Source organism: Amblyomma americanum, chromosome 3 (genome assembly GCF_052857255.1).
Source record: "Amblyomma americanum isolate KBUSLIRL-KWMA chromosome 3, ASM5285725v1, whole genome shotgun sequence".
Lineage (NCBI taxonomy): Eukaryota > Metazoa > Arthropoda > Arachnida > Ixodida > Ixodidae > Amblyomma > Amblyomma americanum.
This window is the reverse complement of record NC_135499.1, coordinates 223,922,790-224,064,705: the sequence shown is the minus strand read 5'-3', so window position 1 is coordinate 224,064,705 and position 141,916 is coordinate 223,922,790. Positions and strand designations below refer to the sequence as shown.

At 48.6% G+C, this 141,916-nt stretch overlaps 5 protein-coding genes across 5 annotated transcripts; 1 reads left to right on the top strand and 4 right to left on the bottom strand.

Annotated features, from left to right (window-relative positions):
• Positions 1 to 34,547: 34,547 nt before the first annotated feature.
• Positions 34,548 to 36,623, bottom strand: LOC144123653 (ATP-binding cassette sub-family A member 17-like). Its single transcript, XM_077656449.1, has 2 exons — positions 36,419 to 36,623; positions 34,548 to 34,948 (listed from the first exon to the last, which is right to left on the bottom strand). Exons 1-2 carry the CDS (start codon positions 36,590 to 36,592, stop codon positions 34,727 to 34,729), a joined length of 396 nt encoding a protein of 131 aa, XP_077512575.1. The 5' UTR covers positions 36,593 to 36,623; the 3' UTR covers positions 34,548 to 34,726.
• Positions 36,624 to 39,826: 3,203 nt separating this feature from the next.
• On the bottom strand, positions 39,827 to 47,376 carry LOC144124393 (phospholipid-transporting ATPase ABCA3-like). Its single transcript, XM_077657020.1, has 5 exons — positions 47,084 to 47,376; positions 45,879 to 46,062; positions 44,951 to 45,138; positions 42,803 to 42,976; positions 39,827 to 39,872 (listed from the first exon to the last, which is right to left on the bottom strand). The coding sequence occupies exons 1-5, from the start codon at positions 47,344 to 47,346 to the stop codon at positions 39,827 to 39,829; spliced, it is 855 nt and encodes a 284-aa protein (XP_077513146.1). The 5' UTR covers positions 47,347 to 47,376.
• Positions 47,377 to 48,014: 638 nt separating this feature from the next.
• On the bottom strand, positions 48,015 to 68,972 carry LOC144124392 (phospholipid-transporting ATPase ABCA3-like). Its single transcript, XM_077657019.1, has 12 exons — positions 68,820 to 68,972; positions 67,570 to 67,725; positions 65,469 to 65,679; positions 64,093 to 64,348; positions 61,927 to 61,982; positions 54,534 to 54,972; positions 53,794 to 53,832; positions 53,337 to 53,531; positions 52,515 to 52,768; positions 51,211 to 51,336; positions 49,209 to 49,481; positions 48,015 to 48,031 (listed from the first exon to the last, which is right to left on the bottom strand). Exons 1-12 carry the CDS (start codon positions 68,970 to 68,972, stop codon positions 48,015 to 48,017), a joined length of 2,175 nt encoding a protein of 724 aa, XP_077513145.1.
• A 7,057-nt stretch (positions 68,973 to 76,029) lies between these two features.
• Positions 76,030 to 91,177, bottom strand: LOC144124391 (uncharacterized). Its single transcript, XM_077657018.1, has 8 exons — positions 90,808 to 91,177; positions 89,352 to 89,627; positions 87,028 to 87,122; positions 85,995 to 86,144; positions 82,306 to 82,591; positions 80,659 to 80,859; positions 77,002 to 77,137; positions 76,030 to 76,039 (listed from the first exon to the last, which is right to left on the bottom strand). The coding sequence occupies exons 1-8, from the start codon at positions 91,175 to 91,177 to the stop codon at positions 76,030 to 76,032; spliced, it is 1,524 nt and encodes a 507-aa protein (XP_077513144.1).
• Positions 91,178 to 103,611: 12,434 nt separating this feature from the next.
• Positions 103,612 to 113,089, top strand: LOC144123652 (uncharacterized). Its single transcript, XM_077656448.1, has 6 exons — positions 103,612 to 103,728; positions 105,148 to 105,254; positions 105,760 to 105,828; positions 110,247 to 110,324; positions 110,536 to 110,592; positions 112,974 to 113,089. The coding sequence occupies exons 1-6, from the start codon at positions 103,626 to 103,628 to the stop codon at positions 113,058 to 113,060; spliced, it is 501 nt and encodes a 166-aa protein (XP_077512574.1). The 5' UTR covers positions 103,612 to 103,625; the 3' UTR covers positions 113,061 to 113,089.
• The last annotated feature ends 28,827 nt before the right edge of the window (positions 113,090 to 141,916 follow it).

The following is a 141,916-nucleotide window of genomic DNA, read 5'->3' as shown; positions in this document are numbered from 1 at the left end:
CTGCTGCTCATGATGCAACATTCCTCAACGTACTGCTTTATGATAAGCTCATCACTGTAGCATTTGGCAAGGTACCATCGTTTAAATGGGAACATTTATAATGAGGGACCATACCTCGTATGAAGGACAAACGCAATCCCCCAAAATAAGCGACACCACGCACGCACTATAGAGAATATTAAAATTATGAGATAAACCCTATTGCAATTGAAAGGAAGCACTTAAATTGATTACTGGCTTATGTTGTGGACCTGTTGAGAGACAGTCATACGTCGCTCTTTTTGTTCTCCATGCACGCGGTGTTGGCTATCCCAGCATTTCTCTGGGGCAACCTAACACCACTATCGACGCTCTTACTGCGTGCACTTCTTTTTCTTCTTTTTTTTACCATCTTACTTTTGCACACTCATAAAAAAATGTATGAGTGTTACTAAATAAAAAATGAACCAACTGGGCTGCATAAATTCATCTCAGTGTTTCGAGCAGTCGATCGAAAAGTTAGGCTCACTGCTTTTGAAGATAAACACAGCCTCTCTTTTCCATTTTATTGAAAATACACTTCTTGGGGATCAGGCTCCAATTCCAAAAACGGCATCAAGTACTTCGACTTTGCGAGATCTTCCAGTTTTGAGGAAGTCACAGGGAAACACCCTTTTCGGCAACAGCCGTGAGATAAGTGCTCTGCAAATAATTTTGTGCCTCATCTCTTCTTAACCTGGCTTAAAAGCAAGACACTGCCTGCGTGCTGCTAAACTCCGTCCATCCTCTTTGGCGAACACCGCTTTTTAAAAGCAAACGACAGATGGCTAGGCAATTGATCGATCGGAAATCGCGTCAGATAGGATAAGTGGCTGCTCCAAACGAATTCTCATATGCGTATTTCCTCGAGCAGCCGGTCCACGCAGAGAATCTCCTTCCGCTTCTTGAGGAGAAGAGGGTGATGAAGGAAAAACCAGCCGTTGTCTCCTTAGCCGCCAGTGCAACTGCGCATGAAGCAGGTCATCGTACTTGTTGAATTTCAGCTCGCCATTATGGATAAAGCAGAGCCATACCGCTTAAATGCTCGGAAGTTCAATAAGAATAACATTTCTTAATTGACAGGAAACTGCTGCGTGAGCGGTAGTGGTTAACCGTGCCGTTCAATCATGACATATTTCAAAATTCTCCTTGATGGATATCAAGGAAAAGCCATCAGTCTCAAGAACATAACCGGACGCACAGCAAATACGAGATTCCCACTATCGCCCGCACCGCACGACGGCCACGACGGTGAAAACATCGATTGCAGCGCCCTCGCGCTCCGTATACAAGCAAGTCGCGCCCTATGTTCTCTATCGGGAGATTTTCGAAACTGAAGATGTCGAAACTTTAGGACCCTAGCTTATGCAAAGACAGAAATTGAAATTATATTTGGCTGGATTTGCCTAGAATAAGAGCAAAAAGCATTTCATAGCAAAAAATAGCGGAAACGAAAGGAATTGGTTGAAAAGGGGCCGAGTTTGCTTTAATTTGAAGACAATCCCGCCTACCGAGGAAGCGGAAGTAGGGAAGAGTGTCCTGAGGAAAGTACGAAGGGAAGGTAAAAATATTTATAAAAGATAAAACAGGCGAGTACGAGTCTACGTTCTGCCTTTCATGACAGGTGAAAAGCTTCTGCGCAGTACACGAAACGACGATTTCGCCTTTCTATTCCGTAGGTGGGTTCTGCAGCACTACCTGCGAAGGCAGGTGGGTTGCAACTTCATTTTTGTAGATTTTAGGGAGCGGCTGGAGATCAGACGGCCGCAAGTACAGTTGCCTTCTGTATAGTTGTAAGTTATAATTCTCGATTAATTACCAACCACTAAGTACAAAAGTAATGATTGGCTTCTTAAAAAAATGCATAAATTTAACAGCACTAGAAACGTGCTTCACAATGGACATGACCTTTGAATTACATTTGCAGATGGTTATTTTCTGCGCCAAAATTTAATTTTATTTTCTGAACAAAATTGTACTGCCACAATGAGGCTTTGGCGCGTTGGTATGGACCGATTTTGTGGCCCAGCTTCAACCCCTAATTGAAGGCTCCAGGAGTGAAGCTTCCTAATTGAGCATTACAACCACGCCTCTATGATATTCATGATGAAGTTGAACATTCAGGTTTTCATAAGATATGACTAGGATACCCATGGTGCACCTCGATGCAAATTTCCTCGGTAGAGATCTAGGAAAGATGGAGATGCGGCGACATCTCTGCATCAAGCTAGGTATCAGGCATCCTTTTGTTTCACTTATTGAACACTAGATGGCAGGACTAAGCCACTGTGTTCATTTTCCTGTCTGTCGCGTTTTGTGCGGGGGTTTCGCTGCCAACATTGTGTAGATCATCATATGCTGGAATTAAGACAACCTCTCGTACTAAATCCATAGCATAAGACTATTGCTTTCACGCGCGTAACTTAGGTTGGTTACTTTGTAGGGAATTACGTCCCGAAGAGGACCGGAGGGAAGCCGTTGTGGATGGCTCCGGATTAATTTAGAGCACTTAAGTTAACGTATACAGATTGCACAGCACCAGGCATGGAGGAACTAAAGCTTAGGAGAGGCCTTCGCTACCCAGCTATGACAATAAGTGTGCCTGAAGTCGCATACTTTTGCAAGGACGATTGAGTACCTTTGGTCAATGGCGCAGCCGTTTGTAAAGTTGGGCGCAGCGGCGTCGTCTGCTTCATTTTTGACTGCGCATTCGCACGTGCGCGGAGGGGCGGCCAACAAGGCACCGGCCTCTCCTAAATTCTTCCCTTCCTGCGTGGCACGAGGACATTTTCTCATTTCGAACATACGGCGCCTACGTAACGCGATACGATCTCGCGACCTTAAGCTTAGCTGTCGTAGACCGTAGCGACTGAGCTGTCGCTGCGGGTGCACTTTCAGTTAGAACCGATACCTAAGTGAGTGGATAAAATTTGCGCTACGTATTTGTGCGCGTAAGACTATAGGGCGCTGTTTTCCTGATACGAACAGGTGTGTTATTAAAAAGGAAATTAGTTGCATTGGTCGCATTTTTTCGGGTTATGATTAGAGCAAAAACAATCTGTAACTATTAGACCTCGTTTTCGTGCTGGGCATGCAAAGATCCGTTTTTGTATTTAATGCACCATTTGCATTAGTCCTTTTACTAGCTCTGTTTTATCCAATACCACGAAATTGTTTTTTTCTCATTATTTTGGGTGTTATTTCATTGCTTACAACCTCATCCCATGTCCAGAAGTTCCATGTTGCACTAGCCCTGTACACTGCATCAACATTCGTTCAACGTCGCCATGGTCATATGCAGCGCACAGCCGCCTAGGAGAAGGAAGTGGGTAGCGTTTGTAACGCTTGATACAGCGATACCAACCAGACTTGCGCTTAATACTTTCGTTCTAACCTCTCACCTCAGTCGCTATCAAAATCTAACATCGGAAAAGCGTTTCTCGAATTTTTCCTCATATTTAGCCACACCGTGGCCAGCAAAATTTCAGGTACTATTGAAATCGTCAGCAATTAATAGAAAACAGCGCTCCAGTTCCAGGATAACCACACGACATCCGCCAGTTTCCGTGCGATGCCTTGATTCCTGCTCACTGAGAAGCTACTTATTCTTGAGGGAGTATTTTGAGAGGAAAGCGGTTAACCAGTTTTAAACAAACTGCTCATCAGCAAGAGCTGGATGAAAACGGGCTTAACCCGAAAGCATAGGGCCCTATATAGGCAACAGATCGTGACCTCTCAATGGGAGTATAAGCAAATGAGTGATCTGTGGCCGGAACCTCTAGCCTCCGTAAAGGCCGGGTGAGGCCACATTCTCACAGTCGGTTTTTCGCTTCCTCCGTCGCCGCCGGAGCCGACGGAGGGGGCTGTTTTGGACCGGTTTTCCCCCAAAATCGGGCGGCCGGTGCCGCTGGGCCCTGCTCTACGCTTCCGTCGAGCGGCGGCGACGGCGCCCCGCCCCACAAAAAATGTGCCAGTCACAGCGCGAGCTCGCCTCACGTGACACACGGCTTGCTTGCTGCGAGCGAGCGACGCTTCGGCGGCGGCGATGCGCCGGTGCGTGGGTGCGAGGGCTCCCAGGACCCGGCCAAGCAAGCCATCGCCACAGGCCCGGCTGCCAGCGTCATGAGCCTCCGGGACATGAACGTTTGAGTGCAGTGGAGCCGTGCGGGTGCCCAAGGACCTCCATGTCCTAAACTCCCCTGTGTCTAATAAAGTTTCCACCACCGGGCGCAAGAAAAGAAGCCCCCCCCCCCCCCCCCCCCCCCCCACCACCACTTTTTTTTTCTTTTCTCCGTCGTTAGATGCACGTGTCTTGCGCCCCGAAAAGCGCCCGCTGCCAAGGAACAGAGAGCGGATGTCGGTTTTATTTCATTCGGCAATATACGAGGCGTTCCACGTAAACGAGTCTCCGATGAGTTTAGTGTTTGATTGGGGCGCGGGATATACGATAAGCGAATTTGCAGCTGTTGCGCTCAAGTAGTACCACTGTTGCGTATTTGAATTTCTCGCGCTATCTTTTAGTGCTTGAAGAAAAAATGACTCGGAGGGTACCTTGCTGCGAACGAGAAGTTAATATTTAAAAAGCTAGGTAGTCAGTCTAAACTAATTAATCGACTGTGCTGTGCGAAAAAGAAAGTTAGGCAGGGTTTAATCGTGGTTATACCAAAGGTCGAGCGAAAGCATTTTGGCAATGGCCCGGACCAGATTTGGAGGTCGTCATCGTGTCGGGCACGCTCACTTATGGTTGCACGCTCAGTATGATTGGACGCTCAGTTATGGTTGGTCCAAATCGGCCGAGGTCAAATTTCGGGACTGGCCCGGGTCAAATTTAGAAACTGCCATCGTATCGAGCACACTGAAATTAGCCTGAAAATAGATTTTTGTCCAAATCAATGAAGGTCAAATTTCGGATGTGGGATGGGCAATATTTCGGAAACGACCTGGGCCTCATTTGGAGACACCATCGCATTGGCTATTGTCAAAATATGCTTGTCATTTGACTTAAAGCTGTTTCTATGAGAGCAGATAGTTGGGCTAGTTGGTCGATATGCATACTGAAGAAGTTGGCGCGGAAAAACGAGGACAAGCGAGACAAGCGTCTGTCTCGCTTGTCCTCGTTTTCCCGCGCCAACTTCTTCAGGCTGTTGCTATGAAATCGCTTAGTGCGAAGGTCACTTCAATGTCATACGCACACCGGACTGAAACTCAAGTTTTGCTTTGAATAGATACTGCAGAGTAGGCCGCACGACCCTCAGAAGTACTGAACCCATTTTATGCGCCTAGGAAACTCCTTCAATTGTTAAAAACGTGGTTACATTTAGCTGGACACCTGTACTATTTACATGGAGAGGGAGAGAGAAACGTAGGGCAAAAATTCATCCCTTTACTCAACAAAACATTGGCTAGTTCGAGCACATACGGTAAACACACATTTGTAAAATAAAAGCATTTGCGATAAGCATGATTGTACACACAGATGCATATCAGAATAAAATGCATTAAAACAGAGAGGAATGTCAGCAAAACGATCCGGCATGGAATGATACTAGCAAGACGGATTTATCTCTTTGAGACACTCATTGAGTTCTGCTATCGAGAAAAATCTGAAAATTTGCATGTGTATTAGCCGATACTGGTAAAATATTCTCCAGTCTAATTCTCGAACGTTAGTATAAAGACGAATCTAGCAAGCGCCGGCAAATCATTCCTGTATTGATAACAGAGTTCATTACCCCCCTACATATGTTCGATTTCGTTCATATAATGTGACTGCAGTGTGCGCAGTGCAGTTCATAATAATGACTGCAGTGCATTTCATAGTAATGTGACTGCACTGCGCGCAGCGCTATAATAGTAGCTTGCTATATTCGTATAAATACGTTTTGGTGCTGTACGCGTGGTGTTTCGCTGTAAAAACTGAGGAGTTGCGCAAAGTTATTCAACTAACTTCAAACTTTTGACAGCGCTTGCGAGATCGCATTGTTTTTTCTGAGATAATAGTAAAGCAAAGCAACGCAAACAGACGACTTTCACCGCACCTTCGGCATCTCCTTCGGAACCCCCCCCCCCCCCCCCCCCCCCTCCACATCTCTTGAGACTTGCAGCTCCGAATCTAGAGATGTACTTTGTTTAGATTGGGAGGCCATGTGTGCCCAGCTCACCTTCTTCTCTCTCGACCTGCCGGCAGCTGGTCCTCCCTGTCCCCCTCGTCCTCCTTGAAGTGGTGGGAAGGACGTGAATCGGCTCCGGCTGCTCCGGTAGCCATTGTCCGGAGTCTGGTTCCGGTGGCTGGAGTTGGATCTTGATCTTCTCCGGCAGTGGTGTCCACCCGACGAGGATCCTTGGCCGTCCTCACGGAACAGCTCATCTTGGTCTTGACTATTTCCCTTGCTGGGCTTAGGACGTACGAAGCGGTACTTGCATTTCTTGTTCCCCGTGAGGTGGAGGCCGCTGCAGATGATGCAGTTCGGCGTGCAGTCCGGGCCTTCTTTCGGAGGATGCTTCTCCCCGCATCGGTGACACAGATTGGTCGTTGCTTTCGGGCAGATGTCGGTGCGATGACCGGTGTTACAACAGTTCAAACACGACTCAGATTTGCTGTAGAACAGGTAGCAGATGTACATGCCTCCTCGGAAGCACAGAGACCGGGTACCTTGGTTCCCGTGAAGGTTATGAGGATTAAGGTGGTCTTTCCCAGCTGCCGGGCGTCCACTATCGGAAGGGTCGGACTGAAGGGGATCAGGCCATCCATGATCTACTGGTAGTTTTCACCTCTGTGGGCTTGGTAGATGATTCCTCGGACGGAGTCGTCCGGAGGTGGGAGGTAGGCACTCATCTCGAAGGCCTGGTCTTCAAGGTGCAGGTTCTTCAGGGCGACGTACTTCTGGGCTCTAGTATCCACCGGAGTACTAATTGTGAACGTATTGTTCACTGGGTTAACACGAAGGCGGTCTGTCTTCAATGCCTCTTTGTAGATGAGGCCGAGTGCTCGGCATATGGCGGTGAAGATGGTCGGCGTCCCGACCGCGCGGAGGCTAAGTCCGCCACGTGGCCTCACCACAACCTTGTAGTCATCGACTGGAAGCCGTGGCAGCGGCGACTGCTGTTTTCTGGGCGGTCGGCGTTGCAGCTGCGACTTCTTGACGGCTGACTTGGCAGCAGCGCCGCCAGATTGCTTTACCGTGCACGTGGCGGTACTAGCGTTTGGCGTACTTGCGAGCTCCTTCCTGGCTCGATGTTGGTCCTGAAACCGCAAAACGGTCTTCCAATGCTGGGCGTTGAATTTGTCCGGGGATATCTCCTCCCCTTGCACAGCGTACTCCATCTTGGGTAGAGTCGGAGCCGACCACGTGGTCTAAGCCTAGCGCTGCGAGGCGTTAGGCCCAACCGCGGGCTCGCCGGGCTCGGCAGGAAAACGCCCTAAAAAGGGCGGAAAATACCGAAAGTCTTCCAAAAACCGATGACAGGTGGTGACGGACACCTTCACTGAGCTCTGGAAACGTGGTCCCGGACCACTGGCTTCGTAAAAACGTCAGAAATTGTCCATAGAGCGGGAGCCCATGTGGAGCACGTCCGCAGCGCGTGGCGTCCAGATGACGTCCTCCAACCACCTTAATATCGCGAGAATGTTTATTTTAAAACCATTGTACTAGCTCTTGCCCGCATGCGTAGGTGTCTTATAAGAATCTGCGTGCTCTAATGCGTGAAGTAGCATACGTTGAGATGCCCGCTATGTCGCGGAAACCCAGCAGCGTAGTTTTCTTTAACACCTTTCGCTTCAGGTAGGAAGCACTGGCATTTCCATCCGCGATTGTGTCGGGACCTTTAAAAAAAGTGATATGTCTTGCTTGATGAAGTGTTTATTTTCACGATAATCACATTTTCGTGTCCAAATAACAGCGTACCTCTTCTGCGATTGCATTTAGGTGGTCTTTTTTCCCTGATTGGCTGGGAAGGTCGTGACATCATTATCACCCACAAATTTGAAAATCCGAGGGCTATAATGCTCAGTGCCTTCTATTGGATTGTAATAGGGGATTACACTAACCCGACCCACTAATCCATCTTAGTCCAACACTAATCCACCTCATTACATCTCAAATACCCACTAATCCACATTAATACATCCATTAATCCCAACTTATCCACTTCAATTCATTCTCAGGCGTGGGCCGACTTTCAAATGAGATCGCATTTTCTTTAAGGATGTTAAGAAGGCCGTCAAATTTTTGTTCTCTTTTTTCATGGTCTCCTCACTGAAACGAGGCACCTTTCGTTTGACCTTTAGGGCGCGATATCCTGCTAGAAGTACAGCCACATGTTTTCATGAGTTCGTGCAGGGGACCCTGAAACTATCCTTTAAAATTATTCTGATCGAGAGGTCAAACACCGGCTAGTAAGCTGTAGAAACATGTAGAACGTTATTCATGCCCTATTGAAGTGCTACTAACTGCTACGAGAATATGACCAGCTCCTATATAAAGCCTTCATAGATTACAAAAAAAGAATTTTTTTGCATTCGAAACTTCGTGCAGGCATTGCGTAATCAGGGTATGCCGTAGGAATTAGTTCAAGTGCTAGAAAATGCCTATAGGGACGATGGCAGTCCTCCACAAGAAAATCGAAACTGTGCGGGCTTTCACCCGCATTCTTTCGACGCGTTCGGCCTCCTTTGCCGCCGTCTAACATTAGAGCGCGGAGGCGGGACCTCCTCATGCCATCGGCTGGCCGCGAGGAGCAGCCACTGCATCTCCTAGGAACCATTAGTCGTTGTGCCGCCGCGGTGGGCTTCTCCGTACGAGTGCATGCTGTGGTGATTGGCGCACTGAGGACACCGTGCTTCCTTTCTTCGCGCCGAGTGGCAGCTCGCTACGCGCGTTCCTTTTGCGCTCCGTGTTTTGCCCTTGATTCTCAGTTCTTTTTTTCGATGCACCGCTATGCTTTCTGGAGCGAGGAATCGGGTTCGCGAAGCCGGAAACCTAATTACTCGGACCGCCCTTGAAAAGCGGCTGGCCTACGAGCCGCGTGTTACTTTGTCTGCCTCTAGTCTGCAACAGTGCACGTTAGGCTCCTGCTCCTCGTTGTGCTGTGCCTCTGCGCGTAGAAAGCGCGCGCCGACGGCAATCGTCGGGAACAGATGACAGAGAGCGGGCGTCGCTGCAAGAGATCAAATGCAGCGAGCATGTGTAATGAGGCCCCAGCAGTCGCCGCCCGCCAGGAGAAGGTCGGTTAGCCGGGGAGCGATACACGCCACTCCAAGCGTACGAGAACTCCCAGGAAAAGTATTAGCACTCGTTGGCCGTCATCTCCACGGGTGAACCTTTGCAGCCTTTCTCATCGGCGTGTTTCCATCGCGTCAGTCTTCCAAAGCCTTTTATTGTGCGCACGTTCTTGGCCGGTCGCTCAGCGGGCTCACTCGTAATCCACCACTTCACCTGTCCTCAATGGCCCCAAACCTGTTCCCATCGGGCTTCTAATCTCTCACCCACAGGGTGGTGGTGGCGTAAATACACAGGCGGGATTAGCCCTACAGAGGCCTGTCGGCAATTTATCCGCCTGAGTCATTGATTCAAGGGTCTGCGTCCGTATACCACTGACCAATAAGGCCAGTGTCCTCTAAAAACTTGAGTAGCGATAGCGGCACTATACTCTTCGCTCAGTTTGTAGCTCTCAAGGTGCATGATGAGTGAGGCGTCGTCCATGAGAATGTTCAGCCTCCTCAGGTTTTCCAGGAGTGTCTCACGCTCGGCACAAAAATGCGGGCATACTAAAACGAAATGGTTCACATCACCCACAACATCACAGTGTACCCACATGCGAGTATGTGAGGTGGCGCGGTGAATCTTTGCAATCATACCGGCGTATAATCAGAGTTCGTGCGCGCTCGATGCAAGAGAGCGGCTCTGTCGCGCGACGAGCCTCGCGTAACGCAAGGGAGGTGCAAAAGTAGCCCAAGTTCGGAAAAGTGTTGCACCGCTAGCTGCCTAGCGAAGTTCTCGTCCTTTGGGACAGCCATTAAAGATAGATAAGACCGGGCTCCTTGAGCAAGAAGGTCTACCGCTATGTTACCAGCGAGCCCAACGTGAGATGGCAGCCACTGGAAGCAAACTTTAAACCCTTTCCAGTGTGGCTTCCTCAGCCAGGTGAGAATACAGAGGCTAAATTTATCATCGGATGTGCCTCGCCGCATGCGCGTCACAGGTGGCAGTTCAATTGATGATTGCTTGCGAGGGGTGAATAACAATCTGGGTTTCGCAAGCCCTACCGGTGGCAGCACCTGCCATCGCAGGGCAGTGGTGTACTACTCAACAGCTGCACCACTGCGTCAGGAATGTTGTGAGAACTCCTATCAATCTATGAATGTAAAAAGCCTTGAAAATGGAGACACGAGCCGAAGTGAAAACCGAAGTGCTAGCGCACGTAATTCGTTTTTGGCCTACGCACACTAAATCGTTCAATTTTTTCTTCTTTTTTTGTGGCTAGAAGATTGGGAGAGAGAGGGGGGGGGGGTTGAATGCTTTTTCGATACAGAGGAATACGCTTTGGCGCGGGGCGCAGTGCCACCTCGTTGCTTTCCCCATGTTGCTATTTTTTCTACACACGCTACGCTTCTAGTTCTCGCAGTCACTCTCTACTCGCATGATTGAACCGCAAGCCGGCTTCCCCGTCGCTCCCTCCTCTCACTCCAACCTTGGCTCTTCACCCCTCAGCGTAGGGCCCTGGCACTGCTCTCCTCAGCTGCTCAACACTTGAGTACCAAAGGGCTCTGGTAAAGCGGGAGCGAGACGGGGCCTCGTCGTGCGGTGTCCCGGACTGAGGATATTTACCATGCAGCAGGGTCTTCTGACTCCAAAACTCTCTTTTTGAGCATTAAAAATTTGTTCACCACCACCTGCAGCTCTACCCTCCTCCTCCTCCTCCTCCTCCTCCTCCTCCTCCTCCTCCTCCTCCTCCTCCTCCTCCCTCTCTATGTATATCGGGCTATACGGCGCTCCTCCTTTCCCCCTCGCTCCCTCTTCTCCATCTTAGGGCGGAGCTTCGCCCTCACAAGATGGCGCGGGTGTTTTGACAGAATTACAGTGCTACTGATTTCGCATTAAAAAAAAGCGTTTTCTAAGAGAAATAGGGCGGCAATCTCTCTCTGGAAATTCAAAGCTTTGCCTCGCGCACCCGTGCGAATTGGCTGCCCTTCTCTAAATTTGTCTTGTGTGTTTAATAGCCCTGCGGCTTTGAGGTTGATAGCGCAAGAAGAAATCGAAAGAATGAAAGCAGGCTGGCTGCCGTGCGTACCTTTGCACTCCGAAGGACTTTTGGGAGCGTTATTGCTTTCACTGTAAACAATGCAGCGCTTTGGAACATGGCGTCAAGTAATCAGCGGCTTCCTTCCCCCTCTGCACTGTGTTTGAATAGTGCCATGCGGCACACCGATGAAGGCAGGCCCCGATGAGACAACCGTGCCCCGTTCATGCGTTGACTGCTGCTTAGTAGAACGTGAGCCCCGGCTGCCTTCCTAGGGCATCCTCGATATGCTGCGCGGCTTCGCAGGAACATCGCAATGCTCTCTGCTTTTCGCATGTGCAGCCAAGAAATGCCGTTTGCATTGCGCTCACAAGGAAAGCCTGCGAAATTTCCTGCCTCTTAGCCTGCTCTCCTTCGGATCCCTTTGTAGCACTATCAGTGCTCGACCATCTTCATTCGATCGTCAGTCCGCCTTGAGATTTGAGAAGTATCATCGACAATTACCTGCTCGTGCATGCGACTTGCCACTCTGCCGTGCTGTATCATTCAACAGAACGTAGCTCATGTGCGCCACTTTCTATTCAACATCGTCTACCCAAGGACACCAGTGCCGTCGGCGAAAAACTGTGCATGGGGATATCGAGCTATCAATGTCCCTAGGAGAAGGACAAAAGGCGGGGATCTTATTCACGGCGCCCCTTTCCTGAACTGCAGTCGCTTGGTAAGAAAAGTTACTATGGCGTATCAATCTTTTTTGCCCCGGTTCCCTCCCAAGTGTGTCGGCCTATCTTTTGCACCGGCGACGGGAGCAGGAACGTCAGACAGTCCCCCCCCCCCCCCCCCCCCCCCGCCCGGTGCTTGCACACACTCTCAGTGCACCGAGGCTCCCCTCCCTGTTGCGGGCTGATGTTCCTGCTGCTGCGGCGGTGTGACTACTGACCGGGTCCCAAGGCCAACGAATTCCACGGATGTGACGGCGACAACCCCCGCCCCCCCTACATCCCTTCCCCTGCTCCCGAAGAGTGATGCCCAAAGGGCCAACATACGTCGGGATCGGTATCCTCCCCCTACCCCCCCCCCCCCCTCCTTCATAGCAACAACCACCACCACCAGACAGGCTCCAACTCTGAACTTCACGAAACAGTTTTGGATAAATTCCGTATCAGACAAAAATAACTTACGTGAAGTGCCTAAACAAGGAAGCAAGGTATATTTATGCGTGTGGCAGGGGGGGGGGGGGGGGGGGGGCACTGAATGTGTGAATGAGAAGTACTGGCTGTAAGAATAAAAAAAAAGCAAAACGATAATAACGCTAAAGGTGATTCGCGGAATGGAATTTGCCGGCAGTGCGTGAGAAACATGCTCCGTTTTGCCCCATTACTTTCTTTTGCGCATCATGCTGTTTCCTTGCAAAATAAGAGGCGTTGTTCCAGCTGGCTGAAATAAAAATTCGCATCAAGCGACAGAAGAAATGCTGAGAACTAAAGCGCGCGATAAAGAGAACAGAAACAGCAGCAGGTGGCATTGTGCGTCTAGTGCTATTTCAGGCCTCGGGACTTCGCTTTCATTGTGTTGACGGGGGCGGGAGGTCGTGAAAGCGTTCTTTGTTTGAGCGGCAATCACATGCGCTGGCCTCAGGGATTCTCATTAGGCTCGCACATTTGCTCACAGGTCTTGCAGTGCGTGCGGCTGGCACACGGCGGCTGACGGGCGCTGCTAACGAGAAAAGATCTAGCCGTACGGGAGAGCGGACGACAATAGTCATATGGGCGCCATTCCCGTCCAGGACTGGGGCGAGACTTAAGGAAACCAATCATCACAGGCGTAAATGAGCCTGCGCAGCGCTGACAGGAAGGGAGAGCGAGAAGAATTAAGACCAAAAGAAAAAGATCGCCCTTGGCCTGCTTGGAATATCTGCTCGGATTCACGCCTGATTTTTGCGTAACCCCCGAGTTGCACTTGTGGATGAGGTGTAAGAAATGTCGCTGTCCAAACTGATCACCGTTAAATCGAATGAGCTTTTCGCTGAAAAGCCCTGAGCTCGATGCCCACTTTGGTCGTTTTGTTGCCGTCGACTGGGGAAGTCCGACATGAGCTCCACGACGAGCCATTACAGTAGCCTTAGGCAGTTTTTTCTTACAAACGCCACTGATGTACAACTCCAGAAGTGAGAGAACAGTAAAACAACTGCTTACCCTACTCCGCCACTGGGCTTTTACCACAAATGGAGAGGCTGAAATCGCTGCGTACTTGAAAATAACCCTAGTGCGTTTAGAGTCAGAGCCAACTAGGAGAAATTCACTGAGCATTGCAGACGCCAACTTCGCCGTTCGCCCAATTTCTTGCGGCACTTCTACTGATGATTTATTGTACTTCTATCATTTCGTCTCGTTTTCGCGGAATGTCGGTAGAGACCGGATTCAAGTTTGGCTGCCGATCTTAAGTAATATGTGGGTTAAATTCAATGCGAACAATGCCTGAAAATCTTGCATTCAGTGACGTCAAAGAGCTTTTAACAAGAGTGGAGAAAATAACAAAATAAATGAATTGCAAAGAACAAAATATACTCTTAGTGACTTGGGGTGCGCACACGTCAAAAGAGAGTGCACGAAAGGTTGAAGATTACTGATGTCCAATGTCCTCCAGGTGGGCAGTAATCGTTGATAGCTGTGTTTACTAAACAGTGGATGAACGTCTATTTTACATTGGCTGAATAACGTGTGAGCATCGGTCCTACATTGCTTGCTGGGCCGGTAAACAGCCCAAAATTGGTCTCACGTTATTATACTGAAATTAGCTACATGTCGACCCTATGTTGTCTGCTGGGCTGGCCGACATTGGAATATATTAACCGTGCGGTGGCAATATTTGGTGAATATTGCTTCAACATGGACACCTTATCGGCTGTCATACTGCCTAACAGTTTGCTCCTGTGCCACTTTAGCAAGGTGACAATAAAATGCCTACATAGGTGTCAGTTTTGCAGACGTCTAGCCGGCGTTGATACAACGCTGGCGTGCAGTTAAACTGGCGCTTGGGACCTTGTTAAGCTGCATGCCTATTTTCCGCAAAATCTACACAAAACTACGTCTTCTAACCTTTCACAATGTGCTGTTTTTCTACCTCGAGCTTTGTGGACGTTATGAGAACAAGCAGCCATCATTGGCAACCTTCGGCGCCCAGGTGGCGCTGAAATTGTTCCACTGCGCGCATAAAAACTGCTGCCGTCAAGCTCTTTGGTCGGGGTAAAGGCGAGACAACATTTGTTACCAACGTTTGGTTGGTAACATTCCTGCCTATAGGGGCACTGGACGTAGCGCACACTATGCCACTTGTGGCATCGACAGAGCGCGGAAGCTCATGCCACTAAGCCATGTTGGTGGCGTGGAAAGGCACTGCGGGTCCGCCTAAAATATGCTCGTGCCTCTTTCTAGACTTTGAAATACAGCACTGTGGTGGACACGGCAAACTTCATCGCACCTGCTGTACCTGCAGAGCTGCCTTCAATAAGGGCATTATATATTCCCAAGTGTTTGTTGCGATACATACCTAGTAACCCCGGCCCCCTTTTACCCTCGCTTAAATCGGGGACGCAGTGAGACTGAGGCCCCAAAGTAATGACAGCTCGAGCCACGTTGAAATAAAATACTGGCTCTTTCACCATTCGTTTTCGGACTGGGGCATAAAAAAGAACAGCAGAAGAGGAGCTACGGTGGGTTTGAGATTTCTTCTTTCCTGCCTTCGCTATCGCATGCCTACACTCAAGAGAAGGAAATCCTGTTGTTGGAAGTGCACACAAACACTTTCTGCTTGGGAATTACTACTTACGTTAAGTACGAGACCATGAACTTTAAGTAACAGCATCCGAAGTGGTGGATACTCCGGAAACTACAGCACAATTTCGGGCCTGACAGCGAAACGTCAAAATTGTTATTAGTTTCGTTCCCTGTCTGTTTGTCAGCTTCTCTGTTAGAACTGTCGTTGTACTGACGTAGATACAAATACAGCGTTGACTCACTACTACAATCAGCAGTACGTGGTATCTTTTGGAGAGCATATAAGCTCGATGAAGCTACACTTATAGCTGCAGCTTTCCCGAGAAAACAGCCAGGGCGCACACAATACTAATGCGAGTAGCGGCACGCGCTGAAGGCTATACTCTCAGCGTCACCGAAACGCGAGACCCGTCCTTCGGTCCGAGCGTCCTCGGCTCGACTGAAACGCTGCGTCTTTTCACTCGCGTGCCCCCTGCTCTTCGTCCGGCGCAGGCGTAACCTTAGCCGCCTTTTGATCAGTGCCGGACATCCGCTTTTGCTTGTTGGCCGAGGCAGCTTCTACACGGCATCAGCGACCCGACGCCGGGGGCTCTTTCATTTCCCTCCTCCTTATTCCTCCGAGACGCTGTTTTCCATGGGCGCCGTGTTTACATTGCAGCCCGCAGTGGCGATTGCTGTACGGGCCCCGAGGACTCCTCTAGGCTCTGGCAGGTGGCAGAACGGCGATGACGTCAGCGGAGAAGAATATAATTCACTGCTAGGGGTGAAGTGCCGTCATTCCCTTAACTCATCGCAGTGCCAAGTTGCCATGATGATAATGGCGCCTTCTATAGGAAGCCTGTAGGGGCCCAACGAGACTGGTTCATCGAAGTGATTCCGACTCACTGGGGGCACACAGCGCTAGTAATGGCGCTCACGCGAGGCCAGACAGGGAAGAACGAGGACATTGATGGTATAAACCACATATGATATCAACCGCCAGAAACCGAAAAAAAAGAGAAGTTCGGTACTTGCAGCGGCCAGTGCTGGGCGTTGAGAAAAATGGAAAGCGCGTTCACTTTCAGGAGGTGGCACTAAATGCACGGAGCTGCCAAGGCCAGGAAAGAAACGAGCGTTAACAGAATGCAGAACGCGGTCCAAAACCGAAAGCTAGCGACGCCAGCCTGGGCAGCACCAAGGAGACCATGCAAATGATGCCCAATCAGAATAGGGTCGGGGCAAAAGATTCCTTTTTGTAATTATCAAACAATGAATGTTTTCACTTTATGCCTTTAAGAAATTAAACAAACTGGTTTATGGTTTATGCGGGTTTAACGTCCCAAAGCGACTCAGGCTATGAGGGTCGCTGTAGTGAAGGGCTCCAGAAATTTCGACCACCTGGGGTTCCTTAACGTGCACTAACATCGCACAGTAAACGGGCCTCTAGAATTTCGCCTGCATCGAAATGCCATCGTCGCGGCCGGGATCGTACCCACGTCTTTTGGGTCAGCAGCTGAGCGCAATAACCTCTGAGCCACCGCGGCGGCTAGGACTATACGTTTTCATGCGAAACAAAATTAAGGTGCTTCCTATCTCGCTCAGCCCTGGGATGCGGTCTTGGAAGCTGAGCGAGAGCGAGCAGAGATATCAGCGCGAACTTTCTCTTATGTTGACCGAGAGATTAATATAGAAGAAACGCGATAAGAAACAAAAACATAAATGGCCTGCACTTTTTGACGTTTCGTCTCCCCCTCAGTCTATCATATTCGGAGTTCAGAAAATGTACCGCGTAAAAGTTTAACGCCTCAGCACAGCAAACACCCAGCTTGCGCGTCCGTCTTTATTTTTGTCTACGTTCGTGCTTTCTTTTCATCGCATTCTCCAGAGAACGCTGGCGCAGCGTCTAAAGCGACGGCTATGCCGGTGGGGAATAAGGAATCGCTGTGAAAGTAATCATCTTAGTGCGGTGAGAAAAAGTTAATCGCTTTATGCTTGTACTGTTGTAGGTAACTTTCTCCCCGGGAGAGCCTGTGCTGTTTCCAATTTCTTTTCACTTGCCTGCGAGCGGACTGCAGTTGAAATTATCTGCTGCCTCCTTGTTTATGCTTACTACGACGCGCACCAGAGCGGCACTGCTGCTGACGGCATGCCGCAAAATTCTTCAAGCAGGCGAATCTTGAAGGAAGGAGGCGATGAAGTGGAGAAGAAATTTCCGTTCCGAGAACTTGCGCTGCCGTCGTTAACTTTCAAGAACGGCAGTAGTGTCACTCTCGCGCATCTGGTGCCTGGGCGTCGCTTTTGCCTTGCTTGGCACAGTTGCCAGGTCGGGCAGGATGCGTCTCCCTTCCTGATGAAATGTTGTGGGTGATGGATCCAGCACCGCGGCGCACGCGGAAACTTTTCTACGCCTTTGCAGCTTTTTTTTTTTCTGCGCCTTCTGGTGCATTTCTATAGGTGTGCGCACTAGAACCCGGCGTCGTGTTATATCCGAGCCTCTCCATATTTCTGTGGCCGGAGATGCTCTGCACAAATTATCTACGGCGATATTCTTGTTTAATGTTATCTTCTTTTCTCGATGCACTCACTGGGAATAATGATATATGCGTTAACTTAGGAAGCATTAAGCAGAGGACACCTTTTCTGAGATGGTTGTCTGCCTTAATATGTTGACCGGGAGGGGCGGAACGCAGCAGGTCAACCCCTCCGCGTAGCCAAGAGCTTATGCGCCTAGGCAATACTGTCAGCCCGTTGGACGAGCCCAGCCTGAAGGACCGGCGTAGCCTCCCACTGCTCGTCGGTAGTTGGAAAGCGTGCCCAAACTGAAGGTGGGAGAGTAGAAGTCGGGGTAGATGCGAGAGAGAACTGCGGATGTGGGATGGCGTGCGTTTGGAGCTGGCGCCAGGTGTTTTCGCGCGTGCGGGATAGGTAGGGACAAGTGTTAGGTATAGGCGGTGGTCAAGTCGGTGATATTGGATGTCCTCGCGATACGGGATCAACCGGTCCCTCGCTGGCCCAGTCCCGCGATGGGGCATAGGGGCTGTGCCCGCCCGTATAGTATAATGCCTTGGGTGTGTAAGTGGACCGCCTGGTTCCCCGGGAGGGAGGAGTGTGCGGGGGGTCCAGACAGCTGGATGGCGTGGGTGGGAAGTTCAGATTATAGGAGGTGGGAGGTGATGGGAGAGATCCGGCATTTCGATAAATTATTGATAGCGGCTCTGGAGCAGCTGGCAATGATTTTCGGAGTTGTGTTGGAGGAGGTAGTGGCCATCGCGATGGCTCCCTTCCCGGCGATTCCCGGCAGAGAAGGCAGAGCGGCCGGTATGGTCCGTAGCCGCGAGCGCAAAGGCGTCTTGGTGGCGATACTCGGCGGCATCCACATAGGCCACCTCGATCTCGCCGTCTCCATCTCGCGATTTAGGGAGGCTAGTCTGGGCCTGGGGTGCGTTGGTATTTTTGGGAACGCCACCGGGAAGGGACGCTGTGGGACGCTCGACAAGAAGGACGACGTGGCCACAGTAGCACCAGGTAGGGACGTCATATTATTTGAGCCAGTTTTATTTTTTTCTTCTGCCTGAAACACTGACCTTTAGGCGGCCTTTCTTAGCGGAGAGCTGCAGCAAAGACAGCGCCGAGAACTTCGAGTGCAGTCATCCGCCTCCTGAGCGCAGTCGAGCGACGCGGAAGGGCGGGCCCAGCAAGAGCGAGCCTCTTCGTCGTTTAATGTCGACGCTCAGCAGAGCAAGAGTGCCGCGGGCAATGACACTCGCGTTGTCCGGTTCTTCCTGTTCTCGCGGCGCATTTTCTCGGTCCAGTGTGTACCAGCTCTGCTGCTGTATTAGCACTCGTTTCTCTGAAATGCTCCGCTCCTAAACTTCTATATAGAGTTCTAGGCACTACCTTTGTGGTTCTCGAAAGCCACAATACTAGCCGAAATTGATTAGGTTTCTCTCAGCATAGAATGACACGTTTTCCATCGTCGAGCTAGTGAAGCTGTACATTTTCTAACCCAGATGTAATGCTTACCCCATCGCTATCTCAACACCAGACATTTTTCTCGAGTGGCCTTGCGCACTTTTTATGATCATTCTGGGCTATTGCCTGCGTCGTCCTGTCCGTCTTTCGTCTTGCCTTCGTGCAATTTTGCATCATGAACTTGAACCGACTACCGGCCCAACTTTCTCCATTGCGCAGTCGATCTTGCACGAAATTCCGGGCCACCATTATAGAGTTCTAGTTAAACTTCCTTCATCGCGTGGGTTTCGCCATCAATGAACGCTCCTTTTTTGGCGGTGAATTCTAGACCGTAAACTTTCCGCTCCGGTGCGCCAAGCCCAATGCACTCGTTTTCGCATCACGGCGACAACGAGGAGAAAACACTTTGTCTTGGTACCACGTCAAAGTGTACAATTTTCTGTATTGTGCATTTGCTTCGAAAACTTGAAGCTAAGTATCCTCAGGTTATTTTCGGCGCATTTAGCGCAGTTTTTGTTGACTCTTTTTCTTTCTTTTTTTGGTGGAGAGGGAGGCTACAAAACTGTTTCCAAGTAGGCCGGTCGTGCTTAGCGCGCTCTCGACGCAGTCACTGGCGTCATCGTGTCAACGGCAGCGCCGTAGCACACGGCCTGACGAGAGAAGGAGGAAGCTTTTAGGCACAACCAAACTTAGTTTCGACGCCGTCTGCCCGCGCTTATAGGCGTGGGCTTGAGCGCCCTGTCGAAGCCAAACGTGGCGTGCGTAAGCTAAACTGGATTACGGCGAAGCAGTTAAGTAAAATCGGCAAGGGCAATGACCGTAGCACGTAAATTAAGATGTTAATAAACTTTAAGCGGGATGCTATGCGCCTCGTCACTACACTTTAATGCCAGCCACTCATCTGTTCTTGCATAGTTGGACGAACACTTGTTTTTTAAGCGATTGTTTTCTTTTGTTTCGATTAAAGCAGAGAAAAAACCCCACCTCGAAATGCTATACCGCGTCTGCCGCTCTCCATTTCTCTGAGAGGTCAGAAACTGCGCAGAGCTCATGCGTCCAGCAGCGTCTTTGTGTTCAGCGACAAATGGAGCTTTAGAATAGCTAATCCACACCATAAATGCAAGCATACTGCGGCACCTTACGTTGTATATATCAAATTACCACATTTAGTATGATTTATTTATTTTTATTTATTTATCTTTTACCCACAGCGCCATTTGGCATTACAGTGGGGGGGTTGATACAGTAACACAGCACATAAATGCAGGTAAATACAAAAAAAGAGAAACAGTAGCCGAAGCATTCGCAAAGTAAGCAAAGAATAACAACATTGACGCAATGCGCATCTATGTACAGAATTTGGGGTACAAGAAAGTCAACTGTGTTGTTCACCCAATAAACGTGTATTTTAGGAGAAAGCACCAACGTAGTAGACATGCAGTAAACATGCAATTTCATACTTGTATTTCACGCAGGTATACTGCGCATTGACAGGAAGACAGGTACACACAGTGGAACGCACGAAACGAGGAAGCAGCACACAGATAACGACGCACCGTCTAGCTATGAAATGACATGACACTGTTCAAAGCGGAATAAAAGGATTCATTTGATGAGATGGAAGTAACAACGGCCGGCAAACGGTTCCATTGACGAATGGTAATTGGAAAAAAAGAGTCGCTGTATGCTGCCGTCCTGCACTTGTATTCACGTACTTTTTGATCATGGTCAAGGCGTGCGGATACGTAATGTGGTTTGAAGATGTATGTTTCGCGTGGAATGCCAATGTGGGAGTAGTATATGTTATGGAAGAGTTTGAGCCTCAGCTTAGTTCTCCGCTGTTCTAGCGATTCCCAAACGAGGACTTTTTTTGCTATTGTTGCACTGAAGTTGCGTTTACATGACTTACCAAGTACGTATCGAGCCGCCAAGGAGTGAACTTTCTCAAGTTTTTCTTTGTCACCTATGGTAAGAGGATCCCACACCGTGCTAGCATACTCAAACACTGACCGCACATAAGTTTTTGAAAGGAGTTCTTTGGTAGCTTGCGGGAAGGAACGAGTGTTTCGGCGGAGAAATCCTAAGGATTTGCAGGCCTTTCCAACTATATAACCAACGTGCCGATGCCAGCAGAGCGATGACGTGAAATAGACACCTAAATACTTAAATTCATCAACTATTTTCAGATTTGCATTATTTATAGTATATGTGGGTACTAGCTTTGTGCGTTTCCTCGAAAACGCCATGCACACTGTTTTGTCCAAGTTGAGATTCATTTTCCATTTTCCGCACCACTTATAGAGTCAAGGTCGTTTTGAAGGACATCACGGTCAGCATTACATGTTATAATTTTATACAGGACACAATCGTCTGCAAACATCCTCATGTGTGATGCTATATTTTAAGTGATATCATTTATGTACAGTAAGAAAAGAAGAGGTCCCAAGACGGAACCCTGAGGGACGCCTGATGTTACATCAACATCAGATTCAGCTCCATGCACCATTACAAATTGACGTCTCGCGTGTAGATATTCACTTACCCAGGCAATTATGCGACAATCAATATTATAAGAGTACAATTTCTGTATAAGCAAATAATGTGGAACGGTGTCAAAAGCTTTACGAAAGTCTAAAAAGATACAGTCGACAGTGGTGCTGGCATCTAAGGCTTTGGCAATGTTATGGGCGAATTCGGTCAGCTGCGTGACGCACGACAATCCTTTTCTAAAACCGTGCTGGTAGGGGTTTAACAAGCCATGGGTTTCAAGATGTTTTATAATACTTGAATACAGAATATGTTCGATAAGTTTGCAGGGAACTGAGGTAAGTGAGATAGGACGGTAGTTTGACACTTTATTTCGAGGGCCGGATTTGTATATCGGAACTACAGAAGCGACTTTCCAATCGTCCGGAAGGGAACTATCTGCCAGTGATTTTTCAAATATTATTTTCAAGAATGGGGCTACTGAACTTGAGCACCCCCGAAGAAGCGCATTTGGTAAACCATCCGGGCCGGGAGCCTTAGCAGTGCTCAACCTGTCCAGTAGCATCATGATGCCCTTCAAGCTAAAAAAAGGATTTTCTGAGGATGAGGCTGTAATCGTGACGGGCGAGGCTGTACCGCTGGTGGTTTTCGCTTTCTTAGAAAACACTGAGGCAAAATATGCATTGAAACACTCAGCTTTATCTGCAGCATCACTGACTTCTGTTCCAGCTTCCAGAAGAGGTGGAATAGATAAGTTATCCTTTTTGTTCCTTTTTATATATTTCCAAAGTTCTTTAGGATTTTGGCTGATTTTAATATGAAATGAATCAAAGTACGTTTTCTTCGCCTGTTTCAGTGCAGATTTTACCTCATTTGTTAGTAATTTAAGCTTATGGAATCCATTAGTAGATTGATTCTGTCTTACTGCTCTATAAGCTCTCTGCTTTCGTTTTAACAACCTTTTTAATGACACATTGAACCATGGTTTGCTTCTCTTTCTTTTTGGAGGTAATATCCAGGAAGGACAAAGCGGTTACGGAGCTCTAAAACTTTTCTTTTCGATGATGGCTTTTACAACAACGTACGCGAAAGCGGATGAGATTAGGAAGTTTGCAGGCATATCGTGGGCGCAGCTGGCAAAGTACAGGGTTCATTGGAGAGACAAGGGAGGGGCCTTTGCCCTGCAGTGGGTGTAGTCAGGCTGATGATGATGATGACGCGAAAGCACTTCAATCACATGGCGCCATCTATCTGATGGTTCTTGCGACGGTAACCATTCTTATCACCAAACTGTCGTCTCTCATTAGGCCTGGGAGGTGCCCAGTCATGGAACGAAATAAAAAACAAGACAAATTTATCACCCATCTCTTTTTTATGGGCGAGATGAGACGAAGCGAAAGTTCAAAGTTCTACTCATAGCCAGTGTACCTATCAGAAAACGGAGTAACAAAGTTATATTTATTCCGAAGAGACGGGTCCTTGCTCCTGCATAAAAGTGCGCCGTAATATTGGCAACGCTATCTCCTCCTGTACGTAACAGAGACAAACGTTAAGCCGGCGGCTGAGCTTAGCGAAAAAACGAATAGCCTCGGCAGTACGATCAAGTAACCTGCGGCTCGGTGTGCGATAGCGTATGGCGCATGCGCACTGCGAACCAGGCTATATTTCTGTTCGCGCTGCCCCTTTGTGTATGCCTTCGTTATCATGGTACACTTTTCTTTATTTAGCGCTGCCCAGGATTCAGTCAAAGCTCGTGCGACGTGTATACCCACGCGTAAAGGCGCAATTTGCCGTTCACCGACTGGAGTGTCGTTCTATGCCGTAACCGAAAATTCTCTCAATTAGATGACACTTTCCTGTTTCCTCACCCCTTTCTTCCTGCAGCGGCTTGAAAATTGCGCGAATTTAGAAAAACGTGGGACAATTTCGGTTCTTGAATTTCCCTGAAAGTCCGTCTAAACTCCGTTTTCACCAAAGATCACCGCTTAATTCCCTGGAAAAGAGAAAATTGCCCGAACCGAACATCACTGATCGGCTGACTCTAGTGAACCAGGTAAGCAGCTTGATTCCTTAAATTCGAAATTCGTACATGAAAAGAAAGTTGTTTCAATCAAGAGGGTCACATCGGCACCACCAGCTTTCTACGAAACTCAATCTCCCAACCGGGCTCAGCAGTACGGCAGTATGTAGTTGCAAAGGAAAGGACGAATGTCTTAGCTCTATGCAAGATCCACAAATGTATTGGGCGAGTAAGGTCTAAAGTTGACGACGGAAATGGAGCTTTTGTAAAGCAAACGACTTCCTTGAAACCAAGATTCTATCAAGAAAAAAATATAAACAAAAAACACTTCGTCTGCATTACAAGCGAGAAAAGGGGGAGCGTGTTGGAAAAAAGTGCCAAAAAATTGGTAGCATCGCGCATGGAAGCCACAAAAGTAGTTTAAGTGCCGCACAATCTCCAAAAGACATTTACTTTTAGTCTTCGTTTCATTGTCCCAAAACGAACAGGACGGAGTTTCTCCGCATCAATTAATGGCTCCCACAAAGACGACCTCAGAACGCAATTAGTCACGCTCATTCATCATCCTCTGGGGACCTTAATTACTTTGCTCAGCGAGCTTCGGAATTTTATGAACTGTCGAAATTTTGTTCAAAAGGAGGCAGTCAGTGTAAAATAAAAAGAAGTGACGTAAGCAGGAAAGTTGGAATCAGCCCTTGTCAAGTGACCTAAAGTGTCAGAACTTCCTCTTATTACGGCAAAATCTTTCCCTAGGAGATGTCAGCAGTCTCGTATGCATGGGTAATGAGGGAATTGAATGGCAGCAGTGGAGGAGATGCACAGCCGTCTCCTCCAACCTCCTGCGTTGTGGGCCTGGCTAGTGGCTCGTACTAGCTGAGTGACCAGTTCGCTTCGGGGACCCTGGCGTATGATATCCTCGACGTTGAAGCGGCGGCACAGTAAAGATTTTGTTCCTCTCGCTTCGGTGTGCATTTCTTTTTTCCAGGTGCTTTCGTGGTGCAGACTGCGAGGTGGTGTAGTCTGTTCGCACCTACAGGTGAATTTCTCACGACTTCACACGGCTTCGGCCTCGTAGTATGTCGTCAAACGAAACTCCTCGCGTTTTTCCGCAAGAGTTTTGCCGCATTGTCCTAGCAGATTGCGATGTCACGACTCAGCCGGCTAAGAGACGGGGCGCTTTTTGCACGCCCTTCAGCGCCGTCTAAAAAAAAAGAGGAGGGACTTTATCCTTCTTGCTGGAGCGTCTTCCAGCGCCCACTGGGGTATTAATTAACCAGGGATTTTTCATACCTGCTGGACAGTACAATGCTCTGCAGCTACGTGCGACGACTTTGCTTAGGGCGACTTCAAAGGGGCGGAGAGGACAACTCCCTCCTATTTACCTCCTTGGTAAAAATCCTATTATACGGCTCCACCTGGATATGTTGATCTCTATCCAGCAGCAAAAGATATTTATTGCATAGAAAATTGGGTTAAAAATACTCCCGCTCTCGGTTGAAACTAATGACGTCCACACCAAACATGGCTCCGTGAATAGCGTTTGGAAGTGAACGGCGGTGTAGCCTAGCCTCGGGGATTCCGTTTAAAAACTGTCGCTACGCACCGAAGTTTGCTTGCAAAAATAACCAAGGGTGGCGTCACCTACAGTTACCTTTTTGAACCCTTTCTAAATTATAAAACCTTCGCTTTCGGTGAGAATGGCGTCTGCGTAGTTAAAACGCGATAATCTATCGATCCAACCTGTCTTCAGTTTCTCGTTAATGAAAGACGCGCCGCGGTGGCTCAGCGCGGCTTTGGCGTTGAGTTGCTCATCCCAAGGTCGTGAGTTGGACGCTTGCCGCACCGGCCATATTTCTACGGAAACAAAGTACAAAAACTCCCGTGTGCTGAGCGATGTAACCCGGAGCACTCCACAACTGCGACCCTCATAGTCTGAGTCGCTTCGGGGCGTTGAAATCCCGCCATCCAGAATCCGATCGTTCAACGGAATCGCCCTGCACTTTTCGGTCCCCGGATGGGCGAAAAGCTCAGTGGCACAGGTCCGTACTCACGAGTCAGCCAAGGTGCCTTTCTTCGGTACCACATCGCGGTTGGAGGGAAGGCCAAGAGAGGAGCATTTTAAACAATGCCTGCGTGAGCTTGCCGAAAGGGTTTCCGAAATTATAATCCACCGAGCTCTAACATGCGAATGCTCCCAGACCTCTCGCTCTCCCCTCCCTCGCCTATGAAAGGGTCACACCAAAGTCGACGTCAGGTGTAGATCCCCTCTGCAGCCGGATACCTACTGGCGGTAGAATGGCTACAAGCTTTCCCCTGGCCTGGTGCTCAGTTCCTCTGGGTGAGAAGCTTGGAAAATGGGTTTTTGATTTCAGGAAAAAATACCTCGGGCCATGACCCTCGTGCGCCATGAAGTCAATCATCATCAAAAGCCAGCTTTTTATCGGACAGGGCAGCTCGAGCAGTGCGGCTTGAATCTAGCGATTTGTTCGTACGTCACGCAAGACACGTGCCTTTCTTTTTTCAGTAATCACTCTATTCTCAAGGGGAATCATGTAGCTTGTTGTAAAAGGACAGGTTCCAGGGAGCAAGGCAATACATTTTTTTTTTCACGGGCGTTTTCGACATTCTTTGCTTGCTCGCCTATCCTAGCGTTAACGTTAGCATTTCTTTTCTGCTGTGGTAGCTGTCGCAGTCTATTGCACCGCAAAAACTCGTGCTTTCCCGCGGATAACACCTGATCGCCTGCAGGCTAACAACAATGTCATCCAGGCTGGACGGCTCGCTCTCGACCACGTTGGCTGCAGCGTAAGTAGCGTGTTTTACTTTTCGCTTGCATCGAAACGCAGCCGCCGAAGCAGGGATTCGATCCTGCGTCCCCTGGCTCTGCAGCCGAACGTTACAACCAGTGCTGTACTGTGCCTATGCCAGACTCTGCGCGTCTGTGTATGGGTTCTAAGTTGTTGGAAGTGGTCGCAAGGGAAGTGCGCGGCGTTTGAAGGTCACCGGGACCTTGCCGTGAAAAAAAAAAAAAACGGACAATGGAGGGGTTTGAGAAGGACAGAGACGAAAAAAAAGAGTAAATGACGATGCTTACGATATTTCACGCTGAATTTCGTGAGTTAGGTGACCAGCTTAACGCTGTCAGTCTTTATTAACAATATTTTCGCGGCTTACAGAAAGCGTTAGACAGGAGATGGGCCGAAGAATTGGTTTGGTTTTAAGGGCGTTAACGTCCCAAAACGATTCAGGCTATGAGGGGCACCGTAGTGGAGAGCTCCGGGTAATTTCTACCACCTTTCGACATCGCAAAGTACACGGGCATCTAACACTTCGCCTCTACCTAATTGCGACCGCCGCGGCCGATCGAACCCGCGTCGTTCGGACCGAGCACCGTAAACACTGAGCCACCGCGGCAGCAGGACAGAAGAATAGGTGAACGTAAAAAGAATACACAAGAATAAAAATGCATATCAGCTCGCGTTTTAACAAACAATTGAAGAACGCAAAATCGCATTTAAAACTGCGTTAGAGTATACCTGTGCCAATTCACTTGTGAAGCACGCACAACATGTTGGTGCACGAGAATGAAACTATGAGCTGCCGAACAGCGCTAGCTCACTTTACCCTGTGACGCAGGGGCGTTCCGTGCAATGTTTGTTTGCGCGCAGCACTAAAACGGATTCGACCAAGCTCGGCTCCGTTGCGGCACGCTTGAGAAGAGAACCGTGGGTGAGTAAGGTGAATTACTACTGCGCCGCTTGACATGCGGAATCGGCGGAAAGAAGACGCAAGACAAGACGTAGAAGCATCGCATTCACCACCACCGGAGTCTTACGACTGATTTATTTCCACCACGTTCAGCAGACATAAAGACACTCACTCGCGCACATGCCGTTTTTGGTTGCTACAAAAAAAGGAAAGGAAATGAATAATAAAATTGTCATTCAGTGCCAGTAAAAAGAACTTTCTCCTGGCAATAGCTACTCGTGAATCCCGGTATGCCAGACGCCAGATACTCCTTAATAAGATCGATATGACCCACCCAACTCGCCCTTATCTCGTCACTCTCCCCTGCCGATAATGCTAGTCCAGTGAAACCAAGGCTATAGCAGCGGTAGTGTGCTCCCCGCGCGCGATATTAAACGTTGCGACGCTCCCTCAGCATTTCGGTCAAGCATCGTCCAGTTTGTCCAACGAACACCTTACCACATGATGATGGGACTGAGCACGCAACCCCTATACTTCTCACTGGCTGAACATCGCGTAGTGTTTCATATTACAGACGCCACGTTCGCGTTGCAGAGATGCGGGCAACACAGGCCTGGAGCCTGGAATGGCGCAGGCAGCGGTATAAACATTATACTTGCACCGTATAGCTTTGGGCAGCTCTCTTCAACCGACGAGAGATTTTGTGGAAGAATGGGGTCACCTGTAATATTATTTTCGCCCTGTTCAAACTGACGCGCGCTTCGCTGATAGCTTCCCTATTTGTCCGAGCCCTCTTGGACGCAACCTGCATGGCTATGCTGGCGAGATGAAACCAACCTTTTCAGTCCACTGTCACGCACCGGGAACGAAGAAATGCCTTCCTGCTATGCGGGACGTCGTTCGCATGAAGCCTGACCACGTAGCAATTGAAGCAGATTTGCAAAAACGCTCTATGCCAACACGCTTTAAGAAGACAGCACGTGCAAAGATATTGAGCGGGTGTTTACCTTCGCGGTAATGCGAATTTCAGCGACAGCCTGGGCGGTGCGCGATGCTGGTGAGAGTCGGAGTGTTTAGTAGTAAAAAGTAGGGTGTGCAGTAGATGTCTGGTTCGGGACCGTATCTGGGACGTAGCTAGGAATTTCGGCTTTTGAATGAGGATAGTTTAGATTAGTTATAAAAGTTGGCCGTGACACGAGGCACATGCAGGCAGACGTCGCCTAAATACCTACTGACGTTAATACTTCATGCGAATGACCACACACGCTGCAAAGGCACATACGCGCTATCATTCGTGGCCAAAAATGCATCGGCCCATTGCGAAAAGTCTGGAAAGACGAGCTCTGCCGCTCCGTCCATAGCACTGTTACGGGTAGCGTCACAAAGGCGCTAGTCTTTTCGAAATGCAGATTCCACAAAAGAATTTGTAAACTTCACAGGGGAACATAGTCCTCGACTGCATTTAAAGTTCATTCCAGTGAAATTCCTGCAAATTAATAAGCTGAAGAAACCATTACCGCCACTTTGTGCGCGGGTTGTGCCACTTTCGTCCGAACTGAAGGCCTTCCTGTGCCTACGTCGAATCTATACCGAAGACTCTGTTGTGGCGGGTTTCTGAGCAGAGGTTGGCTAATTGCACTCCAAAGTGCTCGACATTTGAAAGAAACAATTCTATACATCTCGACCCGTCCCCGTGAAAGAGTGCCTGTTCGAACGATGTCTTCTCCCCGCCATTTAAGGTCCAGCGAGGAAACCCAATTAACCATATAGGTGAGGGACGCACTCCTACAACTGCGCCGACTTCGACTGCTTAACACGCCGCTTGTACCCGTAATTGAAGGACACGGGGCGGACAAAAGTTTCTTCCATGAAGACTCGTCTAGAGCTCGTCCAGATTAATGCAGATTTTAGCTATCCAGTGAAAAGGCGGTCATAAATTTTCGACTCTCCTAAGGCCCGCCCATCGTCCGGTAATTAAAAGATTCCGCCCTCACGCTCAAGTTGCGACGGTTCCTTAATTTATCGCTCAGCTAATCCGCGGCACGCCTATTCTTAAAGGGCAACTGCACCACTTTTTCAGAATTCCTCGATATTCAATATGGATTCAAATCTATAGGCTGCAAGTAAAGCACGCATTTTTCCCACTAGCGGTTAGGATGATGACGTAATTGCCAATTGAAGCTCATGCTTTACCTCACAGCGTCAAAAAAAAAATGCGGAGAAGCTCGCTGATGACGCTGATGACGGGCGCGAAGGTTTCAAATTTCCTCTCTATTCGCCGAAACCCTGCCGCGAGTCGTCAGATGTCGCCAAACAACGCTCCGAGGGCTGAGCATTCTGTGGCGATTTTTTCCCATTGAAACTAAGTGCATTTTCGTCGCAAGTGTACTGACACCTTAGATGACGTCGTCATGTGCCTGCCACTCAGCGGTGTGCGCTGCAGAGAAGCCTGGAAGCCATCGTGGTTTCGATCGGCGATTACGTCACCATAATTTAAATGCTAGTCCAAAAAGACTTCGCGTGCTTTGCCTCCAATTTTGGCACATTAGACTCCTTTAAGCTCGTCGAATTCTAAATCCTGTGCAGTTGGCCTTTAAGGTTTACTTAGGTCGCTGACTATAGCGCACGGCGGAACTTGATTGCTGCGTCGATGACAGTTGGCGTCGTGTGAAGAATACTAGTGTGTATATGTCTACTTGCGGCATGCATTTCTAACTAGACAATAGGAATTCACAGTTACATTACCCTGAAGAATAGTCTGTGCATTGTAATGCAGCCCTTCAGTAGTGACATGAGCGCACCATGCCGATTTTTGCACCCGTTTCTCCCCCTCAACTTTTCAGCTTTCTTTTTAATCTTCTCCGCACTTCATTTGCCAATGACATGAGGCTATGTTGCACTGCCATTCATTTCCAAACGATGATCACGAAATTACTTATTGTGTTGACGTCACGAGGCTTGCACTGATATCGGAAGCATAAAAAATGCGTTCATAAGTAATAAAAAGGTCTTTTGCAGCCGAATGCCCATGACCTTAACCAGAAAGAGCTATTGAATCGATTTTCGCTGTACAGTCAAGCACAACTTGGGTCTGCAGTGAAGCTCTGCCCGCAGTCATGACAGCCACCCACTGTTCAGCAGCGACAATGAAATAGTCCGCTGTGAAAGCTTTCCGTGTTGCCTATAAACAAGCAGCTAATCACTAAGCACAATTATGGGAACAAAAATTTTGATGCCTCTGACTCATTTGATAAAGTGAAAATGCTGCTATCATTTACCGCTGTTGCTGGGTGCACTAATACCGCACTTGATGGTATATGGTGGGCCATGGGTCGTTGTTGTCAAAAGCAGTCTCTATAAAGTCGCATATCCCATTATTAGAACAAAAAGGTGTTGTAGTCGCGTTCGGAGTCCCTCAATTTTGCGTTTCTCCTGCTGCAGCTGTCAGCCAGGAGAGCGCTAGCGCCTTCGTTTCCCGCACCGGGTGTACTGAGTGTACGGCTCCCCCCGTCCACCGCCTCGGCAGTCTTATCTCCCCTCAAAGCGCAATGCTCGGATGTCGCCGTCGAGCCTTCGGGCCTTAGTGCCCTTTTCTTATTTCCAAAATTTTCTCCCTCTTTCCGAGCTCTCTGCAGAAGTCAAGCGACCTTTCGCCATTTCATTCGCGCCCCGATACTCGCAACCGTCTCTAAAATGGCGGCAGCAAATGATTGCTCGGCGAGTTTCGTGCTCCGTCGCGTCTTTCGCGCCGACGTCGTTAGCCACGCCGCTCTTCAGCGAAGCGTGCGTTCAGTGCACGCTCGCCTTTTGTCTTTTTAGCTCTCCCAGCGCCAGTTCCTATAGCAACGAGGCTCTGAACAAAAACGCGCACAATGTGGTCGCGGAAGCGCAGTCTAGTTTGCCTTGCTCGCTGGGGCCCACCCATGCAGTCAAGACTCTGATGCTAAAAGTAAGCATCTGGGGGCGGGGGAGGGTTCACAGAAGCTTTCGCTCGCCTACGCACCCTATCTGCAAGCACTTTTTGGACCTTACGATGTAGCTCGACAACGCACACAAGCGCAACAGCAGCGTAAACAGTACACCGCAGTGGCATCACCTAGCGTTGGAAATATAATTATTTCGAAAGAGCGACACGTCTCGTCAGGATCAAGGAATTCGCCAAACTAAATGACAGGGGGTGTAATTTCAGGCCTAACTTGTGATGAGGCGAAGGCAGAGCCCTATCCGCCGTTTATAGGCAGTGAACGCGTACTCAAGAGCGCACTAACCACGACGAACACGATCTGAAGCGGGAGGTCCTAGTTCTGAAGGGCGTCACAACTTTGTCAATATGATTCGCTTGGCGCACGCAGAACAATCTTTGCTAAACTGAACAATAACTTTCGTCATCCAAATGTATGCAATAGCTGGATCTGAAACAGCCTGTGGCGCATGCGCAGTGCGAGGCACAGTATTTATTGGCACGCGGAATGGCGTTGCGCAGCTAATATTTTTCATTCGGTCTTGCACATTACGGATGGACCTTTCACGTAAAACGAAAGGAGCTCGGCATCCTCCTCGAGTTCTCGCACAGATTCAACTTCGATGGCCGCTCTGGCTTTCGCGTTTCCGTTTCACCTCTTACTGGCAGTTCGCTGGCGTAAGACCCTCCTGAAGCACGCCTCAACCGTAGTCTATTTTGTTAAACAGTTACTGTCAAGGGCATAAAAAACTACAAGACGCGCGGACCACGTCTTAAACGCATAGCTCGAGAACACGTCTTCGGAGCAGAAAGTCGGACTCTGCCTTCTCTAGAATGTGCTATATGTGGAACAGACGCAAAGACATTCGTTTGCAGAGAACCCGTAGCTGTACCGCTGGACAGCCAATCGCGCGTCAGGGGACTTTAGCCCCCATCGGGGAGGTCTCGGTGAAACGCTCTGAACGGCCTAATGAGTGCTGCAAGGCCAGTTCGCGACAAGGACCCGGAGAACGGCCACGGTCTCTTGATACTTGACTTCGTTGCCTCCATTAGCTGCATTGATAAAATGCTTTTTTCCTCATCACTTGTTCACCGGTCTCTCTTTGCCCATGTCTTGAGTCGCACTGACAATGCTTTCGGGTCGGCAGATTGAGACGGACGTTGGGGCACATCGATCGGTCTCCCTGTGTCCCTGGCACCCGCTCGGTCGCTCCAGGCAAAGGTTTGCTCCGTTTTCTTGCTGGGTGGGCCGAGATGTGGCTGTCAGGCGCTAAATGTGTGTAGGTGAGGCGGCAGAAAGTTTAAGAAGTTAGCGGAGATACGGTGGCCGCAGCTGGCAAAGGAGGGGGTTCATTTAAGAGACATGGCAGAGGCCTTTGTCATGCAGTGGGTGTAGTCAGGCTGATGATGACGACGACGACGTCGATGATGATTATGATGATGATGATGCGCTTGTGCCACCTCTATCGGCATTTTTATGGCATGGCAAGTGCAAACTCGAAAAAAAGGACCTGCGGGAACAAAGTACCGGCATGAACAAGGGGAATGTTGAGGAAAAGCAGGTCAATGAGAAGCACGACGTTACGAGAGGGCATGCATATTCCATCTGCTAGGATGAACATGAGCTGACTGGATAGCGAGACAACGCAGAAAAATTTTTGATGAGACAGCAGCTCTGGTATTACTTGGCTCGTTACCTCGCCGTCGTTAGATAGTAGTGGCAGGGCACGCGAATGACGTAATCAACCCTCCTGAAAGCGTCACCGCCGCAGTCGAGAGAAGGAAACACTGCTCCTCGCACTGCGGAAAGTGACTCGACCCCTCCGAGAAGGGAAAGTCGACTTCCGCGATGAATGCAAACAGATTTTGGGGTGCCCCACTTCCTCCCTGGGAAGGCTATACAGTACCCGCTCAGCCGGATAACAAAGCAGGCCACGCACAAAATGGGAGCGGCAGGCCTCCCCCACCGCATGCCTGACTTGTGGTACATTTAAACAGTGGCGCCCAAGTACTCAGCGGCAACGAAGCACCGTAACGATGCCACGAACCGTTTGCAGACGAGTTTCCCAACGAGGACATACTACTGCGATCACAAGGCCATGGTACTGTCCATCAACTTGGACCCCGCCGGAACCCTTGGAAGAAGACGACAAAGATGCAACGCACTTCCGGTACCCGTCGGACGACGACTACGACGTCCCCCCCCCCCCCCCCCCCCCCCCCGAATATTGGATTGAGCTCGCCTACGAACCAGATCAAGAAATGTAGTGTCAACACCATGGTGGTGCCACTCGGAAAAGCACTGCCATCGCTTGGCAACTTGGTTTGATCATGTGAAAAGTGGTGTAATCGAGAAAAAAAACACTCGGCGCATTATGGGTCAAACAATAATGAGAACTCGGCTAGAGATCGCAATATGTCCGGTATGTAGTCAGCAGCATTAAGCTCGCAAATATGACTCGGAAGCGCTAAGCTCGCAACATTTCGCCGCAACACTAACCTCATCGACACATTCGGCGACAAGCAATGCTTTAGCATTTACACATAACTATTGCTTATGTGCACCTTTTTTTTTGCTTTTTTCGCCCCGTGAAACCGCATTGCGTAGACTTTTGTCCATGACTGAGTGCTGCAGCGTCTCGTGAGAGCCATCGATTTTTACTCTGCTCTGATCGTGACCTTCTTTTATCTCCTCTTCCCGTCCCCCAGAGCAGAGTAGCAGGACAGATATTTTTCAGGCCAACCTCTCTGCCTTTCCTATCAATAAACCCCCTCTCTCTCTCTACTCTGCTCTGTTTGGCCCCCAGTAAACGAATATATGCTGTGCAAGCTTTGGCTGGCTCCTTAACCGCAGAAGGATGATGTTGAAATGCAGTCGTCCTGTATACGTCGCTCTAGTCATGGCATGTTCCCACATGCACACTTACCTTTAAAGCAACTGCATCCTTTCGCGCTAATGGTCCAACGCACATGACATTAAGAAGGTTAATGCATTTAATCTAACGTGTTAGGTTACGACAGGGCAGTCTATAGTGGAACAAGACGTGTTGGTAGTGAAGCTCGTGGTTCCCTTTTTAGGACGCACTGGCATGCTCTGTCTCCTACCCCACAGTTCGATATACATCTCGGCGCGCTCAATCGTGGCCTAGGATCGAAACGAGATCATTCTATTTCAATTCCATTTTGTACTCTTTTCCTCCCTACGTCATTTGGTGAAGGAATACCACGCAGAGCGTCGCGTTACATCAAAGCATACTTTCACGCAGAAGGCTGGCAGAACCACCGGCACGGCCTTCATTTCACATTATGCTCGCTTACTTTATTTCGTGACATTTTCGAGGCAAGTGTTTTCGCGTCCTATGGATGGTAAACAGAAAAAGCGGGGGCTGCCTGCGGAAAAATGGACGCGCGCCAACCCGAATTCCGCTCATCTCTGAATGCATGCAAGCGTGTAAGCGCCTGGATTGTAGGCGTCCACCCATGAATCGTCATGTGCTGGGCGACGAGATAGTCCAGGAGAGAAAAGCGCCGGAGGAAGGGGGCGCCACCGAAGCAGGAGGTGGGGGACTACTGCTGCTTGGGCGGAGGCGGGGACACGGGCTGGCTTCCGGAGAGCGCGGGTCGCACGGCTCCCTTGTGCAGTCCCCGCGCGATGTCCACGAAGATCTCCTCCAGGCTGCAGTCGGAGACAAAGGCGTGCTCGAAGGTGTAGTGCCGCTGCAGCTCGTTCACGCGGGCGAACACCTCGCTCCAGCGGAGTTTCTGCCACAGGTGGAACTTGAACACGCCCTGCGGTGTCCACCAACGCCCGCTGCTAATAAGCGCCGCTCCAACGAACCGCGGCTAAGTCGGGGAAGCGGCGCGGCTCCATTATCATTGATACGGGCACCCATGTCTTTCCGACCTTCAGCTTGAAATTGGCGTATTGTTTTCTGATCTCGTGCAAGGCAGATGCTTCGTGTGAGACACACGAAACCATTGCTCATCCCGGCAGAAACAGAAAACCTAAATGTGGCTCCTTTCTGAAAAATTGCAGTCGGGTACCTCTGACCCATGTTTGCTGGCTATTCTAATGCTCCACATTCGAACGCTGGCTTCTGAAGAAAGCATGAAAAAATTTTGCAGAGCTAAGCTTAGCGGCTTATTGCGTTAATGAGAGACAGCTGTTATAGTTTAGCTTTAGCAATTTAGTTCTGCATTTGGACGCGGAATCTACATCGTCAGCGGCAAAAGAAAGCCTAGCTGCGGTCATGCGTATCAGCCACCCGCCTGGGCTCCCGACATCTCTCTTACCCCCCGTTCTTGCCCTCTGCTCTCCACTACGGCGTCCCTCATAAGCACGTCGCTTCCGGACATTCAAACTCCATGTACCACACCATATACTACCTAAAAGTCGTTCTCTAAACAGCCATAGAAGCAGGGAAATCTGTTGCTTTTCTGCGCACCGAGCCGACACTCAGTGCATGATGCGCGTCCGCGGTGACGTTTTGCAATGCCCTACGACGACCAGGTCACACTGCCTGCGCTATCTCGGTCCATATTCATTTGCTTCGTATCTTTAAAAAATGATGACTATGTAGTCATAACCCGGAATTCTGGACACGATGGAAAGTTGGAAGTTAAGCGCTCCGTCCTATCTGCATGTTTTTCCCGATTGTGTTCGCGCTGCTGATACAACATGCGCATTTTCAACTGGAAATTGTTTATGAACGCAATTTTTTTATACACCGTAAGATCCGACCATAACAATCGGTATATTCGCAGATATCCCCTCGGCAGGTTCGCGTTTTTTTTTGCTATTAAACTGTTCACTATCGTCAAAAACATTCCCCATTGGTTTTCTATGGCTTTCTTTACTAGTCGAAGGGAATCATGGCCATGCTTTAAAAGATATATTTTGCTACGCATCGGAAGAATAAATCATTAGCTTCAATATTTTCATCACAGTAACGTGCAATATTCCACAGTCGCCTCACAATGAAAATTGGTATCCAGGAATCCCGGACATGTGCCGATGAATATCTTCGCAATTTAATTGGAAAATGCTTGTTATTTAGGTAACTAGTTGGCACAAATTTCAAATAGCTGCACGTCTGCCGCAGCTGAGATTGTGTCACTGAAAATGTCCTATGTCGTCCTCCCTATCCTTAGGAATTTTAGAGTGTTTTTTGTGAGAAACCTGAACAAGAGCTATTGTTAAGGACCTGAAGCCACCGGGAGGTTCAGCGCCAAGCTTATGAAGTACCGAACAGTGCTCACCTCGGTGTAGTCCTTAAGGGTTGCCCCAGCAAAGGCCTTGGCGATGGCCTTCTGCACCTCCTTCTCGCGCGACCTCTCCTTGGGGGTCAGCCGAAGCACGAGGGTGTAGCCACGGCCGAAGCGGTCCTTCAGGCGCTGCAAGCTGCCCAGGCACTGGAGCTGGCCCTCGGACATGATGCCGATGCGGTGGCACACGGACTCGCAATCTTCCATACTGCGATGCACATTACGCGGCGTGTTTAATAAGTGGCAGCGCCGCTTATCGCTTTATGCGGTCAAAAACCGTCGTACGAGCTTTGTTTCCTTTTCTTTCTTTTTTTACTGCGAAAGCAGTACGTGTGTCACAATCCGAAAATGTCGGCGTCTGTCTGCAGCCTCGGAGAGTGAAGTCTCTACCCTCCAGAAGGACCATCCACCAGCCACCTTCTCACCCGAACCCCGCAACCTTTCACTCTCCAGAGGCGCCGTCCACCAGCCACATTAACCACACTACTCTACCCTGCGCAAGTCCTCTACCCAGTAGCGGAAGGAAAAAGTGACGGCGAAAACGAATTCAAAGGCGCAATGTGAAAGCATTCCGCACCAGGTCCTGATCCTAACTACATTCTAAAGTACTGCGCAGTGCATATTAGTCCCTTTTTGTTTACTTTATTCGACAAGTCACTACAGACCGCGAAGCTACCTAAAGTTTGGAAAATAGCCAATGTCACACCAGTTAACAAAAAAGGTGATCGCAGCCAGGTCTCCAATTACCGCCCCATATCTTTGACATCTGTTTGCAGCAAAAAAAAAAAAAAACAACCCTGGAGCACATAATCTATCCTGGACTTGTAAAACACCTTCAAGATAACAATTTTTTTATTAAAGCATCAGCAGTACGGTGTTCGATCAGGGCTGTCATGTGCAACGCAGCTAACTGAGTTCATTCATGACATTGCATCCGGGATAAACAACTGTTTTCAGATAGACGCTATTTTTCTAGATTTTAAGAAGGCTTTTATGTTGTGCCGCAGCACCTTCTTCTGCAAAAAATATCATGCCTTGACCTTCATGACTACCTTCATGACTTCATGAGAACTGTGATGCCGTGTATAGAAGGTACTCTCGTGAGTGTAGCTTTATCACTGAACTACTGTGGTCCCTATGCATTCCCGCGCTCCTCGATTGGGTTAAAAGTCGAAAAAAGAAAAATCCACTGGCAGGTAAAGTTAGCTACATTGGTACTGTGGTGTTCCTACGTATGTTGATTTGGTGTTGTCCAAAGGTCCTAAGTTTTGCACGGAACCTGAGGATTTCCCGGTAGAGCTGTTGTCGCTTGTCAAAAATATCGCTAGACGTGCCGCAGAGGAGGAAAAAAGGCTGGTGTATTTCAGAAGGTGTAAATTCCCTTCTGACGAAGCGGCCGCAACAGAAGCTAAAACTTGATGTCAAAAAGACTGTTGAGTACCTTAAACAGAATGATCTTGCCTTAATGATCTCTGATAAAGAGGGTAGTTTTGCTGTTCTGCCCAATTCGGTTTATCGTCAAAAAGCGAGTGAAGCAGTTTCAAAAAACTTCTCCCCCTCGAAGTTTAGCGCCGCTAAGCTGAAGAAACTAGCGATAGGTTTATGTGAAAGATGTAATCTGGAGAGGCTACGTTCGACTGTCAAGGGCGCGTCCAGCGGAGCACTTAGCATTTTCTTTTCTGCAAAAAACCCACTAACAAGATGTTCCTATTAGAGCCATTGTATCTAAACGTGATACGTGGCAGGGGGCAGTCTCGAAGTTTCTTCAGAAACACCTACGCATGTTCAGCTTTGAGGACCCGTTCTTGGTTAAGAATTCTGAAGAGCTCATCATATTTCTTAGTGACCAGGAAAGCACAGGTGAATCGTTGTTTCCTTTTTCAATTGACGTTGTTGGCCTTTTTTATTCCACACCACAAGACAAACTGCTTTGTGCTCTTAAGGATACCATAGATGACTACGGCTCTGTGGCTTTTCAAAACGCATGTGGCATGAGTGTGGATGACTTTGTAGAAATGCTCCGTTTTTATCTTGCATCGACCATAGTTAATTCTGAGGGAAAGGATTTCATTCAGAAGCATGGTGTTTGCATCGGTGCATGTATTGCCCCTTTGTTAAGCGACATCTTTTTATCATATTGTGACAAGCGAATCGCTGCAAACCTTGACACAGCCCACCCGGCTAAGATTTTTAGATATGTAGACGATTATGCCATTTTCTTGAAAGGCGTATCTCGAGAAGGGGCCATTACAGTAGTGAACCAAATTCTTCAAATCTTCAGTGAGTGTGTCTTTGGGTTGAGCTTCACCTATGAGTTGCCGTCGCAGGGATGCTTGCAGTTTTTGGACATCTGTATTGTTGAGAGTACTAGTGGAACCCAGGTGTGCTGGAGGTACCAGCCTCGCTCAAAAAAAGGAATTTGAAACCACCAGTCAGCTCATTCAAAGCTTATAAAAAGGGGAATAGCCAAACACTGCCTGCGCTCCGCTCTTGATAAGTCTTGCCCATATTAAATGCAGAACAGCGTGCAATTTCAGTTACAACGCCTGAATAGTGCGAGTTTCTCTTGTGAGCTGGTCACTTCGGTGATAGAAGCCCTTGCCAAGGAAGCTCGATGCCCACCGAAGCACTGCCTAAGGGAAGAACCGCACCGCCGGAGACCCGTGGCTATGCCGTACTTCCACCAGATTTCACAACGCCTCAAAAGAGTGGCCATGAAACGTGAGTTCCCGGTGGTCTTCACGGCGCCCAAGAAGCTTTCAGGCATGTGCAATATGGTGCAGGGAAATGGAGAAAAGAACGGGTGCCGCACTAAGCACGTAGACAGGTTCGTTCCCTGCAAAACAGGGGTGGTGTACCGAATACCCCTCACAGGTGGGAATTGTGACATAGGGCAAACTGGACGTTGCCTGAATGTTAGGCTTCAGGAGCACCGCGCAGCCGTTGAATCATTGGCAGGGGGCGGTGAACTGGCGAAACATTGTCGCCATTGCCGTAACTGCACGCCGACGTTCCGAGACACATTTTCCCTGAAAAAAAATTACCGACCCAGCTAAGCAGGGAAATTTTTGAAGCCTACAGCATTAGAAAAGAAAATGACCGTTGCATAAGCATCACTTCCGTATCCTTATCCAAGAAGGAATTCAACCATCTTGATGCTAGCTTGTGCCACGCGCGCCCGCATGCCAGTGTCACGTGATGGTGTCTGCTGTCTATCAGGTGTGATTAAGAATATTGTATATATGTGGTTTTCCGTGTAGTAAAACTCAGTTGAAGTTCCGCGTTGTGTCTTGTGCATTCTTCTCTTCGTCCTTCGTCGTTTTGCGCGGTTGCAGTATGCACTCCCCAGTCACCTCCCCACCGCTCCCGCTTATGTAGAGAGCTGCCCACCCAACCACCCACTCAGAGGCAGGGCGAGTACATCGAGTTGATCAGGGTAAGAATGGAACTGTAGAAAAAAAAAGGATATGATTGTTCTGATAATTTGTCGAGCCTGCGAGCTGAGAAGACTGACGCCGTCAGGGGGTCGAGAAATTCCGGCGCGCAAGCGGGGATACGTGGCATTACAACAAGGCTCTCAACGAGGAGGAAATATGTATACATGTGTGCAACGCGAACAGAGGTTTGGTAAAAGCACCGCCGGCACATTTGTTGCAGGAAGTATGTATTAATTTTTAAAATATCGAAGTGAGCAACCGCGGTAGAGTTTCGGAGGCAGTTAAGGTGGAATAAGACAACGAACCATGGAGCAGTTTAGGCCGTGGCCCACGTTCGGAGAATGTCCAATTTCTGCTTTCCAAATACTGCCCTCAAATTAATGAACATTTTCGCGTGATCAAGCACAATATCACAAATTGCTTTTACATCGTCAACTTTCACCGGTTGTTTGCATTGGACCATTTCCGGTGCAATTAATTACCATGCAACCATGGTATCAGATTGTATTTTAACGTTTCACGACAACTGGAGCTACTTGAAATTTAGGGAAAATTTTTTAGTAATTTTGTGGGAATAGTATGCACGCTCTGCAGTGCAACGGCACTCTTCTCACTGCCAATACCTCTTGGCGGAGAGCCAAGGGCATCACGAACTGAAGGGCCGGCCTTCAGATCAAGCCACCGTAGTCGCCCCTACGAAATGACTTAATATCGGGGCCTTGGCCTGTCATGGTTTACCACCCTCAGCACCCACCCGATTTCACTGGGACACGCGGAAAGGCATAAGCGCTACTAGAAGCAAGGTTGAAGTTTGAGGCTCCACGACATAAAAAAATCGAGTTTTTGCTTGCACCTTACGTAAATCAGTGACCTCGAAGGCGGAACAAGGGGCTTGCGAAGTGTTCCGATTGCATGCCCATATCTTTCATAATCTCCCCCCTTTTGTAGGTGCACTTTCGACGAGAGCAAAGCTTAATGGGTATACATGTGGCCCGCAGTCGGTTTGGCTGGAGCTTTGGTTATGAACACATTTCTGACCAGGTACACCTACACTCTAGCGAGTTCCTACCCACGGCACCGATTACGCTTGAAGCAAGGAAGCATGGACGGAGCGGTCAAGAAGCTGAGTACAACCATTGTCCGTAAAGTTTCGAGACTGATTTATGTTCTCTAGAAATGATTCCCCAAAACAAAAGTTGGCGCGTACGTGTAGCGGCATCTTTTCGAGCTAACCTGAGCTATTTGTCAATTGCTGTGGCAGCCGCTAGATGGCACTACATGTAGAAAAATACGCCGTCACTAGTCGTCTGCGCATTCTACTGTGAGTGAATGTGGAGAGATGGACGCCCATCTCGAACAGCGTGTAGACACAAAATTCTGTGTGAAGCTTGAGAAGACAGCCGCACAGACGTCTGAGCTCCTTCGTGACGCTTACGGCAACCAGACATTATCGCGGGCGTGAGTTTTCGAGTGGCACAAGAGGTTCGTTTCGGGGAGAACGTCGGTGGAAGACGACACAATGCAAGGACGCCCTTCAACCTCACGGAATGAAAACAACGTGGCTCGGATCAGGGAAATTGGACAGCAAGACCACACCATTACAGTCCGCAAGCTATCAGAAGCTCTCGACATTAGCAAGGCAACATGCCACCAAATTCAAATTTTGCATGAGAAATTGAGGAAACGAAAGCTGAATGCCAGACTTTTGCCTCACTCCCTCACAGAGGACCAGAAGGACACGCGGGCATCAGTGAGCGCTGATTTGCTCTCCGAGGCAGACAAGGATGCTGCGTTCGTCGACGCAATCATTGCTGAAGACGAAACATGGTGTTTCCAATACGATCCTCAAACAAATAGGTAGAGCGCCGAATGGCGGTCCAAAAGCTCTCCGGCGCCGAGAAAGGTCCGGCGACAGAAGACCCAAACAAAGACGATGCTGATAGCTTTTTTTTCCGATGCCAGACGTGTCGTACGCCACGAGTTCATCCCACAAGGGCAGACGGTGAATCAGGAGTTTTATATATGCATGCTCCAACACATGCGTGATGCACTGCGACGCCGTCGCCCTGACTAATGGACATCTGGACAATGGAGCCTTCTCCATGATAACGCAAGGCCGCGCACTGCTCTCAGCGTGACAAAATTTCTCGACAAGCACAGCATTACTGCACTTCCCCATCCGCCATACTCGCCTGACCTCTCCCCTTTCGATTTTTTCCTGTTTCCTCGTGTAAAGAGAGCCCTAGAAGGTCGCTGGATGGGGAGTGTGGAGGCCATTCAAGACGCCACGACAAAGGAGCTGACAGCCCTGCCAAAAGGAGCGTTTTCCAACTGTTTCCAAGACCTCAAGAAGCGTTGGAAGCTGGATATAGACTGAAAAGGAGACTAATTAGAAGGGGTGCTCCACAAATGATTTGAATGTTAAACGCATTTTTTTAACGGACTCAGTCTCGAAACTTTACGGACAAAGGTAGTATGTTGGATTAGAACGGGAAACTTGGAACTAGTCTGAAATCAATGGCACGGCTGGGCAGTGTGTGCCACACGCAAGGAAGGGAGGAAATTCACTTAAACTGAGTTTAATTGAAATAAAAGCGCTGACGATTCCAACTCCGAAAGCCGCAACGCACACTGAATAGCGATGAATGCACTGCCCTGGAAGGTGGTTGCGACGTCCCATCACCATAGGTTTCACTCAGTGCTTTGCGCAGAGCTCGCAATTCTCGATCTCGCAAAGAAAACCAGTACTGCAGGAAGGCAGACCTGCCGCTGTTGAGGGAGAAGCGATTCGATTTCGCAATGCATTGCTTACGAGTGCGAAATAGTGCGCAAACCTTGCCTCATACTGAAAACCGCACTTCTATCTCGGAAAGCTCTGAAACTGCATCCGACTTGCGCACTGCCGCCGGATGCAGTCTGTATTTTCTGTTTAGTTGGGTACCTGTGCGAGGTGAGCACGACCGCTATCCCGGAGTAGGCCATGATGTCGGCCAGAGCGGCGAAGATGCGCGCCTTGGCGACCACGTCCACGCCAGCCGTAGGCTCGTCCAGGAACACCAGCCTCGGCAGGCCGATCAGGGCGGCAGCGATGGACAGCTTCCGCTTGCCGCCGCCGCTGCACAGCAGCAAGGAGGGCTTCGTTCAAAGCTTCAGAGCCTGCCGACAGTGCCTTCTTCACTGGTGTCAAATATTACCCACTAAGCACTGCTAACAGCAGAGGCCGCAAAATCCGCGCCAGTCAAAACTCGGAAATTGGAATAATTAAGAACTTGCGCGTGTTTTATTCGCTCACGTGTAGCAGATAAAGGTGCCGTAATGTACATATTGTAGAGAATTAGGTCAAACATAACAGGAGAAAATTGCCGCGGCGGTGGCTAAGTGGCTATGGGGCTCGGCTGCTGACCCAAAAGAGGCGGGTTCGATCCCGGCCGCGGCGGTCGAATTTAGATGGAGGCGAAATGCTAGAGGCCAGTATACTGTGCGATGCCAGTGCACGTTAAAGAACCCCAGGAGGTCGAAATTTCCGGAGCCCTCCACTACGGCGTCCCTCATAGCCTGAGTCGCTTTGGGACGTTAAACCCCATAAACAAAACCAAACAAGAGAAAATCCAAACCATGGTTAATCAAAGAACGTTGCCATTGCGTTTACAAGAGTTCTGTAAATATAACCTGCCGCTTAATTCGGAACGACCCAGAATCGGCGGCAAGCCCAGTATAAATGTTATGATTCGTTATGAAGGCTGAGACAGAAGAAGACTAAAAGCGTTTACGCTAGACTCAACGGAAGCTGTGCCCCATATATACTACGTGTGGTGCAGACTGGTGACGTTGCGTTTTCTCAGGCTGGGCCTGTATTTTTTACCGCACAGTGCATGCATTACAACGAGTGCATGGGCCACGCAGCTCCAGCTGAGATTCGCGATTTATATCGCATTGCGTAGTAGTAGTAGCAAAATACGTTTTATCGGAACAGAGACGTTTGGGGCAAACAGGCCCCTGGGCCCCCGCACGGCCCCACTACGCTCGTACGTTCATGTTCGGGCAGTCCACAACGTCGGCAGCCCGGTCGGCGACAGTCTTCTGCCGGACCGGGCCGCGTATTACCAAGCCATATCCAGTGGTCAGGGTCGATCACACGGCACCCTCATCAATAAACATCACATATATTTTCAGACATACGCTCTTAAACTCAGCACTATTATGATGGCGCCACTTGCTCAGCGCGCGAGAAAACTCACAAGTTAGTGGTGCTGCACACATGCTAGTGCAGTGACGTATGTGCGGCGTATCTTTTAGCAGTGGCCGCGCAGGCGCGTAACTACAAGCGCCTCTCTTATGAAGAGACAGCCCAAAGGTAGCGAGCACCACGAGCAACGAGTTCAAACCACAATTACAGGGAAGTTTAACGGTGAGATATGATAGCATTTCCTAGCAGAGATAGGAAAAGTGAGTGCGCACTTGAGGAAAGCTCACGAGATTCGTTGGGCGTATCAGCGACCGTGGCAGAAACCGCAGAATGCATCTGTACCTAGAATGCCATACGGTGCATCGCCGAGAAACTGCATACTTAGTTTTGTGAAAATAGAGCTCTTTGACGGGATCCAACCTCAGCGAAGAAAATTGTGTGAAGCTTGACCTTGAGGGCGACCCATGCGACCGGAGTTGGTTACTGGCCTTGCTGGTATATGGCGCCATGGGGCCTGTTTCGCCATCGCAGGCATTAATGGCAGCAGCTCACGCGGCGTTGTCGCCTCCAGCATGTGCCACCAGGACTGCACGTGCACCTCTTGGGCATTCGCGCCGCGCGCTGGCTTCGCACACCTCGACACTCCAAAGATGCTATTGTCGACGCATGCGCCTCTCTGGTGGCAGCGCAGCGGCAAGAACTCTTTCTCAAATGGTTCCGGTACCAGGCTAAACCCATTCTTTCGCACGTCTGCTCGGTTTAAATACATTCAAAGCCTAGCGATTTTTTAAAGTCCCTCCTTTCGCTAGAATACAATATGCGACAGAGGGACCCTCGCGGCAGCGTTCGGCGAGTTTCATTGCAGACATGCTCGCACGGCACTTCATTGTTTCGCACACTTGCCTGTAGGTGCCGCAGAGCCTGTTAGCGTCCTCCTCGAGACCCACCAAGTGGATGAAGCCCTCTACGAGTGACTTCACGTCCTTGGAAGGCACGCCGCGCAGCCGAGCGAACAGCCGCAGGAACTCGCACGCCGTGAGGCTGTCTACGAGGCCTCCGTACTGCATGCAGTAGCCTAGTCGAGCTTGCCACTGCATGCACCAGATGGCGTCGCCGTCGATGAGGCTGGTGAAATCGACTATTGCCCCAGCTCATCATCATCATCATCATCATCATCATCATCATCATCATCATCATCATCATCATCATAATCCTTACTACACCCACCGCAGGGCAAAGGCCTCTCCCATGTCTCTCCAATTAACCCTATCCTTTGCCCCAGTTAAGGTTGTATATCTTCACGCGATAATAAATGTTCATGTATATGTATGCTTGTTTACCGTGTCTCTCATCATCCTAAATGCGAATTTGGAAGAGCGACAAAAAAACAGACATTCCCGTCTTTTATGCAACTGCCAGAAACCACCAAAAACAATCAAGCTTCCCGCCCTTCGAATTAACGCGCTCACATCGCACTACCTGCCACGCTAGCAGTGCTCGGAGGAAAAAAAAATCCTCAAGGAAAATGCTGCAGCGCCGTCGGCCAAATTTGCTTTCAGGAGATGTTTCCAACAGTGGCAATTAGCGTAGAGGCCCGGATGCACCCCGTGCAAGGGATCGCTAGTGATCCGCGTGCTATGAAGTTCTGTTTTTGGATGCGAGCTTTAATAAGTGAATCAGGTACACAGCAAACTGATACAGACTGCGTGAAGCGTCTGGCGACGAAAGACGTATAGACATATGGATGGTCCAGCCGTTTTCCTTGTTTCTGTCTGGTCGCGTCACCGCTGCCGAATACTTCACCTAGAGAAACAAAAGGGGGGGGGGGCACCTTTCGTGGTTCCCTGGAGAGCACTAGGTCGTCCATATAGGCGTCGCCGCGCGTGGGAGGCAGGAGTGCTGTGAGCATTTGGAACGTGCTGGTCTTGCCGGATCCGTTGACGCCCAGCAAGCCTAGGCACTCCTGCGGCTGCACGGTGAATGATAGGCCGCGTACCGCGTGGAGCGAGCCGTACCTGTGCGCGAAGCGAACCCTTTGAAATGACGAACGAAACGACCACCGCGCGAACAAACGTCCAAAACCAAGCAACCTAGGCCCAGACATGAGTCCAAATAGGAGGTTCTTCCTTGCTACCCCTCAAGCGCACTTGACGCATCGTTTCCGCAAGGTAAGTACTTTAACATACTACATGACCTTGCCACCTTTACAATTCTGCTTCTCCCGACTGCTCACATAAAGTTGATATTAATTAACGTTCGATACATGAGCATAAGCGGTGGCTACTGTAGGGTACTCCAACAGCAAAAATATTCAGGGTTTTCTTGTTCTAAGGCGACCATTCTCGTTAAACTGTAGCAAGCCCTAAGACGGGTAATTACTCTACAGTGACAGCTGTGTGCGGGAGACTTCCTATAGTAAACGACGTTGCCTTCGGAGCGCCGTAAGAGAATACCAGCTATCCCCAAGATGTAGAAGGTATGCTGACTCGGGACTCTCGTCATCCCTGATCGTGTAAGCAACGTAGACTATACCCGAAGGGGCGAGGTGCTGGTATCGACGTCCGTCCTTGGCCTCGCTGGATGCAGTTTTCTTGAAGCACCAAATTACCGCAGGACTGCCAATGTCCCCTTTGAGCACAGTTATTACTGCATGCCGCCTGTCCGTCAATGCGGCAGGCTGGGACACACTTTTTTTGTTTCTTTTTTTAATCCCAATATAATCTATGACCTTCAATAGGCCCGACCGAGTAGTCTCAACCCAGCCACGGAGACCTAAGCTCGCAGTTTCCAGACTTCTTGGTCACTTTAGTTTCGCGAAGAGGCCAAGAAAAGGAGTAGCCTTGTTCAGAAATTTTTGAGGCATTTGCAGCACTTGTAAACCGCAAAGCCTCTGTGTATGGTAACAGCTTTCTGAGGTTTCTAATTCGCCTTTCTAAGCGGCTCGTGATACTGAACAGCCTCGGAAAAAAAGGACCCAGGGGCTCTGTTAGAACGAAGCCCTATTACGGAGTAGCTTGTAGAAACGACGTCCCTCACCACTTGTGCAGGTTCTCGGCAAGCAGGGCACGCTCACGAAATAGCTTCGAGCCGCGCAGGCGCTGCACCTCCTCGCGTTCCCGACGCACGTCTTCGTCCAGCTTGGACGAAGGGGCGGCGGGGGAGCTGGCCGAAGCCGACGGTCGGATGAAGTGGTGGCCCGAGTCCCAGTAGCCGAGCAGGCAGAACAGCAGCACGGCCTCCATGAGCATGATGAGCAGCTCGTAGCCGACGCCGTTCACGTCGAGGATGATGGGGTGCATCGGCCGCCAGCTGCTTTCGTTCGCTTCTGCGCCGCAGGGAGCGCAAGCGTCGCAGTTGCTGTAGCCGACTTAATTCGTCTTTGGCGAGAAGCTGCAGCGGCTGCCGAAGCTCTAGCTCTACATTAAATTGTCGCTCTGAGCTCAATAAAAAATTGAAAATTGTTTTTTGGTGAAAGGAAATGGCGCTGTATCTGTCTCACATATCGGCGGACACCTGAACCGCGCAGTAAGGGAAGGGATAAAGGAGGGAGTGAAAGAAGAAAGGAAGAAGGGGTGCCGTAGTGGAGGGCCATGTTGACAGGGAAGCGGCGACAAACCCGAAACGAACATTTCTTTTTATTATTACATTGTTACTGAAGGCATTTGCAAAGCATTCAGCGAAATTCACTGTTAAAGATCAGTTAAGTAACCATACGGTTCGCACAGGGCGCACTGAAGAAAAGTATATTTATCCATAAAACTAGGATATTAAGATTCAGTCTAGAGGTGGAACGGGGTGGCCTCCAAGATGCCCCATAGCGGGCTTTCCTGCTCTAACATCTTCTAGCAGGCCGCCATTAAAAATGATTTTCGAGGCTTCTGAGGAAGACTACGTAGACTTCGCCACTACTGACAGTTAAGAACACCGCTGGCGCTAAGGTAACTATGGTGGCGTACTGCAGCAGACGCTACTTGGAATCCATGACTACAAGGTTAAAGAGAGGTGCGGTGAATTTAACGGTGAACGTTTTGTTAATGCATGCAACACCGTATATAAATGTTTCTTCTTGTATTAAAAACTCAGTCGACGAATTTTGCGTCCTTTAAATGATAAAAATGTAAATATGGGAATGTTCATTAAATTTCTTTTTTGCCCGGGTTCGAACCTAGCCGCGGCGGTCGCGTTTCGATGGGGGCCAAACGCTAAGGCGGCGCCCGTGTGCTGTGCGATGTCAGTGCATAATAATAATAATTCGTTTTTGGGGAAATGAAATTGCGCAGTATCTGTCTCTCATATATCGTTGGACACCTGAACCGCGCCTTAAAGGAAGGAATAAAGGAGGGAGTGAAAGAAGAAAGGAAGAAAGTGGTGCTATAGTGGAGGGCTCCGGAATAATTTCGACCACCTGGGGATCTTTAACGTGCACTGACATAGCACAGCACACGGGCGCTTTAGCGTTTTGCCTCCATAAAAACGCAGCCGCCGCGGTCGGGTTCGAACCCAGGAACTCCGGATCAATAGCCGAGCGCCTAACCACTGCGCCACCGCTGCGGGGGATGTCAGTGCACGTTAATTATCTCCAGGTGGTCGAAATTATTCCGGAGCCCTCCACCACAGCACCTGTTTCTTTTTTCACTCCCACATTACTCCCGTCTCTTACGGGGTGGTTCGGGTGTCCACCGGGATGTGAGACAATTACTGCCCCATTTCCTATCCAAAAAAAAAAAACAATTGGTCTATGCGCATTACAGCGCTCGGTCGCCGCGAAAGACGCCAGCCAGCGTCGCAAAACGTCACTACTATTTCGCAATGCAGCGGGTCGTGAATCCGGTTAATCTTTTACCCCTGATGCTCCTTGGAAGGCGTTCGATCGGCAAAGCCACTAATCTGAGACTGTCGAAAGATAAGAGCGAGTAATAAAGGAAGAGCAAGCAGGTTAGTAATTACGCTAAGAACCAGGCTATTTCACCATAAACCGCGAAAGCTACCTCCCATATCATGCGTAACCCTCGAAGGATCGCCCTGGCGTTTCTTCTTTGCGACTCGCACCTGGACGCTCTACGCCAAAGGCTGCACGTTGAAGCTCCGGTGAAGCCGAGATTTAGGCCTAACATAAGGGCTATAATGACGCATGCGGCGGCGGCGGCGGCGGCCGACTCACGGGCGCAGCACTTTGCTGACACGGCGCCAAAGCGAGCGTAACCCTCCAGGGCCTTGCCGCAGTAGGTCGCCAGGAAGCTGCTTCCGCTCCCCAACGACTGGCGGGCGCGCAGGCACTCCTTGTTGTCCAGGTCCATGCGCAGCACCTTGATGAGGCTCACGGCCAGGCTGAAGGGCGGCACCAGCATGACCAGCACGTCGACAGCAGACGTGGGTAGCAGCACGCCGCGAGGCGTCACCTTGCGGGCAAAGTACGCGAACACCAGCACCGTGCCTGCGCAGCCGTCGACGAAACCACGGCAACGCCTTTTTGCGTCCCGCACTAAGACTATGACTGTGGGACTATGACGACTACGGCAGTGCTACAGTGCCGCTACCCCCAAGTATCAGGATTGGACCTCTCATCTTTAGGCGACCAACATCCATCGCCGGCTTCTACACAGGATGACGGTTTGCGACTTCGAACAAGCAGGTGCGAGCGTCAACCGGAGGGCTTGTGCTGTAGTTGTTTAGCTGCCGTGTTTCAGCGCTCTTTTCGGTACCACGCTGAAGTAGCGCTGGAACATGGCGCGCAGGACTACGCTGCACAAGCTCTCGTCGGTTCAATCTTTCGGTAGTGTTGTGAATTTTACTGTGTTAGCTGTATAGCCCACTTTCGGCGAAAACTTGTTTTATGTGTGTCTAAAGTGTTCACCTCCCGAAAACCCTCCAGTCCCAAAAGGAGGGTGCCTCACCCCTCCAAACACCCATCTGTCTTCACCCTACAGAAGGCCTCCAGCTACCCACCACTCATCTCCACCGCCCAGAAGCATCCACCTAACAGAAGCCAACGGCAGAAGCTAATTAAAAAAAACCAATGGGAATGCGATCGACGAATGTAAAGAGCGAAACTTACAACCGGAAGCTGCTAACGCAGGTTGGACGCATCATACTCTAAAATCACCTTTGCTTTCATAGCGATAGCAACATTACGGTGGCATTTCGAGCCTTCAGCGTGGCGGCGCAGTGGCGGTGGCGGCGCCGCCACCCTGTGGCTGCGCCGCCACGCTGTCACGTGGTTGGTCACGCGATGCGGAGCAGCTGCCGGCGGCGCGGCGCCGTGGCTGATCACGTGGTTCGTCACGTGGTTGGTCACGGGACCAAGTTCCACTCGGCCAGCTGCAGCTATCGCGTCACTCCAGGTTTGACCAGGGCTAAACCACCGCGAATTTTTTTCAATATTTTTCTGATGTTTTCAGCATTTGATCACTCCTGGTTGCGTGTCGAAACCAATGCATCTCAATTTCTTTAATGCGAAAGCATTTCTTTTCCCATTACGAGAAAAACCGGCGGCGCGCGCGTGTGTGTACTCACAGATGGTTCAGAAAATCCAAGCGATGGCAAAAAAGGGGTGACGTCATCAAGCACCCTTATGACGCGCACAGCAAACCGAGCACCCCCACTTCGAACAATCCTTATGTTTTTCGTCGACATTTACCCACCACTAGCCCACCAGCATTAGACGCCATTCATGCGGTGACATTCGTACCAAATTTGTGACGCACCCGTTTGTCGTACAGCGTTCCGGGTGGTATCATGAAACTTCTCGCTGCACACAGCTTACATGTGCTAGTCTAGTTGGAGGTTAGCTTGCGGCAGGGATTAAAACCGATGACATATGTGCCTTCAATTTTATGCCTTCCCACACATTCATATCAAAACTGTGGTGCAACCGTTCGTCGTACAGTGTTCCGGATGGTGTCATACGCGCGCGCGCGTGTGTGGGGGGTGTCATGCTTCGAAAAAAAAAAGAACACTGATCGCCTTAGCTAAACTCTGTTTGCAAACTTCAACCAAATGGCTGTGTCTTGCGTCCATATTTTCGTGTCCCCGCCCGTAAGCACTCTTAAATCTCTTTCCGAATTTTGTGTTCTTTTTCTAAGATCAGAATTAGGAAGAGAGGACTACTATATAGAAGGAGAGGCTCATTTACGGCGCTGCTTTCTAAAAAACTCAAGGCGTACCTCCGACGGCGTAGGCGAGCATGAGGGAGGTGAACCCTCCCGACTGCGTCCTGGCAAACAGCGAGAAGGCGTAGCTGAAGAGTAGGCCCGGCCCCGAGAAGGCCACCAGCACGAGCAGCAACGAAACTGTGACAAGCACAGAGGCACACAGTTATGCCACAAACAATGATTGCAAGGAAAGAAATCTCTTCAGAGAGACTTCCTATGCACAAGAGAGGAGAGTAAATTCTTTTCTTCTACTCTGTCCTCCTCAATTTCAGTTGAACAATGCAAGCGGACACAGGTCACTGCTCTCAGCGACATCTCGGAGAACGCGCAGGACGGTTCACACAGCTCCTCCGAGTGAACACCTAAGCGTTTGAAATGACAAGAAATAAGACCCAAACAATTTGTGCCACGTGCCAGGACCAAATAGTGAAGACGACAGTTGTACCACAACTCACTTTGTTGCCTGCTGTATCTTAGTTCACCCTTCACTCTATCGAGATTTTTCACACAAGCAAGCAACCTGCGGTCAGACAGTGAAGCAAAGCTGCTAGAAGCAGGCAAAAGAGGTTCCTGGGCCTTTTTTCAGCATGAGGGCTGCTGTGAATGCTGACCAGTCGCTATGAGCGTCCATCATCGCCGAAGTCCATGGTAGAGAAGAGAGGTTGGTCAGATGCTTCTTGATAATCGCAAAGTGAACAAGGGAGGGAAAACCGCAGGGTCCTTGCTAACGCTTCGACAAGTGGTCTTGTCGAAACGAGACAAGTCCATGCACTTGTCGAAAGGTTGGCAAGCACCCCGAGGTTTTCCCTCCCTTCTTCACTTTGTGCTTCATAGCCGAAGGAGGAGCACGAGTCCTTTCCACGGACCGTGAGCCGCCTCAAATCCACGCAACACGGATACGCTGGTTGTGGCGCGAACTATGCTGCCTATACGCACAGACGTCACAGGTAACCCTACCGCACTTTTTAACATGTGCCACCGTGATTGCTGAATTGCATAGGGAAAGTAGAGCGTGTGTATGGCATGTCACGCGGTGGCTGACTGGATCATGCCGCCCGCTCACACAGGCCGGTCAGCAGCAGCGGGGGTAACGCTGATGCTAATACATAATCTGCCTCATCAATTGATTTGATAGTCTAATTTTTCTTACGCACCTGTGATTATGCGCTCCTCGTCCGGCGTGCCAAGAAAGCTGCCAGCAGTATTTCTTTTCCATAGGATGGGAGATATTCTAAGCAAGGTCGGAGAGAGCCAGCAGACCCATTTAAGCGTTTTTGTTGGCTCACTGCAGCACCGGTCCATGCCGTGGGACTTACACTTCGTCTCGAACAGCAGCGGCTGGTACGAGGAAAGCAGCGCGCAGATGGTGGCCCAGGCGAAGATGTAGACGAAGAAGTCGAACAGCCAGTTGGCCAACCAGTACAGCGCGCCCGAGAGGCCCGTCATCAGCTGCAGGTCTTTGGCGCCACTGGCGCGCTCCGACGTCGGCAGGAGGACCATGGTGGCCATGAGCGGCGCCACCCCGAGCGGAACCAGGAAGGTGCGGAGCAGGGTGGTCAGGAAGCTCTGCCTGCAAATGCAAGCGCCACTCAACCCTAGATCGCGGGTTGAATTCGCCACGTTTGGGGCAGCCTTTAGCTCGTGGCGACTTCAAACTTCCAGCTATCCCTTTAACAAGTCATACTGGTTTACGTCCTCGTACGATGACAGCGACACAGGGCGTTTGTCCGCAGCAAACGGCGCCCCGCCTCGCAGCCAAACCGAGAGCTGCCGTGATCGCTCGCTGCTCGATCACAAACGGTGCACAATACGTGGGCGTTGTCATACGACATTTTGGTGCTCTCATAGTGGGGGAAAAAAGGGGGAAAGGGTAAATATCGCTAGCACGTTTTCCGCCTAGAGGAGGCGAAGGATCCGGGTCTTTGCCTTTTTTATCAAGAGGCAATTAAGTGAGGTGCCTCGCTCTTTGCACCTCACATATTGCGTGACATTTCAGGCGTCTCAGTAAACTTTGTTCACCTTTTGTGGGCTGCCACTACCTTCCTGCATTTTCTTGAGTTCACGATCGCCGTCCAGCAAGAGTAAACCCTGTTCCGTCTAACTATGCGGTCCAAGTGGTCGGGTGTGGCGCTGCTTACTTGAGGTACTCGGTGAACTCTTCGTCCGCATCCTTGGCCTGGTCGGCGCGTGCTTCGTTAACGTCGTGGATCACGGTTCGCGCGAAGATGCCGGCGCGCTGGTCGCCCGTCAGCAGTCGCAGTGCGGCCGTCGAAGCCACGCTCAGCGCCAGCTCGCGGCTGATCGTGGCATAAGGGTTGTGCCACCCTTGCACGCTGTGTTCAGAAGCGGAAATGACGCCGAACTGAGTAGTCTGCCTTTGGCCACTCGTGTATAGGGAAACGAGCGGCTATCTTCATTGCGGTGTCAGGTCTAAAGATTCTGTCCCAGTTCAAAGCAATGTGCAATTGGTCATGAAGGTGCCGCGAAAGGCAACAGGGGTAAATAAGGCCACATAAAAACAAAATATGGACCGACTATGTAAAAACGAAGTAGTACTCAAAGACCAATTGTTCTGGATTTTATAGAGAAACTTACGCTGTCCTGCTCATATTTCGCTTGCCTTGCTGGATTGTTCTGAAATGAAAGGAAAATGAAACAAGAATACGACTTGAAATATGGAGAAACAACTATAGTACATAGTAGCCATAACAGCGTTAACGGGATGTCACTTTCCCAGATACCAATTCCTTTCTTGCTAAGGACAACTCAGCATGGCGTTAAGATGCAAACGCCTCGCTATGTTTTATGGTCTTTCAGATTTATTACAAACCATTTCAGCACGAGATCTCGAGCTTGGCGTGCATTTTCACGGGGGCTCTGGCGTCGCTAATTTTAACATTTTCAACAGAAGTGATTCTTCGCAACGCTTTGCATGCGTGAAACGCTTTGACTCCTTTTTCGGTATCCACTACTGCAGACATACTTCTCCGCAATTGAGCGTCACCACGAGCATGCCCATTACTGTATAACGCTGCTTTCATTCACGTGTTTCCACAGCGGCGGGCTGGGTACTCAGGTATTACTTAGCCGGCAGGAAAAAAGTCTCTAGCTGTGCCTCCTATCGCCCAAGCCTCGTGCTTAATGACGCTTACCCCTTCAACTTTCGGCTGGTCTTTCGTACACTGCCTACTCCATCGCCGTCGACCCCATTTGCCTTTTCGAAGCATCTCAGGCGTTAACTACACATAGAAACACTATCTGCTCTTCCTTTGAGGCTCAGCCCCAGCCTGCTTCTTAATCTCAGCTGGAACACCGCGTCCTACATCTGCGCTCACCTGCGGGTGACCGAGATGCCCAGAGCGTAGGCCTGCGTGTAGCCATGGAAGTCGCGCCTCGCCATGGCCGGCAGCTGCCATCCGGGGTCGGCCAGCACGTCGAGCCGTTCCGTCTGAGCCTCCAGGGCGGGCAAGAAAGCCTCCTGCGCCGCGGTCCGGCTCGGGTCGTCGGTGTGCACGAAGGCGCCCGCGCCCGGGTACGCGTCGGCCAGCGAGAGGCGCACGCTGAGGCGCCGTAGCCAGCGCTTGGGCTCCGGCACTAGGCTGCCCTCGAGCGCCACCAGCGCCCAGAACACGAGCAGGGGCAGGATCCAGGCGGTGAGCGGAGACACCAGCGAGCGATAGAAGCAGAGCAGCCGCTTGATGAACAGCGCCACCACGATGCCGCCGCACGAGCCGCCCGCGCCTTCCGTGGTGGCCACCCGTTGGGCGTGGTCTTCTGCGGGTTGTTCGCACGGTTCCTTCGCCACCACTAGCTTGCATGCCTTAAGGAGGAGTAGGTTTCACTCGAGGAAGTAAAATTGATTAGTTTCTCATTAACGTATTCACGCCGCTACAGAGAAAAGCTGGAACGTGGAAGTGGAAAGAAAATATTGCTACGGTTGTGCTTGTGCTTGGAACGCTCGTGCTTGGTGCGCTCGCGCTTGGAACGCGAAGAGGACGAAGTGCGTTTCTGCGGCTGGGCTTCGCGTGCCCGGTTGTTCGGCTGCGTGGCTGTAAGCTGTTTCCCTGTAAATATATTTTTCCCTTTTGGTGTGCACATCTTCACGTTACATTATTGGTGTGAGGTGCTGGGTACAGCCACAGCAAGCACGGAACTCCGCAGCGGTCGTCAGCTCGCCGGCTCTTCAACCATGACCAGCGAAGGGGCCGCTCCGTCGGCGTCCGCCAACCCGGCGTTCATCATTGCCCATCCGAGAGATCCTGGGACCTTCAACGGAACGGACGGCGTCGACGTGGAGGACTGGCTCGCAATGTACGAGCGCGTGAGCACACACAACAGGTGGGACCCGACCCTAAAGTTGGCCAACGTCATCTTCTACCTGACGGGCACTGCCAGGGTATGGTTCGAGACCCACGAGGATGAACTCACCAGCTGGGATCTCTGCAAGCGCAAGCTTTGTGACCTGTTTGGTAAGCCATTCGGGCGTCAGCTCGCTGCGAAGAAGGAGCTCGCATGCCGTGCACAAACGTCCACAGAGTCCTATGTATCATACATTCAGGACATATTAGCTCTCTGCATGAAAGTCGACGCCACTATGTCAGAGTGCGACAAAGTAGGTCACGTGCTCAAAGGCATCGCAGATGACGCCTTTAACCTTCTTGTATACAAGGACTGCGGAACGGTTGACGCAATCATCAAGGAATGCCGCCGGTTCGAACAAGCGAAGAGCCGCCGAATTTCTCCGCAGTTCACGCGGTTGCCGAATACGACTGCGACGTCGTCCTGTGTAGACTCGACTCCACCGAGCCGTCTGCCGACATCTGAGAGCCTGACACGACTTGTGCGCCAAGAAGTAGAGGCAATGTCCCCCGTTGCGTTTCATCCACCCGCAACAGACAGTACTCCAGCAGTATCTCTTATACAGGCTGTCGTTCGCAAAGAATTTGCCAATCTTGGGATTCAACCTGTTTGCTCAGTTAGTGCCCCATATGCTCGCCGCATGTCCCCGGAGCTCGGTTCTGAACGTGCATACTACCCTCGACGCAGCCGCAATCCAGATGAATGGAGAACACCTGATGACAGGCCCATCTGCTTTAACTGCTCCCGAGTTGGCCACATATCTCGACACTGCCGAAGCCGTCCGTCCTCGACCTACAGCCGCTACCCGCCGGGTTCTGCATATTCCCGCCGCTCTCCCTCGCCCTCGGAAACGACCTCTTCTGGCCACCACGCTCAGACCCCGCTTACCAACCGTTCGTCGTCACCTCAGCGCCGTCGATCTCCATCGCCCCGACCTCGCCGCCCTTCGTCGCCGGCCCCATATGCCCGCTCCCGGCCGGAAAACTGATGGCTGCAGCGTCTGGGGGTGATGCTGCTCTGACGACCCGACCAGAAAACCCTCCTTTAACTCTTCATGCTCATCGGAACATCCTTAACGTCGACGTGGACGGGGTCCCTGTTACCGCTCTGATCGACACTGGAGCGCACGTCTCAGTCATGAATGCTCGTCTTCGCCGTCGCCTAAGGAAAGTGCTCACTCCTGCCCCCTCAACTGTGGTCCGTGTTGCAGATGGCGGTATGTCTATTGTCGTCGGAATGTGTACTGCTCGTGTTTCAATAGCCGGCCGCCATACTTCTGTGCTCTTCACTGTCCTCGAACACTGCCCTCATGACATCATTCTCGGCCTTGACTTTCTCACCGACCATTCCGCCCTTATAGATTGCGCCACAAGCATCGTTCAACTCGCTCTACCTGTTCCTTCAGAGCCACCGGATCCAATTGTTCACCGACTGTGCTCCGCCGACTTTGTCCGCCTGGACCCCGATGCCGCCACTTATGTCCGTTTCTCCTCGGTCCCGCCAGTTCCCGATGGTGACTACATCATTACTCCGGTTCCAGATGTGCCCTTTACACGCAGTGTTGCCCTTGCGCATACAGTTGTCACCATGTCGGCAAATCAAGCGTCCCTTCCGGTTCTCAACTTTGCCTCTTACGTTCAGCCGCTCCCACAAGGTATGTCGCTCGCCACGCTGTGCCCTGCTGCCCAATGCGTTGTATCGGCGGTGAGAAGCGTCCCACCCTCGTCGAACTGCCGCGACTCTGACGTCCCACCGCCTGATGAATATGCAAAAATGATTGCTGCTGACCTCTTACCAGGGCAAGCTCACGACCTTCGGTATCTTCTGTCGTCTTTTCGCGACATCTTTGACTTCGATGACCGCCCTTTGGCTCGAACATCTGTGGTCACGCATCGCATCAACACCGGTGACGCAGCTCCTATTCACAGACGACCCTACAGAGTGTCCAGTACAGAACGCACCATCATACAGCAAGAGGTGGACAAGATGCTCAGTAAAGACATCATAGAGCCCTCGTCGAGCCCTTGGGCCTCACCAGTTGTGCTGGTTAAAAAGAAGGACGGCAGCTGGCGCTTTTGTGTTGATTACCGGCACCTAAACAACATAACAAAAAAAGACGTCTATCCACTCCCAAGAATAGACGATGCTTTGGACTGCCTTCACGGAGCCAAATTTTTCTCTTCAATTGACCTTCGGTCCGGGTATTGGCAAATCTCTGTTGATGACAATGACCGCGAAAAGACGGCATTCGTCACACCGGACGGCTTATATCAGTTTAAAGTTATGCCATTCGGTCTCTGTAATGCGCCAGCTACCTTCGAAAGAATGATGGACTCCTTGCTTCGCGGCTTTAAATGGTCCACATGTCTATGTTACCTCGACGATGTTGTGGTTTTTTCGCCCACGTTTACCACGCACCTCGAAAGACTGGCGAGCATTCTTTCTGTCTTCCGTAGAGCCGGGCTAGAGCTCAATTCGTCGAAATGTCAATTCGGTCGCCGCCAACTCACCATTCTCGGACATCTAGTCGACGCTTCTGGTGTCCGCCCGGATCCTGTTAAAGTTAAAGCCGTCAAGGACTTCCCTATTCCCCAGTCGTCTACGGATGTGCGCAGCTTCGTCGGCCTCTGCTCGTACTTCCGCCGTTTCATCAAAAATTTTGCCGGCACCGCTCGCCCCCTGACCGACCTTCTCAAGAAAGACACCCCTTTTACCTGGGGCCCTGCCCAAGAGGAGGCCTTTTCTTCGCTAGTCGACTTACTCACCTCCCCACCTATTCTGGCCCATTTTGATCCGTCGGCTCCGACTGAAGTTCGCACAGGCGCCTGCGGTTATGGGATTGGCGCCGTGCTAGCCCAACGTCACCAAGGGCAAGAACGCGTTATTGCATATGCCAGCCGCCTCCTTTCTACAGCTGAGCGAAATTACTCAATTACAGAGCGCGAGTGTCTAGCTCTTGTTTGGGCTGTAGCTAAGTTCCGACCGTACCTGTTTGGCCGTCCATTCTCCGTAGTGACCGATCACCACGCCCTTTGTTGGCTGTCTTCACTGATAGACCCCACAGGCCGGCTCGGACGTTGGACGTTGCGCCTCCAAGAGTATTCTTACACTGTTCATTACAAGTCAGGGCGTCTCCATCAAGACGCCGACTGCCTGTCTCGGCACCCTGTAGAGCCGCCTGATCCTGGAGACAACGACCTCGGCCCGTGCCTCTTCGCTATCTCCGATCTGGTTAACATCGCGGACGAGCAGCGACAAGACTCTTCCTTGCGTATTCTCATTGATCGCCTCAACTGTGCCAGCCGAGATCCTTCATTGCAACTGTTCGTCATTCAGGATGGCGTCCTATACCGCCGCAACCTTCGTCCTGACGGACCTCCGCTCCTGCTAGTCGTTCCCCACCGTCTCCGTTCATCTGTCCTAGCGCAACTACACGACCTACCTACCGCAGGCCACCTCGGCGTCTCCCGCACATACGATCGGGTCCGACGCCGCTTCTTTTGGCCTGGTCTGTACCGCTCTGTTCGGCGTTACGTTGCCTCCTGCGACCTCTGTCAACGCAGGAAGAGACCATCAACGTTGCCTGCTGGCCTTCTACAGCCTATTGACGTACCTCTCGAACCATTCTACCGTGTTGGACTCGACCTTCTCGGACCTTTTCCGACGTCCTGCTCCGGCAACCGTTGGATTGCTGTCGCGACCGACTAAGCGACCCGGTACGCTATCACGCGTGCGTTACCAACAAGTTGCGCAACCGATGTCGCCGACTTCCTATTGCAGAACGTAATCATTCACCACGGCGCTCCACACCAATTGCTGACGGACCGCGGCCGCTACTTTTTGTCCCGAGTAGTTGACGATATCCTCCGGTCCTGTGGCACGCAGCATAAGCTCACTACAGCTTACCATCCCCAGACGAACGGGCTTACCGAGCGCCTCAACAGGACTCTGACCGATATGCTATCCATGTATGTCTCGCCCGACCACCGCGATTGGGACGTTGCCTTGCCTTATGTAACATTTGCTTATAATTCGTCGCGGCATGATACCACCGGCTATTCTCCTTTCTACCTTCTGTTTGGTCGGCATCCTACGCTGCCATTGGATACATTACTACCGAGTTCTACTGCCTCGACCTCAGAGTATGCACGTGACGCCATCTCCCGAGCAACTATGGCCCGTGAAATCGCCCGAGACCGGCTCACCGCATCTCAGACCTACCAGAAGTCAGTTTACGACCGCCGGCATCGCCCAGTACACTATCCGCCGGGCTCACTCGTCCTCCTTTGGTCTCCTTCTCGCCGTGTAGGTCTCTCTGAGAAACTTCTACGTCAGTACAGTGGCCCTTATCGAGTTCTCCGTCAGGTGACCGACGTGACCTACGAGATTACACCTCTTCATGCTCCGACGTCGTCCACTAGCCCTTTGACTGACGTCGTTCATGTAGTCCGTCTCAAACCGTACCACACGCCTGCTACATCATCCACTTAGCACCGGGACGGTGCTTTTGCCGCCGGGAGTTATGCTACGGTTGTGCTTGTGCTTGGTGCGCTCGCGCTTGGAACGCGAAAAGGACGAAGTGCGTTTCTGCGGCTGGGCTTCGCGTGCCCGGTTGTTCGGCTGCGTGGCTGTAAGCTGTTTCCCTGTAAATATATTTTTCCCTTTTGGTGTGCACATCTTCACGTTACAATATAAAAGTTTGCCGGCCCCGGACTAAGATTTTCACAGCCAGAATTCGGTGTTAGAAAGCTGCAGAGCTTTCCTTCGTAACCGTAAGGCTGCGCCTGGGAGGATGCTAATGACTAGTTGCGCCCCAGATTGGATTTTAACATGGCTGGCATTAGCATTAACACAGTTGCGTACAAAATTTTCTGGCGTGCATCCATGCTGCGTCACCTGCTAAACCTCGCCAAACAAACTCCGCCGAGGCTAGCGCGCTCAGTAGAATTTTGCCTCCAGCTAGGTCTTGGGATTCCCGAAGGAAGTTTGGTGCAGTAGTAGGCGGCAAAGGTACTTCGCTCCGCTGTCCTAGTAGCAGCACCATTCAGTACTTGTCCCACGTCTGCTTTCTGATTTAATGTTCACGCCTTGACTCAGCTTCTTGTGGGCCGGATTTTACTTACTTGCACGGCTGTTTCACTCGTGCAGTGCATCCGAACAGTTTTACAAAGGACTTGAAGCGGCGTCTTATCGATCATGAGCATCGCTTTGCGAAAGGCAGGAGACGTAAGGTGCGATGTCGCGCCTCTAAACATTCTCCAAAACCCGCAGCAAAGACGAAGAAAGTAAAAGTGCAGTACTGAACTTCCGTATACAGGGGGATTTTTTTTAGCCTTTACAGGCTTGGTCGCTGCGCTCTGTTCAGCTGGATTGCACAGCAAGGCGGACATTTTGTACCTTACATGGATCAGTAATTAAATGATTAATTAAAATAACGAACAAACATTTTCTATATTAGGCTTTATGGGGCAAGGTTGTTTTGCGAATTGATGGACGTCAACATCGAAGGTGAACAGTTCTTTTAATCTTTTTTCAGTTGGCAGTGTGTTTCGAAATATCGAAAGTCAAGATAGCCATTTGAAAGCTCATTGAGTTTCCTTTCTCGCATCGCGCATTTACAAAATGGCGCCTCTCGCACTTCTTGTGCATGAAATATGAGCGCAATTGGTGTATTTGATGGTGTAGAAGAAGTTAACTTGAGTTCGAGGATTTCGGCCACCCCGGCGTATCTCTCACAGTTTTAGAAATAAAAATCTGTAAAGGTTAAAATAATCGACTTAGAATTCTTCGGCTCGCCATGTTCAGCAGCTGCCTGCCTTCTCTGCAAGCGCTCTCACTGCTGCCTGTTAACCCTACTCTCGGAAACATCTCTGGGGGCGGCGCCGGCTGTAGAAAGTGCGTCAGCGCACAGGCACCTACTCTGTGAAAGTGTAAGCCAGCAGGAGAGGCCGTGAAGGAACAGGCGAATATTATATTGTGGCCCTCTTGCGAACAACGACACGCGTTGCGTGCGATTGCGCAACTTAATTCACATGTTTATGGCGCGACAAGTGTGTTCTTCGCCGAGCGGGTGGCCTCTTTCACAAAAGCATTAGGTTCGAAGAAACGAAACACAGCAGGCCGCAAGCCGCTCGTTTTCACGGTGCAGAATAAAATCAAGATGCCTTAAATTAACCAACGCAACGTTCAGCGTATCAGCTGTTACATGGAGGTTAAAATGTTCATCATTTTCATTATTCACAGGCTTCGGTGGCGACAGAAATGCGACACGCATAGTCGCTAATGTCTGACTCATATCACATGTCTGTCTCCCTTAACAGCGAGGAAGTTAAATGGCGGGTACATGTTGACGTCATATGGGAAACTTACGGTCGGCCGGCGGGACGAAGCTTCTGCTCAGAAGGTTGGTTTCCTCGCGGTTAATCCTGAAATATTCACAAATATCGTCTCACTTTTTTTACACATGCAGCAAAACATTTTCATTGGAGTAGAGAACTGCGTGCAGCTCTAAAGATCTAAACACCCGGTTTTCTCGTCATAGTTCGCCTCGGAAAAGTGAGAGCCAACCCCGTCATAAGTGCGCCCACCCGAGGCCACCATAGGCAGCCCGACCGCAAACAACACTCTGGGCTGTGGCCAGACTACACTCGGTGGCAAAAGCCGTCAACGAGGACTGCCTGTGCAATACTGGCAGTGCCTATAGCATGCGAACATGCAAAATTTCGTACGACGTCGGCGTCAAAACTGTTTTCCGAAGAGTAACGATAACGAACAGTTGGCATCATGCGTCACCATTGCTTTAGTTTTTCTTTGTCATTTAACATGTTACTTTATAACTCTTTATTCTCCTCTATAATTAACTACGGATGTCTCGTACGGGCAACACCAACAGCCGAAAATATTAATAAACTTGCTGTTTTACTGAAACGGGTCATACGCATTGCATGTAAATTCAACACCAACAGCCGAAAATATTAATAAACTTGCTGTTTTACTGAAACGGGTCATACGCATTGCATGTAAATTCCATATTTTTCCCACACAGCAAGTCTTTCCCAGACACACAGCATTATACCAATAAAAGCTATGTATAACTGTACGTTGTGCTATAAATATAAATTTGCAATAATGAAAAACGATGACACTGGGATCAGACTCGCTGGGTTAGAACAAAACAAAACAGTGTACGATGTCCGCAGACCGGAGCCTTGGTGTGCCAGAAAATGCCGTACCAATTATGGCCAACAAATGATGCAGTTTATGTTAACCACGCTCTTGAACGAACTGTACTGCCGTCAAGTTCTTATTCTGCATGAAATGTCTCTCAAAGAACTTCGCCAAATATTCACATTCTAGCTTCTTGCTTCTATTGCCACTTTGCCAACTCGTGTCCTTTTTCATGGTTTGATTCCCTCCTGCCCCGTAGTTCTCTTGGTGTCCCTTTTGTATTATGTGCATAACACGATGCAGGTGCAATATGTTTTTCATAGTCCACCATAGTCACGTATTTTATTGCTTTTTTCTTCTCCCTTTTCCCTCCACCTGCGTAATTTTGTTACCGTCAATGCTGCTCCATAGAGAGGAAGTCGGGATCCTTCAAGTTGTTTACGCAGCTTTTCCCTGGTTTTCCTCGCAACTCCCGGTTGCAAAAAATAAACTTTGAACTTTTAACTTTGGAACTACTTTGCACTGCTGGTGCCACGGTGTGATTTTAATTCGCCAAAGCTTTCCGAATGCGATGGTAGCAGAGGCGCAGCCGTGCCTGCGTCGGGTAATTTGTCAGGACCTACGTGCACCGCTAAGAGCCTATTGCGGAAGAGATCACAGACGCTTGTCAGTGGAAGTGGCATTATAGTCCACCGATAGCCTACAAAATATGGGTGCCCGGCTATCTAGTGCCTCGATGAAGCTAGGTCCCGAAATACAACGCTTGCGACCATATCTGTGGCAGGGTGCCCTGCTGTGTGGACGAAATGCAAGGCATCGCCACTACCCCGCTTGAAAGGAGCGCGTAGGTCTATCGAGAAGCAATGAACACGCCATCTGAAATGCGCTTAGCACTCTCGGCGTCGTTTCTACACGCGAATAAACCTATATGGGAGTAAAAATGGAGTAAGTTCCCCTCTAGCGGACACCCTCTAAGGGTCAAAGCATTCTGCCCAATTTTCGCAGTACACTTCGATCACTAAATATACGGAATGCTTGGTCTCGGCAACGGAAATAAATTCCCTCTGCAGAGCATAATAACTTGATGCAGTTAGCAGTGGGTGGAGACTTTTAAACGGGGCAGCGGAGGTGTTCAGGTTAGCAGATTTAGGAGGCTGAAACCTCGGTAAAAATATTCACTGTGAGGACTTCGCACGTTTTGAAGAAGACATTTTTTTCCGTTGCCGACCCTAAGTATTCCGCATTTATAGTTGTGGAAATCTACCCCTGGGCTTGGGCAGAATACCCTGCCCCGTAAAGAGATTGCGCTAGAGGACAGCTTATTCCCTTTACTTTCGACATCTCCGCCGCTGCAGCTTCGCCGCTCACTTGACAAACACGTCCTGGATGGTGGAGACTGAGACGCCGATGCTGTCGATGCCCAGCGCATCGCTCTGGGCCTCCAGCTGGGCGAACATGTTCTCGAAGCCGGCGCAGTCGAGCACGTGCAGGACGACGGTGACGTCGGTCTGCCGGTGGCGCCGCAACTCAGCCTCGGGAACTGTGCCCTTGATGATGTTCATGATGTCGTACAGCTGGAAGGCTACCGAGGGCTTCCGGCTTATGTGCACCTGGTAGCCGGCGCCTGCGCGCCGAGAGCGAGCCGTTGGTGCGGGGCTCATTGCTGCGCGTGCCAGCCAGTAGCAGAGTTTTCCAAGGCCAGCTAAAGAAAGCATCGACAACAGGGTACACAAACCGATCTTTGGAACATGAGTGTTTGAGCTGTTCGTTTCTTTACATTTTTTTGGAAGCGAGAACACGCCACGACTGGGAAGTTCTGGCGTTGTAGTCGAATTTTACCAGGTTTTCTGGCAGCGATCAGAGAGGCTAATAGGAGGTTCAAGCCATTTTATGATTATTTAGATACTCAAAGTAGGCCTTAGAATAGTTGCGTGAGACTGGAACATTTAATCGGCAAATGTTACGACAAAATTATAATGCAAAACAAGACATGAGTAAAACATGGACACACGAGCCCAGTGCGTCTTAAATGAGGAAGACAAGAGACAAGAACGATCGTGAGGTGACACCCACGAAGGACGCGGGAGCAGCTTATTTTCACCTAATGTTATATATAGCCACGTTAGGTGTCACTCTCACCTCACTCGACCCGTCACCGACGTGGCTGTGGTTTAGTTCAGTGAACAGAGTTTCCAAGCCATTTCTTAGTTCCACCCTGCTAATGTGCGGCTCACAATCCAATGTCTTTCTTTCGTTGTCTGGCAAACAAGAACCTACGACCACCCAAATCCCGCCGCCTATTAGAACACTGCACCAACTACTGTCGCCGACATCTGGCATCGACGTACCAGGCAGGAAGATTATCCAGAGGATGACCTGACAGTAAGATTTGCCTTTAAGAAGCTGATTCAGGGCGCTCATTTTAGGTGTAGTCGAAATGCAGTACATGCATCAGAGCTTTTATTTTTTTTTCTTCACCGTCCAAAGCGAAAAGGACAAGGGGAAATTGCACTGCGGCCTACTTTTCACTTCACATCCTCCAATCACTATTCTAAACGGGCGAGGTGTTAATCGCCATGCCCCGTCGCTCAAGCAAGATCACTTGATGCAGTCCACGCACAGCCAAGCACGTCTTCGACTGCACGTCGCAGTCACACCGGTCTGTTTCGAAATGGAATGTCTGCTGTGCTCTGCAAAACCGCGAGGCTTCTCCTCCTGCGCTAGGGGAGAGGAACGCCGCTCACCGAACGCCTTCTTGAGGAACGCCGGCGAGCCGCAGCACTGGACGGTGCCCTGGGCCATAACGGCGACGCGGTCGCCCAGGGCGTCCGCTTCGGCCATGTCGTGTGTCGCGATCAGCAGCGTGCACTCACGCCGCAGCGACAAAAACAGCTCCCAGATGTCGCGGCGCGTCTCAGGGTCGAGGCCCGCCGTTGGCTCGTCCAGCACCACCACCTACAGTCCACCGACGTCGGCGGAGCGGGCTTTACGAAGGGCGACAACTGCCCGTTGGCGGTAGCCTCCCCCCCCCCCCCCCCCCCCCCCCGAAAGCCAGACCACGCTTGGCCAAAGTTTGTCATCTCTGTGCGCACACTTGGCCACATTTCACGCTCGTTTTTCTCCTCTTTGAAGTAGTTGTGCTCACTGTTGCTCCTGTGGTGGGCATTAAGTTACGCCTCGTATAGTTCTGTTACAGTGTAAATTGATCTGAAAATTCGCCTAGTTTTCTCTCTTGGTGCACGGCGAGAAGCACGAGCAAAGCTTGACGAGATACCTAGCGGAAAACTGGGGTTATCACCAAAAAGTGAACCCACTGCTGCGCCGCTGTACTGAAGTAGGACGACTTTGAGTACATACTAATTTGAGTAGCGAAATACCGCAGTTACCTGATCCTAGCGCGCACCCGATTTTCAGGTGCACTGAAATAGAAAGAGCGCAATTCGTGTAGAACCGTGAAGAGACATTCATATATTCTTCCTCGCAGACTGCTTGTCACTCTTGACAATTCTTCGCTTTTATCAGCCTTTAACAAGACTGGCGTAATAGCGTGAATGCAAGGCCAGCAGTTCAACGAAAATGAATATTCGCGTAGCTAGCACAGCGCATCTTCTACGCTTGCTTGAGGCCCGGTTACCTAGTTTGGTAAAGGTGCATTCACGCGACGGACCATTGGCCCACGCACCACCGCAGACCAGTTCTCACGCGATGTCTTACTTCCACAACGTCAGGTTCACGCTTGGCCGGAGACGTTGTTTAACGTAGTACGGCGAAAGACCGGCCGACGTAAGCCTAATTCACCTATCGCTACCGCCTACAAAGGTGAAGGTCGGAGGAGTGGCGATAAGCGGATAGAGATGCACGTAGCCTTTCCCCCTTACGTGGTGGAGCAGGCGCGTAGCTGAGAGAACCGAGGTGGGACGTCACGTGACGTGTGGTCCGTGGGCCAATGATCCATTGTGTGAATCCACCTTAAAGAGGCAAATTAATCTGAAAACGGCCCTGTCATTTTGTAATGTGGCGCAACGCGCGCTACGCAGGTTGCGGGAAGTAAAATTACAAACGAGAAGATTTCTCTCGCCCTGTCTACTTCTCGTCTCAGAAAGCGACCGCCAGATTGGGCGAGCCTGGTAAATACCGCGAAATTTGAAATTTCGCTGGTGGAACGGATTTCCATACGAATTTACAAACCCGTGGCTCGACTTCGCGATTTCGGATGGCCATTTGTATAGAAAACAGATCGACTGTTACGTGGCAATGTTCGTCTCATATGTCTAATGTCAACCACGCCAACTGCCAGCGGTAAAGGCGCTTGACCGTCATATAATGACGTTGGGGCTATTTGTTGCGTTGTTTCGGTTTTGCATCCGATTGTAATGCGCCTGACGTTTCCAGGCTCGATTTTGGTGAAAAAATGAAATGCATGTTAGAATCTGGCGGACACATGAAGTCCTGCCATCGCTGACAAACGATGAGCCGAGAACTGTGTAGAGAGCTGAAAGAACTTGAGACCTGTCGGATTTAAATGGTTTCATGGATTCACTTATACGAGTAGGTGGCCGAAAGAATAGAAACGACGAGCAACTTCATACGTGCCGTCATTGAACATAATAGGGGCTTCGCTAGGAACCTAATGGTTAGATTTTTCGAATTTACCCCCTCGCCCCATAACTGGGACTTCGTTCGTGTTGCTTGCAAAAACGTTAGTTTGGTTATACATTTGGCTAACAGTCGAAGTCCAGTCCGTGACAGCAGTCATAGGCAGCAAATTCGGACAGGCTTCGCTTTCGCTTGCTCGCAACAACTGCTCGCAAAGCGGATGAGTCTCACGGTACTTGTGTGACCCACCTTCGGCTTGGATATTGTGGCTATAGCGACGCTGAGGCGCTTCTTCATGCCACCGGAGAGGACGGAGGTTGTACAGTGGGCCTTGTCGTCCAGGTGCACTTCCTTGAGCGTCTGAGAGACGCGCGCTTGCAGCGCACTTCTCTCGATGCCTTTCAGCTGAAGAACACAACAGGACAGGGGAGAACATCGCTGTGTAGTCTCTCAGGGAAGTGCACGCATGCATGTACAGGAAGTTGTGGTGAGTGAAATATGCAAAATAAAGAGTAGCTATTTCGGGAAGGTCTAAGTTTTCGTTTTGAGTCTATGCTGCTGGTCCACATTAATTGAGTTGCTTGAAGCAACACGTCACTCTATCCACACGTATTGCGACAGGGCCCCCAGTGGTAAAGATGCTTCTTGATTCTGATGAATCAAAGGGCCAGCAGTATTCCACAAGGCGCTGCCACGCTCATGAGCAAAACACCACACGGTCCTCTCAGCAACGAATACACGATGTTAATAAACGTGGACAGAAAACCGAGTGTTCACAAGCGCGCGTTTTCGCCATGAGGCGTGGTTGATGTTTCACAGGGCACCGTGCTTTCGCAAGATGTTAGGTGGTCGCCGCCAAGTGGCCCCGTCTGTTTTTTGCTGCAGCGCCTGTCCAGTTTTTTTTTTTTGCGCTTGCAGAGCTGCTGCGAGTGAGGAGGAGGGAATGAAAGAAAACGGATGGGAAAGGGGGTGAAGAAATTGAGTGCCGCTGGATTTGATCGCTGCTGCCGAGGCGTTTATAATTGTGCCTAAGTTATCGAGGCACGGTGCGCCTGGATCCTCAGGTTACCCTGCGAGCACAACTAAGAGTCTAGCGTCGTCTGGAGCCAATATTTACGGCTACCAACATCTCTCAATAAAGCGAGCCTAAAGCTATGCCGCGGCCAGACGGTACTGCCTGACTGCGCAATAATTTCCAGTCGGGTTTTCATCACCGCACCACGTGACCAACCACGTGACTGGTCACGTGACCTTATGCATTAGCTATGCCTTAGCTTTCGCTATGCATATCCTGGCATAGCCGAGCTAAGGACTGCCAATTTTTTTCGAAAATGTTAATTGTCCCTCTCTAGGCAGGTTTTTTTTGTACATTCGCTTGGTTTGTCCTATAACATTCTCCGCAGCAAAAAAAAAAAACATGAAGCGAATCGTCAGCTCTCTCGTGCAGGTACGTCCTCAAACCGATATTTCTTCAACATGTGTCCGAGCTCACAACGCACCGCGCCGAAGTAGGCCAAGTGCTCCGAGACGGTGAGGTCAGCGAAGAAGACGTCCTGCTGTTGGCAGAAGCTCAAGTTAGCACGCGCCTCGGCTGTGTTGTCTACCACGTCGTATCCGCAGACGTTCACGGTGCCACTCGTGGGACAGCACATGCCTGCGAGAAAGAGCGCAACGTTAGGCTGCATGATGGAGCAATGGTGGGGGGGGGGGGGGGGGGGCAAGGTTAACCTTAAGAAAAAAGGACCTTGTGATGGGAACATCAATGGCACATGGTTATGCTCGCGTTGATGCGGTAGTGCTGAAGGGATATGAATGTGCCAATGTCCGATGTACCGTTTAGTCATCTGCACCCTTCGCGGTCAGTCACTGGAAGTGCGAGCGTGACTATGCAACTGACACGCAGGTGCAGCTGCTTAAGGAGGAGCCTTCCTCGAATGCGGAGATGCGGAGTTCCGCGAATGCGGACATGCAGTAGTATCGCCAGCTGAGCTATTACCAGTGAAAGTTCTAGAACGGCATTATATGCCGTTCTAATTCTAAGCACTGAGGGTCAGGGGTGACTTCTCTATAGTTTTCCTTCATTCCTTCGCCTCAATTAGTGGGCCACCACAGAAAGAAACACAGTCGAACCTCTTTATGAAAAAAAGAGACGACTTATAACGAAACAATAGCTCTAATGAAGGAATGACGATTCCCTTTGGAAGTTCGGTCAACACTGGCTATAGTGATCGCCCGGCCCCTTCAACTTCGCTATAACGAGGTTCAGCTGTACATCATCGATAGGCCTCAACACACGCATTTACGGCTACCACGTAGAAACATTGCCTAGGTTTTTACCTTGGATGCGAACACTGTTCCTAACTGAGGTCATGCTTGCCGCTTATTCGCCGGAGACCTCGAGTGCAATACCCATGACAAAACTGCGTTTTTTTATTCTCTTTCGAGATTGGGCCACACTTACTGCACATTGTCGAGTTATTTTGCGTTTATTTCTTCACTATAAAGTAGTATCAAACACTGTTAGAGCAATGAATATCGTAGGCCAGCCTTTAGTCACCTCCATGGTCGAAATGCTTAAGAGAATGAAAGGACCGCCCACCTGTAAGCGTGTTCAGAACAGTCGTCTTTCCGGCTCCGTTGTGCCCGAGGATCACGGTGATGAGGCCCTCGTAGACCTCTAGGTCGACATTCTGGATGGCGATTACCCCGTCGTATTCCTGCAGAGCGGATATCGACTGTAAGGCACCTCAGCCGAAAACTCACCTGACATGACCCGTGGTCCCGGACCGCGTTTCCGACAGCTTGTTTGCCGCCTGACGTAATAAGGAGAGCGAGCTGGTTTGTTATAAAACGTTGCAACCATAACGTTACAACTATAACTTGACATTCAAGCAGTCACCTTTGGCTCTATCGCCTGGTGCATGGTGATTTCACTGCTCGCATCATGGCAAAGAGCGTGCATTCTACGTCTAAGTGCAGATATAAACCTGGAAACGTCGAATGCAGGTTAGTGACGCTGAATGGTGCACTCTAGCCTGAAAGGAACCACTCCGAGTGAACAAAGTTATCTCCAACTAGTCGAAAACTTCTTGGCGCCTTGTTTAATTTTCGGCTGACTCATTTGAATTCCGAAGAGACCTTTTCCGATCCGGCGAATAAAACACGGGGTGTACGCAGCCATTTAAGGCAGTCTCCATTTTAAATCTTTCTTGAAAGATGAAACATAGAAAAAGATCATAGACGCCCAACTCAGTGTAGCCATGCGGCTATAAAGGACAGCTTAAAGGTTTAGCGAATAGTAAGAGTTAAAGAAAGTCTCATTAAAGCACTGTCCGGGTGCTGCTTTCTAATCCGAGACCTTCACTTCTTTAGGGCGGCATCTCAACTATCTCTTAAGGTTTACTTGCAGTTGGCACGATGAGACCGAATCGATTATACCACATTAAGCAAAAATAGTCGGGAACTATCGTGCGACAAAGAATCCCTTAAGGCGCAGTGGTCTTCGAGCAGGAATTATTACCATTTACAAACACGTGAACGCACCATTACGGCAGACCACTCAGCGGGGTGGAAACTCTATCGTAATAGAGCCAATTTTTCTTGAAATGCAGCAGTATACAAAAAAATGAAAATGCTAGCTAATTTTATTTATGCATATATATGGTGACACTCAGGGGTACGTAATTTAGAATTTTCTTCTTCGAATGTACTCTACCTAGGGTAATTTTTCCCACAGGATACGTTCTAGTGAAGGTTTGTGTTAGCGCGCATTAACAATTTTTAATCGACCTGTTTGCAAATCAAGGAGGGACTCCATCAAAGAATAATAATAGAATCATTAATAGCAGATGCGTATCCTTAATAGCAGGAAAAGCGGCTATATGTGCAACTGCTGCATTATTCGCAAAGACGCTGTTAATTAGCCTTTCACTGGCACCTCAGCTGCACTTAGCGACAAAGTCTATAATTATAGGTGCTTTCATCAGCAAGAACCTTATTTCACCTTCGACACGCAAGGTACTTAGGAAGATTAAAAACATACGTACTTCTATTGCGAAATCGCCAGAGTTCAAACCCCCGCTGCGAAAAGCGCGAATTTTCTTTCCAATAACGCGTACTTCTCTCAAGCTCTTCATTTACCGGACCAGTACGCCTCGTGAGCGGGGCTCCGAATCGTCCCCGTGCGGCGAACGTTGACTCTTCCATATCAGAAGCCTGAAGATATTTAGTAGTTACGTTTCCTCCAACCATCTAGAATGTACATAGCAAATATGAGAAACAGCGACAACATCTTGTAAAGCTACACTTAGCAAACGCACACGCACAAAAAAATGCACATCGTTCATGAAGAATCTAACGGATAAGCCAGTGATTATTATTCATCAATATAAATTTGAAGTACACCCTTTGCATGGATGCATGATCATACTTTGCCAAATCGGTGATAAACTTACTCCAAGTACCAAAAATGTATATGAAAAACAAACTACAAACTCACTACACCTTAGGCAGCGCATATCGTGAGATATTTACGCGAATATACGCTAAGCGAATCAGAGATAGAAACAACTATTAAATTATACTAAAAAGGAAATAAATAGTTCATTATTTATATAGGTTCAGTGACCTCACTGTAATGCGCAGCGCAGAAACGTCTTGACACCGTTTTAGAACACTCACAAACAGACTGCCCTCATAACAGTTGCTTATGACTATTGGCCGCCAAAGCAATATAAAGAAACAAAAATATCTGTTTTTCACGCCATTTAGCAAACTTGGAATTGTACTCTTAATACATATAACACGCAAAATTCTGGGAAATGGGAAACAGATACAGGAAGGACAACATAGAGCTTGAGAATATTAAAAAACTGGCTGCAAAGATTGTTAAATACATTACATAACAAAAACGTGTAGCCCGAGAACATTACTTTAAGCGAAATCGTAAATTCTTAAGTGCGTGGAAAACAAAGAAACAAGACAACATACTATTTATAACGTTCCGTATACCTTTGGTATGAAGTTTGAATGTCTGTACTTTGTATTTCAGTACTTTTTAATAGGGTGTCTTGATATCTGAATGTGTTCCTTTTTCATTTTCTTGTATGCGCAATTACAATGAATGCGGATTCTATGCATGTGCTCGACATGATTTTCTGAGTGCTACCTGAACTTGTCAATGCGAGGCCTGCGGCCTTGTCAGACGCAACTTGGCAGCTTTCTCTGAAGGACTCTGTCATGGTGTGTTCATGATGTGAATGAAGTCATTGTTATTGCTGTGATCAAAAGAGAGCGTGTGTGTGAGTGTAAAGAAGGGGGGGGGGGGGTGTCGACAACTAGCGCCATCTGTTGGGCACCTGTAGCGAATGCCCCGTATATCTAACTTATGATATATAAACTTGTAATTTTGCCAAAACAGAGATTCTCGAGAGATTCTGAGACTCCTAATTCTCGCTACAAAATCTTACCTATAAAGTGCTTCCTGCAGTCACGTCAACTATTTACGAAGGTTTTAGAAAATCAACGCAATGCAGTGAACATTAGTAATTTCCTGGTGGCGATTTTGAGCGTTCAGCTCCACCTGGCACGTGGTGGCAGAAGTGCGAACTAGAAGCGATTGCCCAAATTTCCTGTGTTTGTCTCATTTATTATCTGGCGCGGTTCTGGTGAAGAGAGACTGCAGCATTGGCTATGATCTTCTTGTCTTGCTATTCTCCTGATAATTCCTTTATTGTGCTGGTGTTGGAGGTCAGCGTCCAGGAACGCCGGCTTTCTTTTTTTTTTAACTTACTGACAATTTAGTTTAGTGTTTAGATGTGGCTGCAGGCGCTGCTGCTCATAAGTATCAAATTATTGAACTCAATCGATGTAGCACGGAGGCGACGATAAGTATACTCGCTACTGAGCAAATTGGTGTTCCGTAATTCATGAAGCACCACACAAACGAAGACGGTAGACACAACTACAAAACTTAACGTTGTTCTATGTGGGTATGTTTTCTGTTTTCGTTGGCGTGCCGCTTAACAAATTATGGAAGGCTTGAGGTGCTTCTAATTAACAATTCTAGTTTTTTTCATTTGTTATCATTAAACCGTCCTTTATAGCAAAAAGTGTCCGGTGTTGGCATGCGAAGCCTAGAGTGGCATGAGCTATAGTGGAGAGATGGAAATTCCTCTCTCCACCTTCAGGAGAGAAAAGAGTCGGAGTGAGAATGTGCAACAGGCAGGAGGAAAAAAGGGTGGGAGGCGGCGCGTGGTGGGCGGGACACCGCTGAAGTCAGTTTGAGTCGAGGGGTGAGGAGCGTGGAAAGAGGGGTCTGGCTTGACACATTGTGATTGCTGTAGTGGATCGGGAAAGTGGAGGGGAGTACGGCGAGTCACACCATGACTGACGGCCTGGATCACGCCACCTGCTCTCACCGTCTGAACCTGTCAGCGGCAGCGGCTACCCTGTGCAGGGAAAAAATAATGCTAACTCATACTGAGCCGCATGGATCGCATTGATCGTGTTTTTTTTTCCTATCAGGCGTCAATGGTTACTGGGCGAAATCGGTGCTCCCCACCTTTGTAAGGCAGTTGACTGCGACGAGCGGCTTGGCGTTCAAGGGAGGCAGCTGGAAGTGCACTCCCTGTTTGTCCCCCGGGGGAGACGCGTTGCCGTGGGAAGAATGGGCAATCGGGCGCCAGTAGCCGCACTGAGGACAAAGAAAAAATAGATAAAATGATTGATTAAAATAACGGCACAGGTGTCCACGCAGCTCCTTTGCTTTGTTGTCATAATAGACCCACTAGCGCTCATTGCTTCTAGCGATGCACAGCCGGGAGGTATAGGAAAACGCGAGTGGTATAGGCGACGAAGGGAGGATGGTGTGGCGGCGCCGGTGGGCAGCAGAGGTGTGAAGTGCACAGTCTTCCTTCATTAATACGACCAGCGTTAATATGGACAACTCTAATCTTCTTGGGAGCGAACATTTTCAATGAATTCGCGCCTCTTTAAGATGGAAACTCACTGTCTGGACTGTGGACACGGTGAAAATACACATAGCTCATTTCGTCCCATGTATTTTTGCCGCATTACTATGAATGGCGATGAGAGAAAACTTTGACTGGCCCAACCAAATAATTATTTTCCCTTGTTTTGAAGGGAGGACACAATGCAGCGAAATGCAGTGCGAGAGCGCCGATGTCTCAGTAATATTCTTTTTGTAACCTACCGAAAACCGTCTTTGCTGTGCTCTGAAGTTCCTTATTCATTAAGCATGTGAAGTCGTTCGGACCCTTTCTCGAAACAAATTTAACAGTACGAAAATTAGGTTCTCAACTGATTGCAACCTGCACGGTGTTTCCTTTTCGTAATGTATGTTGTTTTTCCTGACCTCGTAGACACGACGTGAATAAAGAAACACAGGTTCAAAACGTTTTATCTCTCGAAATATCAGTGGTGCTAACTGATGGCGATATACGCTGGTAAGAATTTCGTGTTCATGGCAAATGTCTTGCGTGCGTTCATTTCCTGATAAGTTTTCAATAAATGAAATCGCTTTCTTTGCGAAGCCACTCCACGTCACCCTACGAAGCAGTGAACATGACTAATACGCAATAATAATAAGCTGCGAGTGTATCACTGCTTGTAGTAACAGTCAGTTTTAGTCATCGCCAAAAAAAAAATGTGCTAACATCGAAAAAAAAAAATTTCCCTGGTTCGAACCCGACCGCGGCGGCTGCCTTTTTATGGAGGCAGAACGCTAAGGCGCCCGTGTGCTGTGCGATGTCAGTGCACGTTAAAGATCCCCAGGTGGTCGAAATTATTCCGGAGTACTCCACTACGGCACCTATTTCTTCATTTCTTCTTTCACTCCCTCCTTTATCCCTCCCCTTACGGCGCGGTTCAGGTGTCCAACGATATATGAGGCAGAAACTGCGCCATTTCCTTTTCCCAAAAACCAATTATTATTATTCGAAAAAAAAAAACTGTTCTCAATTTCTAGGAGAGGCTCTGAGATCCAGGCTGCTTTGCAGCTTTCCTTGTGAGAGAGGAAATAGTGCCCATATAGCTATGGAAAACGCTTTGTGCGTGGCCCCTAGTGACCGCGGCAGCGTCGTCAATGAAAGAGCCCATTCATTTTCTTTGATCAGTGCCGGTCATGGTGAGGATTAGTGCGCTAAGAATGCAAGTAGGCACATATCCCCTCATTAGAACGAAGGACTCTCAGTGCGGCCGTGCACTGATATTCCAGCGTACTACATCGTTTTAATGCAACACCAATATTCCACCGCAAGTTGTTCATTGTCGAGTTGAAACTAATTAATAACATGCCCACCCGAGCCTCTACAAATTTCCAGAAGCTGTCGTTGTGTGTTCGCAGCTGCCGCTCTACTGCTAAACATTCGCTATTTGTGTCAAGGAGAAAAGGGCAAAAATGTGCGAGGATAGAGGTGCTACTTGCTAGACCATTCATATAATAACACCAGAAGACATGTATATTGTGAGGTGGCTTTGTCTACAGACTGGCGGTTCCACGGGGCTTTTATAAAGAGGAGGTCTACTAGATGAACTTATGCCTTCTGCCGTAGGCAGCGCTCGATTACATCATGACTGAAAACGTTTTGGGTGAGGCGAGGAAAGTTTTCAATGCTATGGACACATGTGCAGGACCCGGGTCATTCGCGGACCATGTAGCCTTGTCGTGGGAACGTAGATGTGGATCACTCACCCCTTGCTGCGGAGGCACAAGTACAAGAAAGGCAACACCAAGCGCCTACGTCGATGAATAAAAAAGAAAGAAAGGAAAACTTCGGGGGGGGGGGGGGGGGGCAATATGGCGATGCTGTTAGCCTGCATGGCGATCTCTCTGGGTTTACACAGGACAATAAAAACTTCGGGCGGTGCAAGAGCACCTAGGGGCTCAGTTCTGCGGCAGTGATTGCCGCCTTTGTAAATGTCTATGTCGCACTTTACGGAGCCCTTGCTGGGCGGACGAAACAGTATAGCGTGTAGACACCCGCTTACACGGTCAGTTTAATAGCTCGAAATGTATGAAAAATAAATAATACGCAATATATCAACCAAACGAAGAACACCACACTACATCCTAGAAGGCCCCATCTCATTTTAGCAGAGGTATCGTCTACGATTTCAAGCGCATTCTGCGTGAAGGATGAAGGATGCTCCAGCGATTCCTGAAAGTAGTGTATACTAGGTACCACGAACGTGTTGGGTAATAATGGGCGTAGGTGAAAAACCGGTAATATCAGCTGTAGTGAAGTTTAATTAACATACGTAGTTGTTAGTAGATTTATATCCGCGACTGAGGAATGAAAAGAAGGCGAGCATAGAGACATCATGCAGACAGGGTACATGAAAGCACCTGTCACTTTCGCTGCTTGTTTTTGTGTTATACACCTGGTTAGCCTTACATTGCGCCGCAACTCTCCGAGCGACCATCTCCTATTCCATACCTAATCTCATTTTGCCTCCTGACTTTCTGGCCGCCTATGGCAACTCCCACGGAATCCACTCCGTTTCCTTAGAGTCCAGTATGGTGTTTTCCCCTAAGAATTGTGCGCCGTAAAATGTGCACAAATAAAAGCCCTTCCCGAATGTCCACCCTCCATTCGTCGGTGTTTCCATGCACGCACCATTAGAGGGAAGCACAGCGGCCTTGGGATGCCGGTGACCCACGGCAGCACCTGTGACAGGTACGCCACGAGCAGGGCGACAATGCAGCAAGTAGCGACCATAGTGAGCCAGATCTCGAGGATGGTAACGTTGTCGAGGTTGAGCACCCTCCGACCGACCAGGTCCCACTCGGCGGACCCTGTATAAATGGAAAGCGACGAATTGACAATCATCTTTTGCGGAAGTGTATTTGATTTCCCAAAGAAAAGACATTAAAAATTTCAAGAGACAGCGAAGCTTCTAGTCTACGCGGACGTTCGTCTCATGCGAAGCATTAACATTGTCTCGTTCCGTACCTTTTTCTGGGCATCACCAACTACCGCCATTTGTTGGCAGCCAGTAACAAGCGCCACGTAAGTGAATGGAGATATCTTAAACATGTAATTTAGACAAAGCTAGACAATCCCCAGAGGTTCTGCCCGAACATGATTATCATGGCCGACTCTTGCTCCTCCATGCAAAATCTGACCTCTAAAAGGCTTCTTGCGCTCACCGCAACTACTTTCGACCATCATAGAAAATCATGGGATGTGCCAAACATTCTAATTTCCCGCGGTGATTTTCAGTCTTCAGCGCCACGCGGCATACGGTAGCAGCCGTACAAACTAGATGGGTTTGTCTAAATATTCTGGCTTTGCTAGTGCATCTACTAGCGCTAGTTGGTGGGTACAGCGTGGTCTGGCCTAAGGTGGCGTAGTCGAACGGTATATATCGACTCAGGGCAAACTAACAACGCAATACCCAAAAGAAGTAGTGAATAAAGTGATCATTTTTCATGTAGGGTACTTTATGGTTCAAAAATCGTTGAACAAGGTCTATACCCATACAGTCGTCGATCAATTAAGCGAGACTTTATATGATAGGCTTCACCACCACCTTATAAGATCGGTCCTGGCTCCATAAAGTTTCAGAAACGTGATTATAACCGGCTCTTCTATCTCTGCAGGGAAAGTTTTGAATAATATCCTGAATATGCGTGATGACAAAACTAACGAGAATGTACGAATCCTATTCTAAGAACGTCTTCTTTGAATGCACACAGGAGCAAAGGTAGAGTAGTTAATTTTTTTTTAGGGTTCACTGCCAAGCCTTAGTAAACAACGGTCGAACGACATTTCATGTACTATTCAAAGGCAGCAAACGCACCACGAAACGAAAATGCTGCCAATAGGTGGCATTGTAATTTGGTGGGAATCATAGTCATAATCACTGGGGCGGGGGCCGCCGGTAAATGCCACTGCAATGCTGTGCTGCCAGCCTCATTACACGCTGTCTTCCATGTGAACAGAAAAAAAAAATGCCTGTGGTTTAGCTCTGGTTAAACCTGGAGTGACGTGATAGCTACAGCTGGCCGAGTGGAACTCGCTCAGTCAAATTGCAAAGTCAGTCTTTTGCCACTGCCTTTCGTTGGGCGTTCCTTCTTCACCTTCGTCCCTGGACGTGGCCTCACTCTCTCCCCCTCTCCACTCCTCCCCCACTTAGGCTTCGCCAGCGCACCGCGCCGCCCATAGAGTTTCTTACTATTAACTAGAGGGAAAGCTGGCGCCCCGCCTATGAGGGTTTGCATGGTGCTTCCTCGAGATCACCTGTACCACAATGGGTGCTCTAAGCATCATGGGGCGGAGAGCTACCGACTGCAGAACTACAACTTTTGTCCAAAAGATAATGAAAAACAAATGTTTTTTGATAATTAAGAATGTTCTATCATTCAATATACTGTCTATAAATCGTAACAAACGAGCAGAAAAGCATGTGAATGCAAATTTTGCTCAAAATAAGCAATGGCTTGCTCTCCTATTGGCCAAACATTGCAGACCACAAAAGCCAATATTTGATGCTTAACAAGCGCACTTTTAAAAAGCAATATGTTTTTGAAAAAATGTCGCTTCAACATTTTAAAAGGTGTTTCCACAGCATTTCAGAAAACAAGAACCTTTTATTGCCGTCGTGTGCTGTTGTTTTCGCTACTATGGCTTTTGCACACTACTTTACGCCGAAAACGTCTGCGCGTGGAGCGCGCCGTGGATACGAAATGAGACAGCTTAGTAACGCACTCTGTGTTCTTGAAAAAAACCTACTGTCCCGCACCAAGTAGCTCATCGCCCCATGATGCTTTGCGCGCCCATGGAGGTTCAGGCGCAGGGCCGCCAGCTTTCCCTTTAGTTAATAGTAAGAAACTATAAGGCGCCGCCGGCAGCTGCCGCGGTGGCCATGGCGCCGCCACGCTGAAGGCTCGAAATCGTGGCGTAATGTAGGCGCGCACACCAGCTGTGTGCTCTGACGTCACTCCGCGCATGCTCACAACTGACTATGCGGACTGCGTCTGTTCCGTCGTCGGCGCAGCGGCGAGGCGCGCGGCGCGTACACCAGCTGCGGGCTATGACGCTGTAGCGGCGCTGGCATCGCCAGCGGTGCTGATGAAGATCCCGCTCGCGCCTCAGAACGCGTTCGGCAACCGGCCTGGCCAGCAACGTCAACGGCCCGCTCCGCTGGCTCACCAGCCGCGGCAACCGGGACTCCGATAAATGTGGATCGCCTTCCACAACGTCACTCCGTGCATGCGCGCAGCCACGCTGACCTCGCGAAGTGGCTGACGTAGTGTAGCTATCGCTACAAAATTGCTGCCCCTTCACTTCTTTTTTCTGACTGAGTTGAGTCTCGATCAAATGACTAGCACCCCTGTCACACGGGCAGTTTGAATGCCCACTGAGACAATGGACGTCGCACTCAACGAAAACCGGCCCGTGCCACACGGCTGTTTTTAATGACCAATGAACTCGATGGGTATCGACTCAATGAGCGTTCGGGAATGACCACTGAAATATCAAGGGTTATTGAGAACTGCCTCGCACGCGCTAAACGTTCAACAAAGTATACAGAAACTAGAAACATAAAAAATTCTCTTCATTTAATTACGATATTTTAAACTACACGAGCAATACATAAACTAACTAATTAGGTAATCGAAAAGACAAATGTGCAGACTGTTCAGTGGTCGCTTATGTAAATAAACCGACGGTGTTCATGGGTGGCATGAAGCGGCATTTCGCCGGATTTTAGAGCGCTTTGCATCAAATGAGGCATCTAATAACTAAAACCGGCGTTTCACAGCAGGGATATAATAAGTTTTTTTACAGCTACTATAACGGCACTGGCTCTTAATGTGACAAACACGGTCTCTAATCTTTGGCAATTTCGCCGGCGAAAAGTGAATGCTTCTGAAATGAAGTGCGCATCGTGTCCCATCGCCCGCTCACCATCACTCTCGGTCGATTATGGCGAATCTGAAATGTTTTGAGAACTTTTCGAATCAATCCCAACTATAAACAGAGCTTGCCTCAATACTGGCCTCGTTTTATGAGTGCTCTATTTATTTTTTTTTCACAGTTAGTGTTGCTGCTACCCCCGGCGCCAACTGTCGGATCGCATATTGAGGGAGATGCCGAGAACCACGCAGGGGAAAGCTTGTACCGATTGTATCACCGGTGGGTACCCGGCGGCACTGGGGATCGAACCCGCACCTCCCGCATGCGAGGCGGATGCTTAAGCCTCTAGGCCACCGCTGCGGTTTAGTATGCTGCGGTTCAGACGATTCGGATGACAGTGGATATGATCACGGTGGGGATAGCAATTTTAAACCAGAAGCAAGGGCTAGCTCACCCCCGAGATCTTCAGAGATGGTGAGTATCTTGAGGACCCAGTAGGTGCCCAGCGTCGGGGTCACGGAGGATATCAGCTTGCTTTCTCGACTGGCCAAGAGGTAGCCGGCGAGGCTTGGCACGTACTTTTCGATCAGGGCTGTCGGCACGACATATGTCAGGATGACCCAGTACAACATGGCGAACGTTACCGCCACGCTTCCTGCAATGCAAATGAGTAACACGCAGGTATTGAGGAGTGACTGGAGGCGACGGCTGCAGTGTTGCAAGAATCGCCTGCCTCTATCCTAGACACCCCTTTCCGGCGAGGGCAAAGAAGTAGGGCAAGGAAGATGACCTATATGAGTACACAGCGCTCATCAAAATTTTTAGAAATTAATTACCGCGATCAAAATGCTTGGAGTTTCGTTGCACCACCAGGTTGCTGCGAATCAAATTTGCGACTGCAACAGGTAGCAGCAGCCGTCGTATGTTACAAATACTCGCAAAATAAACGAGGAACTGGAAGATAGTCTCAATTCGCTAGAAAACGTTCCGATGTAAGAGCTTGTCTTGAGTGTTTGCCGGTTTGATTAAGGGACATGCGTATTGGGTGCCCGGGCAGAAATGCTCGGGCTGATGCGTGTGCGCTATCGTTACACGCACGCACACACGCGCACGCACACGCATGTTTTTTGTGTTAGTTGGCGTTTATGTTTGGGTTGGTAATCAATTCGCTCTTTTTCACTAGATGGGGCGCCGTCTGGGGAGTGAGCGAAGACTGGTTGAAAACAAACGCACGCAGCAGACGCAACAGCGATCCGGTTCCACGATGCGCATAGTGCGCCTGCGAAGCTGCGTGTATGTGCTTGACCGCTGCCACCATCTGTCGCTCGCGCCTGTTACTAAAATAAACTGCGCATCCGCCGTAGGTGGTGGTTTGTTGTCAACCGATGGAGCTGAAGGAGGAGGGGCCCGCAAGCGAAGAGCGGCTGCGTTAAAAAGGCTGAAACCACACTATTTTCTTTAGCTTTAGGTATTTCAGGTATCTCATGGATATCACGAGAGCAGGACGACAAGGAATCTTGCTGTTTGCGCGAGCAACATGCAATGCATAATTCTCCTTTATAATTGAGATTAGACAGTCGCGTCTTTGTCTGCACGCGTCCTGTCGCATGCATTATCTGGAATTAACAATGTCAACACGCAGGACTCCCTCTGGCTTCGTTAAGAGGGTTGTTTCCAAACATGACATGATAAAGGGCGCTTTTTTTCTACATGCGATGATAATATGAAAGATCCACGGTGGATAAAAGTGAGAGGGATGGAATTCTTGACAACGCAATAAAATTAACAATCGGTGGTAGGAACGAAGTTTCAAACCATGCTGTCTACTTCGTTCTGACCATGACCTCAAGCGCTACAAGTTTCTCTGCCAGCGAACTTTCGACAAGAGGACTTCGACTTTGACGGAGACGAAGACAATTCCTCTTGTCGCAGCAACGTTGGCCAGTGGTCTGAGGCTTCATTTCTCCTATGCCCCTGTTCATTTTGTATTGGGGCTAGCTGCATGGAAGAATTGGGCTGTTGGGCAGCTATTGGGCTATTGGGCAGCCTGTGTTCCCCGCTAGCTTAGCCCGTCAGTCTCCGCCAGCGGCGCCGCACTTGCCGTTGGTGAAGAAGGAGGCCACCAGGATGGCGTGCAGCGAGAAGAGCACCGAGAAGAGGAAGAAGGTGGCGACCAGCAGCCACGGGTTGGACCGCGCCAGGAAGGCCGGGTCGCCCGAGCCGGGGCCCGGCAGCAGAAGCATGCAGAGCACCGCCGCGGCGCTGTGCAGCAGCGCGAAGAACAGGTGCGAGCAAAAGTGGCCCGACCAGTAGGCCGCGTCCGACAGACCCATCAGCCGCTGCAGCTCCTGCGGGAAGAGAGAGAGAGAGAACTCGCGCTTCGGCACCTGAGAGGAGAAGGATATTAGGAACGCGTGCAGCTAAAAGTGGAATACAGTGTACCATCAGCCACAGAGATCAAGTTGCCGTCACTCACCTCTGGCACTGGATCTTGGAGGTGAACGGAAGGGGTGAAGTAAAGGTTTCAACGTCACATGTCGGGAAATCGCAAACTTACGGAATGTACTCCGTGCAGACATTTCCATAAAGGGCTTGGGTTCAGATTTTATGACTATGCTCTCAGCATATACCGCTTTGAATTGTCACGTGCAATCCTGCCTTCAGTTGTCCTAAGAGGAAGGGGAAACGTACTATCTTGGAGGGACACGGAGGACAGCTCTATCCAGAATACGGAGCAATTCTGAACAAAAGCATTTTTCAGCGGGAAATAGTTTATGAACGCAATTTTTTCGTATATTCTAAGATTTTACTGTAACAATTAATATATCTACCGATGTACCCTCAGCAGGTTTTTTTGCTCTTAACATTTTTGGTACCGCCAACAGAGTTCACCAATTATTTTTAATGGCGGTCTCAACCGTTCATTGTGAGCGATGGGAAAATTTTAAAAGAATTGTTTTACTACTGATCGGAAGAATGCACCACTGCCTTCAATATTTCCATAGCAGTACCTTACATTATTCCAGTATTAAGTATTTTGTCCAAAAATGGCGGACGTGATCATTCTTAGTAAAATTTGATTTTCTGTCTCTATCTTGTTACGTCAACGTTTACCAAACAGCAGAACCAAAAAAGAAACGTATATAAATTCAATTCCAAATTTTTTTCCGCCACTTGATTTAGACACGAGGCCTCCACATCGAGGACTGGCTCCTGCTGTTTTTTAAGTGAATGGTAGTGTAACATGGCCTACTGGCACCCCTTCAAAAATTCGATATTGAAGCCAGCAGTTTTCTTGCGCAATTAGCTGTGGGTGGCGTCACCTAGGTTTTATTTTTATTTTTAGCTTATAAGAGTGCCGTTCTCGGTAAGAGCAGTCTCAGAATGTCATATTTTACCAATAAAGGCCAAGCTTCAATTTTTCCCCAGTGTCCCTTAACTACGCATGGTGCTCGCAGCATAACGTGCTCCTTAAGGAATTTATGCTTTTTACGTTTCGGCAAGGTATATAATATCCGAGAAAAGAAAAGTCTTCAGCTGTTGGAAGGACAGCAATTTGTTTTGCGCTTCTTTCTGCACCGACCGCATTCAATCATTCAAGGTACCCCGAACATGAGCATGGAAATCAACTTGCTCTGACCAAAACTATTCTAAATGGCACTAGGAATCCTGGTGTCTGATTTTCTGAATACTCTTCATGGAAGTATAGGAAAAATTTGTTTATTTTTTTTAATTCGCTGCGCCCTTAACGATTGCTTCTGTCGTGTCACTTGAGACAGTTCTTTTTTTGAAACGCGTGTTAACCTCTGGTTTTCCAGAAATTCGCCGCAGAAGCCAATTGCGCAACTTAGCACCTGTTCAGTAAAGTATGTTGAAACAGATTCCTCTGGATGATTTATGTTTCTCCTTACGTAGAGTGTGTTATTAGATGCTATGGGCCCAATTGGCCTCTTGTGCGAAAATACGGGAACTACAGCTGCCCGAGGGGAAAAAAAAAACGAGCCAGGGGCCGGACGGGGTAGCCTCAATCCGCAGACCAATGGACGTGCCCAGACGAGACAAAGAGTTTTTTTAGAAAATTGTGCTCTATTTTATCCGCCCTCTTTCACCTTCACATCGTCCTCTTTCCCTCATGGAAACCCTCGTCAGATGGAGGGGCTCAACTAATCATGACCGAGCAGAGTTGCTGCACCAGTGACAGTAAAGATTACAACGCAGACGCATTGGTGTCTTAGAAAGGGAATAGTCGCCTATTATGCGGCGCCGCAATGATGACGAAGAAGGCAGCGACACAGCTAGAGATAAACTGACCTCTGCAGCTACAACTGTAATCTCACACTGTTAAAAACCATGAAGGCAATCTGCATGATTCTCATTCAATCAATCAATCAATATCAATCAATAATTTTATTTCTTCCTCACAAAAAGATTAGCGGAGGACGAGGAGGGCTCGAAGAAAAAGTGGAAGTTTCCACTTGACGAGCTTCGGGCCCCCTATTTATGAGGCATATACAGTGGAACATTAAGAAACATACATCTTTATACATTAGAAAGTTTAAAAGTCGGTATGTGTAATATGCAATACAAAAATAATATACTCATTTTAGAGCCACAAATAAAGGTCAGTATGTACAAGGAATGCAGCCACGGTAGCACACCAATTCTACAAGAGAATTTCCAAAATACAACAACAATTTCATACACGCTCACTGTCGCGTTACAAAGGACTTAAGCATATTGTTGGTAATGGTGCTTATGTTAATTCCTTGACAATGAAGGTGGTTTAATAGGGTCGGTAGGGCATGACGGAGCATTTGTTCAGATAGTCTTAAGCGTGAGTAAGGAATTTTCCAAATTAGATTAGTGCGTGTATTGTAGTGTCGTGTTTGAGGGGTCAAGTTAGCAAGTGTACGGAGAATTTCAAGCGAGTCATGCTTATATCGCTTTGCAAGGTAGAATGAGTACATATGATGGATGGAAAGAATGTCAAATTTAGTGAAAAGTTCGGATGTATGTTCACGATAATGAACATTTGCTATGCTGCGGATCGCTCTTTTCTGTAGGACATGTATGCGATTTAAATTACCAAGTGTTGTTTTACCCCACACTAAGAGACAGTAGTTAACATGTGAAAGGAAAAGTGAATTGTAAATGTGTAATTTAACGGCCGTCGGTAAGAACGATTTATATTTAGTTATGACCCCAGCAGCTTTTGCTATCTGTGTGGTAACGACCATACCTTATAGGTATGGTCGTCGACATAACTGTCACTACCTCAACAAAATATTCCAAATGCTCTGTGTCGCGCATTCGCAGTATGCTGCTTTTCTACATCTTTTTTAATCCAGCACAGTGCGCCAGTCTTGAGACTAGAAACGCATCGTCAGGTGGCGCCCCCATGGTGTGCGGCACGGTTCAGAACTCGGAGGAGAGGGGGGTCGGTTAGTTTTGTCCCAGACATTACCTGTTCCGTTTATCCAATAATGCAGTTACTATAGTTACTATAGTCAGAACGTGTCCGTGCTTCTCCTTCTCTTCGGCCCGTCTTTTTTTATTTTTGTTTTGTTTCACTGTAGCACAGTATAAAATAAGCAATGAATTATCTTCACGGTCAGCATAAGGTAAAATGTTAACAGACTTCGAAAACGAAATGACCACTAGGAGGTGTCACTGCATTTTTTTTTCGTATTCAAGTCGTAGGAGTGAGTATTTAGTACTGTTTCCCGATAATCTCTCCATTTCGAAGCACGGCGCAAAGCGGTGCAAGGGAGACGCGTTTTGTTCAAGTACCTTCAGTCCATTGGCGTTCTCCAGTACCATGGCGTGCACCCTGAGGCAGAAAGGCACGAGGAAGGCCAGCATGAGGATCAGTCCGACCACTCCGCCGTAGTTGGGGATGTCCTTGGGCAACGACGGGTGCGGGAAGCGCCTGAACTCGAACTGTGGCGGATAGAACACCGAGCGGGCACACACCATTGTGTCTTAACTGAGTGCCTAAAAAGAAAAACTAATTCTACCGCGAAGTCAATCGCGGTGCATCTCATGCTGTAACGAGTGCTAGGCTCCTTTTCTCTTTTCTCAATACTGCCCAGGTAATTAAATATGATTTATTGTCTTCTTAGTGTGCATTCTTCACGCCAGAGGTCTCAACAAATACTGCAGAAAAGACCATTTCCTTGTTTGCGGAAAAGCCATATGCTGGGACAGCTGCTGTCAGCCCAGATGAATTGGAGCACAGGACCGATGGCAGATTCTTCACCAGTTAAATTCTCTGATAAAACTGACAGGCTTGTTTCTTGAGTCCAGATTTTTGCACGACAATTGCAGAAAGCAATGTCAGGAAAAAAAAATTAACCCTCGATTTACTAGGTAAAACTAAATGCTATATAGGTACGTTTGCAGAATATATATAGGCCCTGTGCCAACGTTGCTTATGATGGTTTAACGGAGAATGTACGGGGCAGCTGGCGCAACGCGGTTTCTGCCTTTCCACTTGGTTGCGCAGCTGACGCAAAACCGGCTTTTCCCTTTCCTACTGGGTTGCAGCAGGCGCGATACCCTCCGTTCCACTTGGCCGCAGCTGGCTTGCACGAGTTTCGTCGTAGCTGCGGCTGCCACGAAAGCAAATGGTTGTCTTTCTTTACCAGGACACCACCAGGGTTCAAAAGGACATGTAGCAGCTTTTTCGCTAGTTACCCACCTAATACTAGCGCAGGAGGGGGAAAGAGAGATTCCTCTCTCACCTCTTCACCACAGCGCACAAAAACGACCATGGTGAAACAAATGAACACCACAAAACACTGCGTCAATAAAACGCACTTACCTGCAAAGGAGGAACGCCGACATCAGCCGTTGTTCTGTTGCTCTGATATAGAAGGTGTGCGATGTTCACCCGCGCTATCGTGGAGAATATATGGGCTGCCGAAAGGAAGAGAAAATTTTCATCACCACACACACGTTCTTGAGATTTCGCCAAAGAAACTAAATTACTGCGAAGATAGAACTCACATTCGAAACCGCTCAGGTAAACATCGCATGACGGCTAGTTTTTGGAGATTCACCACTTCTTCACTTTCGAGACGTAAGATATTTGACCCCCTTATAGAGGCAATCTTACTAAAGCCTAAACCGGATATATCGAACTCGAAGGGAATCAGGAAATAGTTCGTTATACCCACCCAGACTAGTGACGCGCATGTTGTGAGACGCGCCGCCCGCTGGTGTGCTGCAAGCGCACCGCTAGCTAGTCGTTGCCACGCTTAAAGGGAAGTTGGAATGGTTTTTTGAAAATTCGAAGTTATTAAAGAATTCAAATCTAGGAAGCTTCTAGGTAAAGCGTGCAAAGTGGTTTGGAACTAGCATTTAAAATAGTGACGTAATCGTCGATTAAAACCACGACGATGTTCCGGCTTCTGTTCACTGCGTTGGAGAATGCGGGGAAACTCCTTGTGACGTCACTGTCACCGAAATTTCAGTTGCTTGCTCTCTTCGCCTGCTCGCTGCCGTGCGGCGTACGATGCCACTAAACAACCCTTCGTGAGCTTCGCACCTTCGATGGCGTTGGTTTTCTTCTGAGACAACCGTTTCTTCGCTGGAAACGTAGCGCCGCCGTACATGACGTCATTATCGGGGCCTCTGCCCGTCGCTTTGCACTGCAGTGAAGCCTGAACGCTGACGCCGCTTTATTACGCCACCATCTCAAACGCTAGTTCAAAACGATTCCGCTGGCTTTACCAGCATGCTTCTCACACTGAGCCTTTTTAAACTCATAGAATACTAAAACCGCTTGTTGCCCTTTAACCAGTTTCGCGAAGCAGCCGCAGCTCAAGGTGCTTTGGAACCAGCCACTACCTATCCACAGATGGTTAAATCTGTTACCAATACACACAACGCCTTCGGCAACGAAGTACGCCACGCGAAGGCCATTTTGGCTTTAGTTACGTTAGGTTGGCTTCACCACATGATAACAATGCGGCCTCGAATATAAGGGGAAGGGACCGAAGAGAACCTTCAAAAGCTCCCCACGTTCACCTCGCCACGCGGTTTCACAGTGCTAGCGCAGCCAGTAGGTGATCGAAGAGCGCTGTTAACAGAAGCGCCACTTGCAGGGACGCAGCGTGCCGTTCGATATATCGAACGAGAGAGGGTACAACAAGCTGAGAGAGTCTGTCAAAACTAGAATATTCGCAAAAGATTCTGAGACTATCATTACTGTATGAGACATCTCCCCCGTTTTCTGATATTGTGAAGCTTCAGTCCGAGAAGAACCTGGTATTTGAGATGTGTCCTCTCCTTGGTGTGAAACCTGCAAAGTGTAATCAGGCTCCGGGAGAAAGTTATTAAAGCGGGAGCAGACTAATGAACGTGACAGATGAGGACCTCAGAACGGAGCTCACAGAATTTTTACGGTGAATTCTCCAAGGGGCTTAGACAAGATGATTAAGAACGTTAACCAGAACATGCACTCTGGCTTCCACTTCACATCGACGTTAAAATTGTGGATTTTGTGGAAAGCGGAGATACCAGAGCAATTAGTGCACTAGGAACAGACCCGTAGACTTGTAATGCGGGACGAATGCACAGCGAAGAATCTTCAGGCCGAGGTCCACACTTTCCGCCGCACGAAGTCAGTGTTGTCGTCCTAGCTCCGCTGTTTTGAACACTACATGCGTTAAGACTAATCCGTGTTCTGCCCGAGCACCTTTGAACACCTCAAGGATAGTAATGTTGAACGAGCAGTTTTGAAGTAGAGTGCTGTCAACACATGGTGCTGCACCCACGGGTACAGCACACGATTGCGCTAACCACTCAGCCATCGTGGTGGATGGTTTACCTTAAGAGTTCCTACAGCCCTAGACCCACAAGATAATGATGATGATGATGATGACAATGGCACCCTCTACTGGAGAGGGCGTGTGGCGCTATGGAATCTACAGGATGAGGGTAGCTCACAGCGTTTGAATACACGGACGCCTGAGGAGGAACGTTGCGTTGAGAATAAATGGTTACAAACTGTACTAAGGTCCTGCTCGTTTGAGTGATTTACGCAGCATAGCGTAAATACTGGGACATTTTCTTCGTTTTTGAAGGCAATCCTGGATGCGCTGATCCTAAACGAAGGCTTTGAGTGCATGAGTGTGCGCTCACTGAACAGCTTGCTGGGGTCTTGCGGCGGCTGGAAGACGCGGGGCTCCTGGAAGGCCAGCTGGTCGTCTGCGATGTGCTCGTCTGTGTACACGTACACGCTGTAATTGAGCGACACCTGCTCGACGCCGCCTCCATGGAAGCGAACGCAAGGCACCGTGTCGGCCGGGTGCTGCAAGCTGGCCTGCTTGCACAGGGCGAGCACGTCGATGCCCGCCGTGGTCGTCATGTGCTGAAAGGTTGCTGACGCGTCCTCCCAGATTCCACCGTCGTCGATCACTGCGAAGGAACCGTCTCGTTGTCAGCGACGCAGCTATGACGGGTTAGTTTTTCTTTGTAAGGCGAAATCATTTTTGCAGCATAAATTTATAGCGGGAGTAAGAAAGATACATACGCAGGACAAACACTGGAACTTCGAGCCAGAAATATGTGTGCACGAGCAAGAAGACTGATACAGCAGGATCACTGGCGCTTAGATACGAACTTCATCGCCCATAAAGGAAATAGCTTGTGAAAAAAAAACCAGCAGAATCACTTGGCCGCACTTGTCATGCTGTTCTTTGGGAAAAGAATAATCTGTGCATGACACGTGGCCCGCAATGTGCATTTGCGGTGCATTAACATGTCCTCGTCTGTATACGTGGCAAGTAGGCCGGTTGGCGTGCAACAGTTTCAGCCAAGGTCGCGTGGAGCTATAACAAACGAACGTATATAAGAAATTGCGGTGCCCCAACGGTACCTCCAAGAGCGCCTTAGAGTAAGTTTGGAATAGTTTATCTTCGTCAACTAAATTCACATTGGCACTGTCTATGCGTGCGCAAAAAATAATAAAAAACATAGCGGAGCCTGCGTCGGCTCCAGTATTCGACGGTGCAAGGTATGTATGTTAGGCGTCGTTTTTTAGAAAACAGCAGAACCGCAACGTATAGCCACCGCTAAAACAGAAATGCCGCGTTGCAGTGCGCAGCGTGGAAGCAGACCACGCCCGTACTCCGCTGGCGTCGTCACCGCGCTCGAGCCCGGCCATGCCGGCCAAGCGGCGAAGTTGAGCGACGTGAGAGCAGCGAGGAACCGCCCATGCCAGAACGCTGTGAGATGTGTTTCACCCCTTTCACAACCCTGCTGTCCACCCTGAAGGCACCAGCATGCTGCCGAACTTTATTGGTCAGCACATGGCTTATCCATGCTGTCGGCTAGCGGCTTCGTCTTCCGTCTATCGAGCTCCTTGCTAGCATTTGTCGGCGACCCATATGGCAACGTTTCTTTTCTTCGGAACTTGACCGGACCTGGTGGAGTTCTCTGAGCACGTACGATTGTTAACGTAACATTCGCGCAATTAACTGAATCTCCAGGCTGCTGCCATGATTGCATGTCAGTTGCACCGACGCTGTCATCTGCGTTCTACGTCATAAACAGCTCGGTGCAGCTGTCATGACCGACGCTCACAGGGCGCAGATACCTCGTTCTTCTTCGGCGCTTTCCTGCCGCTGTTGTCCCGTAGGGTAGGCGGCGTTCATGAGCTGCTTGACGTAGTCGCTGCTCGGCCCGTAGCAGACAGTGCGGCCAGCCATGGCGGCGCCCTCGGCCACCACGTCAGCCAGGGCGCGAGGCGGGTGAGCGATGGCCGGGTCGAAGCCTGTCTGCTGGGGGCCTCCCGCGCGCGGTGGCGAGCCCGGCGGTCCGGCCGCCCTGGGGCTTGTGTGGTGTCGCAGCTGCCCGAAGCAGAGCACCACGAGCAGCAGCTCGAGCAGCGCGCCGAAGCAGTGGCGCCTCAGCGCTTGCACGTACAGCGTCCGCCACAGCACCAGGCCCGTCTGCCGCACAAACATGGCGGCGCCTGCACGCAAAAAGGTGCAAGTCCCCGAGGAAGTGCCGGCTTGACTTGTGAGCCCGGACGAAGTTTAATCGAGGTGGTGTTTGTGATAAAGCTTAACGGAGAAATTTTACTGCGAGTACCGAGAACGTACCGTAATTCTTACACGGGAGTCTCAAGTTCTCTCGCACCGCAGCGCCATTATCGAAATCATCGGGAACAATGGGCAGAGTCTGGATACTGTGTAATTTTCTCTGCTCTGCTTTTCCGAGTGGCGCACCCATTCTGAGTCGCACGTCAACCACACACAGCTCGATTCTGATAACCGATTTTTTGGGAATGGTATCAGTATACGTGGCCGTGACTTCGTGAAGCCAATCTACAACAAAGTTTTACGCACAACTATTTATCAGTGGGTTTTAATCGCACAATGCATTAACTGGTGAACGCAAACAGAAATTAGATTGGGGCTAAAGAAAAACAACTACCCTGCCCGCACCATCTTGCGACACAACGAGTGAACGCAAACAGTACGAAGCCGGCCTTTGATATTCATCGGCGTCATGCATGGATCTGCATCGTCATGCCAAACTTTTAATGCAACTTCCGGTACGCGCTACGACTATACGCTCAACGTCCGCGAAACAGGTGCCTGGTTGAAAAGAACGGAAGATTTCGATTTTAGGTTTTATGGGGTTTTAACATCCCAAAACGACTCGGTCAATGAGGGGCGTCGTAGTTGAGGGCTCCGGAATAATTTCCACCACCTGGGGCTCTTTAACGCGCACTGACATCACACAGTACAGGAGCCTCTAAAATTTCGGCCTCCATCGAAAAGCGGCCGCCGCGGCCGGGATCAAACCCACGTCTTTCGGGTCAGCAGCCGAGCGCCATAACCAGAGCCACCCTGGTGGCTTAAAGTTACCGTGGAATCGCTGGTGTTGGTGGCGTCGCTTACGCCGGAGTCCGTGCTACGGAGGCGGAACGAGGGGCGCCAAGTGTGAGTGTTGTAGGGCGCGGCTCGTCGTATAGAAAAGCCGAGGGTGCTGCGAAAGGTCACTCGCTCTGTACGGTACGCCTGCAGTTCGTTACCGCAAATCAAATGGCCGACTACAATACCTCAAGGAAGGCTCAGAGCGTAACTGTGTCTGGTCCCGGCGCCCACCAGAGCATTTGAACCGTACCTGCGATCAACAGGCTAGCGATACACTTAGTGTCAGACGTTCTCACCTTAGCCAAGTATAGAGGAACCGCCCAGGACGAGTCGCACCTGCACCTGAACAGTCAGCAATTCTAGGATGCGCAGTGATGGCGGTGCACGGACTGCTTCTTCTCTCCTCGTGCTGCGTGCTGGCAGTCACCCGGACAATCCTCGTTTTCTTTGATGGCTAAAACCACAGTGCAGAATTAGTACTCTGGGTGGGAGAAGACGGCGGGCTGACAAAGAGGAAACAGATGAATTGGCATGTTGCTGCTGTTCAATGGCAGCGGTGGCCTGGTGGTTGGGCATCCGCCTCGCATGCGGGAGGTGCAGGGTTCGAACCCCAGTGCCGCCGGGTACCCTCCGGTGATACAATGGGTACAAGCTTTCCCCTGGCCAGATGCTCGGATTTTTGGGGTGAAATGCTTGGCAAATGGGCCTGTGACCCCACCTGTGAGCAAACGAAAAAAACGTTGTGCCATGGCTCTCTTTGGCCACAGTTGCCATTGCGCCATAAAAATCCACTATCATCGGCAAATGCCCACAACGGGGTAATAGTCTGGAATCGGCTGCTACTAGCTGCTAAGCAGTATAGAAAGCAGAAAGTAGGAGGGAGATGACTTTTAATACTTTTGTTAACATATATTGAACCTATTGGTTGTCTGCGAATGAAGCAGCTTTAAACATCTACTTACCATGTTTTGTTGACTCTGGCACCTCAGGAAAAGGCTCAGACGCATGATGGAGCAAGGGTCTTACGATGGGTACTAAATAAAATCATTTTTGCCCGAAAAATTTATAATAGCAGCAGCATATAGAGATTAAATAAAGAAAGGATGCTGAGTCTAGATATTCCAAATTTTAAAGCAAATTTTGAAGGATACGGAGAATATTTGTCTGAAAGAACCCTTATTTGAGTGTGAAATAATTATGAGTTAAAAGAAACGAATCTGAAATACCAAGGATTCTTTCGAGCTTTGAAGTGATGCTAAAAAAGGAGACAAAAACTGTGAGAATAATAATCCGTGACGCATTTGAAAGAAGTCATTGCAAAGTCAATTCAAGAGAAGCAATTCTGGAGTGAATACCGGTAGTAGGCAACACGGAAGAAATGGCTCGAAATAAACGCCTGCTAATAGATTCCCATCGCCGCCTTCTCCTTTCTCTGAAAGGCATGTGTGGAGAAGACAACAGAAATGATGCAGAAATTTCTTACGAGTTTAACAAGTAGACTACTTGATACATTATCAGGAAAATGCTCGATGTTCATGTTTTCTTTTTGTATGGCCAAGTTAAGTTTACGCGTGTATCCTAACTTTATTCTTTTCTTCCAAAACAGCTGCACCTACGGATACATTGCGTCTGCAGCAGCAGTGCTCATCACAGCTGCCGCTTAGCTCTGTGGCGCTTCAGATTCTCTCACTTTTTCACGCGTTAGGGTTAAGGCTTCCATTCTTCAAAAAATCCAGCTTCGTCGGCGTTGTGAGCAAAAAATCCCGGAAGAAGCCACCTAGGCTGGGAACCTACGCTCTAAACACGAATACGACTTTATGGGAGTAAAGAATGGAGTAAGCTTTCCTCTGGCACACTCCCTTTTACAAAAGGGTGCGAGCTATAGGACAGCTTACTGCCTTCTTTACTACTTTCTGTTTAGAGTGAAGCTAGGTCACGGACGTTGTGGCCCACCTGAGAAAATCTGGCCACCTGACAACCTGCCCACCTGAGCAAACTGTCCACCGTGGCAGGTGGCAGTTCAATTAATGATTGGTCGTGAGAGGTTACTCGGGAAGAGTGACCTCGGTCGCACGAGAACCACCGCTGTCAGCACTTGCTATCGCAGATCATTGGTGCCTCTCTTAAGCGCGACACCAGTGCGCCAGGAGGGGTATATGAGGACTCCCACAGACCTACGAATGTGAAGTGGAGAGTGACCTTCTGCACATAGGGAATTAACCGATTAGGCTAACGCGTCATACTCTTAAGGTGGAGCTTGAGTGTCCCTTCCAATTTTTTTCCCTCTCTCTGATAATCCTCGACTCGTTTACTTTTTCTTTTTTTTTTAGCAGGCGAGACGGGGGGAGGGGTTTAACGTCCCAAAGCGACTCAGGTGATGGGGGACGTTATAGAAAAGGACTCCGGATAATTTCGACCAGCTGGGGTTCTTTAACGTCCACTGACATCACACAGCACACGGGCCTCTAGCATTTGGCCTCCATCGAAATTCGACCGCCGCAGCCGGGATCGAACCCGCGTCTTTCGGGCCAGCAGCCGAGCGCCATAGCCACTTTGCCACCGCGGCGACTTGACTTGTTTACTAATAGACTGTTTTCTGGAGAGGAAGATTCTTCTGCTTGCTCATGTGATCCAACAACGCACCGCAGCTGCTCATAAGCTTGTCGACGTTAATACGAATTGAAGGCCAGGATGCATGCGACGTTTCTTTTTTCGACGATGTTCGCGCGGCAGAAAACGTCGCGGCGCTGCGACGCCCGGCTGGAGATACAATGGAGCGAAGAAGCTGCAGCCCGCCGCCGCGTATCCTTTTTAGAAAGCAAATGCGATCAAGTAGCAAATACCACTGAATGAGCAGGTCTTTGAGAGAAGCGACACTGAACCTTCTGTTAAAAATTACGTAAGTGTTCATTTCCACACCACTGTACTAATTTTAGCGTGCGTGCATAGGTGACCTATAAGGATTTGCGTTCTCGATTGCATGAAGTCCTTACCTCATTTACATGCCCGAACAGCCACGAATACAAGTGGCGCGGTTTTCTTCGGCAGCTTTCGCTTCAGTGGGGAAATACAGGTATTTAGATCCAAAATTTGGTCTTGTTTTCTGAAAAAAGCGAAATTTCAAGCTTAAGGAAGCGTTTATTTTCCCGATACTAACATTTCCGTTCCAAAATCACTACGTAGGTCGTCGGTCATAGCGGCCACATTGGCGGCCGCAGGCGCAAGCAGTCACATCTGAACAGCGGACTTTCTGCGCTGTTATTGGCCCTGTCAGCTCGCCGCTTCCGGTCTCACCGGACGCCGTGCGCCAAATACCTGGGGTCCAGATCGGCGGGGCCAGGCGTTTTTCTCGACGAAGGGCGTCGAGTGCGCGCCTTTGGGCGAAAATCGCCGACCTGCCGCCGTAAAAACGCTGCCTATATCCCGACCTTAAATGCTGAAAAAAAAAAAATTGTTTTCCCATATCGCAGCACAATAATGCAGCGCAAGAGCTGTGTGACGTGGCGCGCAGTTCTTTTGCGCGTGTCCTTTCATTTTAATAGTGTTTTTTTGGAGCGCGGCTGTACTCCTTCAGTGCATGCTTTTCCTCATCTATTATTAGTTGTATTTTGTATTTTTTATATTTGTATTTTTTGTATTTGTGTTTTTTGTATTTGTGTCTTTGTAGTTGTATTTCTATTGTATTTTTGTTATACTCTGTACTTTCGGCCAAACGAGCAGAAGTCATTGTGTTCCCCCACCCCCCTGCAATAATGCCTCCGGGCGCTGCAGGTATCTGTAATAAATAAATAAATAAATAAATAAATAAATAAATAAATAAATAAATAAATAAATAAATAAATAAATAAGCCATCCTTGCGTGCCTATACATAGCCGTCACCTCTTTCCCAGAGTTTTCGACAACTTTTATTTCTGTAACCTCTCATACCGCTCAATGCTGGAAAAGAAAAAATTCTTTGTTTTTCCTTACTTTTCCTTCAAAGCCCTCTGCTAATCCGTTTGCTTTGGCCTGTTTCCCTGAAGAGCGAAAGAGTCAGCTTTTTCGCCATCTGTCGCTGACGTCGTCAATCTAATGCGGAAGTACATTCGTGGCTTCTATCTCGCAATTTTCCGGTGCGCAAAAGAACGTCCGGATAAAGCTGGCTCTAGCTGGTCGCGTAATCGATGATCCAGCAACATGGCGGGTACCCAATAAGTTTCAAAGAAAAAAGTTGCGTCGTTTCTCCCATTCGTACAACTGCCCCTTGTTTTAACTGGTGTTACGGGCGAAATAAGCCCCACCGACAGCGCAATAGTGCTATCCTCTGCGCAGTGCTGCGAAGGAAACGTTGAAAAGCTATGTTTCGGCACTGCACAAAAGGCGGCAAAGGCATCCTCCGACGAAGAAAACAAAAGCGGTAAAGAGGAGCGTGCGGAAGCCTGTGCATTGTCGAATTCCTTGTTTTCTGTAGAGCGATAGCTCTACTTCGCAACCAAAGCTGCAAAAGCCGAGCCATTGCTGAAGCATTGATCTTGAATAAACAAACAAATAAATTAATAAATAAATGAGTAAATAAATAAATAAATAAATAGATTGCTGGCCACTGCACGAGAGCATTATATGCTATCGCCACGACCAATCAAGCCTCGTGTTAAATGCAACACGCTCTCGCGCAGTGCACTGCACATCTTCGTCTTCATCAACTTCCATTGCGGCGCGAACAGATCAGATCAGCTTAACCTCGACCAGAGCTTAACCTGAGTCTAATATCGTCGCTAGACGCGCCGACAACCCAGGAAAGCAAAACCATGAGGCTAAACACGTGCTTTCTTTGGTTTACTTGGTTTAGCGACTTTAAAATGCTTCCGCTTTTTAACGGCATAGCGTTAAAGGCCCCGTTACGCAGAAAATCCTGCGCCGGCGTTGTGAGCGAAAGATCACGAGCATGACTCTGGCAGGTGGGCCCCCTAAGTGACGTGATCTTGCGCCGTCATCACTACCTGCCCTCTGGATAGCGAGAAAACTGCCCACCGTGGCAGGTGCAGTTAATGATTGTTCGACAGACAGCCTAGCTCGAGAAACCACGTTCCGAGCCGGGCAGTCGCATGCCCCGGAGTATCGCCCACACGCGTGTGAGGGAGGATATACAGACATCCTAAACCTACACAGGCGGACGAGAGCTAAATACCCCCCCCCCCCCCCCCCCCCCCCACCGCATAAAGCCCTGACGAAAGAGGAAGCAACGTTTTGGCGCAGACTGGAAACATACACCTTCCAAAGTTTATGCATCCTAAACAAAATGTACCCGACGTAGTACAGAGATACCTACCGCTGGTGCGGGGCAACACCCACACTCTACCACATCACATGGGAATGTAAACGCAACCAAACATTCCACCAACACAATAACCCGAGTGCGGAGCAATGGTAGAGTCGGCTCACCAGCTGCGAGCTCACGGCCCAAAGGGCTTTAGTGCAGCACGCAAGTGAGGTAGCTAGGCTCAGTGGAGCCCTGGAATAGGGGCCCAACTTTGCTTAAGAAGAGGCCTCAAGTCGCCAGCGCAGTGAAGACGACGGAGGCCTCGAGACGCCAAGCCCTCGAAAGCACCCAAATAAAGTTTCTCTCTTTCTCTCTCGCTCGGGAGGAGCAGCCTGAGCCGCACAAGGCCCATCGCTGTGAGCACCTGCCATTGCAGGACAGTGGCGCATCGGTTAACCATTGCGCCGGGAGGGGTATGAGGACTCTCAGGGATCTATAAATGTAGAGAATTATCTTCTGCATAATGATAATTAACCCCTTTAAGCGAAGCTTGAGTGTCCTCTCCATTTTTTTTGTTCTGTTGGCTGGCCTGGCCTTGGTGGACTCAGTTTTGCGTCCGCACCTCAAGACAGCACCTTTGCGTGTGCACTGCAGATATCGCGTGGATAACGACTCGGGTACGAGCCCACTTGGACGAAGACCACGCGTGTCCTCGTAAGCGTACTGTCGTCTGCGCGCTTGTGTAAAGCGCTGCAGCGGTGTGCTGGAGAACAAAGAAAGGGGAAATTTGGCTCAGCTGCTTGCTCTATTACTGGTGCAGTGCAACTGGTAGGGAGATTTGTATATCTGTGCGCCATCGTTCCAGTGCGAGTGTTGGTAGCTTTAGGGCCGAACACCTGTTTAATAATCTCACTTTATTTGTGCACCAGGGCGGCGTTCGAGCGCTGTGTATTTAGAAAAGCTTGATCATGGCTGCATACTTTGTATACAGCCAAATGTGCGCCCTCAGCATACGTGAACGTATGTTCAGAATATGTTGTTCGTATTTCAGTTTGGAGCCTCAAAAAAAAAGAGGAAGAGGAAAGAGTTCTAGATGGACAGAATGCGGCGGCCTCCTGTGCGGCAAACTGGTGGGTGAGCATGGACTCTTTCAGCAGCACTTGCACCTATAGGCTTTCGCGCGTGTACCTGGAAACTTTATTTCTGCCAGCGTTGAGTTGAAAGCCGGAAGGGATGTTCTTCAAACGCCTAACAGGACGGCGAACTGGGCGAGTTGAAAAGCGTTCATTACTGCTCCGAAGCCCGACGGCGAAGGAGAAAAACTGGCAACGAAGGCATTTTGCATGGCAAGTGCTAAGAATAGCCGCGCGAGCTAGCTTTCGATTTCTTCATGCGACAAGAAAATGTAGTCTAGATTTTTGTCGAGAGCAGATGTAGGCATGAAGTGCATTGCAGGAAAAACGTAGCAGATTCTCGGATCTCTCACACAGAGGAGTGGCCGCTCACTCATGTATATGCCAGGGTGCTCGGTTGCTAAACGTGGCCCTGTCTTAGCCCGTCTGTGTTCTTCGAGCCAGGTACCACGCAGTCTCTCCGGTTGCTTTCACAGCTTAAGCAGCCTCAGCCAACACTCTTTTATCTTAAATGGTTTATGGTTTGGTTTATGGTGGTTTAACGTCCCAAAGCGACTCCGGCTATGAGGGACGCCGTAGTGAAGGGATCCGGGAAATTTCGACCACCTGGGGTTCTTTAACGTGCACCGACATCGCACAGTACACGGGCCTCTAGAATTTCGCCTCCATCGAAATGGGACCGCCGTGGCCAGGATGGACAGCGTGTTTGGCTTCCTGCATGTGCTGCTTTTGATGCCATGTGTGCCGCCGCGTTCAGCCACCTCTGCTTTTTCTGATTTGAACAGCGGCCAACCGTGCTTTCGCTGTATGACGCGCCATACGGCTCGTCCTCTCTGAATCGGCTTTGTGACGTGTTTGGCCGCCCTCTCACCTGACGCAACGCGGCCATTGGCAGCACAGTCGAGCCTGTTTATCTCTTGACTGAACCGGCTCACTTGCAGAGCCACGGCAGCAGCACTATTCGCTCCAGTCATTCAGAAGTTGTTGTTGTTGTTACCCTCATACAATGGCACATGCCCACATAGGGGGATTGGCCAAGGATTGGGGGGCACAGAGAGTTTTTCAGACAAATATTTCCTGGACGAAAATAAAATGAATGCTAAGGAAGGAAGTACACTGCGAAAGGTTGAAAGGTGTGGAAGACGACGACTTACAACATGATATGCGAGCATCTGAACAAAAAAAAATTTCAAAATTGGAGAATCAAACGTTGTTGTCGCTTTCTACATTTCCCAGAAGGTTAAAAAATGGCAGTGGTTTAGCTCTGGTCAAACCTAGAGTGACGCGATAGCTGCATCTGGCCGAGGGGAACTCGCTCAGTCGAACTGTCAGAAAAGTCAGTCTTTCGCCGCACCGTTTCGCTGAGCGCTCCTTCATCTCCGTCCCACTTGATACGGCGCATGCGCACAGCTGTTGCAGCTCGGTTTCGCTGGCGCGCTGCGACGCCGGCAGCAGCAGCTGCTCCGCACCACGTGACCAACCACGTGACCAGGAGTGGCCACGGTGACGACGCTGAAGGCTCGAAGAGATGGCGTAGTGTAGCTATCGCTACAAAAAAACGTAAAAATTTTCAAACGGAGTTTTTTGCACAGTATAACCTCACTACGTACTGTAAATGTTGGTATAGACAGGCTGTTTGGGATTCCGCCAAGCATCTGGAGTCGTCCAAGTTGTGGCAAGGTTTTCGTAGTAAACAACCGCTGGCGTCAATCGCATGTCGGCTACTCCACATTTCCAGCTCATCTGCGTCATGTGACAAAAAACGGGTTGAAGTTCAGTTATGTGCATAAGAAGCTGCGGAACTGTCTTGTTGGACAGCGTGTGCAAAAACTTGTGCACGTGCAACGTAAGTAGAGGCGCACAAGCAAGCATTTTCCTACCTAGCGGTGACGAGTGAGACTAATGCGTTAATTGTATTTTATGCATTATGTCGCCGTCTTTTCCTGAAAAGGCTTTGCAGCATGTTTGTGTTGCTGCAAAAATATAATTGACTTATTTCTGAGTTAGAAAGCAAATTTGCCCAATAAAGTTCTTGCATTCTTCAGAGCTTTCAAAATCCCTTGAAATTTTGCATCTCTATTTACAACACGTAGTGTTGTAAATAGAGATGGCGTGTGTTATTCGAAGCAGTGTTAAAGGTCATATCCAAATCGCACGTTAGGCCGTTGGAGATAGTGTGAAATTAGACCGGGAAAATTACTGTTCTTCAGATTGACGTGGCGAAACTTTGTTGATAAAGTGTGCCATGATTTATTTTCTGTTGTCTTGGAGCGCGCAAACATTTGCGACATATTGCTTGGAGGAATAAGACTACGCAACAAAGAGCCCTATACAATGTTGGTCTCATACCAAAAGCTTACCAAACATATTTTATTTAAATATTGTGTTCGCATGCGCTGCCCGCTATTGTCTTTGTTACTCGCTTTACACTTCGAACCTCTATATCTCAGTATCATCAAGAGCAGAGGTATATATGGCTTCTCACTAACTGAACGTGAAATTACGATTTCGCGCTATGCTCATCACACCGCCCGCGTCTGTTCTCACAAACAGAATATGTTAGAAGCTTTGCACTGAACTGGATAGTTCTGTAAAAGTTGAGGCGTGGTCCTTAACACTCATAAATGAAAGAGATTTCGGCTAGGTCACTAAGATACGAAGCTAAATCATTTTCGTGGCTTCAGTTGGTACTCTGAAGCATTGCAGTACCTTGGGGATCCGCTGCATCAAGGTCGCATTGTGTGTCTCATTGGAATCTACAAATTTTGTCTATGAACCGACAAACGCAAGCTTGGATGAGTCGTGAACTCTGTGTGCTTGCATGTGCACTAGTTGGCCACACTCTACTGGTTTAAAAGCTCATCTACGTAATGCAACTCCTACATTGTTCAAGAAAGAAGGTACAGGTGTCGGATAGAATATGTTCGCTACCTTTGTGCGGCGCTTTTAATCGGAGCCTATGCTTCGTGACATTTCAGTCCTTCCTCCACTGTCTGGTCGAGCTTGTCTTGCGCACCTGTTTGTGCATCACTTTTTTGCGGTTCTTCTTTTTCAAAATGGTGAATTACCGCTTCCCTGTAGCTGCGCTTAACAAGCGACTATGTGCTCATCTGCCTTTTCTGTTCGCGCCGAGTGGACATTGCTATGAGGGACCTTTGTGGCGTTTTCTTAAAGAAATTGCTGACATATTACATTTTTTGACGGTTCGCTTTACCATAGAATACCTGTATGGTCTCCCCAGAAGACAGATGACAAACGTTCTGATCGACTGCTAACTACTCTTACACATCTATTGGCAGCCCTCCCCTAGGCTTTCTCGGAAACTCGATGTTGAAGCGAGTAGAGCGGATGTGTGTTCAATGGGCTGCAAAAACGTTCTTTTTTTAAATTTCACACATCTGCCTTGCCCGTCAAGACGTGGCTTCGTACCAAGGAGACGTTTGTGCTTTGCTCTGTGAATTGTGAGAAGCCAGAAACTATTTATCATCGCTTTGTATTGCATCGTGACGTTGTGCTCTTCTGGGGCATACTTCAGCCGAATCTGAAAATGGACATTGATATCACGCGCTGTACTGTCTGTAAAGTAAGTCTAGGACTCCGTGTGATACTTTTATGCTCATGGGAGTCTTTAGTCTGCGGAAGAGCGGCATGATGGATCGACACGCGCAACCGCCGCGTTCAGAGAAGTCTCCGGTTAGGGAAGTGTGCGCTTTGGTGCGGGGTATATATGCTGTGCGAGGTCTACCTTCTAGCTGGCTGCCCTTGCTTGACGCATGTGTGTCTCGCGGAAAATATATGTGCGGGCACAGTGATATCGTGATAACGACGTGAGAATATGGGACGGGTTTGTAGAATGCGACCCGGCTGAGTAAGACTTGAGGACAGCCTGCGATGTTATTGTTCTTCAATGCAGTATGGATGAAAAAAAAAGCCCGTGGTCACTGCAGAGTGGTCTCATGCATCGGAAATCGAAGGTCCTTGCTTTGTACCGGCGTTGGCTCGAATCCAATTCACGGCCGTAATTTTTGCCAGGTTTTTTTTCTGCCCGCTACCGTATACTGATGGAAACTTTTGCGGGTTTTCGGTTATGTTCGGCTGCATTTTTAGGCTTCACGTTCGCCGCTGTTTCCGGAGGATGTTCGCCTGAATTTGCCGAGAATCAATGCTAAAAGCATTTCATGTTTACAACCATCTTGTACCTCGCGAGCGCAGCTAATTAATGTGTCTTGTCTGAAGGCTACTGTTATAGTTGTTTTGACCTCATGAAAGCGACTAATGCTGTTGAGAGCCTGAGGAGTTTTCTCATGTTTTCTGTATGCTATAATAGTTATCTCTGTAATAAAATATAGTGAAAAAGCGCTCGTGTGCCCTCACCTTTCATCAGTCCCCTTCATTTTGCGCTTTAGCCTGATCATCTAAACGTAGGCCGACATGATAGTAGTGTTCATGCTCGGGAAGTGTATGTTGAAGTGCATACTTCTGCGGTCATCTACACAAGGTTGCCAGCACTCACAATCCAAAGCCAGAAACTGCATGGTACTGAATTATACCTACTTCCTGAGAGTTCCGCGGCAACACGTAGTTTGCAGAATATGCAAACTTCCCAAGTAGCTCCTTACACCTGATTCGTCATACGTTGGGCGGGGCGATGCCCTGGGATTCATGGGCCACTAGGTTGCTCTTCGACTTGTGTGTGCAGTAAGCTCAGGTGGTGTCTAAGTTGTGCCTCTATTTCCTTGAAAGCCATTTGGAATGGCGCCGCAGTGCCAAGGTTGGGAACCGTGATGACATATTTATGCGATGAAAAATGTTCTTCGAAAGGAGGTCTCACCAGACGTCTCCCGTATAAGTGCTCAAGGCTTCCTCTGTTTACCGTGCTACCATTAATAACACAAATGTGCGCCATGCTTTTGTTATGGGCGGCTGCGACCACAGCTCGGTCCGCGTGTTTACCTCGCCTCCATCGTTCACTCATCCCGAAAGGCTCCGGCACGGCACACGCCGTGTTGCGCTGACAGGCCAGGATTAACGAGGAATACGCGTCAAAGAGCGTTTTACACGCTCAGTGCCGGGAAAATAATACGTGCCCGTAGGAAATATAATAGGAGAGCAGTCTTAATAAAGGCTGTCGCTCACAAGGCAGCCAGGGCAAGCGCTATGGCGTCCTCACACTTGCAGTTGAGCCTCTTGCTCGTCCTCTGCACCCACCTCTGCAGTAGGTCGGCCGCGGAGAAGTTCGACGTGTGTGAAGAAAAGACAGGTGGGTACAACAATATTTCTGCCAATATTTTTATTCAATATGTTAACAGTCTACCGCTATACGTTGACATGGCATTCCAAGCATAAATAGCTACACGCGATGTCTTACCCATCAAACACCAAGTAATCATGCATACCATTTACTACTTGGCGGTGTCGAAGCCAGAATGAGTAATTGTAGAAGGGATGCCGCAAGGACTGTTTTTTCTTGTTTTCTTGTTGTTTTTTATTCCAGTGGGGATCGATGGGTGTGTGGCTACGAAGAGTATCATCGAGACGAATGGCATCGCATATACAGTCTTGGTCAAAAGTCTTAAGGCCACAGCGTTGAGCTGCAGCGAAATGAATAGAGCAGTAATAGCTCTGTTACGCGGCTGAAGCGAAAAGCCTTTGGCCTTAAGACTTTTGATCAGGACTGTATCTCCTGAGGAAATCATCCCAATCGGGAAGGGTTGAGGTTGAGGCATTACGCCAGTGCACAGAGCTCGCTTAGTATACGATAAAACTTTAATAGAACTCCCTTTTAGGCTCGTCGATGCATAACGTTTGGAAAGGGTTGAACGCGGACATCAGTGTGGGCGTTGTAGATTTTTTTTTTCAGTGTTTGCATTTGCGCATGCGTGCCAGCATGCATATGCGCGTTGTTTGAACGATGCAAGGCAGAAGTAAAGCAGCACTCGTGGTCGTGTACCATGCTATGTGATTCGTCTTTTCTTCGAGCTGACGCTTTTTTAAACTCACTTTCAAGCTCACCTTTTCTTAAGCTCACCTACGAGCTCTGTATCACATCACCGTTGTTGACAGACCACACACAGAACGCGAGTGCCCGTGCCGGCCCAGTGGTAAGGCGTTTCTGGCTTTCCTGCTGTCACTGCTGATCGTGATCAGGGAGGTTGGGCAGACAGTGATCCTTGTGGACTCTATCAGAGTATAGCTCACCCAACCCGGACGCAGTCGAGTGCCAGACAGTGTAGGGCGGCTTTGCAGCGTCGTTGGGCGTGCTCCACGTCTGCATCCATTTTGTGTACGCGCGTATCTTTCGACAGACTACCCCGTCGAGCCCGGCACTGGTCGCCTTCCCCGCCGCAACAGAAGAGAACCAGCTCTCGGGGAACCGAGCCATTCGTTGGCTCTGCCTGTGTGCTTGCCGGAGTACACCTTCGCTGCACTGTGCACCATCATCGTGCTGGTGTGTCAGTCAGGCGTCGCACTCCAAAGCATTTCGGCAAAGCAATAGCTACGTTAGGTCAAGACAGAGAGAATGCAAACTCGCGCACACTGGATGGGGCGTCAAGGAAGGGGGAGCGAATTTGTGTATTGAGCAAATATGGGGCCAAAGAACCCTATTGAGAAGTTTGGTAAGAGTTGGTGCCTGAGGCGTGAGAAAACATCACGAGCTATACCTGTTTATTCTTCCCAGGCATTGTGCAGAAGGCAAAAGCAACGCAGCTCGGAGCAAAGCTCATGGACAAGTGTTTTCTGCCCGTTGCTAGCAAGTACAAGTTCACTGCGAAGATGATCCAGAGGGTAGGTTGCCGTTGCGGTCGCACATATGCTCATACTGATCACACATAAGCTGCAGTTCACAAGTGTGGATTTGGATTCGCAAGCTTGGATTCACTAATGTGGAGAGGGATGTAGATTTGAACGATTGGGAATGCCCAGAACGTGTTAGTGCTGCTAGGGTAGCCCCTGTGATATTTGCAGCCAGGGTAAGAAGGGTCCTCATGCATCTTGTGCATGTAGTCATCAGCTGTGTGGAGGGCCACAAATGCGCTTGTTGGTGCCGCGGTCTCAAGTAAAGCCACGAAACGCCACGCTTTCAAAAGCGTCGCGTTTTGAGTAAAATCGCGCCAGCCCCTCCAGGTGGAAGCTGTGCGTACAAGTCATTAGATATAGGTGGCATGTTCTTCTCATTTGTAATGGTACCTACTATTGTTTTGTGCTAGGCGACACCAGTTTCAGCTAAAAATTCCTTGCGACCTACGCATCGAGAAAAGCTAACACTTTTGCACGTGGCGCTTTCACACAGGCAGCGTTCAAGATGTGCGTCGTTTTTCGCTTCTGCTTTCACAAATATATTCCACTGAAAAAATCTAAGGTAAGTTAATTTTACTGTAGCAATAATTTCAAGCAACGAAAAGACTGTTCTCTTTTTTAATTACACTTTAGAACAAAAAATTATAGAGTCTGTTTTATTGCTCGCTTGCTCTCTTTGTTCGCTTAATAATTAACACGCTTTAGTATGTACAGTGGCAAGCAAAAATGATCAGCGCAAGCGCCAGACAACCGGAGTGGCGGAATCGCACAGCGCGACGCTGAGGTCCGTGGACACGCTGATAGCGACAATGGTAGAAAATTCCCTGGTTTTCAGCTAGACGAGGTAGGCGGGAAACACCTTTTGTCAAGCGCGCCGTTTCTTAAACTTCGAACTGCCACTCGGGCGTTGGCCGGCTGCGAATGGCTGTGCACGTGGCCTTTTTCTAAGGCGCCGTCATCGTGAGCAGCGATACATCCATTGTTGGTACTCTTTTATTCCTAATAATCATAAAGTTGAATGGCGCGAAGGAACAAACACAGGAAGACACAGAGACAGAAGAATAAAGAAAGAGCGCCTACTACCAACTGAGTTTATTGCGGAAAAGTAGGCGCTCTTTCTGTCTCTGTGTCTTCCTGTGTTTGTTCCTTTGCACCATTCAAATTTATGATGAACCAACTAGCCCAATAGCAAAGTACTTCTTTTATTCCTCTCCTTTTTTCATAAACTAGGCTTCTCATGAAAAAAAAATTGTCTCCTTCGTGGTAGAGAGCAGCCGTAAGCATGAAATGCTTTGCAGTACCGGCGCAGCTCCATTGTATAGATAGAACCTCGTTTCAAGGCTAGGTCTCGTCTCGGCAAAACACAACCATCTGTCCGCGGCGGCTGCGTTTTTATGGAGGAAAAATGCTAAGGCGCCCGTGTACTGTGCGATGTCAGTGCACGTTAAAGATCCCCACGAAATTATTCCGGAGCCCTCCACTACGGCACCTCCTTCTACCTTTCTTCTTTCACTCCCTCCCTTATCCCTTCCCTTACGGCGCGGTTCAGGTGTCCAACGATATATGAGACAGATACTGCGCCGTTTCCTTTCCCCAAAAACCAATTATTATTATTATTGTCCGCAGCGTCGCTCATTCGGTAGAGGGCAACGCCCTCACTATTTACCACGGGTCCTTTTTTTTCCCGAGGACTTGCCATGTGTGTGGGGTTGTCAATGTACTATAGAATGTCGTGGGCGCTACTTTCATCTACAAACTTGACCAGGCTCTGGCTTTTAGAGTTGTCCGTCAAGCACAGGGTAGAATCTTGCTCTCTAATAGCGCTGTAACTTCTTGTAACAACATTGTTCTTGAAGCCTGTGTTCATGGACTCGTCCACAGCAGGTAGCGGACATATTGTCAGCGGCGGGCGTTGGACATTTATGGCATTGAGCACATGGCGCCGAACGATGGCGCCATGGCTACGCTCGAGACCTCGGCCGCGCGGATTACGTAAGGAGCGCGGCGCTCTCGCTTCGCTGACACGTCGCGAGGACGGCGCGCACTCCTCTCGGGCTGCAGGACAGAGCCTCTTCGCACCGCGCGCTGGTTTCGCTCACGACGGTACTACATTCGCTGCTCCCGCGGCAGCGTAGCACGTAGGCACCAGTGGACAGACAGAAATTCGCCAAATTCCGCTAAAGTTCGCCTCCGGTTCGGCACCGTGTTCTTCCTCCGTTCCGGCACCAAGGTCACCAGCGGCGCGGCGGCAACGCGAGCTAAAAGCGTTTCATGCTTAAGAGGAGCGCTAAAGGGATTCGCAGGCGATGTCTGTCCGCTGTATACTCTCCTCTAGACTCAAGTGTGGGAACGGCCTGGCACTCTCGTTATCGGCGTGTTCTTGTACCGCAGCGGCTCGCGTTGTGACGCCTCTGCTCCGGTGATCGGACACAGGTACTAATCCTTTTTACTCGCCGCTGTACTGGTACAAGGTTAGATGGTCCATCCAATTTTTGCAGGCAACTGTCTCAGTACTGCTAAACATGGTGTACATTTAATTAGTGCGTGATTTAATTCAAGCCGGCATATGAAACCCAATAAATTACGTTCTTTATTACGCTCGTACGCGTAGCCTGACCGTTGTACCAAGCCATGTCTAGTGTACAAAGCGCACAGGGCCCTTTGCTGCAGCTAGCAAGACGTCCGCGGACAAATTATCTCAGGACAAATGGGGCGATGTGGACCCTACACGATGCTTTTATTTGGTTTAAGTGGGATTATGTGCTTTCTTAGTAACACGCATCTAGCTTTTGGAACAAGGCAACACACAACTGGTGCTCTACTAGACTGGATGCTGCACAGTTAGGTCCGTTCGTGAGCTGCATCACTCGCCGTTTCAGCATTTGGGATTATGTGCTTTCTTAGTAACACGCATCTAGCTTTTGGAACAAGGCAACACACAACTGGTGCTCTACTAGACTGGATGCTGCACAGTTAGGTCCGTTCGTGAGCTGCATCACTCGCCGTTTCAGCATTTGGGATTATGTGCTTTCTTAGTAACACGCATCTAGCTTTTGGAACAAGGCAACACACAACTGGTGCTCTACTAGACTGGATGCTGCACAGTTAGGTCCGTTCGTGAGCTGCATCACTCGCCGTTTCAGCATTTGGGATTATGTGCTTTCTTAGTAACACGCATCTAGCTTTTGGAACAAGGCAACACACAACTGGTGCTCTACTAGACTGGATGCTGCACAGTTAGGTCCGTTCGTGAGCTGCATCACTCGCCGTTTCAGCATTTGGGATTATGTGCTTTCTTAGTAACACGCATCTAGCTTTTGGAACAAGGCAACACACAACTGGTGCTCTACTAGACTGGATGCTGCACAGTTAGGTCCGTTCGTGAGCTGCATCACTCGCCGTTTCAGCATTTGGGATTATGTGCTTTCTTAGTAACACGCATCTAGCTTTTGGAACAAGGCAACACACAACTGGTGCTCTACTAGACTGGATGCTGCACAGTTAGGTCCGTTCGTGAGCTGCATCACTCGCCGTTTCAGCATTTGGGATTATGTGCTTTCTTAGTAACACGCATCTAGCTTTTGGAACAAGGCAACACACAACTGGTGCTCTACTAGACTGGATGCTGCACAGTTAGGTCCGTTCGTGAGCTGCATCACTCGCCGTTTCAGCATTTGGGATTATGTGCTTTCTTAGTAACACGCATCTAGCTTTTGGAACAAGGCAACACACAACTGGTGCTCTACTAGACTGGATGCTGCACAGTTAGGTCCGTTCGTGAGCTGCATCACTCGCCGTTTCAGCATTTGGGATTATGTGCTTTCTTAGTAACACGCATCTAGCTTTTGGAACAAGGCAACACACAACTGGTGCTCTACTAGACTGGATGCTGCACAGTTAGGTCCGTTCGTGAGCTGCATCACTCGCCGTTTCAGCATTTGGGATTATGTGCTTTCTTAGTAACACGCATCTAGCTTTTGGAACAAGGCAACACACAACTGGTGCTCTACTAGACTGGATGCTGCACAGTTAGGTCCGTTCGTGAGCTGCATCACTCGCCGTTTCAGCATTTGGGATTATGTGCTTTCTTAGTAACACGCATCTAGCTTTTGGAACAAGGCAACACACAAATGGTGCTCTACTAGACTGGATGCTGCACAGTTAGGTCCGTTCGTGAGCTGCATCACTCGCCGTTTCAGCATTTGGGATTATGTGCTTTTTTAGTAACACGCATCTAGCTTTTGGAACAAGGCAACACACAACTGGTGCTCTACTAGACTGGATGCTGCACAGTTAGGTCCGTTCGTGAGCTGCATCACTCGCCGTTTCAGCATTTGGGATTATGTGCTTTCTTAGTAACACGCATCTAGCTTTTGGAACAAGGCAACACACAACTGGTGCTCTACTAGACTGGATGCTGCACAGTTAGGTCCGTTCGTGAGCTGCATCACTCGCCGTTTCAGCATTTGGGATTATGTGCTTTCTTAGTAACACGCATCTAGCTTTTGGAACAAGGCAACACACAACTGGTGCTCTACTAGACTGGATGCTGCACAGTTAGGTCCGTTCGTGAGCTGCATCACTCGCCGTTTCAGCATTTGGGATTATGTGCTTTCTTAGTAACACGCATCTAGCTTTTGGAACAAGGCAACACACAACTGGTGCTCTACTAGACTGGATGCTGCACAGTTAGGTCCGTTCGTGAGCTGCATCACTCGCCGTTTCAGCATTTGCAAAATTGATCCGCTATTGTCTACGATCCGGCAGTCCACAACCCCGTATGGTTCTACATACACTCCTCTCACTGTTCCACTGCCTGTAAAAGATGCTAGGTGGCATTGTCTGTGTCTTTAAATGATTGTTAATGCGGCTCAGCTCGCTAGTCACTGTGCACTGACACCTCATCAGCGCGCATGCATGCTCTCTCGCATAAGACCCTTTGAGCCAACGTGCGCTGTGAATCACACACTTTTTTTGCAGGGCTCTGACGCGTATCGGGAGGCAGTGTACACTTGCGTCGCCAACATAGCCTCGCTTCTCACTGTGGTCCTCAATCCGGTGAGGCAGAGACGCCTTGCTTTTTTTGCCTTGTCCTGTGAAGCTTAACTTCGTTGCTTACCTTGAGAAAGAAACGTACTAGATTTCGTTCGTGTATTCAAAGTTTGGTAGCCCTGGCGCTAGTGCCCGCTGTTACTGAAACGTCCGATAACAATTCTCTCATTCTTCAAAGCTACTCTTGAAACTTACTGTCAAATCTTTCTACATCCAGGAGTGGATAGAAGGAAAAAACGTCGAGGATCCTAAGGGACTCTACCACGACGGTGTGGTAAGTTGACGCCCGTGCACGCATAGGTTCGACAGCTCTGCTCTGCAAGGCACCGCAGCAGAAGGAGGAATGGTGGTCGAGTAGGACGAGAGAGTAATAGTTTATGAGAAAAATACTTTTTTGGGAGATTTTATGGGAAAAAACAGTGATTACTTAGGCACCTGCGACTTGCCTGGGAGAGGAGGGTCATGCATGGGCGATGTTCTAGATGGTGTACAGCAAGCGCCGTGGTGTGATGGGTGCCACATGTGGAAAACGGGAGCGGACACCGTAATGCGATACAGCGCGAATAAAGACGGGGACGAAGCGAGACAAGACACCACAGCGCTGACTTCAACTGTTGAAGTCAGCGCTGTGGTGTCTTGTCTCGCTTCGTCCCCGTCTTCATTCGCGCTGTATCGCATTATGGAAAAATACCAACTAGCCCGATCTGCCACTCTTGCGGACACCGTGTTGTGAAAGGCGCGGTAAGCATACCAAGCAATTCTGAAAAAGAAAAGAAAAACATTTTTGAACGGTTAAAGAAATAATTTATGAACGTATTTTTTATCAGATATTGTAATATTTCACCATAACAATCAATATATCCGCAGAACACCCGTCGGCAGGCTTGCATTTTTTCGCTATTAACGTTATTGCTATCTGCAAAAGCGTTCCCCACTGCTTTTCTAGGACAGCCTCAACTGCTCGATGCGAAAGATGGAAAAATTTAAAGGAAAGATTTTGCTACACACCGGCAGTATAATGGACTATTACCTTTAATATTTACGTAACAATACCTTGCAATTTTCAAACATTCGAAATTTTTGTCCAAGAATATTGGACGTGGGAGAGAGGGATGGCAGGTGCAAAGACAACAGCAGTTGGTCTTGGAGTGTGAGGCGGGTGTGCGTAGGCCGTGCCATGTTTGCGTGCCTCCTCTCTCAGTTACGCGGGGTGCGACATAGCCTCAGTCGAACAACTTGGGAGCGGAGAGGAAGAGCTTTATTTTCTTCGCATACATGGCTGTGCCAGTTCCTGTGGCTCCGCTCACTGGCTGCGCAAATCCATGGCTCGAGGCCCAGCCGACATACATTTATGAGCGGGTGACTCCCACCAAAAATTGAGTTTGAATCCGCGACCGCAGTGACGCGACCAAAACCAACCGCGTGACCTTCACGGTTTGTTGACGCCGTCGCGGAGGACCAGAGCATGTGGCATCTGACTGCTTGGAACGAGATCGTGGGATTGCATCCTGTCACGTCGGCCACCCATATTTCGACGCCGTGTGCTATGTGATGCTAATGCAAGCTCAAGAGCCCCAAGTGGTCGAAATTATTTCGCAGCCCTTCACTATGCCTATTTCCTCTTTCTCTCTCTCCATCTCTTCATCCTCCAACTTCTCTTGCATTCTTTCCCTCAAGAATGGGGTTGTGGTGTCCGCAGGCTGTCAGACAGTACTGTACCCTTTACCTTGTACGCAAACCCCATCAACCCACCGCTAACGTTAGTGTCAAGTAAAACTCTAGTTTGAAAAACTGGTAATGGCGCAAGAAACGGGGACACAGAAGGCACACAAAAGACAGGACTGACGCCAACTTACAACTGGGCAGAAAAGAAGTTGGCTTCCCAAGCTCTGTGTAGATTAGATTCTGTAGTGATCAGCGTTACTTTGTTGCCAGTGTTCGCATGAATTGCCGTTTGATATGTACAACGTTTACGCATTTGTTGATATGGCTTGGTTGTGGTATAAAAGGCAGGCTAGGTGCAATAAACCCCAGTTGTAAGTTGGCGTCAGTCCTGTCTTTTGTGTGCCTTCTGTTTCCCCGTTTCTTGCGCCATTACCAGTTTTTCTTTCAACGTTAGTGTGGCGTTCACAACCGAACACTGCCATACCCCATGTGGCTAATCGGAAAGCTACGCCTAAAATTCTCTTTTTAGTATAAATGAAATAACAAAAATAAACGAATAAATACTAGAATTTACCTGTCCTGAGTGAAAGGTGCAAGTGTGCAGGAAGCCTCGCCTACGTTTGGCACGGTTTCGTCGATATTTCACACGCGTTCTCAGTGTTCCCAAAATCTCAGGCTTTAATTAGGAGCAATGGAAAACTTTTTGCTCTTATTGCAACGCCCCCTCCCTCCTCCCGCCTTTTTTTCGCAACCATTCTGTTAATTTTGTTTTAATCACGTGACTTACCGTTGAATGTTTGGAAGACCCATATATCTGAATATTTTGTGTGACACCTCATGCCCTGTTTGTCTAAAATAAAATCAGTAATCAATCGATCCCACCCACCTGGAAGAAGCTTATTCTTTGCCTCTGTTCCGATGATCCGTTTTGGACGCGATGTTTTGTATAGTTCGCTTAGCTGACACTATCGCTTTCTGGTGGCGTTTCAGAGCTGTGCCAGAAAGCACAAAATATTCACAGAAGACCCAGCGATCAGTCTCTTCGGAATCAAGTGGGTGCGAGACACATTGTTTTAGAAAGTTCTGATTAATAAAATTCTCGTAATGGGTCAAGTCATTGATGAGTAACTTTGCTTTGTACCTGCTTCGTTGCAGCGGGGAACACTCGAAGATGCTCAGCGCCTGCTGAGTTTCAACCCGTGCCGCTCTCCGCTTCTAGGCCTCGGTATGCGAACCATCGGGGTCGCGAGAATGCCAAAGAGAGAAACTTAGAACATAGTTGGCTTCTGGGCCTGTTTCTGTTCCATAACTAGAAACCATTTGCAATGGCAGAATCCGCCATATGTTTTTTTTACATTTTTTATATTTTATTTATTCATATAGGACGTTAGATACAAAAATTTTTCGACCCATAGCCAATGGATAGTGGTGGGTCCAGTAAAAAAAAAATATATGTGCAATATGCAGCGTACGCAACAAAATTACTCAACAAAATGCTCGACAAAATACACAACAAAGAAAAATCTTTAACGGTACAGTACAGAAGTAAGGCTAGGGAGTATCACTTGAAAGAAAAAATACACACATCAATGCACAGAAAAATATATACCACAAAAGTAACCAACCAGACATCAGTAAAGACAGGGAGCCTTCATCAGTTACTGTGCATAAACCTGTTTACAGGAGAAATAAATTTGGTAATGGCTTCACATCTTTAGGCAATATGTTAGATATGAGAGCGCCGCTGAACTGTAATAACCTTTTTTCCTTATAGGTTGTGACATGTAGGCAAGTTAAAGCCGTGGCTTGTTGCTGCCCTAGTTTTTCTTTGTGGTAATGAATACATCAGTTTGAAGAATACGCTCCTCCTTATCATGTCTCATTCTCTGGCTTCTTTCTACGTACGCATGTGTTTTCTATCCGAAGACAGAGCTTCGCGGCGCTCCAGATTTCATATGCTCAGTGGGTGTGCCTTGTGTCTTTGCCGCCATTACTTCGGGGTCAAATTGCCTACTCAATCAAGTACATGCATTTAGTGCATGATACATGCGAAGCACTGACACGTTATCTCAGTGAACGTGATGCCATCGTTATAGGAGCTTGTCTCTGAAACTCGAAATTACAGTCACATCGCGTTGCCTCTGTGTTTCAAGTGTGCTGTGCCTCCGAGCGCTCGTATTATGCAATAGTTCTAAACTGCCACGTCTCATTACTCTCTGGAAGGCACCGAATCTTCTTCTACCCAACGCCTATCTCACCTGCTTAAGCATGCTCAATCACGCTGGGCAAGTTTGTGAATCCACTCTGCACATCATGTGTTCAAGTACTATAATGACGTCAAATGCGAACTTCTTTTTGTTATAGCATCGCCGGCTAAGTAAGCAGCTGTCCACGTTCACCTGAGAGATAATTGACAGAGGCTTAATAATAAGGCTGGAAATAAGGAAGAAAACGCTTAGGTCCATTGTTTAAAGCAATCCCCCCACGGCGCAGAACGTTTGCAAAATAACAATAATTATTCAGTAGCATCCACACAAGCTCACCCGTAATGCTAAAAAGAAAAGCTACACAGCTATACAAATTAAAGCTCCGCATTTTCTCTTTGTAGCCGTATGGCTCAGTTTGAGGGGACGCTAATGAGTAATCACTCGCTTATTGCAAATGCTCGGGAGCTTGATCTGCTGCAATTAAAAATGGGAGAATATTTCTTTCCGCCATATCCTCCATCCTTCATTTCCTGCAAAGCGATAACCTTGAAATGCACTGGGCATACACACCACTATGGCATATCTGCGCAGCACTTGCCGCTCATCGCACGAATAGGCAGCGATCTCCACCGCTCCCGTTGGCGCCTCGGCACCAGCTTCAAGCGGGCGCAGCTCTCCTCTACGCCTCCGCGCACATCGAGCGCAATCGTACGCGCGTGGATGCATTCGTCGGGAGCAGATGGCGCGGGTGCAGCGGGTATGCTTAACGAGCGAGCACATGCGGACGTACATTACGCGCAAGTGAATAATGGCGCCATTTCCACTTCGCGCCCCTGCAAGAGCAGAATGTGCTTGAGTTCGCAGCTCGTCACGGCCATGTATAGGTGTACGGGTTCGAGTTTTCGTTAACAACAATTGCGATGAAGATATGCTGTTTGGATGGAATTCCGCCTTGTGAGACGCAAAAGGCGCACTTGTGCTGTGCGATGTCAGTGCACGTCAAAATGGTCGAAATTATTCCGGAGCCCTCCACAGCGGCACCTCTCTCTTCCTCTCTTCTCTTAATCCCTCATTTATTCCTTTGCTTACGGCGCGATTCAGGTGTCAGCTGAGGTGTGAGACAGATACTGCGCCATTCCCTTTCCCCAAAAACCAATTTTCTTTTCTTTTGTTGACCCCTTCAGACATTGAGCATACCCAGGATGGGATGATTAGCCAGGCTTCGGTGATGAATGCCAAGGAAAATTTACTGAAGCGATTTAAAGGTAATATACGTTGTGGGGCTAGTTGGTTCATACTCAGACTTCTTTTATGCGCACAGAAAGACGACACAAAAAGGCAAGGTAGACAGGACGTCTTGTCTACCTTACCTTTTTGTGTCGTCTTTCTGTGCGCATAAAAGAAGTCCGATTTAGAGGTACAAAATATTCAACAGTTCTGGACAAAAGCGTTTTTGAACGTGAAGGATTGTATGATGCGTATGAATTTTATCACATATTGTATGATATCACTACAAAAATCAATTTATTCGCAGATCTCCCGCCGACAGGCTTGCATTTTTTTCCTATTAAAGGGTTTGCTAGCGTCAAAAATATTCCCTATTGGTTTCTTTATGGCAGTGTTTTCTGCTCGATGCGAGCGACGGAAGAAACTTAAAAGAAAGATTTTGTTACGTATCGGAAGAATGGGTCATTATCTTCAATATTTCTATATAAGCTCCTTAGAACATTTCAATACACAAACTTTTTGGCCAAGAATGTCGCACATGAGAGGGGTGAAGCGTATACGAGCAATAGCGAAATAAAACAGGAAATAGATCTGAAGAAGAAAGGAATGACAACACAGTTGTTTAGAAATAACAAAACACAGAAGTGATAGGCGTGTCTACAGTAATTAATATCCTTATCAGTCCATAGGAAAACGCAATTACGCTCGGTGCAGTGGCCCAACAAATTTTGTCCATTTCGACGAGTTAAGTGAACTGGAGGGGCTGCTTTGCCTGCAAGCTACGAGAAAGCGCATGTATTTTGCGCGATGTAGGCAAAATTTGGCGAGCCAAAGAGCCGTGGGTAACTGCGTTTTTTGAAATTTAAAATATAACATGGATATTACTTGCGGTGGTCTACACGCCTCTCACTAAATAAAGAGACTAACAATTAGAGTTAAAAAGTCAACTATACAATTAATTAACCAGCTGACTAGCTAGCACATCTTACCTGTATTCTGATGCGCTACACCGCTGACAATGCTATGTAAAAAAAAAATTGCACTTCTAATTAAGAAGACCTAAATTTAAAAATTGCAAAACATCTTTTGTGAAGCACCCGGTATATTCTTTTGCAGTACGCACGTTAGTAATTTCCCCTGCAATTTTTTCTGTTTTCGATGTGTCCTTACTTTTTTTCCCCGCGTTTCTTTGTGAACGCATCCGTATAGCGACACTGTCTCGATGTACGCGCACGAGGCGAGCGCGTTGCTGTAATATGCGAACATCTTGCGCACCCCCGCGGAGTTACGCAAAGCGCCGCGCTTCGCTTTTGTTCGCGCTCTGATGGGGCACTCAACATGACATTTCGTTGTGCGGTCGTGGTGAAATGCGAAACTCGGAACACAGGGTTAGTCTAACCAGGACGCTCGGACTTGCATATGCGGACATCCTCCCGCTCGGCCGCTCGACCACTGCCGCTCTAACGCGACGGTTCCCGATCTTATACCACTGGTTACAACTTGTTTTTGGAGGAAAAAAAATTGTAATAGATTCTAGTACTCTATCACAGAAAAATAAATTTAAGTAATGAGAACGTTACACGTTACACAAGAAGAAATCAGTACATTGAAAAATTCGATGAAAATGCAGTTTAGTACAAGTAGTGAGTTCTTTGAACGTCAAGAATCTTGAACAGTTCGGTGGAGCAGGAGCTCGCCGTCATACCTGGCACTAAGTGGGCCGTTCTTAAACTTTGAGTGGCAATGAAACCTCTAGTTGTTCATGCATTACAGGGTGCTTAATATTATCATGTAATGTTTTAATATAGAGTACCGAGAGCAGCACGCAAAGGGCGTTACTGTAGAAGGGTTATGCTTCCAGGCGGACACAAACATTGAGAAAAATTGTCATCGTAACCTGAGTAATTCACTAAAATTCACTATTTGCCTTTTATTCACTGTAGCTAGCGTGCATGTTTACATTGAAAACATAGTGGCAGTGGCATTCAAAACGTATTCTATTTTGTAGAACTTTAGTAGCGCCCCTGTGTACTGAGATATGCACGTCTAAAATTTGTGCCCCAACAGCGTAATTACGCATGCGAGATCGCGGCGCTCGGCACGAAGCTTCTCTCAGATGAGACGCAGTTGTCCCAAGGCGCTTCGTTTCTTAAGTATGTGGAGCTACGGCAGCGGTTATAAATTTTCGCCCTTGGCCAGCAGTGTGGTGTCACTGCGCTTGACCGCATGCTAAGTCTAAAGGCCCGACTCCATAGGCACTTCTGCGTCCTGCGCGCTGTGCGCCGTGCGCGCGTGCGCGCTGAGCACCACGCCCCGACGCTTTAAAAAAGTGGTGCACAACCAACTCCATGCGCATGGCGCAAGCACGCGCCCCGACGCGCGCTGTAGGTATGCCTGGAAGACCCTCTCCGGAAGACACAAGCCGAACGCCCACTGATTGGTCGATGCTGGCGAACCGGAAATAGGACGTGCGCTGCCGCGAGTAGCGCGCGCGCCGAATAACTGGCACTGTCAGATCCTAGCGTCGTGGGCGCTCGGCGGCGGGTGACGCGTCGCGCATACGCAGACTTCCTCTGGCCGGCGTGTGGGCGCCCAAGCGCGCAGGACGCGTGCCGAAAAGGGCCCATGGAGTTGGGCCTTAATGCGGCGTGACGTCTTATCACCCCCTCCAGAAACAATCGCTTAAAGAAACAGCGCTCACTCGACGCCGCCGGCCCCGTGATTGTTCGGGTTTGATGACCAAGAACGAAATGTTATCACCGTCGCCTACTGTTCCGCATTCTTGTCAGGCGGAGAGCTATACTCAACAGCTGCATCACACCGAGGAGGAGCCTCATGCTGAGTGCCGTGGTCTCGCATGTGTAATTACACAGTATGGGTTGAAATTTTAGACGCGCGTATCGGGGGACAAAAACGCGTTACTAAAACTGTGCAGAATAGAATAGACTTTGAATGTCATTTGCTTCTGAAGTTTTCGATACAAACGTGTACGCTAACTGCAGCAAATATAAAGTTAATTAAATAATTTCAGTTAGTTAGGTTAAAATGACACTTTTTTCATTGTTTGCGTCCGCCTTGCCGCATAACCCTTTTACATTAATGTTTTGTCTACTGCTATCGGGATTTTGTATAAAAAGGCTTAAAGCTTAATTTTAAACGCCTTGTATATAGCATGGCTTCAGGAAAAGTGCAGAAACGCAACACGCTTCTCTGCATGGCCCAAAGAAAAAGCAAAGAATCGGGGAATTTGTACACTGCTTTTGGAGTTCCTTTGGTGTTTGTGGCACACGACCTCTGTCCCTGGATTTCTGAAGCGGACAGCGGTGACAACACCATCCATCTTTTCTACTGGGCAGCAATAGATTTGTCGCTCTTCTGGATATGTTGATTGTTGATGTTTGTCCGGCAGAAAAAAAAAAACGCATTTATTGTCCAGAAAAGTGGATTTAACGATCTTCCCGCTGCTTGAGTAGTGCTCGCGACGTCGTAACCGACATGGACGTCGTGATAACCGCTCGTAAAAGAACCGCGGTGCAGCATCGCCTTCGCAATCTGCGCGAAGAAACCTGTCTGGATCCCACCAGAGTTTGCTTGCGAAAGGGACCGGTGATGGCGCTAGGTGTATTTAAGTTGTGCCTTGTGTCGATTATAAAAGCATCTACATTAGTGAAATTTGTGTCATTGTCATTAGAACGCGGTGATCTAACCGTAGAGGACAACCTCCATTTGTGCTTCCATTCATGTGTCCATTCATGCTCTTTAGGCATGAACTTTAGTAAACTGAAACTGTGCGCGCTACAAATGTGCTCAAACTGCCCGTGTAACATCGAGATTAAAATGCACTCGGAAGCAGGCGTACAAGGTTGTGGCTTCTATTTTTTGGTTTTAAAGCTGTTTAACTCGCACGTTATGCGTAAAGTGCTTCTGTCAAAAAGGGCGTTCTGTCAAAAGTTTTGTAGGGTGCAAATATACGTGTAGTGTTCTGATAACCTGTTGGCTATTTTAGCGTCATAGTGGATGCGTAGAGAGGCAAAAAAATTTCATTGAAAACTGTGGTAGAGTTGGTGGCAAAAATTGGAAAAAAAAATGGTCGTTACAGGTAACGGGCTGGATGCCAAGAAAAGGCAGGCGCAGCAGATGGACGAAAGTTAGGTAGACAGATGAAATAAAGAAATTTGCGTGGATAAGGTGGCTGCAGCTGGCAAGGGACTGAGCTGGTTGGAGAGATATGGGAGAGGCCTTTGCACTGCAGTGGACGTAGTCGGGCTGATGATGATGATGTCTGATGGTACTAGCCGTGCTCCTTGAAGGGGTCTTTCGTGGATGGATTCCTTGGCTGATGAACGTGCCGCCGCCGCTTTATCCCGCTTCTTTACCCCGCAACAGAGTCAGTTGGAACGTACTCCTCGAGAGGCAGTGCAGCCTAACTGGACAAAAAGAAGAAGCACGCAGCACGGCACTGGCGCCAGTGTCCGTGTTGCGTGTTTCCGTTCTTCCATTCAGTAATGTTGCAGTTTCTCTTGTGAAGCATCGTGGACCAGCATGGAGAGCCACCGGACACTGCTGCGTCTCTGCCGTTACAGTGCTCATGTCCTCTTGACACACGTCCCCTCGTTTCGGGGCCATCGCGCATTTCTTGCTTACGCACTGGTTTCCGTGCGAGGTAGTCGAGGTCCTGCGTCCTTCTCATGCCGCCGAGTCGCTTCGTCTGTTCTACTCAACGCGTCCCGCTTGCCATTGCCGGTTTTCGGACTGCTTGCGAACCTTACGTGGCTTAGGCGTACCTTAAAAAAACTAAGTGAGCGGCCTCCTTGCCCTTAAGTAGCCAACATGAAAAAAAAATGTTTTCTGTGGATAGGAAATGGTGAAGTAGATGTCTATCATCTCCGTGGACACCTTAGCCGCGCCGTAAGGGAATGAATGAGAAGGAAGACAAAGAAGAATGAGAGAAGGAGGCACCTTTGCAGAGGATTTGGGAATAATTTCGATCAGATTTCGATTTTTAACGTGCGCTGACATCGCACGGCATACGGGCGCGTTTTGTATTTTGTCTCCATCGAAACGTGGCCGCCGCGGCCGGGATTGAACCTGGGTCCTCCAGCTTGATCAGCAGCCGAGTGCTCCAACCTTCAGCCACCGCGGCGTGCCAGACAACACTACAGAGCTATCGAACTTGCTGTAGCCCTGGCAAGAAAGAAGAGGTTGTGATGGCAGGTTTCATGGCAGGTTGTGATGACGTGACCAGGTTACGCGACCACTCTCAACCAACCAGCGAATATCATGACACACGCGGCCCTTATTGCAGAATGTGACTCTAATCTCATCGCACTGATAAGGTCATACTCGTGGCTGTGACAAAGGATGAGCGATAAATGAACAGTAACAAAAGGTGAGAAAGTGAGCGCATTCCTCTTTGAGGAGACATTTTTCTCTTTCTTTTCGCGCAGGCGCACTTTGTCGTAGAGTACACATTTCACGGTGCGGGGTCGTACTCTAAGCTTCGCCGAGGCGCCGAGGTAAAATCTTCAGCCTTTTTTTGTGGACTTCACTGGTCAATTAAAGTCCGCAAACGAGATTATCAAACACGCTTTTGTGAACATTTCCTGACTAGAAGCAGCTCCCTATTTACCGGCTTAGCATGGCGGCGCAAACTGAATGTGATTAAGCGCTAAGTCTCGGTACATCACTATTCCATTGTTGCTCTGCCTGATATTATTCCTTTTTTTTTGCCCCAGTAAACAATAAAAGCCCTGTAACTGACGAAATACCAATGCTAAGAAGTTTTCACATACTAAAAGGACCGACTTACTCAGGACTTCGACGCAAGAACGATCATTAAGGCGCGCTAGAATATGAGATGGAGAAGGGGAGTAGAGGAAGTCTCGCAAAAAAGAGATCATCAAATTTAGATACTTCTCATTTCATTTTAGCTGCTATGTTCGCGAAGTCTGGGTAGTCCCCCTGACGACTGGAGCGGGCGTTTGTAAAAACTTTCCCGCCTAAATGAACAGAGTGGTCTCAGACCACTCGTAAGGAAATAATACAGCGCCTTTACAGCTCCCAAGAGAAAGGCCAAGAGATATGTTGAAACAGCCTTAATGGCGCTTTCCTTGCTTTCTTTGCGGTGAGCACGAATTATGCCTTCCACGATGGCAAGACGTCGCTAATGATGTCCGCGACGTGAAAGCGTATCAACAACGCGAACCGCGAACGGAGTCATTACAGTTCCGCAAACGCCGCTCAGAGAAGCTGCGGCCCGCGCTTAATTAAGCCGACTGACCCGAGTAACACACGGGAGACGGGTAATATGGAGCGAGTAGAGAAGGGGCTTCTAGGGTATCCCCGCGGGGGAGTGATTTGACGGCGACAGCTGTACCTGCTCGTGCACCTGTTCCCTTGGCCGCCGAGATAATGCAACCACCGAGGGGCCAACTTTTTAGAACCAAGACTTTACGGCTTGCATGTCCGTCGGGGTATTAAGACCGGTTTGGGCGACGATCTTTTACACCCGTAGCTGTTAGTGTTGCCTTTTGAAACATCGCATGTGCTCCTGTTCAACATGTGATGTTTCGTGGATTCGCCGCTGTGAGCGTGTTGCTACCACAACGAAGGAAGGGTTCGTGTGGCCGTCATACCACGCTCTAGTGTCGCGACACGACGCGACAGTGGTTTTCCTGTTCGCTGCTTTGTCGATTTTCAAAAACGATGCCACTCAAAGAAGGATCGGCGCGCGAAACAGCATCGTTTGCTCCGTTACGAACTCCTTGCGAACGTATGATTTTCGAAGCGTGCTAACGGCGCTCGAAAGCAAATGGTTGGGGAGTGGATATACTTTTCGGAGGCGCTATCTGTCGTACTTTCTTTCTGTTGTGAGGACTGCAGAACATGGACTGGTGGGCGAGTTGGTCAAACATAATTCTTAGTGAGCCAGGCCCCGTACCAGCAAGACTTTTGATTTGGGCTAATTGGTTGTAGCATGACATAGTTTACGCAAAAAGCGTACTGGCGCTAAAAGATGCAGACAGCACACACAAGACAGGACTGGCGCGGAGACAACACACACAAGACAGGACTGGCGCCAGTCCTGTCTTGTGTGTGCTGTCTCCGCCTATTAGCGCGAGTACGTTTTTTGCGTAAACCATGTCAGGCCTCGTACCGTTGCGCTGGTTCACTAATAATGTGAAAATTGTTGCACAAAACAGCATTTTTCATTCTTATTCGGCGCAAAATAAATAAAACAGATAAACTCCGTAAATTTAATCTGGGCATGAACATATCCAGGAACGCAATTGCATGGTAACGTATTACCTATCGTAATTAGCAGTGTTCTCTAGGTGTAATTAGCAGTGCTCTCTAGGTGTAATTACATTTTAATAAAAATTCTGCACAATACTTAAATTGAAATGCCACGCTTCACGAGCGTAGAAGCACAAATTGAGGAAATAAAATATTGAATTTTTTCGGCGAAGTTTTGGATAAAATTTTGTAATGAAGCGGATTTTGGACTTTCTTCTTAATAAATGAGTTCTTAATGAAGTTGCACCAACTTTCAACCTCGAGTCTTTTTCTTTTCTGGTTTGCATTTCTTCACATACTTTATACCACTCAGTACAGAAGGACGGACAGAGTGAATGCATTGCTGGAATAAATCCTTGCGAAAAAATGAACTCGGGGTCTGTTGAATGAAATTTCGGTCGTTTTCCTGCTTTAGTAAAAACGCTTTTCAAGAATGTGGTGATAGCATGAAATTCCTTAGAAGGGGCAATTCTTTCTTTTGGTTAACATACATTGGCTAATTCCCTTTACAGTTAGGTGGCAATTCTTGCCTCGTATACAGAATGAGATTATATGATTTATGGAATTTTTAAGTTAGCTACAGCTTTCCCATACGTATACTCACCTTCTCCTTCCAGGATTTCTTTAAAACTCCACGACATAAATATGCAGAAGTGCTTACTAGGCCAATATAAACGACGCCTGAAAATTTCATCAAAATTGCAGATATGGTTGTGAACTGTTCCTTTTTTTCTCACCTGAATTTTGATTAAACTGTGCAAGAGCAAGACTCGCAAAGCCGCTCACGTTTGGCCGCTAATGTCTGGGGCCGGCTTTTCTTTGGCCAGCGTCGTGTAATGGAGTGGTCTATTATGAATAAAACGGAAGGGCTAACAGTGAAAATCAAACTTGCAGCCGGAAGCGAGTTCGTGAAACATGAAGCGCGCTTCAGCTACTCTGTCGGGGCATTAATTACCAGAAGTCTGCAAACAAGGAAGATTCGAAAGTTGAAGGGGGATGTGTTTAGATAGCAGCGCACATTTGCGGAAAAACCCTAGACTTTTTTGGAGACTGCAGTGGCGTCACAAGGTAGGACCGTGCGCAAAAGGGGCGATTAGTGGCGGCAGTTTATGCCACAGCAACACACTCTGGTTCACTATCACTCTAAACATAAAGGAGTGGAAAGGGAGTAACTTGTCCTCTGGCGCACTCCTTTTTTATAAAGGGAGTGCGCTTACTCCCTTTCTACTCTCATATAGGCGTACTCGTGTTTAGAATGTACAGCCCTCCCTAACGGCGGCCAAGTGGCAGCGCTTGCGCTGTCAAGCGCTCTCAGGAAGCGGCGGCTGCACACTGCCCCTGCCGCATACGGGTTGGCGCGCAACGGCCCAAGTGACCTTCTCTGCATGCGTAGGAACGGTCCGTACACATGCTGCTGCGTAGTCGGGCTCACAGCTCCGGTACAGAATAGTACCGTACTGAGTTTCTAGTACTTGCACCGAGCTGGTTTCTGTTGTCAGTTACATTTCTTTTTCCCTATTGTCCCGCGCTGTCCACTGAGGCAACAGCTTTGGGCAGCGGCAAAGCACTGTGTGGCCACCCGTATGTAAGCTAAGCAAATTGCAAAGGCCGGAAGTTAAGCGTAGGAGTAATTTCGCTGTACATACCTAAGCTTAAGATCATATCCCCTATCCCACTGCTTTTTCATGAGGAAAACGGCGACCAAATGATTGTCGGCGAGACCACTGGGCAGCAGTGGCTGATAGACTGTGCCCTGGGGCGCCGCACGAGGAACGCGGCTTGTTGTCACTTTCACACAAAACATTTTTCATTCATTCATTCATTCATTCATTCATTCATTCATTTCTGCATTGTCGGGTCGTTTAATAAAAGAAAAGATGTATGCCAACCGAACCGTCAGACAACTGAAGTGTTTCAGTTGTTGAGAACCATCGTTCCTTCTGTCCCGCGTCCTGGATACGCGGCCAGTATACAGCGATCCAATAAACCAGAAAAAAGTGAGTTTATTTGATATTTTGCTACTGTGGGTTTTATGTCGATAGAAATAACATGTCATGACCAGTGCGCATTTAGTATTTCCTGCAGTTTGCACGTTTTCTTCGCGTTTTGCGTATACACGCCAAGATGGCCAGCCTGTTAGCTCTTATGAACATTAGTTGCTTCGCTCTTTCCTTTTGTCAAAAACAATATCATTTTCATTTTTCTTTCGCACAGCACACGGGCGCCTTCCGTTTCTCCTCCATCGAAATGTTGCCACCAGGGCAAGGACTGAAACCACGTCCTTCGAATGATTCTATGCAGGCATACATTTACAAACTCTTGAGGGCAGCTCTCTCAGCGACAGGAATACGCTGCACGCGTCGGCACAGGGAACATCCCGTCGTGAGCGCTGCCGATCGCAACGCTGATCGGCGCAGGGGCTGGACAGAGCGTCACCGCCAGTTTCAGTAGGCCGTGCCTGCGCGTGAACGTCGAAGAATGGAAGCCTTAGCCGGGCCCGGGCGGCCGGGAAGCGTGGTAAGCGCAGGAAGACGTTTGATGCCGGATCGCTTTCCCGCAAGACTGCACAGCAGTGAGATCGTCGAAAAAGCCAGCGAGAGGCGGCTTCGAGGAAAGCTAGTGGGACGAGTCACAAGCCTCCGCCGTAAGCCCCAGTGTGCTGCGCGTGGGAATGCGCCACCTGCGAATACGAGCGCGAAATTCGCGCGAATCCACTCGACTACTCGGCATTTGTGAGCGAGCGATTGGGGTTGGAGCGAGATTTGGCTCCCCTGCAACCTATGTGCTTTGAGTGCTTGCGTGGAGACTTTGCGACGGTGGGTCTGAACGCGTTTCACCCGTGTGCCGCGCCGAACTAGCATGAGCTCAGTGGCATGGTGGCGCGCCTGTCCGCGTCCGATGGTCACACGAATACGACGATCCCGGCGCATTTGCTTAAGCTATGGGTATTTTTTTTTGCTTTTTTTAAACGTAGAACGATGCTTTTCCAGCATGATTGATGTCGGTAAGAGAGGCAGGAGATACAGGTAACGGCAATATGAAAGGAAACAGTCAGTCTGGAAGAAATAATGATTTATGTTGTAATTTCGGTTCCGAAGCCGAAAATGTGCTCCGTGAGTTATTAGTGCGGAGCAAAGCCATTGAGAAGAAGAATATCAGTGTGCTTGCAACTCTTACTTTTGATGCAGTCATTGTTTGAAACTGCAGCAATAGCAGTACGTGTGTGGCTCCAAACGTAACGTAGGGAACCTGAAAGCTGCAAAAGCTTTCCGAAAGCGACAGGCTGATTTCAGCCACTCGAGATTTTCAATTCGCGCACGAACCAGAGCGAGCGGACGTTATTGCATGTTACGCGATATTCAGCTCGTTCGGTCGAAAAGCCGTCGGCGTAGTAGTAGTGGCCACCGCGTGTCGGAAATAATCGGGGACTGCGTAAAAAAAATCGTATCGTTGTAATTTGTGGTTCTAGTGATTGAAGATTGACTGGTGTGTGATAGGCGATCATGAGTTAAAGAAATCATTGTAATTAATTGATTAGAGAGAAATAAAAAATCGAACAATGAAAAAAGAGTTCAAACGTGTCGAAATGATCAGAATGAAAACCCAGTGCTTGATGATGATAATTAAGAAACTTTAAAGTGTCTGATCAATAAATTAATTGAAGCAATTGAAAAAAAAAATGAAACATGCGTCTAAAGGTGTCCGCTCAGGATGGAAAGCCTAAGCCACTACGCTATTGGGCCATGACCTTGAGGTGTGGCTTAAGCGTCCTCTCCAATTTATTCCTCTTCCCAAGTGCGGTCAGGTACAAAACACGCAATGCCTCATTGCTGGAGAACGCGCTGATCGGCGACCCACGTTAACGAGAAGCGGTACAGGCTCCTAGCTTGAGCGAGTCGTGATTAGTGTTCGCGGAGCCAGAGTGATACTTGTCTCTTCCAAGTTTTCTGGAAGCAAGTTTGCCATAAGTGCAGAAGATTGACTTAAGTCCCGAGCCGCGGGCAAGCCTCAGCGGCCGTCATTAAACGCACTTCTGCTCGCGCAGCGAGCGTTCATTAAGGCACGGCGGACAACAATTTCTCTGGTTTCGGCTCTTCAGAAGGAGCTGCTGCTGCTGCAGCAGTGATGTCGACGGTCGCGCCTTAATTAAGTTTTCTGCGGGGAAATGAGAAGTCGCGGGGCGAAGACGTCGTTAAAGGAAGCACTTCTTTTCTGAAATAGCGCGCGGTGCAGATTTCTCGGAATAAGGTGTGCCGTCGAAATGCGAAGAGGAATGAGGAGTGCACGTGCAGAAGAACACGGCATACGCGGGCAAAATGCGCGTGGGAATTAGGCAATATGTGTTGTGAATAATTTCGATGCAAATGAACGCATTACTCTCACACTGAGAGCGCAAAGCCAGCAGGGGGCTTCTATAATGCACAGAACGGTGGCAAGGAAATCAGTTCATGATTCTATGTATATTATTCCTTTATTTGCGAGTCCGCAAACCGACAAAGGAACCAGTTTCATTAAACAGATGGCTATCTCCACGCTATCTCAAACGAACAATGCTTTGATCGGCGGAGATATTTGTAGTTTTTTTGAGCCTGCACAACAAAATATAATACAAAGTTTGCGGACCATGTGAGTATGCAATGGGAAATTGTACAGCTCACCCAAATTCTTTCACACAGCGTGGAAAAGAAAGCTGGCGAAATTCGGCTTTTCGAGAAACCCTTTAATTTTAAAATACATGAATTTCATTAACTATATAATCCTTCAAAGTTAAACTGAGCCTAACATATGGCTACAAGCTGCCAGGAACTCAGCGATATTTATAATCGCTATCACTATGCATATTTTTCCGCCTTTGGAAGTAATGTGAATAATGCAATTATATGTTGTTATGTAGGACCTTCGCGTGATACTACACTTGCCAAAAATATCGATTAGCGAACGCGTAAATAAATGAGGTCATTTTATCAAAGCTTAAGACACAAAGGGTAGACGAGACACAAAGGCTCTTTGAGCAGATCAAGGCACTTGAGAGGAAAATTATCAGAACGCCAAAAAGATAAAGACAGCTTGCAAACAAATAGGGTGTGAAAAGGGCCGAGAAAATCGCTAATAGAAAGCACGCAATGCAACTATAAACTTCATGAAAATTAAGGCCCCAGGCCAACCACCTGGCACTGCCTTCAAATCTACTCACTTCCTAACCCCCTCATTTTCTATCTCGTGTACCCTGGCCAATATCCCCCAAACTGTGCCAGGCACAGCCACTCTAGATCATGTAATTTGGGCCTGTCCATAGGACCCACCTCCTCCGAATTAATGCAGCTCCAAACCTCTGAGTGACGGGAGGCTGGGCTACTCTGCTCCAGTTCGGAGACCCAGCCCCGAGCCTGGGAGCGGGGTCTTAATGACGCTGCCAAGGGTTCCCGGCCACCTAACACAGACTCAAAACCATCCACACGGGCTTCACAGGCTGAATAAATTATTTGTTTATTTTCTTCCACCGGAGGCAAGTATACTGACGAAGAAAGGTCAGTTCAGTAGCGAAGAACGTGGGCCTATAATTGGTAAATTCTCACGAAACACGGCGCGTGAAAAAGACGGGGCAAAGAGAGATGGAAGACGGGATGAACGCAACCACGATCAAGAACTGTTCCGAAATATTGCGGGAGGTTGAACTTAATGCCACAAGGAAAGAAAATCTGCCCACGTGACTGACTGCTGAAGATGAGAATATCCTTTCGTGTTATCTGTAGTGCATCGCCAGCTCCAACTTATGAAATATTAAAAAAAATGATGTGAGTTAGAGAACAGTGCTTCCGATAAGCATGCCCGCTGCCTTTAAACACGTAAAAAGAAATACCGCTTTTTACGTCACGTGTTTGCTTCGTCATAGGTGGCGAAGCAGCCTTAATAATTGAGAAATGCAACGGTACTTACACGGCTTTTATTTAACTTATACAAATGTGCATTCGGTGGCCAACTCTTACATAGGACGTTTCTTAAACATTGCTTGCTGCGTGTTTAATCATCTGCCTGCATACCAGTGACCAGATTTTCTTATACCTCTGTAGCCATGTCCACAACAAGATCATGGTCTGTGGACCCCTGCATAGATACTTGGAACATGTATCGCTTTTGTATAGGCTATAACAAAATCAAACATCTTTTATGCAAGCTTTCCTTCGTCTTAGAACAACTAACTGGAAACTGCATCAAATTTTTTTCATAGTAAAATCTGATTGTTGGTATTAATGGGCAAATGCTGCAAATAATTTGCTAAGAAGGCGGATTTTTCGTTTTCTCTTTAGCTGACAGATCGGAGTAATATGAGCTGGAAAACTATTTCCGCCGCCCTGACTCAAGTCGAGATGTTGGGGATGGCATCAGAGAATCCTTTAACGATGGCATGAAAACGTCCGCAAGAGGAGGAAGAAAGGAGACCTTTGAGTATCCCAGTTTGCTTTTGGAAACGGCCTGTGGCGGCGATACCTCTCTATAATTTTCACAACTTTGGCTTCTAGTGGAACGCGTGGGGTTTGCGCGTCGTCAGAAGCCGTGCGTTTTTGCAAAGTCAGCATCACGTGACCTGTGAGCGCGCCGTCATTCAGCCACGTTCTGCCGTGGTGAAGAAGGCTGGTCGCCCGAAGCACCAGTCGGGAAATCTTCGCTTGCCCAGACTGAGCGGAGACCCACAGTTGCGCGCCCGTGAAGAGGATCGAAGGCGTCAACGCCGAGGAGATTCGGACGTGGGAGATCGCGATGCCGAGAAGATAAGCAAAGCCGGCAGGATCGGGAGGCGTGCGCCCGGAAGCCGAAGCCAACGGAAAACAAAAGAGAGGTGAACCCGTACGACTTGGCGCATTCGGTCATCGACAGAATATCCGAGATGCTGCTAATATGAATGCCGTTCGTTCTTTGCCGTAGTATTTTGCATATTGAAATCATTACGCGGGTACGCGTTCAGAGAAAATCTGAAGCGGTGAGAATGGGACAAAAAGTAGGCGGGTGCAATAAATACAAATATCCACCATCCAAATAAGACAAAACACACTCTTCAGCACGATTTCCGTGCTCAAGAACACAGACAACTTTTACCTTAAACCTCCAGGTGGAACTCGAGCAGCGGCTTGTAACGTTGTCCGAAGAGAGAAAAACTACAGTTTGGACTGCGGACATATTTTTGACCAGCTGGGGTTCTTCACGGGTGGAGGAACAAAATCATTCACCGCAACTGCAGCCCCACATGACGCTGAGTCCGCCCGTCTACGTTACTGCATTGGAGTAGCTTGCAATGTGAAAAAGGATGCACGACTCCTGTGTGCAAAACCTTGTCCTTATTAAGATGCGAATGTCCTCTGAATTCAGGGTCAGTCGGGTTTAGTCCAGAGAGTCTCCTTCGAGCTCCTTGTGAATGGCATATTGACGATTGAGAAAATAAAAGCGAGCTAAAAAAACAGAAATAAACCCCACAAGTTTCGAGTAATTAAACAAAAATGTAATAGGAACAGAAGGAATAGATAAAACCTTTGTGACGTAACAATTCGAATTGACCATTTGCGGTGATATTAAAGTCAGCTTCACCGCAAAGCTTGTTTTCCAGCTTAATGGAATGAAGCGAGGGAGCATGTCTGCATACCTTATTCTCAAGAAAAAAAGCTGTGCAAGAGGGTATGAAAGAGAACTGGATGGTGGTCCGGTGTCTCTTCGCTTGTGCTCTTCTTAAGGCAGCGGACAACCGTCAGGAATTTATGCACTTCCAGGGGGCACCTGTCTCTTTTAGTTTCCACGAAGAATGCGAGAGTGCCTTTCGGGAACGACACCTTTCGTCTGAAAAACAAGCATTGAGGAGAAGCTGACACTAAAATTTCCAGCTGCCCGCTCTACGGACTACATCAAGCCGCAACCCCCTGTTCTGAGAGTGATAAATGCTGCTAGAGTTGTTCACGTGGTCTTGAAGTCCAGAATTTCCAGAGCATTGCCGACGGTCATGTACCCAAGCTCCTTTGGGGCTTCTTGGCAGTGCAGATGATGCCTTCAGAATCTTCACACGCAGTTTAATTTCCGTTCTAGTCACCCGTTATGTGGTAAGTTTCGCGGCTCTTTCTGCTGATTCTGCTCTCTTAAAGCATGCGATTATTACCGCGTATCACGTTTTACCGCCAAATTTTTTACCTTAAGGAGCCAGGTAGTATCACCATGAGTGAACGAGAAGACTGGTGTAATTCACTTCCACTAAACATTCTAGAAATTTAAACACACCTAGGAAGTGTAGGTCGATCCGCAGCTCAGCTATAGTTGGTGCATAATGTAGGAAGTTATGCAAAACGGAATAAACGCAAAGGAAATTGTGCGAAAAAGGTGATGAGTTAAATTTTTTTACACATAGTTTTTTCGCTTGTTAGGGCCACTTCTTAATTTCTGCGTTTCGCTCCTTTTGCATTCAAGGGGTGTGCAAAAACAGCGGTCTTATGTTCACTGCTTAACAGAGGAATTAGAGAGCCCGAAGAAAACATTTAGGAAAGAAGAAGCTGTGCCTTTCACGCTTGGCTCAGACAATCTCCAGTGAATGACTCGATCATGACGGCATGAGGATATCGTTGTGCTGTTCCTGGCACTCTGGCCAATCAGAGCACAGCTTTCTCATAGCGTTGTGCATGACGTCACTCCATTCTGATCAAACAACATGACGCGTTGCACGGACGTCGTTTAAACGGGAATCATGGCCTTAACAGCATTTAGTGTAAAACACAACACCTTTGCGAGCACATAATCGCTTCACATGGCCGCTTCACGTGGCCGGTGGACATCCAGTGCGCGTCCAGTGGTGGACCTCAAACTGACCGCATCCCATGGAATAAGCTGGCAGCCAAACCATTGGCACATGACTGTACCGCGGCTGGGCCAGCGACCAAGTACACCACCAATGGGCGCCGGAGTTAAATCCGATTGCCTCTCTGAACGAGGCGGATGCTGTACGACAACGTCATCGCTGCTGTATAGTTGTGTGTTTGTGTGTGCCGAAATCAACTGTAAGAAGATTTGACACAAAGAGGAGTGAGCAATTCATTTTATTTTTGCGCCTCGCGTGTGACGCACTGTTAGCAACACAGGAGTCCTTTCCTTCCATGGAATCAGGCATACACAGTTGTAGTTCCTGCTAACGTTAATTGTTTGCAGTAATAACAAAAACACCTAGTGAAATGCAACGTAAGGAGAGCGTCGGCATTATCTATGAAGAAAGGCGACATTGAAACGACTGTCACACGTTGAACTTTGAAAGTGCAATAGTACTTAATCGTTGCTGAGGATGCGCAAGATTTTAGGGAATAGTAATAATCATGGTTAAAAACAAGTAACCTACATAAAAAATCCGTCTATGTATGCTTTCTTGGGAACCCTAAGAATTCCTTCATCTTACTCTCCTGTTGAGGGTCAGTGGGATAGCCTTACACCTCCCTAAACATTTCTTAGTTCTTCTATCTACATTTGGTTGGTGGCAATAAAATTTTTCTAATCTCTCTGTTATGAACTATATGATGACGAAGAAACTATTGGCTTCAACACCTGTAGCAGGACGAAACTGAACATGAATGGCAGTTTCAATAAGCAACGTTCCTTTTTTTTCTACGTCACGCATTTTTCATTTGCTTTCAGTGATCCCGTGGTTTCTTGCTTCCTGCAAATGCGCTCGAAGCACTCCGCCAGCCGTGGACCGCCGTGTTTGCGCGACGGGACAAGGCCCCGCAAACCTTGGCAAGTGGCGTGCACTTCTACGAAAGAGGCGGCCGCCGAGGAATCGATCTGCGCCTTGCTTGTTCTCGGAGTTTGCTCCGTGGCAAGCGGTGCGCTTTAATTACGCTTCTTCCTACTGGCAGGCGTCCGGGAATTCGCCCGGGTGGCTTTCTGTGGTCGAAAACACTTATCCCAGCAAGTGCCACGGTGCACTGGTCCGCGCTACAGAAGGCCATCTGTATTGCAAGCTGCCGCAGAGAATAGAAGCTGCATGGTGGGCGAGCAGAAGGCCAGCGCGAAGACTGCTTTCAGTGAGGGTTAATAAAATGCAACTTTTCTCAAACCTTTTTAAATCTCATTCTCCGTTCACGAAAACTGAATGTGAATCTCCAAGAAATTTGGCATAGACTCCGTCTGCTTACCGGCGAGTCCGTCAAGGTCCGCGAAACCTTTGTCCGCGCGATGTCCCAAGGATGTCCTTGTAACAGTATTGGGACACAGGATGTCTCTAGGACATCCGCGACCGGCAGCGGCTCCTGCCAACGCGCACGTAGTTCTCCGTGCGGGGCGGCGCAGCTCGGAACAGGGAGCGAGGTTACTTCTCCTTTGACGACGATGGACTGTTGGGCGAGCGGATGCACTCTAAACACGAGAAGAGTAGAAAAGGAGTAAGCTGTCGTCTACTACAGCACTTCCTTTTATAAAATGGTATTGCGCTAGAGGGCAAACACCTTACGCCTTTTTTACTCCCATAGAGACGTATCGTGTTTTAAGTGTAGAAGTTCACTGATGAAAAGCAGCCAAAAGAAACGGAACACGCTGAAGGTATCGAAAACGGGGTGACGTTGTCGTCATTCATTTTAACACAGCGACTAAAATATCGAGGACAGACAGACTACACGACGTAAGCACTGTCATCTTACAATTTTGTTAAAAGAACATTTAATAAATATATACGCCTTGTAAAAAAACACAGCACAAATGAAAAACCAAATTCTGCGCATACGGAGGCGGAGTGGCTTTAAATAATGGAATAATTACCCATTAGCAGTCATACGGGTGCAAAGGAAAGCTATACAGTTTTCTCAGAAACTTCGCAGTTGCAGAAAAATTTGTACAGGTGCAGGAAGAGAACCCTTCACTACAACCTGTCTGGGGCGGTCGCTTTATCATATGAGGTAACCAAGACGGCTGACTGATGGCAGACATAAGCCGCATCGATCGAAAACTCAAAGCGGGATCATGTGTTAGTCCAAACAGTTTAAGGGCATCCCCAGAGGTGAAGTAAATTTGTAGTAAGGGGGTAATTACTCATTACCGTCCACCCTAGAGGCAGCATAGGGCAACAGAGAAAACCAATACAACTTTCTCAGTAGCTTCGAAGCTTAAAAAAAATTCTTCTCGTCCAGGGGCAGGATGTCTCAGAACTATCGTATCCATTCTTACACGACTACTATCAATGACAGTCAAAAAATAATTAATAAATCCGGCTCGTTCTGCCAGACAGATGCGGGGCCCATCTATGTGCATCCTTCTTCATTATGTATGATTTGACTGTACCCAGTGATTGCTTTGCCTGGCGGTAAAGGGAAAGCTGCAGGGGCGGAGCATCCGTAACTGTGTCATTCTGACAAATATTTGGCCGCACGACGGTGCGCCTATAGGCGAGATGAAAATGTTTGAAAATTTTGAATTACTTGAAAAAAAATTTCACAGGACGGTTACGACTATGTAATGCGAGATTCAGCGACAGCTGTGTAGGCATTTAGTTCTGGCAGGGGGCTGTTCTAAGCAGAGCCACCCGTAGGCGTATGCGACCCAGGTTGGCTATGACATGAGGTGACGTCAGACGAGAAGACACGAACAGCCGCACAGCATTAATAAAGGCCTTACCACATCCTATACGTGGGGTCATGAGGGATGATAACCATACCCGGATTGCCATGGTAACCGGTGGGTGCGTTACCATGGTAACGCATCCACTGGTTACGCCGACGGCGACGCGCAAGCCAAAGACGGGTGCCTAACAGCTATCGCTGTAAGAAGCGTTTTCTTTATTTTGTGATGCTGGCAGATTTTCTTGTTTGATGAATAGCAAGAACATCAATACTATTGCTCAGTAGTACAGATAAATATTCAAATAGAAATGTCATATTTTTGGAACGAACTCTTTATATTTCACCGCGAAACTCAACATAAAAACCGACCAATAAGTCATTCCGTGTCGGACTCTGGAGTCACTATCGCTGGATGCTGCACTATGCGCAGCAGCATTGATTTAAGTTTTTTCCAAAGCTAGGTTCGACTGTATACAAATACGAGGTATAGAACGCGTTCCCTTGTGAGCTTGTTACCAAGCTTTGTATAGAATTTTTCTAAAGGTGACCAGCTTAGTTAACAGCTGGTGGATGATGGTGGTATCTGCAGCAGTCAGCATGCGAGAGGCATGAGCGGCTGGTTGGTGCAAAAGCTTTGCCCCCAGGTAGATGCGGACACATGCTTTGCAGAGTGCCAGATCCCTGTCCTGGACCAAATCCCTCTGGACGTCCTGTACTCTGCTACGTTGGAAATCAGTTTACCGATGTCCAGTGAAAGATGCACTGCTTGCTGAGATATCCATTCCGTGCATCATCCACATGTTTGTCTCTCTACCTTGTATCCAGCACATTAGCAGCAATGCGGACTGGTCATATAAAAAGCGTGCCGTGCCTGCTGACAGTTTCTTTCGCTATTATGCGTTCTTCGCTTGTCAGCGCGGAGGTCACCAGACTTGCTGTTAGTTCGTTTCTAATGGAACGGAAAGCTTCTGAAGCGTCTGACAGTAAAGCCTTGTCTGACTTCAGTGAGGTTATACATAGATGACTAAATTGGAGCAATAAGCTGCAAGCAGCTTTGCACGGGTTTCGAGAAATCGTCCTCCTCCAAAACAGCTTCCATAACGCACTTAACTAGTTTGAAGTCTCTTAATATCTAAATCTGTTGAGGGCTTCCTTGTTTTTCAGCAGGCTTTGAAGTGACAGAGTCACGCAGCCCCATCTTGTTTGGTTTGTAAACTTCAGAATATCCGGCGCCCGTTTCCGTCTTTTGCCTTTTGTTTTTCCTGAAAATTTGCAGCAACTATGCGGACATAGACTTCACGTACTTTGCAACTTGTCTTGCCGTCTGATGGCTTTTCTCTAATGTCTTTAGCTTCATCAGATTATTGAAAAGCAAGCTTTGCTTGATATAATACTACAGGCTGCTTCCATATTGCTGGCAGTCTTCGTGACTACCGCCACAAATTTATCGCTTCCCAACGATTCCATCACTCTGCAGATCTCTCTAGCAACGTACACCGCAGTATGACGATTCTTGCCTCTTTCGGCTGATGAGTAGAACAATATTTTTGGCGTTCATGACTGCCTCGCTACGAATATTGGTCCACCGTTCGGTCAAAAGTATCAGACATGAAGCATTTCTCAAGGTCTCCTCCACGTGAAGCTTCACTCATGTGTAATCCGAATCTAGCAAAGGCCCGTTAAGAAGGTGTCGATAAGGCAGAAAACAAAGTGAAAAAGCACCTGGAAATCTGTTTTCCAATATTCATTCTCAGTCACCTAAAGAGGCGAATAGGCTGAGTAGATCGCTCGAGATAAGGCAGCATCAATTTGGATTTGCAGCTCGTCAAGGAGGTTTGCATTCAGAGAAAGCCGCTTACCTGCGCAGAAATCCTTGATATTTTGTGCCGTGTGCGTCGCGCAGACGGTGAGCGGAATAAATAATCGTTTTCTTCAACGCACGAGGACCGCGTAACCCGACAAAACGCAGCGCAGCGTAGACTTTTGTATCGCGATTCCGACAGTAACGGAGACAGAACGTTGTTCATTATACGCAAGAAAGCATAGTGTCTGTACAATAAGCGTATACCACAACACATAGCTGGCAAGAAGGTTGGCATTCAGGCCTATCCAACCCACCTTAAAAATTTATGGAAGGCTGCTTTGGCGAAAAATTTCAGTTTTATTGCATGCATCGCCAACTGCTTGAGTATCAGTGGTGTTCTACGCAGCTCGAAAACACGTAATTAGGTCTCAATATGTACATAACAGGGTGAGCGCAAAGGCAGTGATTAATTTTTTTTCTTTAACGCTGCCTTCCATAAACTTTGGGTGTAAATACACGCACACCGACGCAGCGCTTTCCCTTGGCGTCTGTTGGTTCCGCTTTCTTATCTTTATCGCCATCTTCGCCTTTCCGTTTGGGATCAATCGAAATCGTTTGCGGCGCAGTTCCTGTGGCGGCGAGTGTGTGTTCGCGTCTGGATTGTCCCGTCCAGTGCTTTCGTGCTTCACACATTACTGGATCCCAAAGAAAGCACGTTCACAAGAAAGGTGATGCAGGCACACACGGACGGCAGCTGCACAACCTCGATCCGTGTGTGTGTCTTTCCTTTCTTGTGAACGTGCTTTCTTTGGGATCTAGTAATGTTTAAAATGTAGAGTTTTTCAAAATTGCCTAGAGGAAAATGTGGAGCTGCGGCACTTCATCAGCCTTGGAGAGGTGCGGAAATTTGGCATGACTATCACTGTGCAGAAAACGTTGATTCAGTCGTAACATTACAGCTGCGCTTGGTGAAAACCACCAAATAAATGCTGTTAAAATTTCCACACCATCCTTACACTGAACATTCATTAGCGTTATACCAAAGTAAAAACGCTCTACTAACTGTATTTCTCGTCTATAGTTCTCGCACGGTGTGTAGTCCACAAGGAAAGATTTCGGTTTGAAATAAACAGATTTTGCTTACGTAGTCCCCACCCTGGCTATAGCCGGTAGGGATGTATTTCGGCTTAAAGTGACTATTTTTAGATTGTCATCAAGCACTAAGCAAACTATGTTCGACAAGCAGTAAGCAAATCAGTTCTAAAATTCGTCAAAATTCATTTCCTCCAGGCTCACCGAATAGAACAAATCAAGCATGCCGATTTCGAGGAATTGCTCATCAGTGAGTGTCTTTATGTCCACTCAGAATCCGACACCTCTGCAGTTTCTAGCCCGGCCGTCGCGAAGCCGTTAATGTCAACTTCCAGTATATCTTAATTAAGCAGTCATACTCCGAGGTGTTTCTTCGTCGTTCTTGGCGTTATTCATCAAGGTTTTGCGCATGCGCACACAAATTCAAGCACTGACAAGCAACCACTGCGAGCAGCATTCGCTGGCATATCGAAGCCGATTACATATGGGAGCTGATTTGCATATGTGATTTAGCACGGTAAACCGTCGTAGATACAGTCGGGCCACCTATTCTTTTTTTTTTTAAATGAGAGCCACGCTGCTTCTTTGGCTCTGACAAACAATCCGTGAAAAACCTTGATCGTATATAGTTCGCGCCCATGGATACCCCGCACAACGCGAAATTCCATCTTTTGAACATCTATAGACTGCGGACTATAGTACGGGAAATGCGGTAATTTAATCCGCGCAAAGAGGCGAGCATCGCGGCGCAGCTAGCGATTGCGAGGCAAAATCTACGTTTTCAGGCCGAGCATTAGCCATGACATACAAGAAACCATATCTTATCTGCCTTCCCGCAGTGAACGAAGGGCTTTGAACGAAACTCGGATGGGCGGTGGCACCCCCCCCCCCCCCCCTCAGGTATGTCATAGTAACTCTATAGTACGAATAATCAAACCAATTTGCCCATATTGAGTAAATTGTTTTTTCATAGTTACTTAAAAAAAAGCGCGTACGACACAGAAAGAAAAGGGCACATACAACGCTGCCCAAAACCTCCCCTTGTTTTGGCATATATTCACAAATGGAGCATATAATACGCAAGAACACCACTTTCAGTGAGTAACAAGTCAACAGAGGATAGAGTAAGAAACAATCTAAAAAAAGCATACCAATAATCAACTAACCTGGGCGTAAATGAAAAGTGCGTGCTTCTTATCGTGGTGCGCCACCGAAGTCTCCCTGGCACGCATAGTAGCTTTATTTTGTAATCTAAGGACCCTCGAAGTTTCCCTCGTGGCCTAGCCGCAATGCTTAAGCAACACCGTGTCGCATCTTTGAAATCTGGTGTACACTGACACATGGTGGATTGCTGGCTAGATTGCGAGGGGTTACCTTTTAAATATAGCTTCCGTCCACGTAAGCGCTCACTCAAGCACCACACACACATCCCGTTATAGCGCCTTCGTTAAACTACCGAACAACATAATTAATTACACAATTAATTAGTCACGTCGTTTAGACAATCAGCAATTAACTGCATTATGTATTACTTCGAAGATTATTTAATTCAATGCAATTTCATTACTGCCACGCCCGCTGGTGAGCCGTGTCATATTTTGGAAGATTTTCTGTGAACTATCGGTGAACTGTCGGTGAGTGAACTCTTCGAAGTGAACTGCGTTCGGTGTGGCTATAGTTTTACTACACGAAAGCCATGCATCATGTTCTAGCCATGCCGTTTTTGTGCTCGTTGTTCGGGCCTAAGCCAGCACAGCGAGTGTAAAAGCCTCTACATATCCAGCAATTCTGAACAAAATCATTTTTCAACGGGAAAGAGTTTTTGAAAGCATTCTTTTTCATAAATAGTAAGATTTCTGTATAACAATCTCAGATCTCCCCTCGGCAGACTTTCATTTTTTTTTCGCTATTAACGCTCTTACTATTGTCAAAAACGTTCCCCATTGGTTTTCTTTGGCAGTCTTACCTATTCCATGCACGCGATCAAAAAACTGAAAAACAAAGAAATGGACCATCATCTTCATTATCTCCATAACGATACCTTACAATACTCCAATATTCGAAAATTTTGCCCGAGAATGCTGGACTTGAAACATAATCTTTGCGGATGAGGAATGTGGTGTTCTGGTGTTATAACCTCTCGATTTAAGTTCCTGTAGAAAAATAATCATGCGCGTCAACTGGCTTAGGTTACTTAGGCTGGTTGCCGCACATAAACGCTCAAATTTGCTTGGGCTCTCCGTATGGTGCTCGTTCTCTCGCATTCTTCTTCACTGGCGCCTCGCGATACAACACCGACGATGAGAAAACCGCTTTAAAGTTGCGTGCATTGGCAAACGTATTTTCATCCGAGGATTTTAGTACAGCCAGCTGTCTCAGCAGTCAAGTTTTGTATCGTTTGGTGCGGCTATTTGTTCGCGGCGCCAGATGTGCATGCATAAATAATTGCCCGGGAATGCAAGCAAGGACTTTACAGCCTCAGCTTTAATCGCTGCCGCCGTATACGCGCGACTAAGTAGGCAGGTCGAGATATTTGTACCGTGCTGTGTAAAACGAGTCAACCGCAGTCCGGTCGTCGTGTTTGACTAGGCTTAAGTCTACGCGCTGCTCGCGGCCACCGGACGTGAGTGAGTCTGGCAGTTCGAAACATTCGTAGCGCGTACAGGCGAACAGGTTAAAAAAGACACATAAAGACAGTCTTTGCGTCCTCTCTTTGACTATGCTAAATTGACCGGAGACGTGCGTTAACTTCCGGCTTGAGCACTCTAGTAAGGCAAGCAGTGCTGCAGCTTGTCGCGAGTTAGTTGTTATAGAAGTCTTCTTTTAGCTTATCGGCGTGACTGCTGTATTTCATTGTTCAACAGAAATATTTTGAGCGAAAAGCATTACGGTGCACGCCGCAATTAAGACACCTTATTTATCACAACCCAATAAGACGTCACTGATGCCAGCGTCTTTTGAACACGCTTTTCACGTAACATCAGCGTAGACACCATAATACGACTGGCGAGCTTTCTTGCAGACAAAGAAAGAACCCTTTCATGGCAATTACATGACTAAATGAACGGCCCTTCGAGAAAAACGTAAAAATGTAATGCAGCCCTCGACTGTTCCTCGCGGTGCCCCACCTTCTACGCACAAAGCCCGGAACCAACGCCTGGATTTGCGAAAACAAGCCGAAACAGCAACATCCAGAGCGTTATGGCACTTAATTGCTCTCGGTAAAATTAATTTTCATGTGCGATTGGGCAAGAGGCGATGCTAAAAAAATATAGCAAAAGCGGAGTGAGAAGTTTTGATAAAACACTACAAAATCGTCGCGCTCAGTTGCCGAACTAAAAATTTTGATTCTTCCATGGCATCACCCTATTGTAACCGTAGCGGAAGCAGTAGATGCAATCAGGAATGCATTCGGGTGTGCCGTCCTATGGGCGAACTAAAGGAGAACTGGAAGCGTCCACGAAAGGTGTCGCCACCTTTTCCCTCTGCAGCTTGCGGCAAAAGCCGTATTCTGCAGCTATCAGCAGACGGAGTGCGTATATGTACTAGAGTTTCGTACTATGTAGACAGTCGCAGTAAAAGATACATGGACAAGCCACGAGACGCCTTCACGTGTCTCGTAGACCACTAGGTGCTTTAAACTGTACCGACCGGATTAGTTAAGAGACAATGGTTGGTTTGGTTTATGGGGGCTTAACGTCCCAAAGCGACTCAGGCTATTAGGGACGCCGTAGTGAAGGTCTCTGGAAATTTTGACCACCTGGGGTTTTTTTAGCGTGCACTGACATTGCACAGTGCACGGACCTCTGGAATTTCGCCTCCATCGAAATGCGACCGCCGCGCCTGGGATCTAACTCGCGTGTTTCGGGTACAGCAGCTGAGCGCCATAACCACTGAGCCACCGAGGCGGCTCAGAGACAATTGGTATCAGGATAAGGTATTAGGAGTTCTCAAGATTTGGTCTAATTTCGAACTCATTTCCCACCGCTATGCACAGAATCAGACAATAATGTCAAAGCGTTTTTTCTGAATAAATTTTCTCTTCGTTTTCATGCGCGATTCGTTGTTACGGACGACTTGCTTTATGGGCCCTTTTTCTCGAGAACAAAAGTTTCCACATTAACGGGGAACGACTGTATATGCTGAGAGAAGATTCAGCGCCGTCACAAGTATGCGCCAGTTCATTTCGGAGTCGTGACGTTGAGAATCACGAAAGTTGCCTTGGCGATGGTGCTCAAAAGTGCAGGTGCACGGATTCTTCTACCCGTTATGTGCCGCACTGTGAAGGTGGCTTGGGGCGTCGCTCCAGTGTGATCTCGTAAAAGGCTTGCAAAACAGGCACATCAGTGCCACAGTTGGTTGTGCAAGCTCTTCTTTATGAAGGATTTCGAGGTTTAGACAGACATTAATAAGGATGTGAGTGCACTGGTAGCTGTGACACAACTGCGATGTGATCCATCTAGTTCTCACAGCTGCCAAGTTCTGAGATCTGGTTTTTAACTTTGTGTTTTTAGATAGAGCCTTTTTTCTCCATGCGTTGGACGCGAACTGCCGACCGCTCCAGTTCTGGAAACAGCCAATCCCAGGTTGCCCTCTGGGGCACTGTTTCAATCCTGTTTGCCCCCTTAATGCGTTGCGATGCGTCGGAATGTATAATACAGCGACACTACGTTCATTGATAAAAGCGCGGCGAATTGAACGGCCTTTCGTAACGCCGTTTTGTAAGAGCTTTAAAGC

Coding starts and splice junctions, on each gene's coding strand:
- LOC144124391 (XM_077657018.1), bottom strand. CDS start 91,177: ATGTTTGTGCGGCAGACGGGCCTGGTGCTGTGGCGGACGCTGTACGTG. Junction 87,123..89,351: donor AGACCCCAGCAAGCTGTTCA/GTGAGCGCACAC, acceptor TCCTTTCGGCAG/CCCATATATTCTCCACGATA. Junction 80,860..82,305: donor GGCCTCCTTCTTCACCAACG/GCAAGTGCGGCG, acceptor TTTGCATTGCAG/GAAGCGTGGCGGTAACGTTC.
- LOC144123653 (XM_077656449.1), bottom strand. CDS start 36,592: ATGTCCGAGGGCCAGCTCCAGTGCCTGGGCAGCTTGCAGCGCCTGAAG. Junction 34,949..36,418: donor CCCTTAAGGACTACACCGAG/GTGAGCACTGTT, acceptor TGGACACCGCAG/GGCGTGTTCAAGTTCCACCT.
- LOC144123652 (XM_077656448.1), top strand. CDS start 103,626: ATGGCGTCCTCACACTTGCAGTTGAGCCTCTTGCTCGTCCTCTGCACC. Junction 103,729..105,147: donor CGTGTGTGAAGAAAAGACAG/GTGGGTACAACA, acceptor TATTCTTCCCAG/GCATTGTGCAGAAGGCAAAA. Junction 105,255..105,759: donor CTGCGAAGATGATCCAGAGG/GTAGGTTGCCGT, acceptor GCTTTCACACAG/GCAGCGTTCAAGATGTGCGT.
- LOC144124392 (XM_077657019.1), bottom strand. CDS start 68,972: ATGTGCTGTCCCACGAGTGGCACCGTGAACGTCTGCGGATACGACGTG. Junction 54,973..61,926: donor CTTCGTCCCGCCGGCCGACC/GTAAGTTTCCCA, acceptor AACAACCCGCAG/AAGACCACGCCCAACGGGTG. Junction 52,769..53,336: donor GAGTTCACCGAGTACCTCAA/GTAAGCAGCGCC, acceptor TTGCATTTGCAG/GCAGAGCTTCCTGACCACCC.
- LOC144124393 (XM_077657020.1), bottom strand. CDS start 47,346: ATGCACCCCATCATCCTCGACGTGAACGGCGTCGGCTACGAGCTGCTC. Junction 46,063..47,083: donor GCCGAGAACCTGCACAAGTG/GTGAGGGACGTC, acceptor CTTCGCGCACAG/GTACGGCTCGCTCCACGCGG. Junction 42,977..44,950: donor AGGCTCTGCGGCACCTACAG/GCAAGTGTGCGA, acceptor GCTGCTGTGCAG/CGGCGGCGGCAAGCGGAAGC.